Genomic DNA, 144,179 nt, shown 5'->3' with positions numbered 1-144,179 from the left:
GAAAAACCATTGGATGCTTCTTAATATTTGTCTTCAACGATTTTACTTCAATATTTTCAGCTCCAACTTAAGGAGGCTCCAACCCCCGGGGTTACAAGCTCCAACCTGAAGAATGCTCCAACACCCTAGTTTACCAGTTGCAACTGGGAGGACGCTCCAAAGCCCTGGTTTACAAGCTCCAACCTTAAGGATGTTCCAAAACCCTATTTACCAACTGCAACCAAAAGGACACTCCAATGCCCTATGTAAGCTCCAACTTGCCCTAGCACCACCTTGCCTCCCTAATTAGCGGAAAAAACGTGTTTCACAATTTTCAAACTGGATCCACATATGCTCGATATCAATATAAAGAAACTGAAGTACAAGAGAATGAAAAATAATATTTATCAATCAGTTATTCATTTTCTCATTATATGCATCAAACCCTAGCTACATCAACAAAATACTCATCTGCATATCATCATATCAATATCTTCTCTGTCATACAAGGCACCAATCAATACCGTCAAAATACTTGATCTATTTGTTTCCATATTCAACAATAATTCTATCAAAATAACTCTACTTGAGAAGATAGCATTATCACATCAGTTTCCAAAACCCTAGTCATTATCAAACATTTAGGAGTAGACAATACGAAACCCTATATCATCAAACATGAACATTACTCAATACTTCTACTCATAATACAATTTTGCTCCAACCTAAACCTTAACTAGTCATCATCTCAACCTACAAAATAAACCCTTCTCAAACCCTAGTTGAAGCACATATGTTAATTCATTCACATGACAATGCATGGCACCCACAACCATCCTCTGTTGCATGCACACCCTAGTTGGACAACCTTCTACTAGCAACATGTCATGGAAGCATCATGCCAATAACTCCACCTTGATGCAAAGGAGATATTTACCCAATATTGTCACAACATCATTCACACACCAAGTCCTCCAGAGTTTATCAAATATCCTAGCAACATATACCTGTATTATTTGCTTCAACAAGCCTATGGTAACATACAAATGTGTCACCGAAGCCCTATCTACTACATTGAAATCCTTCTAGTCATACTTATTCAATTACAAAGGATGTGACAATCCAATTTATAACTAGATCCTTAAACTCTTTGATATGATGTAAAAAAACAAATACCAGAATCAATATTTCCTTCAAAACTAGAGATTACTTCTTTAAAGCCTTCAAGTTTATAGTATTTCACTAACTCACTTTTTTTGTATAGTTAGGTCCATTGGAAGTATGCAACATGGGAAATCACGTTTTTCATGTATTTCACATTTTTTGTGTAGTGGGGACCATCGGAAGTATACAACATGGGTACTCTTTCAATGCAAAATTAAATTTTGCATCCAATGAGTGCTCTCACTCAAAATTTGAGTAAAATCGTAGGGAGATAAGCTGAAAATACGAGTTGAAAAAATAGTTTTTCTTTTTTCTTTTTTCCCTCCAAAACTTGATGAGGTAATGTAATCTTATTTTATTATCTCCAGTATTATTTTATAATATTCCTTAGGAATCCCATTTTAAACCTCAAAATTTCTCTAATGATATATGTTATAGCAAATGAAAAAACAGAGTTCCCTCAAGTTATTCATTGTGTAGGTTGATGGAGTTCTTAGGCATGATTAGAAGAGAAACTGAGTTGAGGTTATTGAGAAACCATGTGGAAGAGAATTTCTGAACTATTGGAAATTACTTGTGAATTTATTAGGTATTATTTACAATTTAAATCACTTCATCAAGTAATTACACTTCAGAAATTAAATAAACGATAAGGGGAAAGAAGCGATCACAATGCACAATAACAAGACACACCAAAATTAGGTCAAAGACCAGGGAAAAACCCCAAAGGGGGAAAACCCAATCAAATATTTTTTAGTGATATCCTTCAACAATACATCAAGACAAAGATTATATTGGCCCAAGAAAGCTTCCACAAGTGCTAAGTCTCTACAACTGAATGTCCAACAAAGATCACCAAGGAGAGGTTGATCCTCTCATCATATCACATAAGCCAGTCAGATTAGAACTTAGATCTAGGCTCAGATCTCGGCCCCATACTTTTGATCACCATAATAATAAGAAGATTTGGACACCATACTTCATATCACAATGATAATAAGAATATCTTGAATACAAGCTTCAAATCTCAATGATAATAAGCAGATCTTGAATACTAGACTTCAGACCTCGATGATAATAAGTAGATCTTGAATACCAAACTTCATATCTCAATGATAATAAGCATATCTTGAATACCAGACATTAGATCTTGATGATAACAAACATATATCTAATACCATACTTCAAATCTCAATGATAATAAGCAAATCTTGAACTTCTAACTTCATATCATAAGTATAATGAGAAGATATATAATCACTTATTTCATATCATAAATGTAATGAGCATATCTACATATCTCGGATCACTTCACATAGGAGAGTCAATGAGTAAGGTATGTGTGTTCCAATAGTATGCAAAGGAGACGAAATTAACCTCTCTATATAGCCATCATGTGATCCAAATGAGAGAGTTTCAAGGCAAGCTAATTAGTCATCATGTGATCTAAATGGAGAGTTTCAAGACAAGTCAACTTGGCATTATGTGAAATGAATGGGAGAGTTTTTAGGGAAGTCAACTAGCCATTATGTGATTCAACTTAGCACTTGTGGAGCCACTTGAAAAAAAATACATCAAAAGCATGAAGAACATGCTAGAAACAATAATAATTTTGTTCTTTTCAAATACAATGATAATTATGAAGATTGACCATAGCTACACATTATTCAACACTCCCTCTTAGGGAGGTATTCATAATCATAGTCAAGATGTCATACAAGCTGAAAAGGTTCTCTAAGAAAAGATCGAGATTAGATCAGCATCATCAAAGGATTACCATCATCACTACCCAATACAAATCACCATGGTACTCTTCATGCATACTCTCCCCAAGAGAAAACAATCATTTAGTGTCTCATAATTTCATAGCCATGGTACCATATAAATCAATCAGCTAGTACTGCAAAACTAGAGTATTGACTTATCTGTGCATGGTAATAATGATAAGCTCTTTAGAGCCAAATATTTGGAGGCTCTTATCCAACCAAGTAACTTCTAACCCCATACTCCTATCTAGGTCAATGTACTTGATTGAGGGACTAAAATCCTGTCCATGTCACAATACAAGACTCGAGAGAATGGTTTTTTTCCTTTAGGTTACTGGTCATAATGCCAGTTACAGGAAAATGTCCATCTTCCTATCCAAGTCAATGTATTAACAAAGGGATGTTAAGCCCTATACATGACAAATACATGACTTGGGAAGATGCCCATCTTTCTATACATGTTAGTGTACTTGACATAGGCACAAGAGACAAAGATGCTCAGGGGACCATTCTCCCTATATAGGTCAGCGTACAAGGCTCAGGGTAAAAACACTATACAGGTCATAGTACAAGACACATGGATAATTATTGTCCACAATGTTGATCAATATATCAAACATTTTCCCTCTTCATGTCACATTGACTCAGGGACTACAACCCTATCCAGTTCTATGTGACACAGGAATAATATCATGATCTAATAAGATCACTGCTCCCTCTCATCCGGAGAGGCAATCTCCACAAGTCTCAACTTATCTCTAAAGTATACAAACTTCCTCCAGGGAGAGTTTTTGCTAGAATATCAACTATCTATACATCAGTGGAGATATACTTGAGCTTCATTTCTCCTTTCTACAACATGTCACAAATGTAGTGATACTAGGTGCCATCATGTTTTTTCTTGCCATGATACATTGGATCCTTATACAGCTTCACATAGTATCATTGTGGTATCCAGAATCAAACCAAACAAATTGGAACACAATTTCTGAAGCCAAATTGCTTCATGAGTCACTACACATGTTGCAATACATCATGCCTCAGCAAAGCTCGGTGCCACATAAGGCTTATTTAAGCTCATTATATAAAATTCCAAACAAAAACAACCTTCGGTTGTACATTTCCCATCATCAATACTTTTGGGATCGTCAAAGAATCCTAATAAATGGATCTTACCATCAATAGCACACTTCAGCCAACAATGAACAGTGTCACAAATTCATCTAAGCACGTGCTTTACTATAACCCAGAGATCATTCTTTGGTTCCATCTGACTCAAGGTGTTTACTGCAAAGAAAAATTCAGATCTAATATGAATCAATTAGCTGCCTGAACATAAAAAAGAACCAGATTCTTTCATCTTCTTCATATTTGTTACCATGTAAGTTATCATGGGCTTGCATTCCATCTATCCAAGCTTCTACGGGATCTTGATAACATCCTTCCCTTTCCCAAGGAAACATCATCAGGTTTATGCTAGATGACCTGTCCTAGGAAATAATGTAATAACCCAATATCCTTCATATCCAAATCTATAACCAACTCTTTCTTTCATTGAGGAAATAGGTCTTCAAAACCTATCAGAAATAGGTCATCCATATAAAGAAGCAAAATCATAATCTTGACATAAAGGTTGGAACCAACTTCATTAAGCCTTGATTGATAAATCATTGATAATAGGGCTTTTCCAATTCAATAACAGAGCTTATTTAGTTTCCACATCATAAAAATGATAAATTCCACAAGGAGTTTATCAAGCTTCATATTTTCGATCTGGATTGAACTAGACTTCTTTTGTCAGATCCCTCTTTCACTGAACATATGAATCAACACTATTCTTCATGGGCTTCAATTTACTTTGGAAGTCACAATGGCCTTATATACTACATAAGTAGAGAAATACTTCAATCAAGTTTTTCTAGTCAACTCCCTCTTAGTCCAATGTTCATTAAGTTCTTCCATCAATAGCCACAGCCCAGGAAATCTTCATTAAGTACCTGCAATCTCAATAGTAAGCCAAGGAAGAACAAATACAAATAAGAAAGATAAAGAAAGACAAGAGATAATAATGAGACAATAATAAACATAGTTAAGAAAGTACTTATCTCTTGAGAGTATATGAGCGCCCTCTTGATTTTGGTCTTCTTGCATCTAGTCAGCAAATCCTTCTAGTCCCCACCATCATCAAGGAGAAAGGATTTCTTCTTTCAGAAAAGCTTTTAAAGATTTCTCATCATACAGATGTCTATGGACATATAGTCCATAAAGCTAGATTTCAAGTAATTTGCATAGTTAGAGACAGTGCCACAAATTTCGGGTATAGAGAGTAAGTTGCTATGAGAATGAGTAGGCCGAGATCTGAGCGTGTTATGAGACTGAGTTTATTGCACTTGGAGTATACTTCAAACTTTGGATAACAATTCACAAACCACAAATGATGGTTGCCATAGAGACTCTACTGTTCTTCGGCCTTCTTTTCTTACTGGAGTGAGATCATACAAACCTTTTCTTGTCCTTCTAAAAATTCCAACCCTTTTCTCAGACTTTGGACTCTCATCATAGATTTTTTGGATCTCTGTCACAGTAGACCACAAACTTTTGTACCAATTTTGATTTCATTTATACAATAAACCACGGATCTTTTTTCCAATTCATATCTCTTCACAGTTGTGGATCTGTTACAAGTTCAGATCTCTACATAGATTTAGATCTCTCACAAGTTAGTATCTCTTCATAGGTTTGGATTTGTTACAAATATTACACAGGTTCAGATCTGAGACAAGATATAAGCTTCATCCTGCACAAAGACAATTTGCAATCTGAGAAACTTATTTTTATTTTCTTTTTCTTGATTTGGATTCCCAAAATGATATATATGCTTAGACAGTGAGACTTTCTTCACCTTCTCATAAGAGTATAGAAATATCACAGAGATTTGACGGCTTGGTTTGGCATGAAATTTATCCTTTCTTTGTTTAGGTAAATGAGGTTTTATTCAAAACTTTTAAGACCACCAAACTTCAAATTAGGTCTTAATCTTCCATATATATTTGATCTTGACAACTTATGATAGTGATACGTGATATAATTCGAATGATAGTTGACGCAGCAGGTTGGTGAAAACAAGGTTATGTCTTCAGATAGAATATTGGTTAGTTTAGAACAAATACGATGCTCTCAGCAGATTCTATTCATGGCTAGATTTACACGGAGGGTCCCCACTTTTTATTTAAAAATTCGGTCCCACATTCACTTTCGCTTTATAAACAGCGCTTCAATCCACACCGTAGATCTCTTCACTATCAAATCCGACGGTCAACACTCAACCCGATCAACAAAACCCATTGGGATCACTCTGTGTCGTAGATCTCTTCTCTCCAAATCCAACGGTCCCGACTCAACCGATCAACAAAACAGTCTGTTGATCCTCCACCGTCGATCAACCGCGTGCTAGATCCAACGGTTCACAAGGATATTGGGTGAACCACTTGCACGGAGAATACCTACCCGATAAGGCGGTTTTCTCTCTCCACCCGAGTGCTACGTGTCACTTGGTTAGTGGAATCAGGTGACTCCCCCAAAATACCACTTATAGCTCTTTGTCTGCCCGATAACCACCTTTACTATTTAAAACCCGCCTTTCGGATATAACCACGTGCATTAACTCAATACTTAAGCAAAGCGCTTAATCAAGGGTTTTAGCATTTAATCGCAAAATTAACCCTTAACACAAAATAACCACAATTTATGAGAAAATACATTAAACACTAAGATTTCATTTAAGGCGTGAAAATAAAGGAAATACCCGGTTAACTGCCTGAACGCAGATACACAGAGTAAACGAGAGTCCACACCAGGAATACTACAAATACACACTAAATCAATTTCATTAATATAATATCTGTTATAGAGTCTTGGCCCTCTTGGCTCAATTACAGCAATATATTGACCTCTGTCTCAATCTCAAACCCTCTCTAACACTCAAACTCTCGCCTCTCACTCAAACCTCTATCATCTCAGCTCAGCTAATCTTTTTCCATTACATTTTCTTTCTTTTATGAGTCAAACTCTATTCTAACTACACTAACAACTCAATCTCTATTTTGATCAATCTAACAATCAAATCTCTATCTTTAAACTCTATTACACACCTATGCTAACAACTTAGCCTTAGTCTAAAATAAGGTAATTTCCTAACTATTACAATAATGAAGTAAAACTCATCTTCGAGAGATCCAACCCTCTCTACTAAAACTGACTTTTTGACCACTCAGGTCATGAAATTCAACTCTTTTAGCCACAACATGTGAACAAACAATCACATTGCTGGCTAAGTCCAGATGCTCCTGCATCAGACTCCTGGGGAAGAAAAGAATCGTCCCTCAGACTTTCAGGGTTTACTCCATACTTCTACAACTCTGTTGTTGTCAACCAACTAGCATCCTCCATTGGTTGTCCTTTCCATTTGACTAGATATTGAAAATAAACCTGTCCTCTGGTTCTTTTGGTTACTCTTTTTTCCAAAATAGCTTCCACCTCTTTCTTAACTGTCTTTGGCATTTGTTCTTCCCAGTTCAAAGTTTGAACTTCATCTTCTATAGTCTCCTCCTGTAGCTCTGTCTTTGTCTCTTTCTATGGATACAAATCTGCAACATTGAAGATAGGTTATATCCCAATTCCTTCTGGCAATTCAATTTCATAAGCATTACTTGAAAACTTTCTTATAATTCGACATACTCCTATCTTTTTCATTTTCAATTTATTGTAAGTCTTAGCAAGAAATATTTCTTTTCTCAAATACACCATCACTAAATCTCCCACTTGGAATTCCTTCTCTCTTATTTTCATATATGTTCTCTATTTGTATTTGCCACTGCTTTCCTGCAATATGCCTTTGACATCTTCTTGTAGTCTCTGCATCTACTCTGCGAACTCTTTAGCTTTTGCACTTTTGATATCCTGTTTAGCCAAATCTCTAAGCTCATACACACCTCTTGGATTCATCCCAAAAACAATCTGAAATGGACTCATTCCAGTACTTCAGTTTGGAGTGTCATTATAAGAAAACTCAGCCTGAGCTAGTGCTAAATCCCATTGTTTAGGACTTTGATACACTAAACTTCTCAATATGTTCCCCAAGCTTCTATTTACTACCTCGGTTTGTCCATCTGTTTGAGGATGGTATGCTGAACTGAAACTAAGGTTAGCTCCCAGTTTCTTCCAAAGAGTTCTCCAAAAATTCCCTACAAACTTTGTATCTCTATCAAACACAATACTTATAGGCAATCCATGTAATCTTACAATTTCTGAAAAATAAATAAATAAATAAAATAGATCAACAATATGTGTTGCATCACTAGTCTTCTTACATGTAATGAAATGTGCCATCTTAGAAAATCTATCTACCACAACATAAATAGAATCATTCCCCCTTTGAGTTTTAGGTAAGCCCAAAACAAAATCCATGCTAACTACATCCCATGGTCGGTTTGGTATTGGCAATGGCTGGTACAATCCTGTATTCTGGCTTCTCCCTTTAGCATGCTAACATATCTTGCACTTCTCAACAAATCTCTTAACATCAGCCTGCATCTTTGGCCAATAGTAAAAAGAATTTACCTGTGCAAAGGTTTTGTCTTGTCCAAAGTGACCAGATAATCCTCCACTATGTTTCTCCTTTATTATGTTTTCCCTCATAGAACATTTGGGAATGCATAACTTGTTACCTTTAAACAATAAACCTCCTTGGATAAGATAATCTAACCACTGACTTCTGTTATGAACTATTGGATTTTGAACTGTTGTATAGATATCTTTGAAATCTGCATCATCTTTATACATTTCAACCATTTCTTCAAATCCTACAACACCAACTTTGAATTCTTGCACAATAAAACTTACCCTGCTTAAAGCATCAGCAACTTTGTTCAACTTACCACTTGTGTGCTTTATCACAAAAGTAAAGCTCTGCAAAAACTCTACCCACTTGGCATGTTTTTGGTTCAATTTTGGCTGGTTATTTATGAACTGCAATGCATGATTGTCAGAATACAATATAAACTCCTTTGGTAGAAAATAATGTCTCCATTTCTTTAAGGCTTGTACAATAGCATAAAATTCTTTATCATAAGAAGAATACTTCTTCTTAGCTTCATTTAGTTTCTCACTAAAGTATGCTATTGGTCTTTGTTCCTCACTCAAAACTACTACAATTGCAACTCCACTAGCATCTGTTTCAACTTGAAATACCTTTTCAAAATCAAGTAAAGAAAAAACTGGTTTCTCTATGATTTTCTGTTCAGCAAATTAAAATTCCTGTCTGCTGCTTCTGTCCACTTGAATGGTTGATTAGTCTCTTTGATTGTCTCAAGAATTGGTGCACAAATCTGACTAAAACCTCTGATAAATTTCCTATAAAAACTTGCAAGACCATGAAAGCTTCTTACCTCAAATATATTCCTTGGAATAGGCCAGTTCCAAATTGCTTGGACTTTCTCTGGATCCATTTTCAATCCTTCTTTAGAAACTACAAATCCCAAGTAAATTAATTCTTCCTTCATGAAACTACATTTCTTCAGATTTATCAGTAGTTTCTCTTTTTGCAGAGTTCTTAGAACCAACTTAAGATGCTCTAGATGTTCTTCTTTACTTCTACTAAAGACTAGAATATCATCAAGATAAACAATAACAAACTTGCCTGCATATTCCTTCAAGACTTCATTCATCAATCTCATGAATGTGCTAGGTGAAAGGCATCACTAACCACTCATACAACCCACTATTTGTTTTAAATGCAGTCTTCCATTCATCTCCTTCTCTAATTCTTATTTGATGATATCCACTCTTCAGATCTATTTTAGTAAAATACTTTGATCCACTCAAAAAATCCATCAAATCATCCATGCGTGGTAAAGGAAATCTATACCTAATAGTGATCTTGTTTATGGCTCTGGAATCAGTACACATTCACTATTCACCTCCTTTATTTGGACTGAGTACTATTGGTACAGCACATGGACAAAGACTCTCTCTGATTAGTCCCTTATCCATCAATTCTTGCACTTGTCTTCCGACTTCTGCATTCTCTTGAGGAGTTATTCTGTATGCTGCTTTGTTTGAAAACTTACTCCTGGTATTAGATCAATATGATGACTAATACTCTTGATTGGTGGAAATGCATTTGGCAACTCATCCACAATAATATCAGCAAAATCATTCAACAAAGTTTTGATTTCTTCAGGTAAATCATCTAAGTTTTTGGAAGACAAAATTACCTTGGGTCTCCCTATGACAGCAAAATGCATTTCTTCACCTTTTTCAACCTCTTGCAACAGCTCCTTTCCACTCATCAGCATAACATTGTTTCCAGGTGCTCCCTTGTCAGCTTCATCCTTCAATGGTAGCAGTGTATGTTTATTTCCATCCTTCTCCAGAGTATAAGTATTTCTCCTCCCATCATGAATAGCTCTCTGATCAAACTGCCAAGGTCTTCCCAACAATACATGGCATACATCCATTGGAATTACATCACACAATATCACATCTTTATAAGTACTAATTTGTACCTCTACCTTGCGTTGTTCTGTCAAAATGATCCGATGCCCTTTCTGCAACCATGACACTCTGTAAGGAGTAGGGTGTAATGTCTTTACCAATCCTAGCTTGTCCACCATCTCTGTAGAAACAAGGTTATCAGTGCTTCCACTGTCAATTATCACTTTACAACATTTACCTTTAGATTTGCATGTAGTTCTGAATAAACTCTTCCTCTGAGTTGGTTCTCCAATCTTTTTCTCTGCTTTAAGCAATGCCCTTTTCAACAACAGGGATTCTCCTACTTCAGGTGATTCTTCCTTGTCTGCAACTTGAGGTTTTTCTTCCTTTGCCTCAACCACATTCACATTCCTCTGACTTGTTGTTTTATTATGAGGACAGTCCCATGATCCATGTCCCCATTCTCCACATATGTAACACTGAATATCTCTTCCTCGACCTCTTCCTCTAGGTGCAAATCTTCCTCTATTAAAATCTCCCCTCTGTGGTGGTCTACTACTTGAACTTCCTGCTTCATGCTGATGTTGCTGACCCCTTGGTCTAGTAGTTCCTCTACCTCTTACTGAACTCCTTCCTCTATTCCTCTGATTCTGTTTTCTCAACATCTTCTCTTCTGCCTTCAAACCTGCTTGATAGGCATCTTCAATAGTCTTCAGACTCAGCAAGCTAATCCCATCTTGGACGTTGTACCTTAAGCCATTGATATATCTGGCTACCTTCTCCATGTCATCCTCTGCATGTCCTGCTCTAATACTCAATCTATAAAACTCTTATGTATATTCGTTAACAGATATTCCTTTTTGCCTTAAATTCTGCAATTGTTTGAAAAGATTTAACTAATAATATTTAGGCATAAATTTAGCTTTCATTTTACTCACCATTTTATCCCATTGCTTGATCTTGGAATTTCCTTTTCACGTTTTGGATGTTTGTAATTCATCCCACCAAATAGCTGCATGATCCTTCAATCTAGTAACTGAAAACTTAACCTTCTTTTTGTCGTTAGCTTCCTCCTCATAGTCAAAATATCTGTCCAATGAACTGATCCAATCCATTAGCTCTTCTGCATTGAGACTCCCTTCATATGCAGGAATTTCCACCTTTGGTTTTCATCCTAATTTTGCCAACATCTTGATAACTCTGGTGGTTTCATTCTCCTCCTCTTCTTCTTCCTCAGAAGATTCTTCTTTAGCACTGTCAGCTCCTTCATCATGTGTTCTTCTCTGAGTAGTCTCAATTGTTTCCATTCTCGTACGCAGACTCTGGATCTCTTCCAGCAGAACTGCATTTGCTTCAGGTCTTCCTCGACCAATGCCAACTCCTCTCCTCGGTGGCATGTTTACTGCAATCAATCTTAATCTCTATGCTCTGATACCAAAATGACGCAGCAGGTTGGTGAAAACAAGGTTATGTCTTCAGATAGAATATTGGTTACTTTAGAACCAATCCGGTGCTCTCAGCAGATTCTATTTGTGGCTAGCTTTACACAGAGGGTCCCCACTTTTTATTTAAAACTTCGGTCCCACATTGACTTTCGCTTTATAAACAACGCTTCAATCCACACCGTAGATCTCTTCACTATCAGATCCGACGGTCAACACTCAACCCGATCAACAAAACCCATCGGGATCACTCTGTGTCATAGATCTCTTCTCTCCAGATCCAACGGTCCTGACTCAACCCGATCAACAAAACAGTCTATTGATCCTCCACCGTTGATCAACCACGCGCTAGATCCAACGGTTCACAAGGATATCGGGTGAACCACTTGCACAGAGAATACCTGCCCGATAAGGCAATTTTCTCTCTCCACCCAAGTGCTACGTGTCACTTGGTTAGTGGAATCAGGTGACTCCCCCGAAATACCACTTACAACTCTTTGTCCGCCCGATAACCACCTTTACTATTTAAAACCCGCCTTTCAAATATAACCACGTGCATTAACTCAATACTTAAGCAAAGCGCTTAATCAAGGGTTTTAGCGTTTAATCACAAAATTAACCCTTAACACAAAATAACCATGATTTATGAGAAAATACGTTAAACACTGAGATTTTCGTTTAAGGTGTGAAAATAAAGGAAATACCCGGTTAACTGTCTGAACGCAGATACACAAAGTAAATGAGAGTCCACACCAAGAATACTACAAATACACGTTGAATCAATTTCATTAATATAATATCTGTTACAGAGTCTTGGCCCTCTCAGCTCAATTACAGCAATATATTGACCTTTGTCTCAATCTCAAACCCTCTCTAACACTCAAACTCTTGCCTCTCACTCAAACCTCTATCATCTTAGCTCGGCTAATCTTTTTCCATTACATTTTCTTTCTTTTATGAGTCAAACTCTATTCTAACTGCACTAACAACTCGATCTCTATTTTGATCAATCTAACAATCAAATCTCTATCTTTAAGCTCTATTACACACCTATGCTAACAACTTAGCCTTAGTCTAAAATAAGATAATTTCCTAACTATTACAATAATGAAGTAAAACTCATCTTCGAGAGATCCAACCCTCTCTACTAAAACTGACTTTTTGACCACTCAGGTCATGAAATTCAACTCTTTTAGCCACAACATGTGAACAAACAATCACATTGTTGGCTAAGTCCAGATGCTCCTACATCAATAGTACTTACCAGAGATACAAAAAAAAATCTTGACTTTTATTTCCAAATCAATACTTGAATGTCATTTGTATATCCCTTAGGGTAGAGATTAATGTCTTTATGCAGCTTGACTTGCAAAATTTCATTGATGCAACTCAGATTGACTTTGTCATTGAATTCAAAATAAAATCATGTGTATTTCATTTTCTGCTTTGAAACATAATTTGAACTAATCCTTAATCATGTTCAGACTTTGACAAAGGTTACCTTTTATGTATGGAGATATTAGAATACATGATTCCTTTAGCCAAGTACTAGGCAGTGAGAACAAATAAATCACCATAGTCTTCTCAAGAGATTTGTGAAGTATCATAGTAAAAGTGATGGTGTTGCAAGATTCAAAACTAATGCAGATACATTTCAAATCTTCAGATCTTCATATAGCAGACCTTTGTGAATCGAATGCTTAATCTTGAAGACAATAACCTTGGTCAATAGAGATGGATGAAGATTTGACTTTGTAGTAGTGAGTAGTATAATGAGAGCATCCTCAAGCTAGGGTAGAAATCATACCTTTCAGGCTTTTCTCAAGGACTTTCCAGGAGCTTCTTTCAAGGGTATCTCCTAAGAGGTGATCCACAACTTTCTTCCTTTACTCCTACTCTAATACCATGTTGAAAACCAAGTGGAAGAGAATTTATGTGCTATTGGAAATTATTTGTGAATTTATTAGGTTTTATTTACAATTTAGTTCACTTCATCAAGTAATTACACTTCAGAAATTAAATGAACAGTAAGGACAAAGAAGAGATCACAATGGACAATAACAAGAGACACCAAAATTAGGTCAAAGACTAGGGCAAAACCCCACAAGGGGGAAACCCAACCAAATATTTCTTAGAGAGATCCTTCAACAATACATCAAGAAAAAGATTATACTAACCCAAGAAGGCTTCCACAAGTGCTAAGTCTCCACAACTGAATGTCCAACAAAGATCACCAAGGAGAGGTTGATCCTCTCATCATATCACAAAAGACAGTCAGATTAGAACTCAGGCTCGAATCTCGGCCCCAGACTTCAGATCACTATAATAATAAGTAAATCTTGGACAACAGACTTCGGATCACAGTGATAATAAGCATATCTCGAATACCAAACTTAAAATCTCAATGATAATAAGCATATCTTGAATACCAAAATTTAGATCTCGGTGATAATAAGTATATCTTGAATACCAGTCTTTAGATCTCAATGATAATAAGCAGATCTTGAATACCAGACTTCATATCTCCATGATAATAAGAAAATCTAGAATACTAGACTTCATATATCGATGATAATAACCAGATCTTGAATACCATACTTCATATCTCAATGATAATAAGTAGATCTTGAATACCAAACTTCAAATCTCAATGATAATAAGCATATCTCAAACCTATGACTTCCGATCATAAGTATAATGAGAAGATATCGAACCTCTGACTTCAGATCATAAGTATAATGAGTAGATCTCGAACCTCTAACTTCATATCTTAACTATAATAGGCAGATCTCTAATCATTGATTTTAGATCATAAATGTAATGAGCATATCTACAGATGATTAAGGTATGTTTTTTCGAATAGCATGCAAAAGAGAGTGAATTAAACTCTCTATATAGCCATCATGTGATCCAAATGAGAGAGTTTCAAGGCAATCCAACTAGCCATCATGTGTTCTAAATGACGGAGTTTCAGGGAAAGTCAACTTTCCATCATGTGATCTGAATGAGAGAGTTTCAAGGCAAACCAACTAGCCATCATGTTATTTGAATGAAAGAGTCTCGAGGAAAATTAACTAGCCATCATGTGATTTCACTTAGCACTTGTGGAGCCACTTAAAAAAAAATACATAAAAAGCATGAAGAACATGCTAGAAACAATAATAATTTTTTTCTTTTCAAGTACAATGATAATTATGAAGACCGACCATCGCTACACTTCTTCAACAGAAGTTGTACATTGATAAAGTTTAATTCAAATTTATTTTGTTTAAAGGATGACTAGGAATATTTTCTATGCTAGTCTATAATTTCAAGCTTTGTTGAGTTCATGACAAAATTGGTTTACAAATCTTGGTATGAAGTTGTTGTGTTATTCAAAAACCCCCCCATTTATTAGTATAATAGATAATATTCTATTAATAAATGGGGACCCATGATAAAATCCTTGAAAAAGAAATTTAGCACTTAGACACTTTATTTTAAGCCTTTTGGAATAAAGCAAGATATCGAGTCAAAACCCTTTGAAAGCTAGCAATCCTCGCCTTTTCGCATACCACTGGACCAAGTGTGTCAAAAGCCTTATTAACAAGCAAAATTCGCGAAAAGCGATCAAAAGAATCACTGCGCTTAACTTAAATATCATTAGGCTTTTTATTTTAAAATAAGACCTAAGGAATTTCCTATTAAAATAAAGCCTGTATCGCATATCGTCATTCACAAAGGGTGCACTCTCACAAAGCATGGTGAAACTTGTGAAATGTGATATTGTGATGAGATGGTCAACCCTATCGCATCACGTCAGAACACTTGAGAAATGTCTGAAATATTATGAACTGTGTGATGTTGTGAAATGTGATAAAAGCCCAGACCCGATAGAACCCAATATCATAAAATGATGATTAAAGTCTGTCGCGTGATAAAAAGCGCTTTATAAGGTAAATAGCTTTAAATAATAAAGAACACACTGCTTATCTCGCATCTCACAAGAACTTAAGGAACTTTAAGAAAACGCACAATCAAACATGCGAAATGAGATTTGTGACATTGCATCGCAATCACAAAATCGGCATTCTCGCAACTTAAGTCCGCCACTTTCAAATCCATCCTTCCCGTTTTGCGATGTGATACATTAATGAGTAATAAAAGTAGAGATAAGGGACAATTAGTAGCTATTTAATACAGGTTAATTGCATTTATGGTAAAAAGAGGCTCGACGTAATACGATATATTTTCATCTATGTTTGATTAAAAATCCTTTCTTGTCACCTTTTTGGGTTATCTGTATCATTCATTCTCATTTTCATTCTTACTTGTATTAATCCAATAACTTTCTTTTTGCTCCATCTCAGGAAAAATCTACATGGAGCATTATTGAAAACAATGGGAAAGAAGGGAAAGGTAGTTGCGTGCGAGAAATCAGAAATGATTCCTCTTTTCTCCAATACTATGTGTAGTAGAGATGGAGGAACTACAAACTGGGAGGCTATGTACAACTTATTAGAAGAAGAGCACCCAAGGCCACTGGAAACAAAGGCCACGGAAGATTCCTAGCAGTCATCTGATGCCTCTTATTTCGAGACGGCATGCTCTTTCCTGCACCGCATAGTTGCACAACCAAAGATAATCCCATACACTGACATGGTCAAGTGGGTAATTGACGAGGAAAACACTATAGACTGAACATTCAGGAATCACAGGCAAGAGGTCATGGGGCCTTTTTCAGCAGACAACCTATGAATCATGTACTAGTTACCAGAGCCGCAGAAGCTCTATAATAAATAGTTCCTTGAGCAATTTTCCAAGGAAAATGAAGACCCAGCAGATGTCACTCAAACCTGCACAGCAAACGAAGGCAAGCTCAAATGGGATAAAACGGGTATGTACTCTACGGCATCCATTTCTCCCCCTTCTAGTTTTGCAGCAGCAATGCTATGTAGATTGTTTGGTAAACCCGACAGCACCAAGTTTTCCCCGAAATGGCTCCCATTAATAGATGCAGCCATGAATGCAACGATAATGAACTGGGCTCAAATTTTGTCAGATAATTTAGCAAAGGCCATTATGGAATATAGGAGAAAAAGAAGTCCCTCTTTAAGGGTTTATCCCCCATTTTTTATGAGTGCTTTTGTAATGGATTCAATCTGTTTTAATTCTAAATTTCCCATTATGGGATGGAAGTGGACTGTTCAAGACCCGCTTCCTATCCATGTGTACCATAAGACTTTGTGGGAATCTCAGTTTCACCCCCATTTTTACAAAATTTGTCAAGGAGTCATGCTACCCATACATAAAGAACTATACAATAGAACCGCCCCTAGGTTTTCTAAAAACCCCAAAGTGGATATCTTGCCAGTAGCCAGATCGTTTGGGGAGGAGACATTTACCTATATCAGAGTGTTTGGGAGCATTACTTCACCGCATGTTCTCCCATATTATGTTCCCGAAAAATTATTAGCCAGAGAAATAGCCTACCAAACAGCAAGGGAATGTGGATTAAGCAGAGGACTGAAAGAACATAAGAAGGCCATTTCGCCTAGATTTCCGTTACAATGTGGTGCATTTGTACTACATGATTTTGGACATGCATGCAAAGAAGAGGATATTGTTAAATCTCTAAAATTAGCTACATTTCCTGGAAGGCAGTATGACCGGGACAACACTGCTAAGAATTTTACTACTATGGTGAAAGTAAAACCATTCACCCACGAAGGGGACCCCTTTGATGACCTATTCCTACAGGCAGAAACATACTCACCAGTGTTACATTTGGCATCAAACTTTTTACGCCAGATGATCTTAGAGCTTTCCATGTGTATAGGGAGAAAAGATTATTGAAGGTCCCATTGGACCTATTGCAGATAGAACCAATAAGGGAGCCAACTCCCAGCGTAAGCTTGGATGATAGCTCCAAAGAACACTCTGAAGAAGAAACCCAAGAGAGATCTACGCATGAGTCAGAGCACTCAGAGCAGAAATCTCAAAATGGAGGAGGACATACAAATAATGAGTCTGAAAAGGACACAGTTGGAACTACAGAGGAAACAGCCGAGCAAACTTCAGCAAAGAAACAAGCAGAAATTGTCTCTGCATCAACTCAGTCAGGAAAGAGCCCAATTATTGACTTGGAACAGGAATGGGAATAGTTCAACAAGAAGCTTCACACAGATTCAAACCCTGAGCAAACATCTGAGATACAGACTCCTAAGCAAACCCAGCACAAGTCAAATCTGGAAACGACAGAGGAAGGAGTTAAGGACACTCAGAATGTTGAAATCATTCCTATTACACCCACTTCAGAAATTGTTTTGAGAGTTGAAGAAATACCTCCACTAGATGTATTTTATAGTCCCACCCACAAAGTTGTAGTCAAGAGACAGAGGAAGAAAAGAAAGTTGGACGTTGTAACTATTACAACTTCCAAAAATGAACCAATGGACATCGTTTGGAAGGACTCGCCCATGGACCCATCTGAAAATCTCACAAAATTGTCACAATACGCAGGATCCTATGCCACAACAACTATTGACAAAGCGACAGAGGTCCAAACACTGCTTAAGGAAAAATAACAAATAATTTTGTTGTTAGAACAACAATTATCTCAGGAAAAATCCAATCAACAAGAAAAATTACAAGTAGCCCAGCTCCAGTAGCAATTTGAATAAATGAGAATTCAACATCAAGCCAGCCTACCAGAAATAGATGCGTGGATACAAGCTATAACGAATAAGTTTAAGGATAATCCGCAAATCAATGAGTTCATAAAGGAAGAACTCAGTCTTAACTCCCAACTAATGTAGCAAAAGGAAGTACTTTGCTAGAAGATTTCGCAGATAAGTCCTTACTGCGAAAACAATGATAAGCTAACAAACCAAGTTGTTGACATGAGACTTGAGTATGATGAAATCTTTAAAAGGATTTCTGACTTTATCACCGGGCAAGAATTAGAAGATGGGAGAAAGACTGATTTGTCAAAAGCTGGAGGAATATCACAAAGACATCATTTTCACAGATTGGGATTCTCGGTTGAAGCAAGTAGAACAGGCAACAATGATCACAGTGACAGCAGCAAGCAGTGTAATTGAAGTTGTTATGCTCATATACCAATAGGTGTCATATTTCATGATTGATTGGTTAAAATCCTTAATATGTTCATCCTTTCCCTGCTGCAAAGGTTTTCCATATTTTGAAAAAATCAAAAAATAAAAAAATGTAAAGAGGGTATGCCCTAAAAGAAAAATCAAAGGGCAAAAAGAATGAAATGGTCAAAAAATGAAAGAAATGAACCCCAAATCAAATAGACCAGGAAAGTGTGCAAGTCCAAATGCCACTACTACTTCATTTTTTGTAAATAAAGTATCATGTGCAGTTTGTTGAACTTCATGCTGCAGTTGATGAATGGCCAAACAGTTCAATCTTGGCCAGTTCATGTTTCAATTTTCTTGTTTTAGTGATAGAGAATAAAATCTGTCCAAACTGTTTAAACTTGGCAGATAAGTAGATATGTAGAGAAGCAAAGGAGCTCATCAGTTTAATCTGAGCCCTTGGAAGAAATAAGTGCAGACTTAGATAGGCTTATCATGAAAAGAAAAGAAGATTTATGAGGGTTTGCTAGTCTAAGTGCACCCAAAGAAAGAGAAGGAAAAGATGTTAGGCAAACTAGGCTGGGTAGGTAGTTTTGGTGTTGCAGAAAGAAACTTGTGATAACATGTATCTCTCAGAATGATTAAATCTTACTTCTATCACAAGTACCATGGAAGAAGCATGATTAACTTCCCCTTCATCTTTTCCCAAATCACTTACTAATCTCCCCCCAAAGATATTAAGATCTGCTTAATATCTCTCTTAAATCACTTCATCTCATTTCATAAAAGGCCTAAATAAAACCACATTCTTTTCTTAGGCACAAAGCCACATTTCTTGTGAAAAAACCCCTCTTTTCCCTATATCCTAAGCTCATCACTCAGCGCTTCCCAGTTCATAAACCATATTCATATTAACTGCTAAATTATTATGTTAATTCCCTTGCAAGATTACCCTTCCCTGTATTAATATAAATATGCAATAAAACCCCCAAAGTACTAATATCCCGCCCCGATCGATTACGACTATATTATTGTTCTAAGCAAGGACTAATGGTTCATTTGGAACCTTTGATAACCTAACCCGTTGAGCGCTCAAAGGAGTTAATTAACCACTCGGGTTAATTAATAACCTAACTAAACTCACCTCGAAGACCAATAAAACAAGCCCAGAAACCATTAAAACGTTTGATTTGATGTATGGGCCCCGCGTATTAAACCTCCGTTGTCTCTGAAGAGCGCCCACCGTCAGATCTGGGCCCGCTCATCCAACGGCCCACGATCATATCGCGACCTGCCTATCCGCTACACTTTAACGTCCGGGGGATTGGCGGTATCGCTCCCGTACCTTGGACGTGTCGCACATTCTCACCATGCTCACTGCCTCTCTGCCCCAAAGCACTGTGGCCCATAAGCGGTGCGGGCCAAAACCGCTTACCGCCCTCCCGCTGGCCCTCAGCTGACGTCACGACCACATCATCTCTCCACGTCACCATCCCATACCCTCCGCTACGCGACAAAACGTCCCATCACCGTGACGTCAGCAGACTATAAATTCCAAAAAACCCCGCCAAAGCCAATTTTCGTTAAAATTATCGCCAAATTGTCATTTTTACCCATTTTTACTGTGAAACTGTTTTCATGCAAGCTACGTCCAGACAACTGCACAAGTGTCTAATCCGCCACCCGACCAAGAAAATCTCAGCTTCCTGCTCTGCAAACTCGTCGGTCAACCTGCGAAGTACCTGGTTTGCCTATAAAAACAAGTATTTATCCCAATTCACTTTCCGAACCCGTAATTTTGTCTTTTTCTCCGTGAATTCTACCCAAGAGAGCCAAGTTCAAGAGATTTATCCTGTTCCTCTCATACAGACACACCCAGAACTGCTCTTTTTCCCATTTTTCCACAGAAGCCCGACCTCCAATTTGAAAACACAAGAACCAAACATGGAGGCTCCCATAGTCCTAAACTTGGTGCCCCTCAATGCACATCATAAAGACCTGGATTGGTTACCCTTGGCTGACAGAGATTTTCAAATAAAAGAGTTATCTGGTGATATGAACCATCTCTAGGCATTTTGCCGAATTAGGAATAGTTATCTCAACAACTCTGATATCTATGGAATATGGGAATCTAATCTTCCCGAGTATTGCCTTCCCTCAGTCAATGTGTTCTCTGATATTATTCACCAATGTTGTGCCAACTATGACCCTGTCAGTAAAGCAGTTATGACCCCATCCCAAACTGTTCTCTTTTACATAACTGCTTAATTTATCAATGAGATGTTACACTTCCATCCCACTCAGCCCCTTGCTCCTCTTTCCATGGGATTTTTTCTTGAGCAAGGCTGTCAATTGCCCAATTTAGAAATAACATGGATTGCTCAATTATTCATGAAACCAGATTGCCAGCCCCAAGGCCCACCTCCCTATGTGCACTCCTGGTTCACTGAAATAGACAAGCTTATTCTTGACATGATATCCTTTATCGTGGGATTCAAAACCAGTGAATTTGTTGATGAGACCATCTTAGTTATGTTGTCAATGTTTACTCTAGGACAGCCCCCTGCTGTCAAATATGATTATGCCTCTTTCATTACCAATAAAATCAATGAGAAATTCATAAATCTGGACAGAGAAGGAGTCTTCAAGTACACCTCATTCATCTACCACCTTCTACTATATTATCAGCCAGACAGCTTTTCATTTCCCATCAGGAAATTGGATTCCAAATGAGAGCTGAGGTCTGTGATCTTTTGGACCTCAGTCTTCCACAATGTTTGTGAATCCCCTTATACCTACTGTGAATTCATTGACTTGTTTGTACATCCAACCTCCACCTTGTTGATAGGAGCTCCTCCTCCTAGAATTTCTGGTGATATGAGGAAAATTTTACAGCTGTCCAAACAGTACAGGATAGGTGACTGGTACCTCTACCAGAATCACACTGAAATCAGAATATATGGCTGTGAATTGTGCCCTTTCAAGCTGCCAAATATGTACCCATGAGACTATTTTCACTGGAGTCTTTTAGGCAACTTATCAATGCAGATTTAACCCACTTTTGCAATGTAAAGAAAAAGGTTCAGCTAAGAATAAAAAACTAGTTAGGCCCTTTTATCATCCATAAGAGGGAGGCATGGGAAGATGCTGATAAGATATTAGGGGAAGACCTTAAATTGAAGAAAAGTTTCTGGTGGGTGCCATATGACCCAAATAGCTTTATAAGTGACAGAAAAGTAAGAAACAGGCTATCGGCTTATATACATCATAGGATCCCTGAAATTGAACAGTTTTCTAATCAGGATGAGTGGGTAGAGGGTACATTAATAGAAGAAATTACTGAACAAGAAAAGATGGAAAAAGCTATGAAAGATCTTGAAAAGACCCTTGACCTAGACTCTTTTGGACAAGTATCTTTCAAACTGCCTCAGCAAACTGGAGTGGGTACATCCTCTATTGGAACTTCACAGCAGCCTGTACAAGAAACCAGCACACCAGTTACAGGGACTTCAAAGGGAAAAGAAGTGGTAGATATAGAGCATCCTATAATGGCAAACCAGCCAGCAATGTCCAAAGAACAGGAGCAAGTACAAATTCCTCCTGCCCAATCTAAAGCACCAGAGATCCCAGCATTGCAAACTCCTCTGAATGAGGAAAAAGGCAAGAAAAGAGACAGGGAAGAAGCCACACCTATCAGTGGACCTGCAGAACAGCCAGGGGAAAAAAGGCAAAGACTCAATCCTCTGTCAGAAGAGGAAATCTTTGAAGAAACAACTAAAAGTCTAAGAGGTGAGAGGGTAACCAGCCAGCAGACTTCCCCAGTGATAGAGACATCAACTAGCTCACATAGGCAGGAGCTAGAAAGGCAGCATAGTGTGGAAGTTTCATCCACTAGGCCACCAAGTAAGCAGACCTCTGACATCAAAAGGACATTCACATAGATAAAGGCTAGAAACGATCCACTAAGGCTTCAAATTTACAACCAGTATCTTAAGATGGCCCCCACAAAGCAGCAAAGATTAATGTCAACGTATGACATAAAAGAAGGAAAGATGATAATGAGTTACTTTAAGCCCAAGGTGCAGCAACCACAATTAGCAGTTGATTACATCAGGACAAATCTTGAGGTCTTGGCCAAGGATATTCATCCAATCGACCAAATTGAGCTTCATAAATAGACTGGAGAAATGGTATACTCCACACTGACTGATAAAGCTATGTTAGCTCATAAATTACAAAACTACTTGAACAACACCTCTGCTCAACTAGATTTGGATAAAGCCTCTTCTCTTGCTAAGGACAACAGGATAAAGTATTTGTAGGAGATCATCATTGAACTGGGACATGATCCCAAAGATGTTAAAGGCATAAAGGCACTGATGAAGAAGAAAGAAGAGGGCATTGCTGCCCTCAGAAAATAGCTAAAACTACCTCCTTCTATGAATCCACAGACTGCTGAAATTGTACAACAGAAATCTAAAGAGGACATGATGGACCTGGTCATGAGACTGAATGAGAGATTGAGTGAGACAGAGCAGGCATTGGAGAAAGCGCTACAAGAAAAGCAGGGAGAGTCGACCTCCCAGCCACCTGAAGTAGTCCCAACAGTCACTACTGCCCCCTCCACACTTATAACAGCATTGCCTCCCACTGTCCCGGCATCAACAGCAGAGATCATCATAGGTACCTCAGCAACAGCAACAGCAACAGCACCAGGCAGCAGTACTACTATGAGTACAGAACAGCTGATAAAAGCCATGGAAGAATTAAAGCTGCAAGTATCAGAATTGAAACTGGTCAAAGATCAATTGGAAAAGGTGGAAAGAAATTATGATAAATCCAAAATGAATGTGGTAGAGAAAACAAGGGAGGTCAAAACATTGGAGAACAAGGTGAGAGCATTAGAAAAGGATCTCTCTCTGGATAAACCTCTAGTAGAAATCAGAGGAATTTTGTGGACCAACATCAATCAATCCCTTAGTGATGTGTGGAGGTCTATCCAAATCAATTATGAGCAGATTGACTTAATAAAAGTGGCCCAAATGGAGATTCAAAAAACAAGAGCTTTATTGGGACAGAAGCCTGAACAAGCTAATCGGCTGATACATTTTTTGAACACAAAGACCAGAGAAGAACTGGAAGCACTGGAAATCAGAGACAGAACAGGCACCATTCTAGACATCAAGAGATTTCTAACCATGAGAACTCTAATGCAAAATTTGGAAAGAAGGTGCCAGGACATGCAGGTAGAGATTAATTATTTCATAGAAAAGTTTACAGTCTTGCATTAAAAAAGGTTTGCCAAGTCCTTTGGGAAGTAATGATCGTCTGATGAAACAGAAAGACTATGTACTAAAATTGAATACATATGATGTTGATCAAGTTAATACATCATCAAGCACTTCAGGAGAGAAGGCACTTCCATCTGGCCAAGCCCTCTACGACAACCTAGAAAATTTGTTCTACATTGAGCACGAGGTGAAGCATCTGTTCACCATCTCACCTAATTTCTTCAGGTACACAGAGACTGACGAAACTTTGAGGAAGCTTCAGAGACATAAATTACCAAGACCGAAGTAGTGGAAAAGTATGTTAGAAATTCTATAAACTTATCTTCGGTATCTTTGGTCAATTGAAAATTTTGGACCATATACTATAATACGGAGAACAGAAATGAATCAGAGTCATGCGGGTCAAATCACATCACATCAGAGTTGAAGAACATCTGACGCAGGATGGAGCAACCAGCACAGAGTATCAATGAAAGACGGCTACAAACCGACTCGCAGCACCTACCTCCGGTACATCTCATAAAGATGGAACAGCCAGCACAGCATCAATTTATTGTTCCCCCGTTTTCGAGACTATTTGTCTCTATCTTTGTAAAACGCATTAATCATCACCAGATATTATTTCTATGAGATAATTTGTAAGATATCTTGAGGTTTTTGTATAAATACCCCCCCCCCCCCGACGAAGTATTTGGGGTTGGTTGGTGGGTGTTCATAGCTTTTGACTGTAATACTGAAATTCTCTGGAATAAAAGGCTGTTGGAACCATTTTTGTCTGGCTTACTGAATAAGGAATTGATGCTAAGCACCATGTTATAGAATTCTTGAATCATCTTATGGATCAATAAGTCCTTCTAACTTGTGTTTTACAATTTCTATGTCTATTATATCATCCTTGTTTCATGATCTCAATAATAAAGAAAAAGAATAATTCAGAATTTTCTTGACTGCACTCTGTCTTCAATCTTTGTTGTTTTTTATGTTTTCTTCATAATTAGAATAAATAGTGAATTCTTAATTTCTCCTGTTTCCCCTGATTCTTTCATCTTGAATATTTTCTAAGGAATTATTAATTGCTCCTTAGCAGAATCATCCATTTTCCCTCTGTCAAAATGATGAAGGATTCTTAACTGCCCTTCACCCAATTGACTCCATTCCATTTGATTCCAGCCTATAAATTGTTCCATATTTGAGTACCTTGCTCTGTGATACCTCCTCTAATAAGAAACCTAACTCAGGAAGCTATCCTTCTTTGACTCCATCATGCCCAATGGACTGAAACTTTTCAGTTTTACCTCACTGTTCTATTGAATCTCCATCCCTCCAACCAAACTCAAAACAAAACCCTTGCACTTCATAGCTAGCCTAATATACCTCAAAATAAAGCTAAATTATAAAGAGAGAGCCCTCTCTGGATGTAGATTGGCTAGAATCTGTATCTAAAATATTGGTTTGTGGTTACCTCGGCCGTATTCCCTTTCTTACAACATTTGGGAACAACCTGAGTGATAACATCATTGGCGACTCCACTGGGGACTTGAATAATTGTTTTTTACTACTATTTATTTCATAAGCTACAGATGGAGCCTGAAGTTGGCCAGCTAGCCTTTGAAACTGGCTTTGTTTTGCAATTGCATAAATAAATGAATGCTACTTCAGTTTATCTCCAGTCTAGTTCATGTATTGAACAATTGTCTCAAATACTTGATCAGTCCCTGTCTCAGTAGATCTTTAGGAAAATTCATAATCTCCTCATCTAAAAATTCCTAAACTATTTCAAGAAAAACCAAAAACATACTCAGAAACTGGCTCCAAAGAAGAAGATTCGTTACACTAGATCAAATCCTGATCCAAATCCCCCACCTGTGTTTGAGAATCCTAATCTGATTCCTAAGATCCTTAGAAGCCAAGTGAGCCAAGAACATTCTGCTAGTTCGCCCCTTGACACACATCAGCAGAACCCTATCCAATCTGAGATTACTCTTGGAAAAGCACCAATCCTTTCTGTCATTATTGTAGCTTCTTCAAGTACTCTATCAGCACCCCAAACCATCATTTCCACTCCCCCATCTACAGCACTTATTTCCACTGCTATCCCTGCTCTCCCAGCTGTTACACTTATCTCTGCAAACATGGAAAACCGTTATGCTCCCCTACAATTGCCTACAAATCCAGGGGCTATGCCTCAAGACTACCAAAGAAAAATCACCTATTTTGATGGTACTGGCACTTACACAGCTCAACAACAAATGAGGAAAATGACAGATTATTTTGAAAACTATGAGATTGATGATGATGATGTCAGAATGAAAGTATTTGTTCAAAGCTTAACTGGAGATGTTAGAACGTGGTTTAGAGCCCTCCCTGCAAACACTATCAATGACCCAGAAGCCCTTTATCAGACCTTCTTGAACAAATGGGAAAAGAAGAAAGATGCTCTCCACATTTTATCAGAATATGAAAACTTGAAAAGAGGCCCACAAGAAACTGTTCAAGATTACTATACCATATTTAATAATGTATACAATGCTATTCCTCAGAATCTCAGACCTCCTCCAGATTTGGCGTTGGTCAAATTTCCTGATGCATTTGATTATGATATGGCATATCAGCTTAGGGAAAGAGCTCCTCGAAGCTTAGAAGACATGCAGAGTATAATTGTCAGTGTTGAGGCTACCCTGATTTCTAAACGAGCTCGAGCTAGAGCTTAAAGGAGGACACCTTTCAAATAAGAACCTTCTGCATTTGAACAAAAATTATATGTTATTATTAAATGAATGGATAGACTAGGTGATAGAGTAGAAACAATTGAGAGGAAATCCCCTTGGGATGGTCAACCAAGCAATACTGGGAGAAATCCAAATTTCAGAAAAAAAAAAAAAAAAAAAAAAAAAAAAAAAAAAAAAAAAAAAAAACCAAAACCCTAATACTGGAAAGGTTGGGCCAGATCAAAACATTAGACCTCCATTCTAGGAAAACTATGTTGAAGCTTCAACTTCCAGCGAGCCAACAGAAGATACTCAAATCAACTTAATGGGTCTCAATAGTGAGCAACAAATTTTCTTAACCCAAGAAGACCAAGAGGCTCACACTCTTAATCAATTCCAAATTCAGTCAAGAGAATCATTTGATTTTAGGGAGAGATATGACACAGCGATCTATGAAGTCCACAAGCAATACAATTTGAGGAGCAGAACGATAGATGTCCCTGAAAACAATAAAAAGAAAGAAACCAAACAACCTACCAAAGCTAAGGTTAAGAACCCTCCTGGACAAACTTCTCCTAGAACAATTCCTAACCCAAATAATCCAATAGTTAAAGATGTATCAGACAGTCAATAACCTAACAGACAACTTTCCACTTCCACTCCTCCCAAAGGAGAGGTGGAAGAACCTTCAGAAATTGACTTGGAAGCAACTTCAGCCCACAACACCACTTCTGGAAAAGAAAAAGACATAGAAAATACAGCAGAAAAAGAAAATCTCACTGCCCGAAATGCAAAAATGCAAACAGAAAAACCTTTCAACCTTGAGACCGAAATAGGCAAATTAAAGATAGCAATTCCATTGTCAGAATTAGCCAAGCATGATGTCTACAAAGATCAAATTAGCAGATCACTTCAGATTTCGGAAAACAAAGATGCAGTAAATGTCCTTGATGACCAACCAGAATTAATTTTTGGCCCTGAGGTAAACGGTAAATCAGTAGATGGAGGGGTTCCTCCTTTCTATGTAAGTCTGAACATTCATGATAAGATACTTCATAATGCAATGTTTGATTCTGGTGCTTCTCATAATTTAATGCCTAAATCTGTAATGGAGAAGTTGGACCTAGATATTACCAGGCCATACAAAGACTTGTTCTCTTTTGATTCAAGCCAGGTCAGATGTCTAGGATTGATCAAAGATTTATGTGTATCATTAGTTCAATACCCTGCCAAGACAATTTTAATGGATGTAGTGGTAGCTGATATTCCACCAAAATATGGCATGTTGTTGTCTAGATCTTGGGGTGAAAAGCTCCAGGGATCTTTACAATTGGACATGTCCTATGCTACCATTTCAGTATTTGGCCAGCCAAAGAGATTGTATCGAGAAACTTTGATGAAATACGTGGTGAGTAGCCAGGAGAAACCCCAGAACTTTCCCATCTACTCCATGCATTCTGACATGGACTCCTTCATCCTATACAATGCTGAAATTTATCCCCCAACTGATGTCAAGGCTTTAGCATTAGAACAAGAAAAAATCATAAATGAAAAATCTAGTGTTCAAACTCAAGAAATTTCTGAAATAATTGATATAACAGACACTCAAGAGAAACTAGATGAAACTAAAAATCCAGATTTCCCTAGTAAAAAAATTTCCAAGACTCCTGATACTAACTATGAACATGACATCCTTTGGTACTTGGAATTTGATGGATCGGTCAATAAACTAGGAGCAGGAGCAGGAATTTGGGTATATAATCTGGAAAATGATCATGCTAAAGGACATGCTTACAGGTTGAATTTTAGATGTACCAATAATATGGCTGAATATGAAGCCCTCTTGCTAGGACTTAAACTGATCAAAAGTTTAGGAGAAATTAGGGTATCAATTTTGGGAGATTCTGATTTAGTCATTCAACAAATGAAAGGGAACCTCCTCACAAATGATCTCAAATTAAGATCTTACAGAGGGGTAGCAATTGAGATCCTAAATACATTTCTGGAAACACAGCTTGCCAAAATTCCAAGGAAACACAATTTGCATGCTCGTAGTTTGGCAACATTTTCCAGCACTTGTAAACTGCCATTTGAACCCAATCATCAGTTTACAGCTAAGATTAGGCACAGGCCAACCATACCTGACAATGTAAAAAACTGGAAAGTGTTTGACAATGATACGCAGATTAAAAATTTCCTGACCCTAAAAGAATAATTTTCCACCACTAATATAGACATTGATACTGTTTGTGAAGTTGATCAAATAGACAAAATTGAAACAGAAATTTCAGCAGAAACTGCAACTCAAATACTTCACCCAACGAAATTTACTAAGGAAGAGTTGCAAGAGCTTAAAGAAATAGACATTGATGAGGCTATTGGAGGAGAATCCGAAGTTATTGATTTAAAAGACAATTATTTTCCCACGGGATTAACTCCTTTGGAAGATTTCTTTGATTCTAATGATATTCCAAAGAAACCCAAAATGCAGCCTCTAAACGCAGACATTGAGGACTGTAATATAGGAACTGAAGAAAATCCTAAAATGATAAAACTATCCAAAACTCTGCCTCCTGACCAAAAGCTTAAATATGTTGAACTATTCAAAGAATTCCAGGATGTTTTTGCCTGGAGCTATGAAGATCTCAAATCTTATGACACCTCTGTGATTCAACATATGATACCCCTCAAAGAAAATCAGAAGCCATTCAAGCAAAAACTCAGAAGGGTCAACCCTGTACTACTCCCTCTAATTGAAAAAGAAGTCAAAAGAATGTATGAAGCTGGGATAATTGCACCTATCAGGTTTTCAGAATGGGTGTCCAATTTAGTGCCCACTAGGAAGAAAACAGGAGAAATCAGGTTGTGCGTAGATTTAAGGAATGTAAATAAGGTTTCCTTGAAAGACCACTACCCCTTACTTAAGATGGACCACATTTTACAAAGGGTAGTAGGTGCCTCTAGAATTTCACTACTGGATGGGTTCTCAGGTTTTAACCAGATTCTAGTTCATCTTGATGATCGGAAAAACCGCTTTTACAATGCCATGGGGAACTTTCAAATATGTGAAAATTCCATTTGGACTCAAGAATGCAGGGGCAACCTTCCAACGAGCAATGGACATATCTTTTGCAAAAGAAATTCACGATTTTCTAGTCATATACCTAGATGACCTTACTGTGTTTTCCAAATCAGATCAGCAGCATCTAGATCATCTGAGACAAGTGTTTTTAACATGCAGAAAGTATGGTATTTCCTTGAATCCCAAGAAATCATTATTTGGTCTGGAGGAAGGCAAACTGTTAGGTCATATAATCTCCAAAGATGGCATCAAAATTGATCCTGATAGAATACAAGCCATTTTACAAATACCTCACCCCAGAAATATCAAAGAGCTCCAAGCTTTCTTAGGGAAGATTAACTTTTTAAGAAGATTCATACCTAATTTGGCTGAACTAATTAGATTGTTAAATGGACATTAGAAGCTAAACAAGCCTTTGAAGAAATTAAAATAGCCTTGACCAAAACACCAGTCCTTACAAGCCCAAAATTTGACAGAGACTTCATAATCTTCTCATTTGCAACAGAACATACTATTGTTGTTGTTTTACTACAGAAAGATGATCAAGGATTTGAAAAACCCATAGCCTTTTTTAGTAAAGCGCTCAGGGATGCACCTCTAAAATACCCAATCATGGAAAAACAGGCTTATGCACTTGTGAAAGCCATCAAAGATTTCAGAGTCTACATATTATACTCTCATATAATAGCTTATGTGTCAAGCACTGTTGTCAAAGATATCCTAACCCAAGAGGGGATTGAAGGTAAAAGAGGTAAATGGATTGCTATTATATTGGAGTATGATATTGAAATAAAACCTACGAAACTTATAAAAGAACAGGGATTGGCTAAACTCATGACTGAAACCAATTGCCAAGACCTGGATATCAATGAACTGGATAATGAACAAGATATGGTGACTCCACAAATCAGTCAGGCCTTCCTAGAATCACCTTGGTATGCTGATATATGTTATGTATTATTAAACCTACAGGCTCCTTTAGGGTTATCCAGAACAAAGAAAAGGTTTTTGAAAATGAAAGCTTTAAAGTTCTGTATTTTAGATAGTGCTCTTTTTTGGAAAAATCATGAAGGTGTTCTATTAAATTGTCTAATAAAAGATGAAGCTGACAAGGTACTCAAAGAATTTCATGCAGGGGAGTGTGGTGGACATTTCTACTGGAAATCAACTGCTAACAAAATTCTAAGGGCTAGATTTTACTGGCCAACCTTGTTTGCTGATGTCAAAAAGTTTGTCACTGCTTGCCATAAATGTCAAATCTTTGAAGGCAAGAGGAAAGTTCTACCTTTACCCCTTAGACCAATTTCTACTGAAAGACCATTTCAACAATGGGGTTTAGATTTTATTGGGGAAATTCATCCTCCTTCTTCTGGTCAACATAAATGGATCCTGACTGCTACAGATTATTTCACCAAGTGGATAGAAGCCATCCCTTGTAGACAGACCAATGATTCAGTGATCATTCAATTCTTAGAAACGAACTTCTTGTCTAGATTTGGCTGTCCTGAAAAAATCATCACTGATAATGCTGCTGCTTTCAAATCCAAGAAAATGATAAGTTTCTGTCATAAGTACCACATTACCTTAGGCCATTCCACAGCATATTACCCTCAAGGTAATGGTCTAGCTGAGTCCTCCAATAAAAGCCTGATCAATATTATTAAGAAAGTATTGGAAGAAAACAAGAAAAATTGGCATAAGAAACTTATCAATGCACTATGGGCAAACAGATTAACCACCAAGAGATCCATTGGGACTAGCCCTTATGAGCTAGTCTATGGTATGGAGGTTGTATTTCCTTCATCCTTAGGGGTCCCTGTAATGAAATTACTGCAAGAAGCTCAAGTGGAACCCAATGACATTCAAAGAAGGATAAATCAGACTATACATTTGCAGCAAACTAGAGAAGAGGTGTACCAAAGATCTCAAGTGCTACAAGAAAAACTCAAGAAGATATTTGATAAGAGGACCAAGGCAGAATATTTCTACATTGGAGACAAAGTTCTAAAGTGGGATTCCATAAGAGAAGATAAAGGAAAACATGGGAAGTTTGACTTCCTATGGAAAGGACCCTTTATTATCCAAGCCTCACAGGGAAACAATACTTACTTTCTGAAAAGCCTGGATGGTACAGAAACAGAAGAAGGACCAGTTAATGATCAGATGCTGAAACACTATTTTGATCCAGTTTGTTGATATATCAGGACTCTAACTTGTACATAAGGAATTTCAGTTTCTGCAGTTTATTACAACAATAAGAATAGAAAGGAATGGGCAGAAAGTTTTGAGAAACAGTGAAGGAATTTTACTATTTTGTTTTCAGCCCAAGAGAAATTTATATATGTTACATGGTCCTGTGTACAGTTTTGTCTACTTGCAGCAAAGGAAGATTTCAGAGTGCAGCAAGAGTTGTTTAGAAGGCCATCTGACCTGATGTTCTTGACTTTCCACCAGGGAAAGCCATCCCCAAGTGGAGCCAGTGTTATGCACCTATACCAATAGGTGTCATATTTCATGATTGACTGGTTAAAATCCTTAATATGTTCATTCTTTCCCTGCTGCAAAGGTTTTCCATATTTTGAAAAAATCAAAAAATTAAAAAATGTAAAGAGGGTATGCCCTAAAAAAAAAATCAAAGGGAAAAAAGAATGAAATGGTCAAAAAATGAAAGAAATGAACCCCAAATCAAATAGACCAGAAAAGTGTGCAATTCCAAATGCCATTACTACATCATTTTTTGTAAATAAAGTATCATGTGTAGTTTGTTGAACTTCATGCTTCAATTGATGAATGGCCAAACAGCTCAATCTTGGCCAGTTCGTGTTTCAATTTTCTTGTTTTAGTGATAGAGAATAAAATCTGTCCAAACTGTTTAAACTTGGCAGATAAGTAGATAGGTAGAGAAGCAAAGGAGCTCATCAGTTTAATCTGAGCCCTTGGAAGAAATAAGTGCAGACTTAGATAGGCTTATCATGAAAAGAAAATAAGATTTATGAGGGTTTGCTAGTCTAAGTGCACCCAAAGAAAGAGAAGGAAAAGATGTTAGGCAAACTAGGCTGGGTAGGTAGTTTTGGTGTTGCAGAAAGAAACTTGTGATAACTTGTGTCTCTCAGAATGATTAAATCTTACTTCTATCACAAGTACCATGGCAAAAGCATGATTAACTCCCCCTTCATCTTTTCCCAAATCACTTACTAATCTCCCCCCCAAAGATATTAAGATCTGCTTAATATCTCTCTTAAATCACTTCATCTCATTTCATAAAAGGCCTAAATAAAACCACATTCTTTTCTTAGGCACAAAGCCACATTTCTTGTGAAAAAACCCCTCTTTTCCCTATATCCTAAGCTCATCACTCAGTGCTTCCCAATTCATAAACCATATTCATATTAACTGCTAAAATTATTATGTTAATTCCTTTGCAAGATTACCCTTCCCCGTATTAATATAAATATGCAATAAAACCCCCAAAGTACTAATATCCCACCCCCGGTAGATTGCGACTATACTACTGTTCTAAGCAGAGATTAATGGTTCATTTGGAACCTTTGATAACCTAACCCGCCGCGCACTTAAAGGAGTTAATTAACCACTTGGGTTAATTAATAACCTAACTAAACTCACCCCACAGACCAATAAAACAAGCCCCGAAACCATTAAAAGGTTTGATTTGATATATGGGCCCCGCGCATTAAACCTCTGCCGTCTCTGAAGAGCGCCCACTGTCAGATCTCGGCCCGCTCATCCAATGGCCCATGATCATATCGCGACCCGCATATTCGCTGCACTTTAACGCCCAGGGGATTGGCGGTATCGCGCCCATACCTTGGACGTGTGGCGCATTCTCGCCATGCTCACTGCCTCTTTGCCCCAAACCACTGTGGCCCATAAGCGGTGCGGGCCAAAACCGCTTACCGCCCTCCCGCTAGCCCTCAACTGACGTCACGACCACGTCACCATCCCATACCCTACGCTACGCGACAAAACGTCCCATCACCATGACATCAGCAGACAATAAATGCCAAAAAACCTTGCCAAAGCCAATTTTCGTTAAAATTATCGCGAAACTGTCATTTTTACCCATTTTTACTGTGAAACTGTTTTCATGCAAGCTACGTCCAGACAACTGCACAAGCGTCCAGTCCGCCACCCGACCAAGAAAATATCAGCTTCCTGCTCTGCAACTCGTCGGTCAACCTGCGAAGTACCTGGTTTGCCTCTAAAAACAGGTATTTACCCCAATTCACTTTCTGAACCCGTAATTTTGTCTTTTTCTCTGTGAATTCTACCTAGGAGAGCCAAGTTCAAGAAATTTAGCCTGTTCCTCTCATACAGACACACCCAGAACTGCTCTTTTTCCCATTTTTCCACAGAAGCCCGACCTCCAATTTGAAAACACAAGAACCAAACATGGAGGCTCCTATAGCCCTGAATGTGGCGCCCCTCAATGCACCTCATAAAGACCTGGATTGGTTACCCTTGGCTGACAGAGATTTTCAAATAAAAGAGTTATCTGGTGATATGAACCATCTCGAGGCATTTTGCCAAATTAGGAATAGTTATCTCACCAACTCTGATATCTATGGAATATGGGAATCTAATCTTCCCAGGTATTACTTTCCCTCAGTCAATGTGTTCCCTGATATTATTCACCAATGTTGTGCCAAGTATGACCCTGTCAGTAAAGCAGTTATGACCCCATCCCAAACTGTTCTCTTTTACATAACTGTTGAATCTATCAATGAGATGTTACACTTCCATCCCACTCATCCCCTTGCTCCTCTTTCCATGGGGTTTTTGCTTGAGCAAGGGTCTCAATTGCCCAATTCAGAAATAACCCGTATTGCTTAATTATTCATGAAACTAGATTGCCAGCCCCAAGGCCCACCTCCCTATGTGCACTCCTGGTTCACTGAAACAGACAAGCTTATTCTTGACATGATATCCTTTATCTTGGGATTCAAAACCAGTGAATTTGTTGATGAGACCATCTTAGTTATGTTGTCAATGTTTACTCCAGGACATCCCCCTGCTGTCAAATATGATTATGCATCTTTCATTGCCAATAAAATCAATGAGAAATTCATAAATCTGGACAGAGGAGTCTTCGAGTACACCTCATTCATATACCACCTTCTACTATATTATCAGCCAGACAGCTTTTCATTTCCCATCAGGAAATTGGATTCCAAATGAGAGCTGAGGTCTGTGATCTTTTGGACCTCAGTCTTCCACAATGTTTGTGAATCCCCTTATACCTACTGTGAATTCATTGACTTGTTTGTACATCCAACCTCCACCTTGTTGATAGGAGCTCCTCCTCCTAGAATTTCTGGTGATATGAGGAAAATTTTACAGCTGTCCAAACAGTACAGGATAGGTGACCGGTACCTCTACCAGAATCACACTGAAATCAGAATATATGGCTGTGAATTGTGCCCTTTCAAGCTGCCAAATATGTACCCATGAGACTATTTTCACTGGAGTCTTTTAGGCAACTTATCAATGCAGATTTAACCCACTTTTGCAATGTAAAGAAAAAGGTTCAGCTCAGAATAAAAAACTAGTTAGGCCCTTTTATCATCCATAAGAGGGAGGCATGGGAAGATGCTGATAAGATATTAGGGGAAGACCTTAAATTGAAGAAAAGTTTCTGGTGGGTGCCATATGACCCAAATAGCTTTATAAGTGACAGAAAAATAAGAAACAGGCTATCGGCTTATATACATCATAGGATCCCTGAAATTGAACAGTTTTCTAATCAGGATGAGTGGGTAGAGGGTACATTAATAAAAGAAATTACTGAACAAGAAAAGATGGAAAAAGCTATGAAAGATCTTGAAAAGACCCTTGACCTAGACTCTTTTGGACAAGTATCTTTCAAACTGCCTCAGCAAACTGGAGTGGGTACATCCTCTATTGGAACTTCATAGCAGCCTGTACAAGAAACCATCACACCAGTTACATGGACTTCAAAGGGAAAAGAAGTGGTAGATATAGAGCATCCTATAATGACAAACCAGCCAGCAATGCCCAAAGAACAGGAGCAAGTACAAATTCCTCCTGCCCAATCTAAAGCACCAGAGATCCCAGCATTGCAAACTCCTCTGAATGAGGAAAAAGGCAAGAAAAGAGACATGGAAGAAGCCACACCTATCAGTGGACCTGCAGAACAGCCAGGGGAAAAAAGAAAAAAACTCAATCCTCTGTCAGAGGAGGAAATCTTTGAAGAAACAACTAAAAGTCTAAGAGGTGAGAGGGTAACTAGCCAGCAGACTTCCCCAGTGATAGAGACATCAACTAGCTCACATAGGCAGGAGCTAAAAAGGCAGCATAGTGTGGAAGTTTCATCCACTAGACCACCAAGTAAGCAGACCTCTGACATCAAAAGGATGTTACAGAGATAAAGGCTAGAAACGATCCACTAAGGCTTCAAATTTACAACCAGTATCTTAAGATGGCCCCCACAAAGCAGCAAATATTAATGTCAGCGTATGACATAAAAGAAGGAAAGATGATAATGAGTTACTTTAAGCCCAAGGTGCAGCAACCACAATTAGCAACTGATTACATCAGGACAAATCTGGAGGTCTTGGCCAAGGATATTCATCCAATTGACCAGTTTAAGCTTCATAAACAGACTGGAGAAATGGTATACTCCACACTGACTGATAAAGCTATGTTAGCTCATAAATTACAAAACTCCTTGAACAACACCTCTGCTCAACTAGATTTGGAGAAAGCCTCTTCTCTTGCTAAGGACAACAGGATAAAGTCTTTGGAGGAGATCATCATTGAACTGGGACATGATCCCAAAGATGCTAAAGGCATAAAGGCACTGATGAAGAAGAAAGAAGAGGACATTGCTGCCCTCAGAAAATAGCTAAAACTGCCTCCTTCTATGCATCCACAGACTGCCGAAGTTGTACAACAGAACTCTGAAGAGGACATGATGGACTTGCTCATGAGACTGAATGAGAGATTGAGTGAGACAGAGCAGGCATTGGAGAAATCGCTACAAGAAAAGCAGGGAGAGTCGACCTCCCAACCACCTGAAGTAGTCCCAACAGTCACTACTGCCCCCTCCACACTTATAACAGCATTGCCTCCCACTGTTCCGGCATCAACAGCAGAGATCATCACAGGTACCTCAGCAACAGCAATAGCAACAGCACCAAGCAGCAGTACTACTATGAGTACAGAACAGCTGATAAAAGCCATGGAAGAATTAAAGCTGCAAGTATCAGAATTGAAACTGATCAAAGAGAAATTGGCAAAGGTGGAAAGAAATTATGATAAATCCAAAATGAATGTGGCAGAGAAAACAAGGGAGGTCAAAACATTAGAGAATAAGGTGAGAGCATTATAAAAGGATCTCTCTCTGGATAAACCTCTAGCAGAAATCAGAGGAATTTTGTGGACCAACGTCAATCAATCCCTTAGTGATGTGTGGAGGTCTATCCAAATCATTTATGAGCAGATTTACTTAATAAAAGTGGCCCAAATGGAGATTCAAAAAACAAGAGCTTTATTGGGACAGATGCCTGAACAAGCTAATCGGATGATACATTTTTTGAACACCAAGACCAGTGAAGAACTGGAAGCACTGGAAATCAGAGACAGAACAGGCACCATTCTAGACATCAAGAGAGTTCTAACCATGAGAACTCTAATGCAAAATTTGGAAAGAAGGTGCCAGGACATGCAGGTAGAGATTAATTCTTTCATAGAAAAGTTTACAGTCTTGCATAAAAAAGGTTTGCCAAGTCCTTTGGGAAGTAATGATCGTCTGATGAAACACAAAGACTATGTACTAAAATTGAATACATATGTTGTTGATCAAGTTAATACATCATCAAGCACTTCAGGAGAGAAGGCACTTCCATCTGGCCAAGCCCTCTATGACAGCCTGGAAAATTTGTTCTACATTGAGCACGAGGTGAAGCATCTGTTCACCATCCCACCTAATTTCTTCAGGTACACAGACACTGACGAAACTTTGAGGAAGCTTCAGAGACATAAATTACCAGGACCGGAGTGGTGGCAAAGTATGTTAGAAATTTTATAAACTTATCTTTGGTATCTTTGGTCAATTGAAAATTTTGGACCATCTACTATAATACGGAGAACAAAAATGAATCAGAGTCATGCGGGTCAAAGCGCATCACATCAGAGTTGAAGAACATCTGACGCAGGACGGAGCAACCAGCACAGAGTATCAATGAAAGACGGTTGCAAACCGACTCACAACACCTACCTCCGGTACATCTCATAAAGATGGAACAGCCAACACAACATCAATTTATTGTTCCTCTGTTTTCGAGACTGTTTGTCTCTATCTTTGTAAAACGCATTAATCATCACCAGATATTATTTCTATGAGATATTTTGTAATATATTTTGAGGTTTTGTATAAATACCCCCCCAAGACGAAGTATTTGGGGTTGGTTGGTGGGTGTTCATAGCTTTTGACTGTAATACTAAAATTCTCTGGAATAAAACGTTGTTGGAACCATTTTTTTCTGGCTTACTGAATAAAGAATTGATGCTAAGGACCATGTTACAAAATTATTGAATCATCTTATGGATCAATAAGTCCTTCTAACTTGTGTTTTACAATTTCTATGTCTATTATATCATCCATGTTTCATGACCTCAATAATAAAGAAAAAGAATAATTCAGAATTTGCTTGACTGCACTCTGTCTTCAATCTTTGTTGTTTTCTATGTTTTCTTCAGAATTAGAATAAACAGTGAATTCTTAATTTCTCCTGTTTCCCCTGATTCTTTCATCTTGAATATTTGCTAAGGAATTCTTAATTGCTCCTTAGCAGTAATCATCCATTTTCCCTCTGTCAAAATGATGAAGGATTCTTAACTGCCCTTCACCCAATTGACTCCATTCCATCTGATTCCAACCTATAAATTGTTCCATATTTGAGTACCTTGCTCTGTGATACCTCCTCTAATAAGAAACCTAATCCAGGAAGCTATCCTTCTTTGACTCCATCATGCCCAATGGACTGAAACTTTTCAGTTTTACCTCACTGTTCTATTGAATCTCCATCCCTCCAACCAAACTCAAAACAAAACCCTTGCACTTCATAGCTAGCCTAATATACCTCAAAACAAAGCTAAATTATAAAGAGAGAGCCCTCTCTGGATGCAGATTGGCTAGAATCTATATCTAAAAGATTGGTCTGTGGTTACCTCGGCCGTATTCCCTTTCTTACAACTTTTGGGAACAACCTGAGTGATAACAGAAGCCATCAACGAAAATCTGCATGGCACCAACCTGGTTACAGAATGTGTATCAGGATTTCTTCCGAATGTCAAACAGTTAGAGTAACAGTGGAAACAAGCAGCGCAGGAAAAGGAGGAGGTGATCAAACAGCTAAACAGGCTGAATTGGGAAGCATACTGGCAGTTTTTAGTGAAACCATACAATGAGTGGATGACTTTGAGGTGCTTAACAACCTCAATAGAAAATATGGTGCCATCACTAACAGACACTATATTTGCTGTGCAGTTAAAATCTGTGATCGGCCAACCAACTCATCTCAAGCCTATGACAGATATTTGCGATCTCATAGATCAAGTACAAAGGAGTTAGTCATTTATTTTATTTTCATTTTAGTTTCTGAGGAAGGTCGTTTAAACCTCCTCGACTATTTTTTTAATAATCTATTTTAGGACCTATAGTTTAGTATTTAAACCCCTCTCGTGCGTTTAGAGAGGGGTCCATAAATTTTATCAGAAACATTCATCAAAACATTGCACTTCTATACTTTTGAGGAGGTTTTGATGGAATGAATGGAACAGGATCTATTTTCTTTCAAATATTTAGCATACTCTACTGAAATGCACTTTTGTACTCTTAGAACGTGTTGGATTGATTGAGATTGGATTAATATTGTTGAAACACATGAGAAGGACTCGCCATATATGGTACTTTTATCTTATGATCTTGTTTTATTTATGTATCAGGCAATACTTTTTATTTAAATTGTTTTATGTGTGAAAGTCTAAATTACAGTTTAGCATTATTGCACTTTTGTATGATGTTGGCTTTGACTTTATTCTGAATACATGAACGATTTTATATGCAATATATCTTTCACAATCGTTTTGTCTAACTATTTATCCAAAATTATTACTGTTAAACGATTTCACTCCTTATTGCAGTTGAATGATCTATATTACCAATTGTTGTAGGATATCATTATAGATCGCATATTGTATTTAATTCTCGGGTCTATTTATAGATAAATAGTGTTAAACTGGGATATATGCATGTGTTTATTAGTTAGATTAGATTACACTTAGCTCATCCATTCTCCTGTTACATCATATATCACCAACCAACACTATCAAAATATTTTATGGGAAACTAATCCCATTATCCCTAGTCGGAGCCACTACACCAAACAGAAAAGGAGCAGCTAACCAAGGTTCGGACTTGGTAGTTTTCCCCCATGTTGTCGCAACAATTTTCAAGGCTTCAATATTTTTGCGCTAGAAGGAGGACCTAACTATGAATGGAAAGTAAATTCAAATCAATAAACCATTCTAAGAGTAAAACTCCCTCACCATCTCCTCCAACTTCTCGATCGCATTCCAAATCTCCAAATCCTAAGCGACAAGTTGTAAAGTAAGCTTTAGAACCCACTATTGTGATCTCAAAGAAGTCAGATCGATCTTCTCCTATAGAAACCCATGAAGTCCAGTCTTTGATCCACAAGCTACATGGGATTTCAATATCTCAAGAAGAATCTTAGTTATCCCAAGCTAGTGTTTCTTCTCAGTTTCCCTCATCTCAAAGGTTAACTAGAGCACAGAGTGAAAAAATTGGGATCCCCCCATTTGAATTCCCTCTACTAAACCGCAAGAGAGCTAAGAAGACAATCTGAATCCCATTGTGAGGTTCTCTCATCATCACCTCAAACATCCTCATTCATTCCATCCACTTCATCACAAAATCAACCATCCGCCTCACAACTCCAGATCGTGGTTTACACTGGTACTAGAGCACAAGCCTCCTCTACCCAATCACCTTCAAATACAGGAACATCTTCCTCTACACAGATACCTACAATGGCTCAAAACCCACAAAGGCCATGGACAAATCCAGGGCTATTCAAATGACTGGACCCTTACACAATTGCCCGCCCATCCAGAAAGGTGGTTACCAAAGTTCAATCCTGATGATGGCTTACCAGCGAAAGAACACATAAACAAATTTATGTTGTCCATAAACCTCAACGAAGTAGTGGAAGAAGATGCAGTTGTAAGATTATTCCCTATACCTTATAAGGATCAGCAGGATCATGGTGCTTTTCATTTCTATCAGGTTCCATTAATAGTTGGGATGCCTTTCAAGAGCAGTTGTTAACCAAGTTTGGAGATGACAAATCAACAACTACTCTTATCAATGATCTCTCCAACTTGAAAGCCGAACCTAAAGAACCAATTACGGACTTCAATTCACGTTTTAACAAGTTATTGAATAAAATCCTAACTGCATCTAAGCCCAGCGATGAAGTCCAATGGTACATTTCTTCCCTTCCCTCAAACACAGCTATTTTTGTCGATAGTGCTGCCAAACCAACTTTGGCAGAAAACATGAAAGAATCCATAGCTGTAGAAAAACATATTTTAGCACTAGATAAGAAGAATGCATTAGAAGAACAAAAATCCAAGAAAGTAAGTTTTAGGGACGAATCCAAGAAAAAACCACCTAAAGATACTTTTGATCTTCAAGGTCTACAAAAAGTCCTTAAAACTATGTCCAATGAAATGGTTGATATCAAGAAACAGGTAGCAGAGACTTCCTCAAAGAAATCTTTCATACCATACAAAAGAAATCCCTCCTCTGATACTAAGCCTCCAAGCACCATATCAAATGTTGAATCAGATGTGGAGGAAGAAGAAGTCTCAATAGCTGAAGAACAAACAGATGATGAATAAGTAGTCGAGTTACAAGGAATGTGGGATTTTATCCTTCCTAATGAAGAAGCACTACCTATTTCAACCAGGAGTAGAATCCTTGTTGATTTGCCACAAACAAATCCAAAGCAGAAGGTATCAACTCTGGCTCCCAAAGACAAAGCAATAGGTAAGAAATATTCGTCTAAATCCACTCAAACCACTCCTCAAACAAATTCTTCACCTTCAGCTAAAACCCTACTAGTCTCTAATGAAATGGAATACAACATAGTAGAAGATATGAAAAATACTAGGGCGAACATCACATTCCATGAGCTTAGCAAATTAAAACATCAACAAAAGCTATTGTTCAAAGATCTAAAAGTAGTCCCTACTTCTCCGCTTCTCGGTGCTGTATTCTCGCAAGCTGCCCAAGAAAGGGAAGGCCACCTAATACCTCATTAGACGGAATCGGTTCTACTGATATTGCTCTAATAGGAGGAAGATCCAAATCTCATACTCCTCCAATTCTTTTGACTTTTAAAGTTTTCAACAAGAATCTACACAATTGTTTAGTCGATTTTGTAGCTTCATCCAACATCCTACCAAGAACAATTTGTGCAAAATTAAATGTGGAGCCCCAAAAATCTGTTGTTTGCATTGTGCAGTTAGACCGATCCCAAGTCGAAGTTATAAGAGAACTCAATCAAGTCACTATTAGACTCTCATCAAACCCGAAATTGTGTCAAGTCATTGACATTCTTGTGGTTGATATCCCAGAGTTCTATAGCTTAATCCTTAGCAGAGACTGGTCAGAAATCTTCATGGCTATTTTTAAACTCATTGGTCCCACATGTGGCTTCCCTATAATGGCAAGCCCAATCAATTAAGGGTTGACTGTGAAAAACATCAAAAGTGTATCATTACAGAATTAGAGGGAGAGAACAAGCCAGTCGCATATAACAGCAATATCATCAGAAACTACTCAGTTGAATCATTTCTAGGAAATTTTAATGCAAATACTTCACCCTTCTTAGAAAATTTTGTTATATCGCAAGTTGAAAATTATTCTCAAACAAATGCTTCTAAGTGTATAAATTTTGTAGATAAACCTATAGTTAGCTCTTTATTTTGGAAATTATTTTTTTACGGATCCAAATCTAATGATGGAGCCAGAGCAGGATGCATATTAGTTAGCCCAAAAGGGGAAAAAACTATATTAGCATGCAAACTTGAATTTGAATGCACAAACAACACTGTCGAATATGAAGCATTGGTTCAAGGGTTGTATAAAGCCATCGGCCTTAATATCAAACATATTCAAGTGTTTGGAGATTCGGAAATTGTGATAAAACAAGTAAGAAATACTATACACTATTTGTCTAGACATTTGAAACATTATCAATCATTAGTCCAGGACCTCACTTCTCACTCTATAGTGTTTAATATTTCTCCTATCCTAAGACTCCAAAATGCAAGTGTTGATCTTTTTGCTAATGTTGCATCCAAGTTCATTCCACCAAGAGATTAAAGCCCTGATCGCTTTTCCATTGAAATGGATTTTAGGCCTTCTATTCCCGACAATATCATCAATTGGCAAGTCTTTAATATTGATCTAGATATCATAAGTTTTCTAACTTCTGAAGGCTCTTATGACGACCAGATAATAGATGAGGATCAACATGACACCCAGCTTAAGCAAGAAACAACTATGAATTCCATACCAAAGTATGTGGTTAAGCTGGAGGACTTATATGATCTCAAGGATAGATTCAAAAAATCCACTAACTCAAAACTCCAAAGTTCAACTTTGAGGTTTGAATTAGTTAATCTTGGAACTGACCTTAAGCCTTAGAATATAAATCTAGGACTTGGTCTTACACCAGATGAAAAATCAACCTTCATTCATTTGTTGAATAAATATAAGAATGTCTTTGCTTAGAACTATGAAGACCTTAAGACATATGATACTTCCATAATTCAACATACCATCCCCATGAGATTTGATGAAAAACTCGTGCAACAAAAGCTAAGAAAGATCCATCTGAATTTAGACAATCAGATCAAATCTGAATTGAATACGCTGCTCAAAGCCAAAATTATCTTTCGTATCAAGCACTCAAGGTGGGTTTCCAACCTTGTTCCCGTCAGAAAAAAGAATGGTGATATTTGAATCTGTGTATACTTTCGCAATCTCAACAAAGCTTGTCAGAAGGACAATTTCCCATTACCTCCTATGGAACAGATACTGCAATCAGTTGCAGGCTCAGAACTAATGTATTTTCTGGATGGATTCTCAGGTTACAATCAGATTCTAGTACATCCATATGATCGGCTAAAGACTACCTTTCGAACCAAATGGGGCATCTATGCCTATCAAAAGATGCCATTTGGGTTAATCAATGTTGGTGCTACATTTCAAAGAGCCATGGACATAACTTTCAAAGGCTTGGTTAATAAATCAGTGGTAATCTATTTAGATGATATAATTATGTACTCAAAAAGGCACGGTAATCATTTAAAGGATTTAAAACAAATCTTTGAGCGTTGTCAGAGGTATGGAATTTCTCTCAATCCCAAGAAATCTTTCTTTGCTTTAAGTGAAGGAAAGCTCCTTGGATTTATTGTATCCAAAGAAAGAATTCACATTGATCCTGATAGGATAAGAGAAATTTCTGGAATCCCATTACCTCATAACAAGAAATCCATGCAATCTTTCCTAGGTCAGATAAATTTTGTCAAAAGATTTGTCCCTAACTTTTCGCGAATTGTTTTACCTCTCCAATCTATGATTAAAAAAAAATTTCTTTTTAAATGGGGATATACTGAGCATGAAGCCTTTGATCTGATTAAACAAGAAATCATAAATGTTCCCTCACTAGCAACCCTGAATAATTCTAACATTTTCATTTTATATACTTTTGCTTCCGAGAAATCATATGTAGCTATATTAACACAGGTCAATGATGACAAAGCCGAAACACTAATTTCTTTCTTTAGCTCCAATTTCCACGGGGCTAAATTAAACTATTCGGATGTTGAAAAATAAGTTTTCGTTGTTTTCAATCCAATAAAGCATTTCAAACCCTTTCTCCTCAAAACTCACACCAAGGTAGTAGTCTCGTTCTCAGCAGTGAGAAATTTATTAATACAAAGAGATGTAGGTGAGAAAAGGGCAATTGGGTAATAGCAATGCAATAATATGACATTGAGATCAGACTAGCCAAAATTGTAAAAGGTCAAGGTTTTTGTAGAATGTTAGCAGGAGCATCCAACTTACCAACAGTACAAGATTCAGGTGATGATATACAAGTATATGAGGTAAGCCTCAATGACACTGAATCCAAATATGTTGATATCATCTTTTATTTGAAAAATGGATATGCCCCTACGCAACTAAGTTACAAAAGAAAAAGGGATTTGAGGTTAAAAGCTAGACAATGTCAAATCATCAATAATGTGTTGTTTCGAATAAATTATGATTATGTTCTGCTTAGATGTCTTGAAAAATCTGAGGCAGAAAAAGTTTTGCAGGAACTCCATGATGAACCAACTGGTGGACATTTTGGAGGGGATACAACCGCACATAAAATCCTGCATGACAGCTATTATTGGCCAACCTTATTTAAAGATGCACACGATTATGTAAGGAAATGTAAAGTTTGTCAAACAGTGGTTGGGAGACAGAAGAAACCCGCATTACCATTGTAGCCAATGAACATTGAACAGTCATTTGAACAATGGGGACTGGACATAATAGGTGAGATCGTTCCTCACTCTTCAAAGCAACATAAATATATCCTTACAGCAACTAATTACTACTCAAAGTGGGTGGAAGAAATTCCACTTAAGGTAGCCAATTCTGAAAACATCATTGAATTTATTGATCAGTGTATTATTACCAGATTTGGTCTACCCTCATGTTTGCTAATGCATCTTATTTTACAGGCAATGCTATGACAGAATTTGCTCTTAAAAGAGATTTTAAACTTAAATACTCCACTAACTATTATCTTCAGGGAAATGGCTTGGCCAAGTCTACAAAAAAAAATCTCATAAGAATCATCAAACGAACCGTTGATCAAGGTTAAAAAAAACTGGCACAGATCCTTAATATTTTCTCTATGGGCAGATCGAATAACACAAAAGGCCTCAATATGCACTTCTCATTTTAATTTGGTCTATGGGAAAGAAGTTGTCCTCCCTACAAATGTAGTTATTCCCTCTCTAGCCCTAGTTCAATTTATTGAAGAAACCCCTTCCTCTTCTATGCAAGTAAGACAATCACAAATCCTTAAGCTTGAAGAAGAAAGGGAAAATGTCAAAATCACACATGCACATCATCAACAGTTAGTCAAATCTTCATTTGATACAAATTACGCAAGCTCAAAATCCTTTCAGCACAGAGCCCTGGTATTGAAATGGGATAAAGCACACGTGGAAAAAGGTAAGCATACCAAATTCCAAAGAATGCGGCTTGGCCCATTTCAGATTGTCGAACAAATAGGCCCATCAACTTTTTTATTGCAAGAACTATCAGGTAAGAGAGATTCTCTGCTTATTAATGGGCAGATTCTAAAAAACTATTTCATAAAAGATAATCTCTTCTATTCATTGTATATTACTGCTTTTACTTTTTATGAAAATAAAAGTTGAAGTAGCATTTACTTTTGGCCTTTGTAAATAGTCTATTTTATATTTTGACTTTTCGCTTGTATAAGTAGAGATTGTTATGAAGATAATTTTTACATTTGAAACATAAGCTAAGTTCTATCTCTCTGAAATTGCTTGTCCTCTACCAAAATTAGTTGCGCTTTGGTAAAACTCAACTTTGTAAAACAACCTTTGTTCTACAATCAGTTAAGAAAAGTATCTATAAAAAGCAAGGACTTTCTACAGAGAAGCATCTTTAACTCTATAATTGTCATCCAGAAATTCTTGAGTCAATGATTCTCCCCATCTAGTGAGATTTCACTTTTTAGAGTGTAATTCTAAATATATTTAAACTTAAAGGATAAGAGGTCTCATCGAGCGCCAACTTACCACGATCATAGGGAAGTAACAAGCTGACATTACCAATACTGCATACCAAAACAGGGTAATGGCTTGAGATTATGTTAATCAAAAGACAAGGGGTCTCATCACAAGTCAGTTTGCTCAGTTAAAGTTACAACCATTGAATGGCATTGTCAATTTTGGCCCCCAAACCAAGACAATGACCTTTAAGAAGAAAATGAAATTTTTAAGAAAAAGAAATTGTTTAGAAAAAATGAGAAAGAAAGTATATGATTTTGAATTTATCTTTAAAAATTGCAATCTTACCTAGATGGGATACTACATCATCTTTGGTTAAAAAGTAACCATGTCGAGGCTATGGATGTCTGCTGGCAGCAGAGGCTCTACCTATGACAACTGAGTACATCTAAAAGCTAATTTGCAAGAGTCCCCTATTTTTATCTTTAAAACCAAGTAATGACTCATGTAGACAAAGAAATTTTCATATTGAAGAGGATAATCAAATGGATGGTAATTAAGTAGATTTTGTTTTTTTATTCAGAGAAATGTTACTTATCTTGTATTTCATGTATTTTTATTTTTCTGAACTACCTTTATTTTGGAAGTTTTTAGAAATTTCAAAAAACTATCAGAGATAATTGGTTCTTCCAGCAAATCGCCAATTGTTGTGCTATTCAACAACCCCCCATTTATTGGTATAATAGATAATATTCTATTAATAAATGGGGACCCATGATAAAATCCTTGAAAAAGAAATTTAGCACTTAGACACTTTCTTTTAAGTCTCTTGGAATAAAGAAAGATATTGAATCAAAACCCTTTGAAAGCTAACAATCCTTGCCTTTTCGCATACCACTGGACCAAGTGTGTCAAAAGCCTTATTAACAAGCAAAATTCGCGAAAAACAATCAAAAAAATCATCGCGCTTAACTTAAATCTCATTAGGCTTTTTACTTTAAAATAAGACCTAAGCATTACCTATTAAAATAAAGCGCGTACTACATATCGTCATTCACAAAGGGTGCACTCTCACAAAGCATGGTAAAACTTGCGAAATGTGATATTGCGATGAGATGGTTAACCCTATCGCATCGCGTCAGAAAACTTAAGAAATGTCTGAGAACTGTGTGATGTTGCGAAATGCGATGAAAGCCCGGACCCGATAGAACCCAATATCATAAAATGATGATGAAAGTCTGTCGTGTGATGAAAAGCGCTTTCTAAGGTAAATAGCTTTAAATAATAAAGAACACATCGTTTATCCCACATCTCGCATCATGTAGGAACTTAAGGAACTTTAAGAAAGCGCACAATAAAACATGTGAAATGTGATTTGCGACATTGCATCGCAATCGCAAAATCAGCGTTCTCGCAACGTAAGTCTACCACCTTTAAAGCCATCCTTCCCGTTTTGTGATGCGATACATTAATGAGCAATAAAAGCAGCAATAAGGGAAGATTAGTGAATATTTAATACAGGTTAATTGCATTTATGGTAAAAAGAGGCTCGACGTGATACGATATCTTTTCATCTGCATTTGATTAAAACTCCTTTCTTGTCACCTTTTTGGGTTCTCTGTATCATTCATTCTCATTGTCATTCTTACTTGTGTTTATCCAATAACCTCTGTCTTGCTCCATTTCAGAAAAAATCTACAGGGAGCATTTTGGAAACAATGGGAAAAAAGGGAAAGGGAACTGCGTCCGAGAAATCAGAAATGATTCCTCTTTTCTCCGATATTACGTGTAGCAGAGACGAAGGAACTAAAAATTGGGAGGCTATGTACAACTTATTAGAAGAAGAGCACCCAAGGCCACTGGAAACAAAGGCCACTGCAGATTCCCAGGAGTCATCTGATGCCTCCTATTTCAAGACGAAATGCTCTTTCCTGCACCGCATAGCTGCACGACCAAAGATAATCCCATATACTGACATGGTCAAGTGGGTAATTAACGAGACAGACATTACAGACCGAACATTCAGTTATCACATGCAAGAGGTCATGGGGCCTTTTTCAGCAGACAACCTACGAATCATGTACCAGTTACCAGAGCCGCAGAAGCTCTATAATAAACAGTGCCTTGAGCAATTTTCCAAGGAGAATGAAGACCTAGCAGACGTCACCCAAACCTGGACAGCAAACGAAGGCAAGCTCAAACGATATAAAACGGGTATGTACTGTACGGCATCCATTTCTCCCCTTCTAGTTTCGCAGCAGCGATGCTATGTAGATTGTTCAGTAAACCCGACAGCACCAAGTTTCCCCTGAATGGCTCCCATTAATAGATGCAGCCATGAATGCAATGATAATGAACTGGGCTCAAATTTTGTCAGTTAATTTAGCAAAGGCCATTATGGAATATAGGAGAAAAAGAAGTCCCTCTTTAAGGGTTTATCCCCCATTTTTTATGAGTGCTTTTGTAATGGATTCAATCTGTTTTAATTCTAAATTTCCCATTATGGGATGGAAGTGGATTGTTCAAGACCCGCTTCCTATCCATGTGTACCATAAGACTTTGTGGGAATCTCAGTTTCACCCCCATTTTTACAAAATTTGTCAAGGAGTCATGCTACCCATCCATAAAGAAATATACAATAGAATTGCCCCTAGGTTTTCTAAAGAAGCCAAAGTGGATATCTTGCCAATAGCCAGATGATTTGGGGAGGAGACATTTACCTATATCAGAGTATTTGGGAGCATTGCTCACTGCATGTTCTCCCATATTATGTCCCCGACAAATTATTGGCCAGAGAAATAACCTACCAAACATCAGGGGAAGGTGGATTAAGCAGAAGACTGAAAGAACGTAAGAAAACCATTTCGCCTACATTTCCGTTACAATGTGGTGAATTTGCGCTACATGATTTTGGACATGCATACAAAGAAGCAGAGATTATTAAATCTATGAAATTAACTACATTTCCGGGAAGGCAGTATGACCCAAACGACACTGCTAAGAATTTTACCACTATGGTGAAAGTAAAATCATTCACCCACGAAGGGGACCCCTTTGATGACCTCTTCCTACACGCAGAAACATACTCACAAGTGTTACATTTGGCATCAACACTTTTTACGCTAGATGATCTTAGAACTTTCCATGTGTATAGGGAGAAAATATTATTGAAGGTCCCATTGGACCAATTGCAGATAGAACCAATAAGGGAGCCAACTCCCAACGTAAGCTTGGATGACAATTCCAAAGAACACTCTGAAGAAGAAACCCAAGAGAGATCTACGCATGAGTCAGAGCACTCAGAGCAGCAATCTCAAAATGGAGGACATACAAATAATTAGTCCGAAAAGGACATAGCTAGAACTACAAAGGAAACGGCCGAGCAAACTTCAGCAAAGAAACAAACAAAAATTGTCTCTGCATCAACTCAGTCGAGAAAGAGCCCAATTATTGGCTTGGAACAGGAATGGGAACAATTCAACAAGAAGCTTCATACAAATTCAAACACTGAGCAAACCTCTGAGATACAGACTCCTAAACAAACCCATCACAAGTCAAATCTAGAAACGACATAGGAAGGAGTTAAAGACACTCAAAATGTGAAATCATTCATGTTACGTCCACTTCAGAAATTGTTTTGAGAGTTGAAGAAATACCTCCACTAGATGTATTTTATAGTCCCACCCACAAAGTTGTAGTCAAGAGACAGAGGAAGAAAAGAAAGTTGGACGTTGTACTATTACAACTTGCGAAAATGAACCAATAGACATTGTTTGGAAGGACTCGCCCATGGACCCATCTGAAAATCTCACAAAATTGTCGCAATACGCAAGAGCCTATGCCACAGCAACTATTGACAAAGCGACAGAGGTCCAAATACTGCTTAAGGAAAAAGAACAAAGAATTATGTTGTTAGAACAGCAATTAGCTCAGGAAAAGTCCAATCAACAAGCAGAATTACAAGTAGCCCTGCTCCAGCAGCAATTTGAACAAATGAGAATCCAACATCAAGCCAGCCTAACAGAAAGAGATGCGTTGATACAAGCTATAACAGATAAGTTTAAGGATAATCCGCAAATCGATGAGTTCATAAAGGAAGTGCTCAGTGTTAACTCCCAACTAATGCAGCAGAAGGAAGTACTTTGCCAGAAGATTTTGCAGATAAGTCCTTACTGCGAAAACAGTGATAAGCTAACAAACCAAGTTGTTGACATGAGACTTGAGTATGACGAAGTCTTTAAAAGGATTTCTGACTTTATCACCAGGCAAGAATTAGAAGATGGGAGAAACATTGATTTGTCAAAGCTGAAAGGAATCTCACAAAGACATCATTTTCACAGATTGGGATTCTCGGTTGAAGCAAGCAGAAAAGGCAACAGCGATAGCAGTGATAGCAGCGACAGCAGCAAGCAGCATACTTGAAGCCATCAACGAAAATTCTCATGGCACCAACCTGGTTACAGAATGTGTACCAAGATTTCTTCCGAATGTCAAACAGTTAGAGCAGCAGTGGAAGCAGGGTGCACAGGAAAAGGATATGATCAGACAGCTAAGCAAGCTGAATTAGGAAACATACTGGCAGTTTTTAGTGAAACCATACAGTTAGTGGATGACTTTGAAGTGCTCAATAACCTCAACACAAAAATGGTGCTAGCACTAACAGACGCTATATTTGTTGCACAGTTAACATCTGCAATCGGCCAACCGACTCAGCTCAAGCCTATGATAGATATTTGCGATCTTAGAGATGAAGTACAAAGGAGTTAGTTATTTGTTTTATTTTTATTTTAGTTTCATTTTCACATAATCTGAGGAAGGTCGTTTAAACCTCCTCGGCTATTTTTTGTAATAATATATTTTAGGACTTATAGTTTAGTATTTAAACCCCTCTCATGCATTTATAGAGGGGACCAGAAATTTTATCAGAAACATTCTTCGAAACATTGCACTTATGTACTTTTGAGGAGGTTCTGATGCAATGAATGGAACAAAATCTATTTTCTTTCAAATATTTAGCATGCTCTACTAAAATGCACTTTTGTACTCTTAAAACATGTTGGATTGATTGAAATTGGACTAATATCGCTGAAACACGAGTAGGACTCGTCATATATGGTACTTCTATCTTATGATCTTGTTTTATTTATGTATCAGGCAATACTTCTTTTTTAAATTGTTTTATTTATGTATCAGGCAATACTTTTTCTTTAAATTGCTTTATGTGTGAAAGTCTGAATTCGAGTTTAGCATTATTGCACTTTTGTATGATGTTGGCTTTGACTTTATTCTGAATACATGAACGATTTTATCTGTGATATATCTTTCACAATCGTTTTGTCTAACTATTTATCCAAAACGATTACTATTAAACAATTTCACTCCTTATTGCAGTTTTATGATCTATATTACCAATTGTTATAAGATATCATTATATATCGCATATTGTATTTAATTCCCGGGTATATTTATAGCTAAATAGTGTTAAACTAGGATATATGCATGTGTTTATTAGTTAGATTAGATTACACTTAGCTCATCCATTCTCCCGTTACATCATATATCACCCTACCAACACTATCAAAATCTTTTCTGGGAAACTAATCCCATTATCCCCAGTGGGAACCACTACACCAAACAGAAAATGAGAAACTAACCAAGGTCCGGACCGAGTGGTTTACCCCCATGTTGTTGCAACGATTTTTTAGGCTTAAATAGAAGCTCCATTCTCTAATGATATGAAATAGTGGTGCTCTTTTTGGATGTTGCATGCACCATTGGAATGCAAAATCTGCTTATGTCTCACTTTGAACAACTCGTTACTTACCTGCAACAAAGGTCAAAAGAAGGGGCAAATTCGCCTTAGTGAATGTCCATTATGTAAGTCCTCCAAGGAATTTGCCTCACATCTTTTTATTTCTTTTTCTAATTATGTTCATTGGTGTTCTATATTTTTATTTCGTTCTAATTATGTTCATTGGTGTTCTCTTTGATTAAGTTGCAGCTCAAGCAAAATTCCTCCTGGGGTTAATCTTCTCTAAGTGAGTATATGAGGGAATGTTCATGGATAATGTTGTTTCTCAATTTGAAGGTTTTTAAAGTATTTTTGCTTTTCTCATCTAGCGGATAAGAAACTCTAGAATTTTCAGAAGCTCATATATCCCCTTGTGAGGTTACTATGGCTTCAATTATTAGATTGGCCAGTGAATATATGGTGCAGCGCAAAAGCATGCCAAGAAGCCAAGGTTTCAAATCATGCCAATGTTAGAGAGAAATCCCTTGGGGATTTTTTAATGGTGCGAGCCAAGGACGTCCTCCTTTTGTGGGGTGGGAGTGGTCTTGTTCCTCACCCAATCTCATCATATTCATGTGAGATATGCTCTCAAAAGAGACTCAAACAAAAAGGCAAAATTTATGGCCCTTTGAACTTTGCTGGGAGTCACAAAAAATAAGGGCATCAAGAAGTTGGAGATCCTCAGTGATTCTCAACATAAAATGGACCTATAAAAGCATCCCAATGGAAAATTGCATTTTGGTTCTCTATTGCAAATTATTCAGAAGTCTCTCTTATCTTTTGATTTCCTATCCTTCAAACATATTTACAGGGAACTAAATGTAAAGGTTCATGAGCTCTCCAAGGAAGCTCTTTCCCTCCCTGCAAGCTCCTTTGGCATGATGGAATATATTGATGGAGAAGTCACACGGTCTATGGATACTGGGATATAGCTTCTCCTCCTTTTTTAATTATAAGGTGGCAAAGTCATTATGGATTTGATTGGATAATATCAATTTTATCAAAGTTGGTAGTGTTATAAGTGGCTCAATTTTATTGTACTAGTCAACTAGTACTATTCATTGGACCTATTAGGGCATTTTTGGTGTTATCAATTTTTAGAGGGCCCTTCTTATTGGGTTTTTGTTGTCAACAGTCTCTGAACGCTGCAAGGCCTCAGAAATCCCTTTTTGAATAGTAACATGTATATTCAAATCTTGAATATAAATATGTTTTTCTGTGGAAAAGAAGTAGAAAATATCAATTCATTTAATAGCAACTTGTACAATATATCAATTCATTTAACAACTTAAACAATTAAATAATATCAAATCATTTAAACAGCGGCCCTTCTGTCAAAATCACGGAAATTGTAGAAGATGTCGATTTTCTTAAGAGAAATATGATATTCTAATATGATAAGTACTTTCCAATGATTTCTTAATCAAGTCATCTTATGTCACATACATCATTAAGCAATTATACATAGAAAATATCAACAATAATGCAATAACAAAAGTAGGATCCTAAAGACACAGCCAAACACAAAAGAGGCGAAAAAATTTCCCTAGGAAACCCAAACTCCCATTGTTGTTGCTCTCTTTTCCACTGCTGCTTCCTAGCCACTGAAGCATATCTATTGTCTTGCATGGTCCACTCATAGAAAGCATACTACTCTTAGAGACCTCCCATCCTTGAGCATCGCGTCTAACAATCTTGTAGTCTATCATCTGAAGGATCTCAATAGTATTTTTCCCTAGACCAAGGAAGTAATGCATCAAATCTAGATCCTTCATCTCAAACTCAAAAGTCAACTCCCTCTGACACTGAAGGGGGATTTATTGCTCCCTCTATCATGGAAGCAAATGCTCCTGCCACTGCTGCTCCCTTTGTCACATGAATCCTGCTCCCATCATAAACAAGTCATATAATAACAAGATCAACCAAGACTCATCAAATATCCATCAATTTGATAATACCATGCCCGAGGTCCATACAGAGCCTTCTTCAATCTACAGACATGAGATTCCCTTTCATGTACTTTAAAGCCCTAAGGTAGTTCTATGTACACTTCTTTCCCAATCTCTTCATTGAAGAAAGCAGTCTTTACATCCATCTGATGTAACCTCCAATCCATAACAGAAGCAATAGAAATAATAATTCTAATAAAAATGTACCTGACAACTAGAGCAAATGTCTCCTCATAGTCCTCTCCCTCTTTCTGGAGAACCCTCATGAATCTCGCTTTGTAGTTCTCTATATTGCATGCTTGATCTTGTAGATCTACTTGGAAATCACCACTGACTTCCTGTCAGGTCTCAGCGTAATTTCCTCCATCATGGCATAAACTCGTTGGCATGATATACCCCCTCTCAACTAAGAGCTCTTCCGATCATCTGGCACGTTTCTAGATGTCGGTACAGTTTCTCCCTCTTGAACACAAACCACTCTAACTGAGTTTATGCTCGATCATGGGAGAATCCTCTTGCCACAAACTTTGCTTCGTTCTTCCCAATACTTTCATCTGCTACCAAAGCCTTCACGATGTACCGCAAACCTCATTGGGATGCCATGGAAGAACCGATTATAACCAAGCAAAAGATATAAAGACAAGAAGTTAACCAATACTAATAAGGTAATAATAATAAAGGAGGAAAGAGATGAAGTACTTATCTTTTGATTTGAGGATTGTAGAGAATTTTCAACTCAGTGTTGATCCTTGCCTTTTGCAATCTCATCAAGCTAGAAATGTTCATCCTCATCCTCATCATTAGCTATTAATGCATGTTGTTTTCCTTTCCTTCTTTGCATGAATTGAATGAGCTAGGGTTTCTCATCCTCAAGTTATCTAGTAACCCCAAAGGCTCAATTGCAAGCTAATGACACTTTCATGCTACCGAGTATACACTCCTACTAGCATTCAACATTCTTGGTCGTATTCTAAGGTTTCACAACCCTTAGGACTCTCACATTCAAGTCATAACCTTTAGGCCTTTTAGGGTTTACAAACCCCAAGTCCAAACCTGGTTCACAGCCACCAACTTGGAAATCTAGAGATGATCGACATTGATCATGGAATGCTTTAAACTTGCCTTTGACATTGAAGGAGTAAGTCATGTGCTCTAGCAGGTACTTTTTCCAAGTTCACCACATTGACAAAGCCTTGTCTTTCTCCTTTTATTGATATGAAATCTCAAAGGGTAGCAACAATTAAAACCCATGACAAACTTCAAATGGTGCCAATGGTTCAAAAGCAATCGCAAACTTCAAAAGGTGAATGCCTAGTACATCAAGTATCTATGTTGTATTACAAGAAACAAAAGCTCCCTCTGGTTCTAGCTTCCATTCTAAGGGAAACAGCCCTAACAAAATTTACAAAATAACTCAGCAACCTCTTACTCTGAACAACCCTAGTTAGTTGCCACGTTGGCCTCTCCATAGGCTTGGGACACCACCGCACTTCCTAGCCACTAATTTGAGGCTTCTCGACCTCTGTTGTTGTCACACTGAGGCCTTTCAACCCTCTAGAGGTCACCCTTTAGGCCTTTGGCCCTCTGCAATTCAGACTGAGGCCTTGTTGACCCTCTGCAACTCAGACTAAGGCCTTTTTGGTCCTGATCTAAGGCTTTGGCCCTTTTCCACAATCAAGCACAATTTTGGCCAAGAAAACCCTCCTAAACAGCAAACAAAAGATACTTCACAACTTGCTTCTTCACATGTCCAACAAATAGAATCTTAGAAGAATAATTAGGCCTTCAAGATACTTCAATGGTTGCTCTTTCACCTCGCTTTGATTCCATGTTGATTTTCTTAAGAGAAATCTGATCTTCTAATCTGATAATTATTTTCCGATGATTTCTTAGTCATTTTATGTGACATATAGCATTAAGAAATTATGCATAGAAAATCCCAATGTTAATGCAGTAAAGACAGTGGGATCATAAAGAGACAACCAAGCACAAAAGAGACAAATAATTTTCCCTGGGAAACCCAAACTCGAGAGAAAACCCGACAATCTTTTCTAGGAGAAAAAGTTCAGTTCAGCAAAAGTACAATATTACTTTTCCAAGTCAAATTTGGTCAAACTAGACCAACAAACTAGCACTGGTCAAACTAACCTAAATTCCGCCTCATGTCGTTGCTCATAAATTCGGTCAACCTTGAGTCAAACAAGCCAAATTTTGGCCTCCTGTTGTTGCCCAAAAGTTCAGTCAAACTGTGATCAAAGCTGCCCAATATTTGCTCTGTCAACAGATCAGAATCTCAGTCAAACTGCAATCAAACAAACTGCCCATAACTCAGTCTAACTTGACCAGAAAATCTCGATCCACTGCCCAAAAAATCTCAGTTAAACCTATCACAGATTAAGTTAAACAGCAGCCAGCAAACTTGGTCAAACAATGCCAGAAGATCTCGATCAAATGCTGCCCAAAACTCAGTCAAACATGTCAGAAGAAGACTCGGTCAATGCTAGTCAAACAAACTCCAAAAGTGTTTGGTCAAACTTCAGAAGAACTCTCTCTCTCTCACATGTGAACAGAAAAATAGACGTTTTTGTATTCATATGAATTGATGCCAAATGGAGGTCAAAGGTGTGTATATAGTGGTCAAATCAAGTGGGTTTTGACCATGGGTCTCACCCATTCAACTGGTGGGACCGAACTGTCTCTTTGGAACCTACATGAGCTCAAAATTAATAATTTTATTTTCTTTTAAAAGACTGATTTGAATATTGACCGTAGATACCAAAAATAATCAGAAGACAGCAGAAGCACAAAGAAGAGAAGAGATAATAGATAGAAGAGAGCACAAGCACAAAATCCCAGCAATAGCATAATTATTTACTGCTTCACCGGACACAACATCCAAAAGGCAAACCACGTGGGTTTTGCATGCCTCCCAGAGTTCGATTGACAAGGATGAAGTGAACACTTTTTCCCAGATTTATTGTTGAACCGCAAGCTCATGTCCCAGTGGTATTTAGGTTATTATCATATATCTTAAACTATAGGACCTTTATGGTGTTTACTTCCAAGATTTTTACATCTCCTTATCTCTCATGCGTCAGTGTAAATCAATGCGATGCCCTCACTCTCTTAGTTAAATGGTTACTTTATGTTTTTTCATACATATACTCATGATAATATACCCAACTGGGGCAATGTCCAAAAATAAAATTCAGCTAACATGATAAAAAGTGATGCCCTCCTTTAGAAATATTTGAAAACATAAAAAAATCAAAATCAAAAGACACATACTTTACGTCAAATTTAATATCTACATTACAAGCACCCTCTTTTTAATCAGAAGGAATGTAAATTCAATGATGCGAAGTACTCAGTGTATTCATTTTTTATAGCACTTCACGTGCTTAGTAAATAGTATAGGGTACACCTACCTTTTCCATGAAAAATCTTCACATGTACCTCTTTCATTTGGCATAGGATCTTATTTGTGGCACTTTCATATATTACTTGTGTTTATTCCTGTTCAAACTTCTGGATTTTATTAAAAACAATCCATGTGCGCATTGACAAAACTTTGTGCATAATGGTTGACACATGAGTTTCAATACAATCCATTCAATACTCGGAAATGCAATCAGAAAAGTTTTACTGCCTGACACTTGAACATATATGATGGCTGCCCTCACATAAAATTGTTAGTCCATCTACGACTACATTTTAAGCAACCCGTGTTTTACATTCAAGCAGAGTATCGACTATGAATAAGGCAATATAAGGGATCTTTTGCTCCAAATATATCACAATGCCAATGGAGAAAGAAGTTGCATGTTAAGCCACCCATGAAGGTTCAACTCCCCAAAATGTCTTAATAAATGGTTGGGGCCAGGAGCACTTTCTAGGAAATTTTGATGGAAGAGTACGCTGTTACAGTAGGTGCATAATGTATTTAGGCCAACTATAGTGCTTCTGAAGTTAGCAATATCAAAGATTTAAAAAAAGGACACACACATATATATATATATATATCAACATTTATTCTATCCCTATAGTTTCATTATTTGATGCAAAACTTGCATTGCACACATAATCTACATCGTTTATCATAAACATCTAGATCCACCAATTTAAGTGACCACGATCTATTTTACTAACTAGTATGCCTTGTAATATTACTTGCAATGATCATAATGACTATAATGAGTGTCTATAAGAGATACCTTCCCGCCAACACAATGCAATTTTGGAAAAGCATAATAACCTACACCTCTATTTAGTACTTCAGACTGTGAAAATGTTATGAACACCTAAATAATCGACAATTGCTGAACACATAAATAATCGACAATTGCTAGTATAAAATATGTTGGATCAACCTAATGGGCTAGTTAGAGTAGATGAACACTATGAGCTTCATGTAGGTGGTCTTGGAGTCAATTCGCCAGGCAACTTGCCATTGTTCAATACCTTAACTCAATGTCCAAATAAGTGGTCGGGCCAGGTGCATTTCCAAGGTAATTTTGACGAAAGAGTACCCTGTCACAGGTGGTGCCTAATTTATTTAGGCCAATCATAATGCTTCCAAGGTTCAAAGAAAGCAATTTCAAAGAGAAAAAACAGATATATATCACAAAATTTATTCTACCACTATAGTTTCACTATTTGATGCAAAACTTCAATTGCATTTAGCTCCACCAATTCAACCGACCAGTCTCTACTATACTAACTATTAAATGCCTTATCTTATTACATGCAATCTGAGATCCCTTCACTCCAACACTGCAATCTTGCAATATCATGATAACCTACACCTCTATTATGTGCTTAAACCAGTGGAAAGGATGTGAGCACCTAAATAATTGATAATTGATAGATAAAATACATTTGATCAACATAAAGGGCAAGTTTGCGTAGTCGAATGCTTTGAGCTTCAAGTAGGCTATGTCACAAGGTTCGTCAATCTTCAACACTGAGGTACAAAATTCAGTGACCGTAAGAAAAATTGAGACTTGTCAAACCTCATGGCCATTGACCAAGTCCGCAACTCAAGCTCACAACCTCACATTACAACACAAGCTTGTAATCTATCATCAGTGAGAGTTTCAGCCACTTAACTCTGTTCCTGCACACCATGCCCTGCCTTGGGATGACCAATCATCAGTGAGAGTTTCAGCCACTTAACTCTGTTCCTGCACACCATGCCCTGCCTTGGGATGACCAAGACAATCACCTCATATTTTCATGTGGATCCATTAGATCAAAACCACAAGCAGCTAGTTGAAGTTCAGGGTGCACTAGACAATAGAAGGGTGAGATCTCGAGTCTCTTCTCAATCTCTCCCTACAAGGGATCGACAAATATCATCTAGACCATTTCAATGATGTCGAACCGCACATCAATTCACATGTTCTCAAAACAATAAAGGGACTAGCTACAGATAGTTCCAGCGCATGGCACCCCAACCCATACGATTACCTCCCAATTCTATTCCAACAGTACTCAGTTTCTTTCTTTCGACCTCTAATGGTAGGAGTACCCCTTGCTCCTACAAACCCCATTGGATCCTACAACCAAAGCCATCATCGGTTCCAGGGGACTTCAATTGCAAGCCAGTGACCAATTCACCTCTCGTGCCATCAATAATCAGACTTAGGAGCCCTTGACATCTATAGCTCCATTGCCAAATCTTCTTATCTCACTCATTCTGATTTGGCAAGCTAAAGATTATTTTGTATCATATCAGTCTTTTATATGCATGTTGAGGCAGCAATATCCTCTATTTCTCTCTCTTTCTTTATGTTATTTTCAGCATTTTCTAGGAGCTATGCTTGCACTCCCACATTGTATTCACAACGATTATAATATTCAGTGCCATTCACCTACTTTTGTGGCCATTTGTTGGACATTTATAAAATTATCTTATCTTATACTTTGTAGTTTACATGTCCATCATAACATTTTGTATGTTTAATGATGTTGATTTCTTAATATGCTATGTTATATTTAATCTTAAAGTTAATAAAGTTATATATATATATATATATATATACATACATGAACCTAATGGTGAATCTAATCAAAAAATTCAAATCCAAACAGAACATAATCATTGCCAAACCCAAACTTGAACCTGAACCATGTGACTCAGTACATGAGGTCTTTGAGTCAATTCCTTGGGTGGGCTGCCTTTGTTGCATGCCTCACTCGATGTCCTTGTTGGGTGAAGGACCCTAATCAACATAGTCAAGTTTGCATTAGGTACAATCCATGAATGCAGGCAAGTCCCTTAAAATTTACCCATGAAATTTTCCTTGAAAAAAATAAAAATAAAATAAAATATGTTTGATTATTATTACTCTTGCTATTTATAAGAAGTTTGGCATGACATCTGTTTAATCTTGAAGAACCTACAGCTTTGTTCATGTTTAACCCTAGCAAAGGTCATGATCATCAAAATTTGTTTGATTATTATTACTATTGCTATTTATATATAAGTTTGGCATGACATTTGTTTAATCTTGAACAACCTACAGCTTCGTTCGTATTTAACCCTAGGAAAGGTCATGATCATCAAAATAATTGATAATTCGCTATATAAAACAAATTTTATAATTATTACTCTTGCTATTTGCATAAAACCTTGGCAGCACATTCGTTTAAAAGAAATGAAGAGGGAATGAATTTAACATCCAGTTCGGTAACTTTCTATCATCATAGACAGTAACAAATTAACGGCCTCTATTCATGTGATCAGATTTACCTCAAGTCACATTCGGAATGAAGAGTAGTAGAGAACAGTATTTTCCCATAACCTTACATTCATAATTAAGAGATGTGAAATCAGACTTGATTTATTGGACATCTGAGCATAAATGCAAGACCGACCAAGTCAAACAGCTCAAAGCACAATGACAATATGACTGCACTGCCACGACTACCTCCGGTATAACCCCGAACTTTGAAGTGTTTTGCTATATTCGGCAATAACCGGGGACCTTTTGACCATATCCCATATTCTAGCTGCATTCCGAAGCCAGTCACGCTCACTGATTGGCCTTGCAAAGGAACGACGTGGCATCGAAAGCACCTGCATATTAAAGTTCTTCAACCATTATAATGGAAGAAAGAAAAAGTAAACATACCCAACAGATGAAGAGAGAGAGTCACTCAACTGCAGATCTCCTGAGAACCTAACTACAAGAAAAGTCATGATTCATATTACATTGAAAAAGATCAAAGCATAGCTGTATTCCTGCAAGTACCTGATCACGGAGTTGCTTCAGCATTGAGGTATAGCTCTCAAGCTGGATCTTTGTTGAATCATCTGACACCTTCAATGGAAGAACGTAGAAATTAACTTCACCAGGACTTGACCCATTAGTCGGAATCTCAAAAGATCTGCTCTGTGAGTTATTGAATATATGATGCCCTTGAGGGCCAGCCTCATCTTTATTTGGTTGAGACGGGGCTTCATTCAGCACATCCAAATGATCATTGTATTGGAGCCGTGATGGAAAATACTGAACAAACCCATTCTTCCTGAAAGAAGATGAATTGAAATAAAGTGAAAGCGCTTTTCTCAAACACAAAACATTGTACCAAGAAAACTCCTGTTCACGCAACCTACAAAAAAACAAAAAACAAAAAAAACTATTATCCAATTACTGCAAAAACAAAGTGTATGGATCAAACTAAGCTGATATGTTAAACATAGAATGACAAGGATAAGATATATGACAAACTTTGTGTGAATGAACACTGGATCAGCCAAAAACTCAGTTGAATCATCCTGCAAAGTGTCCCGCTCCTCTCTGTCAGACACTATATTTGAACTTTGTGAATAGGCACCTATTCCAGTTGAAGGGGAATTCAGAAGAGATGGGTCTGGTATCCCCTGCTTTAGCATATCAACCTGCACACAGAAAAGACTATCTCAGTTTTATTAAATGTTCAAAAGCAACTGGACTCAAAGCCATATTCTCACAATATGCATTTTTCACTTTCCCAGAAATGAGACCTCTTTTGTTCTGATTTCACATGGAAGCAGAGCTTGCATTTTCAAAGTGGTCCTTTAAAGTGGCAAGTCTGCTATGGTAATGGATACTTCACAAAATCCTGTCAAAAAATTGCTCCTAAGATAGTTATATATCCTCCAGCCAAAGAAGAAAATACAAAAGAGACAATTTCAACCAATAAGACTGAACAAGCAAATAGATAGCATTGAGATAGAATTTGAAATCTCGCGATTGGATAGTGATGAGTGGAGACAGATGCCTCGTCAACACAACCCAGAGCTCGTGTGGAAGTCGGGTCCTACAACGAGGTGGAACAAAAGCTTGAAAGAAAATGACAAGAAACAGTCACACACTAAGTACCAGCCAGTGATTTCAGAGGATGAAACTTAGACTCGAGTTTATCAGCCCATGAAGAGAAGAAAAAGGATGCTCCAAAAGAGAGCTACAGAAAAGAGGAGCAAAGCTAAATACAAGAAGAGGCCATTTTGTAGGAGCATAAGATCTGGATACACCTCATAATTCATCAGTAAAGATATGATCATATGACAGCAAATTATGTTGCACACTTCTAATTAGAGTGTTAGAAATCACGTTCCTCTTAATACTGTTTTTAGTAGAGCTGAACTACTATTGGAGATGCCCCCATCACTACATCATCACTTCACCAAGCTTCTGAAATCACCACATATACAACACCTCCATATCATCCCTAGATAGAAACACCGTAGATAGTTCCCCCAAACATGAGTAGCAGGAAACACCCCCTTCCCTGCATTTCCAGGCTACAAATGCATAGAAACAGAGAAGCACATTTCAGAGATACTCCAGGGTTTAAAAACATGTCCCCAGATGTGAGTCTCTGTTTCTGATCTGTTTTAGCCCAGACAGCGCATGTTTCAGCCCAAAATAGGGTGCATTTCAAGCCCACAAAAAACCTCCTAAAAGGTGATGTGAACAGTCACACATGCCTAGTGACAGAAACTCAGTGATGAATTAAGTCAAAAAAATTCCTAAACACGCTAAATTTCTTGATCCTTGTATAATTTGCAAGATAATATGCCAATTTTAATCTAATTTTTGAAATATTTATTTCCTTATTTCCAAAATTTGGGAGAGGGCATGTTTCCATGACGTACCAGTTTCCACAATTTGTACAAACTTAGGCTGAAACATTATATTCTTATGTTATATTTACTATGATAGGGGAAATGCAAACAAACGTCAATCCATTATAATAAAACGCCACCTTTCAATTTGGATAATGTGCCTGGCAACTTGTTCCATAATTTAACACATTCAAAGCTCCTTAATTCAACTACCCACAGAGGCATGGTGAATTTTTAGCATATCCAGCCACATAAGTTGGATTTTATTCAGACTTGGTTGTTACTTTATGGATAAGATCTTACCCACCAACAACTTCTTGAAAACTCGGAGGAGCTATATATACATCCTCCCACTAAATATTTTAACTTATTGTACTTCACATAACTACAAACTTTTCTTTCTACACAGCTCTCCACTTTGGACTCAACAAATTTATGTATTTCTTTCATTATTTTATCTGTTTACATTAGCTATATGTATTGTGAACCACGTCAAATATATTGGTAGAGCACTAGAACATTCATCATACTTCACAAAACTAAGTCATGAGATCTTCTTGACCTTAAATCAACTATTTCTTTGCCTGTTTCTGTCAACAAACTTACTTCATTTTGACGAAATGCCTTTAAAAGTTATTCCTCATTAAATTTATTTATTGATACTCTTATTTTGCTAGTATTTGCATCTCTTCATCCAGTCACTTCCTTGTCAGATTAATTCTTTTCACTCGTGCTATCCGAGTTTGGTTCATCCCTAGTACATCTGAAGTCACTAGTGTTTTTTAATCAAATCAATGCCATGACATCTTTAATTCTTTTGTTGATATTTACTTTTGGCTACAAACATTACATGCGCTTGATCTTCAAGAATCAACATACGATATTGTGAACCATTTAAAATACTAACTCCGATATATAATTCATGACGGACAGGAACATATGGAACCTGGCACATGAGCGATTCATCTATAAAGTCTCTTTTGTCCATGATGTCCAGGCTCTCAATCCATCTCACAAATACATAGACCATGCATCACCACTAAAAACACTTTCTATAGCCAAACACTTTCAACATTTAAAGTCATTCAAAAACAAAATTTTATTCATATACAATCCAATCCAGACTTAAATCTAGACTCTAAACACATCAAGGTTACTTATCCTTTGACATCAGTAATCAGCAATAGGAGAACCTGTAAAAAAAAATTCCTCTATTTTGGTGTATTTCACATTCTAAATTACTTCAAAATCCAACTATGAATGAGTCCAGATATATCAATAGGACTGCATCTGCACCCATATATGCTGCAGTATATTAAGTGCATGTAGCATTCATGGATTGTATTAGCTGATGATATGTGATGATATGACCTTCAAAGTTCAAAGCGAACTTTTTTCTCATCAAAGAACTAGGTACATCACATTATGTCCAAATAGAACATGCTAATTGTTGCTGGGCTGCAGACCAAAGATGAAAGAATAAGCGTTATTGCCACATATATATATATATATATATATATATACATACAATGTTTATGACCATTAGACTCCTCTTCCAAGGTCTCTTGGACTCCTGATGACAGTTCATATTCCACACCATCACCCGAACAGATTAAGTGTCCAACATTCCCCCTTTAATACCAAGGGTTCTATGCGAGTCCAAGCAAAGAGATTAGGGCAGCTGCTAATGGCTGAATCTGCTCCCTAAATCTGGTGGTTTGCAGAAGACCACAAGCCAAACGGGTAGCAGAAGCTAAAGTCTTCTACCAAATGGTAGTTTCGGGCTGACCACCAACTATGGAACTCAGCTCTAACACTCAAAAGTTCACGGAACATTTCCAAATTTCACTAGAAGATGATGTCTTCTCTTGATTGGAAGTGCTCACAAATGGCAATTGAAGATGACTGCAAACTGATGTTGGTTTGAAGATGAATGCAACCTGAATCTTGCTCATGACTTTGACTCTAGCTACAACTCTAACTCTGGCTTAGGCTCGAGGCTCGGGCTCTTTTGTAAATGCTTGACTGAAAGGGCTTCATAACTAGAAGCCTAACTATCAATCACTTCTATCATTCCCCCTTGTCAGATACAAGGTTAGAAGATGAATTTTATACCACAACACTCACATGGATGAAGATCAAGAACTATGATCCTTCACGTGGCCAACTCAATGTGATCTGGATTGGATCATTACATTATTTGCCATCTATCTCGATGCTTTCAGAGTGGAAAATTTGGAGGAATCAACTAGCATGGTCATTATTACTTGAAGTCCCAGTTTGGAAAATTTTGGGTGAAACAACTTCAAGAGTCATTTTGAGGTCTTAAATGACCATTTTTGTGGTCTCAACCTTACCATGGACCTAGATTCCATAATCTATAAATTGATACCTTTCCAATGGCGCAAGCTTCGCCTCAATTGAAGTTTGTATGCAACAATTATGCCACCTGAAAGTTGACCTTGTTTTGACCACCATGTTTTGAAAGGATGCTATGTCAGCCCCCATCATGGAAAAGGGGCTAGCCACATCATCATAATGAAGAATTCTTTAGAAGAGTCCATGTTGAAACTCTAGTAAATAGTCGAAGGAGACAAACTTAACCTCTAATAGGCTATCGGGTTGTGTTATATTCGGGCCACAAAGAGGAAAAGGGATTCTATTCGAGTGCATTTTGTTTCATAGATAAACAGAGTAGCTGAAAGTAGATAGAGAGAGAGCAAACAAAGAGGGTTTGCGCACTATAGCAGCCCACAGGCCACAGGTCTCACTCCTTTGTACTTGCACCCATTTCCATTCAAAGACAGAGAAAGCAAAGCAGCCTCACCTTCTAGCTCCTGTAGGGGTTTTTGAGATCATATCTTGTGTTCATTGTGGATTGTGAGCTTTATTTTGATTTTTCCTATTTTTCATATCTTGTATATTGCATCCATAAGCATAACACAGTAATTAACGGATCCAGAAATCGAAGGAAATATTAACCCTGATAGTGTAGATTTCAAATTTTCAAATATATTTTTGTTGACCTATTGTGATGAACTATGCAATGGAATATCCAGAGCAATTTACAAATCACAATGATAGTGTCAGCGTCTACCAAAAATGCACCCATTTACAATACAAGTAAGCTTACATAAACAATAAACAATTTAACCAATCAATTAAAAAAATATATATATATAAGCTACCAATGTTAAAGATGACACCGAACACTATGAAGCATCTCAAACCGTACACTTTGAAATGTTTGCATCACATTTATCAGAGTCATTGCAAATGGTTCCATTGGAAGCATGCTTGGATGCACCAAGTGCATACACTGAGACAGGAGAGTAATAATAAGACTCATCACAATACTATTGAAAATGTAGCGAGTAAAGGTCTTTTGGCTTGTGCCTTAGCTAGTGAAGACCTCAATTTGTCTCTCTTAGTATGAGTGCGAGCTCATGAGTTAGACTTTAGTTAGGATGAATTTATTTCCAGTTTACTGGAATAATCATCAAGATGGCATGCGTAGAGTTGGAGCTTCAGTTAAGTGGAGTCTTCATCAGTTTGACAGCAAAACGAGGTGGTAGTTACAAGTTCAGTTAGGGCAAGTTAGTCTTCAATCTTGATAGAAGGAAGAACAAGTTAAGACTCCAAGTGTTGATTGGAGAGAGAAAGAGTATCACTCTTAGTTAACTCGCTATCAAAACTCGAGCTTCTAATTGAACTAGGCCACTTGCATGCTCGGATTGGGTCGATAAAGAGGAGGATGAAGGCACAATAAATCACAAGTTTGTTCACAAGTTTGTCAGATCTTCTTTGATTATGGAGAGCGTAGAATTGAGAGCTTGTGTCCTAAGAAATAGGAGATCACAAGTGCACAAGGATTTAGGAGATTGTGTGCAGATTTGAGAGCTTGTGTCCTAAGTAATAGGAGATCACAAGTGCGCTAGAAATAGGGATCTAGCACGCAAAGAAATAGGACACTCAAGTGCGCAAAGATCAAGAACCAAGGATTGCAGGGCAAGTCAAGGTATCCAGCAAGGGAACAGTTGTGTGCTAGAGGGCCAAGATCAAGCAGTGATCAAGGCAGGCCGAGATCAATTGTACCAGCTAAGATTAGTGAGAAGAAGCAGAACACTTTCTCAGAGACAGATTGCCTTGTAATAGATCAAATTTCTCAAGAACAATCAATAAAATACCACAACAAAGAAAGCAAGTTTTCCCTTCTAGGTTTCTCGGGTAAGCAAGTGGGTCAATTTGTATGATGTGTTTTTTTATCTCTGGTGTTTTATTTTGCTGCTTATGAATTGTTAAGAAACTCTATATCTTGGTGAAAGTAAATTTGGTTTAGTTTTCAGTTGCCTTGTATTCTGTAATTCATCTAAGTAGTTGCAGAGTTTCAAGGAAAATTTAACAAATACCTCCTCGCATATGGAGAATATGACCATGACAATGCCTCCTTGGAGAAACTAAGTAGTCATGAAACCAAAATGAGGGTAAAAACGAGAATGACATTATTCATAATATGGGAAACAATGGCAACCATATCCAATACCACCTCTTTGGTTCGAATTCAAGACAACATTTTATGAAGACACCAAGATTCAAAATGCATGCTTGCACAGTCTTCAAGTGAAACATATAAAACTCAAAATTGATAGCCCGATTATATTTTGAAAGTCTAGATCCGCAACAAGATAAGTAGAAAGTTAAAATAAGACAATATCCTTCCCGTGAAAAAGCACATTGATAGAAATGCTTTGGGAATTACCATAACTTGTTTTGGTTATCCCAATTTGAACAAGAGGATTGCTCTCTAAACAAGATAAACGTATTTGCATTGCTTTGTCTCATGAGCAACGTATGAACTAAAATGGCGGCCAACGATGCAATGCCACTTGACATTGTACTTCTTGTCAAATTCCTTTTAAATGTAAGTTGTGACGTCCTCTCTACAGTATGTTTCACTAAAGCATGAGGAGTGCATACAATGGCCACCTTTTGCATCTCCTTGCCCATATTGATGCTCTTGATGATCATCTTCTTGTCCAGTTTTTTGTCCATGCCCTTCTCTACCATTCTCAACTTCTCCAAATGTATTCTTCGTTAAATTTCCATGAAAACTCTGCAACTACTTAGATGAATAACTGAAAACTAAAATCTACTTCACTTTCACCAAGATACAAAGTCTCTTAACAACTTAGAAGCAACGGAATAAAAACACATGCACAAATTGACACACTTATTTTTCTCAGGAAACCCAACAAGGAAAACCTGCTTGCTTGATGTGGCTATTTTATTGATTGTTCTTGAGCACTTGGATCTATTACAAAGCAATCTGTCTCTCTTGAGAAAGTGTTCTACTTCTCTCACAAATCCCCATTGATACAATTGATCTTGGCTGGCCTAGACCTTGCTTGATCTCGACCCTCTAGCACACAATTGTTCCTTTGCAGCCTTCTTGACTTGCTCTGCAGTGTTGAGAAATGAAGGCATTTAATTCAATTTCTCTTTCATGATAATTACTTGTGACTTAATTATCTTTCTTTACATTATTATGTTCTTCATCAAGTCAATTATCAAATGCACAAGAGACCCAAAATTTTGGCTTCCAAGCCAGGGCCAAAACCTCTCCCTCTTGGAGAGGAAAACCCGAAAGTAATTCTTCTTATAGATCTTTAACTGACAAGTACCATGACGATGACACAGACCCTTGACAGTGGACACCAATACGCCTCCAAGACCTTGTCACTGCTCTTTCTAAGCTCCTTATGTTGATCCTCCTTTTCTGCATCGTTCTGCACAAACACTAGGGAGACTCGGTCCCTAGTCTAAACTCTTCCTTGGCCTTCTCCTGGAGTTTCCTTCTTGGTCTATTTTCAGAGTCCTTTAGATATGTATCAAGTCCAAGACCGAACCCTTGATCATGTTGTAGTAGGCTTTCCTATTTACAATACTTACCTTTGATTTCTTTCTAAGATATGCCAACCCAAGTCCGAGTTATATCTAGCCTCTTTTCAGATCAAGACTGAACTGTAGATGCACTTGTGAGTGCCTTCTTTCACGTTGAAGATGTCTCCTTTCTTGTGGTAGACTTCCCTTCTTTCACGTACTGTAATCCGCACTTATCATTACAGACTTATATCCAGAACTACAAGACCTTATTTCCTGTGCTATGCTTCCTTTTTCCTTCACTGAAATATCTCTTGATTTCGCACCAAATCTCAGACCCTTTCTTCGCTGACCTGTCTCCTTCTTTCGCACTCAGAAAACCCAATCTTTCTCACTGTTCTTACACAGAAGCTGTCCGGAAATCTCAGACAGATCCAAATTGATCTCTCTGTAATTTGTGCTGAAGTCCACATGGGTATATATAGTGGTTTTCCACTGAAAATGAGCCGACATGACCTATGAATAGTTGTGTCTCCATTTTGAGTTGACTTGAGTTTGTGCATTCTTTGTTTTGAGGTCATCTTCAACGAGATAGTAACAAGGTCTTGGAGCATACAGTTCTATCAATAATTTGTCCTTTACAGGAGTGTAACATGACTTCTCATACATGACTCTAATTATATTTATGACAAGACAAATTACTAAAGACATCAAGAAGTGTTCGACCTATAATAAAAACTCCTTGCTCATGAAACCCATGATGCAAGTATTACAAAATACATTTTATTATCTTTGTCTTCTTTATTACATAAATTCATAATTACAAGTCATTATGAAGACCGAACCTAGTTACATTCTACAACATGCAAAACCTGCTCACTTTTGTTTGATCACTACACAGTAGAGGCTCCTTAATCCTTGTGCACTAGGTCCTTATTTCCTAGCGCACATCAACCCCTATTCTCTAGTGCAAATCAACTCCTATTTTATAGGGAAAATCCCTATATCCTTGCACACTTCCTACCTCCTATTTCTTAGGACCCAACTCCTCTTCTCTGCGCACAACCAACTCCTAAATCCTAGCACACTTGTGCCTCCTATTTCTTAGGACACAATTCTTGCACTCTCCACAATCAAGGCTCTCTCACAAACTCGTGAGCTTTGTCTTGTAAGTTGTCACAAGCACAAAACAATTTATTTTCCTTGTGCTTCCATCCTCCTCTTTATAGGCCCAATTTGAACATGCAAGGAGACCCAGTTCAAATTTAGAACTCGAGTTCTTGATTGATGAGTTAACTGAGAGTTGTTAGAGGCAAATATGTGCAGCAAACAAATAAACAATATACACAGCAAATAACCATACACAGGAAACCGCAGATTAACGTGGTTCACCCAACCAATCTAGGCTACGTCCACCAAACATAGGCATCAGCAATTCTTTATTATCAAACAGGAGATTACAAAATAATCAATTTCCTCACAAACTCTCACCACAAACAATCCGTATGGATACCTGTTTTATAGCTAAGAGAATCTAACTGCCTCATAAATCCTCTCACATCAAATATAGGATGCATTAACTCTCTCCCAACAACCTGGAGCTAATCTAGCAACAAATTCCTATTGTTGTCACACACTGAGATTTTTGCCTATTTTCATAAAACAAAAAATATCAACAATCTCCACCTTGACAACAATTAGCCTGATACCCTGTTTGTTTATTATTTTATCTTTTTTGCAAGCCAAGAGAAGCCAAACACCAACGTAGCTTCTCTAACAAAACTGGTTTCGTGAACATGTCTGCACAATTCTCCTTTGTATGCACCTTTTCAAGAGAGACTCCCCTTTCAGTGATAACCTGTCTTACAAAATGGTACTTGATCGGTATACGCTTTGATTTACTATGATAGGTCGGATTCTTAGCCAAATGTATTGCACTTTGACTGTCACAAAATAACTTGATGTTGTCCTGCAGCCTTCCAAACTCACCAAACAAACCTTTCAACCAAATCGCTTCTTTGCAAGCATGAGAAGCAGCAATGTATTTTGCTTCAGTAGTGGATAAAGCAACAATATTCTGCAACTTTGACATCCAACTAATTGCTCCACCTGCAAGAGTAAAGACATACCCTGATGTTGACCTTCTCTTATCCAAATCACCTGCAAAATCGGAATCAACATACCCGCAAACAAATTCACTACTCTTATTGTAAGTGATACAATAACTACTTGTGCCTCTCAAATACCGAAGCACCCATTTCACTGCTGACCAGTGTTCTTTACCCGGATTTGCCATATACCTGCTGACAACCCCAACTGCATGTGAAATATCTGGTCGCGTACACACCATCGCATACATTAAACACCCTACTACATTAGCATATGGAATTCGAGACATAAATTCCTTTTCTTCATCTGAATTAGGACATAAACTCGAAGAAAGCTTGAAATGGGAAGCGAAAGGGACTGACACAGGCTTCACATTATTCATACCAAACCTCAAAAGTATTTTCTCAATATACTTTTGTTGTGATAGCCATAGCTTACCATTGCTCCTGTCTCTGAAAATCTCCATGCCCAAAATCTGTCTTGCTGCTCCTAGATCTTTCATATCAAATGTCCTTGCCATCTGAGCCTTCAACCTGTTGATTTCTTCTATGCTTTTGCTTGCTAAAAGCATATCGTCAACATACAATACCAAGATAATGAATATGCCATTATTTAACTGTTTAAAATAAACACAATGATCATATTCACTTCTAACATATTTCTGACTCAACATGAAAGAATCAAACTTCTTATACCACTGCCGAGGCGACTGCTTCAGGCCATATAATGATTTCTTGAGCCTGCAGACCAATTTCTCATTGCGATGATGAACAAACCCTTCTGGTTGTTCCATATAAATTTCCTCATCTAAGTCTCCATGTAGAAATGCAGTCTTAACATCTAACTGCTGCAACTCTAAATCAAGCAAAGCCACTAATGCTAACACAATTCTAATTGAAACAATTTTAACCACTGGTGAAAAAATCTCATGAAAGTCAATGCCGGCTTTCTGAGAAAACCCTTTTGCAACCAGCCTCGCTTTGTACCTGTCTTCCGTATCATTCACACCCTGTTTCAGCTTGAAAACCCATTTACACCCTACAGTTTTCCTGTCTTTCGGAAGCTCAACCAGATCCCATGTGCCATTCTTACCTAAGGCCATCATTTCGTCCTTCATGGTTGCTTTCCACTTGTCACTTTTCGAACCTTCTATTGCTTCCTGATAGCACAGAGGTTCATTGTCATTAGCAGTAAATGCAACAGAAGTGACATAATCATCATACCTTCTCGGTGGCCGTTTGATTCTTGTCGACCTCCTTAAGGCTGTTTCTGGCGCTTCCTCGGTTGGCTAACTACCATCTGTAGGAACTTCTTGACGATCAGTATCTGAGACATGTTCATGATCTATACTTGAACCCTGTTCATGTTTTGATTCTGAAACCTGTTCATGACTAGTATCTAAACTATGGTCATCATGACTATCATTAGAAATGCTATCAAACTGAATGTGCTGAAAGTCAAATACATCATCCTGTTTCAATCTACAATCTACATCTAACTGTACAAGAGAGGATTCATTAAACTTTACATCTCTGTTAATGATGATTTTGCGGGTAGTAGGATCCCACAATCTATATCCCTTTGTTCCAACACCATACCCAACAAAGATATACCTTTTTGACTTTGGATCTAATTTAGTTCGCTGATGTTTAGGCACTAGAGCATATGCATCACAACCAAACACTCTGAGTTTAGAATAGTCACAAGGGTGACCTTTCCATACCTCTTGAGGAATCTTGCAGCCTATCGCCATCGATGGAGATCGGTTTATCACATAACAAGCTGTTGCCACCGCTTCCGTCCACAACTCCTTTTGCAACCCAGCGTTACTCAGCATACTCCTTGCTCTCTCTAGAAGAGTCCTATTCATGCATTCAGCAACTCCATTTTGCTGAGGAGTATAAACCGTGGTCTTATGTCTCTCGATCCCTGCATCCTTGCAATAGCTGTCAAACTCTTTGGAAGTAAACTCACCACCATTGTCAGTTCTTAAACATTTTATTGTTCTACCAGTGTTGTTTTCTACCAATGCTCTAAACTACTTGAACACTGAAAAAACATCAGACTTCCTTTTCAACATGTAGACCCACACTTTCCTAGAAAAGTCATCAATAAATGATACAAAATAAGACGAGCCACCATATGAGGTTGTAGGGGCTGGTCCCCAAACATCTGAATGGATATAATCAAGTATGCCTTTACTAGTATGTTTGCCTGTTTTAAATTTTTGCTTACTTTGTTTTCCAAACAGACAATGCTTACAGAAATCTAACTTTCCAGACTTTAGATTTGGAAGTAACTTGCGATCAGCCAAAGATTTTAACCCTCTTTCACTCATATGCCCCAATCTTTGATGCCATAAGTGAATGGAACCACTGTCATGTTCAGACACCGTAGACACATAATCTGACCCTGTACTTCCTTCTAACTGAAATAGATTTCCAACCTTCTTAGCTTTCATAACTAGTAAAATACCTTTGTAAATTTTCATTACTCCACCTTGAATTACAGTTTTATATCCATTTGAATCAAGTGCTCCTAATGAAATCAAATTTTTCCTTAAAACTGGTACATGCCTCACATCAGTTAACATTTTAGTTGTCCCATCAAACATTTGCAGTTGCATACTCCCAATTCCCACAATATTACATGTTACATCATTACCCATGTACACAACACCATCATCAATTGATTTATATGTCTTAAACCAGTCTTTATGAATACACATGTGGTTTGATGCACCGAAATCTAACAACCAATGTTTACCATGATTTGACACATTAATTGATAATACTTCATCACTCATACCTGAACCTGATGCCGAACCTGTATCTGTCGTATTTGCCTCCTTCTTCTCTGTCGAAGAATCTGCTTTAGAAGTTTGCTGCTGTCGCTTCCAGCAGTCCTTCTTTAAATGTCCTGATTTGCCACAAAACCAACACTTTACCTTACTCTTCTTCCCTTTCGACTTTGAACGTGAGTCGCTCGGTCTACTGGAGCGTCTTTCTTTCGAACGACCTCTAACCATCATAGCTTCTGATGTAGAGGTTTCTGAATGCGACCTTCTCCTTGTTTCTTCCGATAATAAAGATGCAACTACATCATCAAACTCAATAGTTTCTGATGAACTAAGACTTATAGAAGTAACAAAATGATCCCATGATTCGGGCAACGAGCACAATAAAGTAATAGCTTTATCCTCGGATTGAATTTTTACTTCTATACTTTGTAATTGCACCAGAAGAGTATTAAAAGCATTTAAATGATCAGCAATCGATGTACCTTCCTTCATTCGCAAACTGTACAACTGTCGCTTCAGGAGAATCCTATTGGTTAAGGATTTGGTCATGTACAGTTTCTCCAGTTTCGTCCACAAACCAGCAGCTGTTGTCTCCGACACGATATTAAACAGGACATCATCTGCCAGACACAGTCAAATAGCACTTATTGCTCTTTCATCCATCTCGGCCCACTCATTATCTGTGATGTTGTAAGGCTGTTTGGATTTGCCCAACAACGCCTTTGCCACACCATGTTGGACAAGCAAATCGTACATCTTCACCTTCCAGATCTCGAAATTATTTTTGCCATTAAACTTCTCAATTTCAAACTGGGCACTCTGAGTTTTCGCCATCTTGTATCCTTAGTCACCAGATACGCCGAATTTGAAGCATTAAATTCGAAATTCGGCGTTTTTCAAGGGAAAACGAACATATTCGGCGTTTTTCAAGGGAAATTCGGCGTTTTTCAGACCTTGCAAGGGTTGGTCACCAAGTATCAAGCATTAAACATCACTTTTTTGTGGTCAAATCTCCAAATTTTCATTCCCTAGCTCTGCTAGTTATTTCTCTATAAGGCTGATCTGTTATTGGCATGTGTATGTGGGCTAACAAACTGTGGTTGCAGCAGTCATAAAGGTCTGATATTTGGTTTTGAGCTAACAATTGGTGAGTGCAGCTATTGAAAAATTGATCTATTCTGATATAAAATTTGATATTAAGCATTTAATAGTCTGATTATAAGGATAATCATGATAAAATTCACTCCATACCATTTCTCATATGCATATGATATATCTATCTTTAATATACATTTTTTTTTTCGAATTTCTATATGTCGAATTTTATGTCGAATTTTATCGACAAAATTTGAGTTGCCGAACTTTATTCGAATTTCATGGTCCTCGAACTCGAACTCGAACTCGAACCTGGTGACTATGCTTGTATCAACCAAAAAACACAATAATCTCCAAAAACCAACTATTAAAGACCAGAAATTAAAAAAACAGTGTATATCTTAATTTTAAGCAACACTCCAACTTCGTGCTCCAACTAAACAATTTCCAGATTTATCTCTGATCTTTAAATAACAGAAGTTAATCTCAAAAGAAATGCCTATGCCGTATAGTACACTGGTTTTGCTTTCAAAAAACAAAAAATTTTCATTTGCTATGAAAGGCTATGGTAGATCCAATGGATTATATGGTCCAACCAGACGGCAATACCCTGTCGGCTCTTATCATAAACCCAACCCAAAAAGTATCACAAACCAACACGAGACCACGTATACTGCGACTTACTTTGGGAGTGGACTTATATATTTTTGTTGTTTTTCTTTTCCGTAAACAAAACCATGTTGTACCCAATTCTAACACAATTTTAATTGAAACACAGGGATTACCGATTATTTGTATCCATATGGGTGCGAACTGGAATGTTCCAGCATAGATGTGGGGGCAGCGTTTATGTTGTGGAACGTGCAACGCCTTCGACTCCTGCCATCTCACAATGTTGTGGAACGTGCAACGCCTTCAACGCTCCCACGCAGCAATCCTACTTACGTAGATATGCTCCACGCATCAGCACCAGTGGACATACGCAGATACGCTCCACGCACAGAACAGTGGAGATACGCTCCACGCACAGAACACCAGACGAACATCAACTTAACACGCAGGTCTGGAAAAACGACCTCCATGCATCCGCAGTTGGTCCACGCAGCACCAGCAACAGTGGACATACACAGCCCCACAGCCACGCCCAAAAGACAATGGTTTACGCCCAACACACCAGCAGTAGTGCGCACCAGCAACGCACCAAAAAACTACGCTCCACGCAGCTTCTTCAGGCTCACACGACGCCTCCAACATGCTCTGATACCATTTGTTAGAGGCAAAGATGTGCAGCAAACAAATAAACAATATACACACAATATACACAGCAAATAACCATACATAGGAGACCGCAGATTAACGTGGTTCACCCAACCAATCTGGGCTACGTCCACCAAACATAGACATCGGCAATTCTTTATTATCAAACAGGAGATTACAAAATAATCAATTTCCTCACAAACTCTCACCACAAACAATCCGTATGGATACCTGTTTTATAGCTAAGAGAATTTAACTGCCTCATAAATCCTCTCACATCAAATATAGGATGCATTAACTCTCTCCCAACAACTTGGAGCTAATCTAGCAACAAATTCCTATTGTTGTCACACACTGAGATTTTTGCCTATTTTTATAAAACAGAAAATCTCAACAAGAGTGATACTCTTTCTCTCTCCAATCAACACTAGAGTTCTTAACTCATCCTTCCTTCAATCAAGGCTGAAGGCTAACTCGCTCTAACTGAACTGCTAACTGCCACCTCTTTTTGTAGCCAAACTGATGAAGGCTCCTTTATAACTAAAGCTTCAACTCTATGCATGTTAACTTGATGATTACTCTAGTAAATTGGAAATAACTCATCCTAATTGAAGTCTAACTCATGAGGACAATTCGAGGTCTTCACTGGCTAAGGCACAAGCTAGAAGACCTTGCTCGCTATATTTTCAACTTGCTTCCTCCACCAAATCTTCAAACCACAGTGGATTGTACAGTGGAATTGGCAGAACTCACTGCCTAATAAATAGAGGAACCATATTTTATTCTAGCTTCAACCCTCGGATGTTCTCCAATTGGAGCGCTCAAATTAAACCTATGTCAAAAGACTCCAATGCTTGCGGCAGCTTCTTCACAAAAAGACCATCAGTGTCGCAGTGCTTCCAAATCTGTGACTACAAGACACTAGAGCTCAATGCCTCCCGACCAATGTTGCACGACTCGTACTCGTTTGGCTATTGACTCGGCAACCCGTATAAGACTCGGCCTCCATTTTCTTCCATTTTCCCTTTCCCTCCACATGATCTCAAACAAACAAAAATTGAATTTTGTGGGTCTCCACGGGTCCTATGCAAGTCATATGTGGTTCTTCACTGGTTCAATGCGGGTAAATGAGTTTTATGCGGGTTTTGGCAGGTACGGGTAGAAACCACAGGTTCTACGTGAGTGACCCGTCTCGCTATAAAACCTGTCAAGACCCGCAGCACTCGCGGATCTTATAAGAGTTGTGCTACGCTGCTCCCGACAATGGATGTCACAAATTGATTTGGGCATAGGGATAGCAAATGGTAAAAAAAAACATTATGTGTGGGAAAGGTACCAACAGGCCTATGCTATCAGAAACAGCAAAATAACAGAGCTAAGAGTGGCAAAGGCATTTCTGAGTGGCAAAGCTTAGAGTGATGGCTCTGATACCACTGTTGGTCTGCAGACCAAAAATGAAAGAATAGGCAGATGGTGGTTCATATTCCACACCATAACCTTGACAGATTGGGTGTGCAATAAAATGGACTAATACAGTAAACCAAACATAGAGAATAAAAGACATTTGACATAAGATCAAATAATATGAAAAAGAATCAAGTAAGAAATTAAGAAGACTTCAATAGAATATTTAGCATCCTCATAGCAGTAAACCAATTATAAAATATGAGTTCAGTAATCTAGAAGCCTAATTCATATAAGAAACACAACAGCATCATTTAGAAGTAGTTCAAAATGTTCCTATCCCTCTACTGAGTCTGAAATATAATACTGAAGGCCAGACAAATTTCCAAAAAGTTGCAGTTAAGACACTCATAAATGTTGTTGCATTTTACACTTTGCAAATGACTAAAGAATGACAAGAGTGCAAAGAACATCCAACAGGAAAAAGGCACGGCATATTTGACACATTGTGGTGCTCACATATTTATGAAACTCAATCTAAAACAAGCAGACTGCATGTGGTAGTATGATAAATATTTCCATATAATAAGGAGAATGTTTCTATAAATGATATCCTAACACAATAAATCTGGAAACCCATAAAAACAGAAAGAATGATTTTTAAAAATAAATAAAGAAGAAGATTTAAACTGTTGATTTTCACCTATTCAGAATAGTTTTATGGGCTAACTTTTTTATGTTTAGCTAGTTTTTCAGTTTTTTTAACCAAAAATTATTCACCAATTTGCATTTTTCCAACATAGTATTTGCCCATATTTTGTTGAATAAAAGTATTTTACTTAAAAAATGGCCACAATTTTAGAATTAGTAATATTCGCCAAGGTTTCTACGCTTTAAGATAAGTATGGGTCCTTAAATTTTCCCTGCACTATTATATACTGAAGCACTTGGAAGCAAAGTTATCAAATATAACCCTGAAGACTGAAAGAATTCCCATAGGCCTTTGCATATGTCTTGTATTTAGTAGTTTCCAGGAGTTGCTTCTGCACTCCCACAGTGTGTCACTACTGGATTGTACTTTGAGTCCCATTGACCCACTTTTCTGGTCATCGGTGGAAACTGATAAAATTATTTTTTCTCAAAATTTTAACTCTCTTTTAGTGGCAACTGACTCACAACATACACCTGTAAATGACTTTTCGCATGGTGAATTTGAATTATCTTTTCTAATGGCAACCTACTGACACCGTACATGTCTGCACATAAACCTTTTTTAGTCTGGTTGAGCTGACTTATCTGTACATTGTGTCAGCATTTAATCTGTAATCATTTAGACTTGCATACTCAGCTGCGACATTGTCTAATGGTCACTGGTACAAATAGATGGATGAATAAAGACGTATCTGGTTTATTGGCACAATCCTCATCCACCTTCTCAAATCCCTTTTCTCGTGTTGTCTGCCAAAATATACTAATCTCGCCTGATACATCCTACCCTAAAGATTCTTTTAATTAGTTGTAATAAGTATGGATTACCAACAAATATACCAAAAAGAACCAAAGGAAAATAAAAGAGTATAAGAGTGGGGAACGTGCTCAACTATCATGAAGGTAGAAACCATCTAGAGCATATAAAATATGAAAACATCTGCAATTGGACTGGAATAAGATGATTTAAAATAAATTGAGGTTGATCTGAAATTGAATACCATATCCTTATAGGATCCTTATAGCGATTATCTGCAGCTTATAACATCTACTAAATAAACAAGAACACGTGCATTTAAGAATGCAAATCCTCTCAAGTCCTCTTGAATACAATGAGTAGCCGGAAAGGATGTGAGAACTTGGGCTTTACCGTTAGCATGAGTCTCCAGAGACTGATATCATGAAGGCCCTCTGTCACAAGCAACAGCACATGGCAGACTGAAGCAAGGAAAACGCCAAGCTAGAAAGTGCCCTTGCATGGACAACATAAGGAAAAGGTTAGCACAAAACCCCCAAAAGATATCTTTCCAGATCTCTCCATTACTAAAATTCAAACAGCTGCCACATACATTACAAAATCACACTAAGACAAACCACAATAGAATGAATCCGATAAACATCTACACAGCACATAATTCTTCACGAGTGGTTACCTGAATACCCATTAACTCATGAGCCAACTCAGCTGATAACTGCTCTCCACTTAAAACAGAAATCGAAGAAGATCCATCAGGCCTCATCATTTCCGCCAAAACAGATGCACTAAATACAGGCTGTAAATAGGTAGCCACATCAGTCTATCAACTGTTTATAAAAAAAAGAGTGGCAACAGCAACAATCTTGTGAGCAGTATACATACAAAATGAATCAGAATATGATCATTTGCTTCTGGGTTTAAGGCACACACACAAAAGAGAACCAAAAAAAAAAAATTGGTTCCTGGTCTCACAAATGAACAGGAAACAGGCCATTATGGAGGGCAAAACTCTTATTCACCAAATATCTGTCAGCACGCCTTCAAAACTTTCATTAAAAAAGACAGCTGCAAGGATCATAAGAAAAAAGGAAGGTCGGCTTACAACATATCAACATATCAACTCATCAAATGATCAACTCTATAGTTTTGCATAAAATGAACAGATCAGATAACACTGAAAACTAACATGATGAAAGTCCCTAAAACAGACAAACTAAGATGCAACTTGTAATGTATATGAAAACTCGATATCATAATGCATTCTGGAATCCTACAGTGAAAGCAAAATCATTTTTCCAGTCCCAAGAGAGCTTGGAATCTTAAACCCCAAACAGGACCGACTGAGAGAAATTTTAAGAGAAGCAAGCCCTAATATACAATATGCATATTCATTGCCAGAGCAATCTACAATATTTTTTTTTTCCAACACAAACCTGAGTGTCGAGGAGAATAAACCGCTCAACAGACATCCTCAGTTCAATGCCAACACTACAATGCCTTGCCATCGCTCTAATTTCTTCTGACTGCACTGGAAAAGGAGGAAGCACCCCTGAAAGCCACAACTTCAATAAGCATATAATACAAGAAAGATAGTTCTTAGATGAATTTATTAGCAGCATACCCCATCCAAGGATTAAATAAAGTCAAAATACTTAAAATAAAAATAGTAGCATTACACATCTATACACAGGAAACTACAAATCAATGAGAAAAAGTTGAAAAACATACAATAAAACAATAGAATTAAAAGTTTTTCATGGAGCAGCGCTCTTTCTCATGGGGTCGGCATATTAGCATTGTAGCTGTAACAGCATTAATGATTTAATCAGCTGTCAAAGAGTGTCACACTGAGTTTTTGCAAATTAACTATCACTTTAGACTGCAGTCAATCTTGTTGAACAGAAGCAGAGCGTTTTCTTGATCTTATAACACAGTATAATTGCCTAGAGTGTCATTTGTTTAAGGAGAAGTAATTCCAGAGATAATTTGCTCGAGTGCTGTGCAAAAACAAAATGGGAATACTCTAAACCATATTCCTCTTATTTTTTTCTAAACCCATGCAACACCCAAAAAAATCAAAACAAAAGCATGGGGAGAAGATGTAAATCCACAGGGGGAGCCACATCATTTAAATACATGTGGAAATCACACCTGGGCATTATTGTGCCAACAAGTATGCTAATTCCCACTAGCCTATCCTCCCACAAATCTTTTTATTATGAATGGCAAAGTGCAGAGAAAGGCATCATAATACAATGGATTTGGGAGCGGGGGTCACTTCGAAAATTTTCACTACTGTAGACTTTATCAGAGCACACATGCACAAGACAACGCACAAATGAAGAAAGAATCTCAACCACTTCAAAAGATTTATACTTGTAAACTATGTCACATGATTCGGGTTCGAATTCGAGTTCGGAAACAATTAAGTTCGATTCGAATTCGAATTTTCCGATGAGGTTCGTATGAGGTTCGGCATTAAGTTCGACTATATATATATGACATAAAATAATAAAAAATCAAAATCAATCAATAAAACTATATGAGTAGCAGTGAGCACCCACGAGCCACAAATCACGACCACTATTAACTTCACGCTCCGGGCGGCGGGGACAAGCAGCGTCTAGAAATTGAATTCAAGAAATTGTAGAGAATACAACACGCAGCGGCAGCACTGAGCACAATAGAGCGAGTACACTCAGACTGAAATTGGCTTGTGAAAATCTATCGACAACCATGGTAAATATAGCCAAACCAGTGTCCACCGCGGGAAACTAATTGGTGGTAAGCAGAACAAGAGAAAACCATGTGCTGCCCATGGTTTTTCTCATAAACCTTAAAACAACTAACAAAAACTGCCCGAAATCTAACCTCGAACCCCAAAAAAAAATTATAAATTATAAAATTGGGCTTCAGGTTCGTCTTTAGGTTTGCCTTCAGGTTCGAATTCATTGAGGTTTGAATTTGAGGTTCGACTATTAGGTTCGAATTCGTTGAGGTTCGACTATCAAGTTCGAATTTGTTGAAGTTCGAATTCGTTGAGGTTCAAATTTCAGGTTTGCCGAAGCTGAACGAATTTGAAAAAAAAAATTGGGTTCCCCGAATTTCAAACCTCAAGGTTCAAATTCGGCAAACCCTGTGACATAGCTTGTAAACAAAATATATTTACCATACAATATTGATCAATAAAGTTAAAAAGAAAATTTGTGTTTATCATAGATCTAGATTAAAATAGACTATCTGATCTTAAAATAGCTTTTCATGCACGAGGAGCATCTACTCACGTTATCTGTTGTTGTGTATGTCCTTGCTCTTAAAGCACATGAATTATTTTCATTTGAAATATGCCTAACTCTATAAAAAACATTAAATATCTGATACACCTGCAAACATTAAAAATCCTCTGTAGTCCAGGAACAGCTCCCAAGGAAGGCGGAACCCATCTCCAGGTAATTGAAAGCCGGCATCGATGTTATCCTGCAACAATGAAGCAATCGACAGCCTGCATTATCTATTGTTCTCTTGTCATCACGTATGAGACTCACTGCTTGATAAATATGGGGTTGTTGCCTATCCCTAATAAAATATTTGATGTTGATTAGAAAATAAAGCTCTGATGGTAGTCAACTCTTCTTGAAATTTTAAGACGCTACTGGGTCTGCTACAGTTATGTGAAACTATTGGAAAGACATTGCTTCAGCTCAGTCAAATTCGTAGTCTGAATGTAATTTTTTATAACAACAAACATAACTCATAAATATATACCTAAATTACAGAATTTAGGATGTTGATATAATTATCATAAAAAAATTACATAAAGAGTTCACCTTTAAGACCTATACAATGTCAAGGTCATTCATCATCATAATTTGCATCATTTGTTCATATAATATTCAATTATTTATTGCTTATCGTCTATAAATTTTAATTCTAACCTTATGCTAAATATTTCTTATATTACATATTCTTAAAACCCTACCAAAATTAAAAATCCCCTGCAGATCAAAAACAATTCCTTAGAAGGGGGGGACCCAATTCCTGGAGACTGAGATCTCGTACCAAACTCTCTTAAACACTGAGAGTGTCAAGAGCTCCCATCATGGATCCACCCTGCTCCCAAGGACATTCCCAAGGCATTGTCAGCTATCAAGAGCTTCTTGGGCAATCCTAGAAAAGTGGGGAGCTTCTAGAATCTCCCACAATATGTGGGCCCATTTCCGGGTCTACAATAGTCCATAGCGGTAATTATGTTAACCTGCACCAATGATGCAATTGCTAACCTCATTTATCTATTGTTCTCTCGTTCATTAGATACGAGACTCGCTATCTGATAAATATGGGGTTGTTGACTATCGCTGGTAAAATATTTGTTGTTGCTTGGAAAACACAGGTCTGCTGGTATTGAACTAATGTTGAATTTCTAAGTCGCTACTGGGTCTGCTACACTAATGTGAAACTACTGGAAAGCCATTATTTCAGCCCATCAAATTTGCAGTCTAAATATCATCATTCTGACTGCTTCAATCATTGATTGTCATCATCCATCGAATAACAAAAATGCATAGGTATCCACCTTAAATTTATGTTGCAGCATCCATATCAATTTCACCTATTACCTTGATATCGATTTAATCCATGCTTTATAAGACATAATTTTTTTAACTTTCCAGTGTCAGTAGCTTTTCCTTAACACTAACATGCATTGTCTATCTCTTTTTTGAATTTTCCCTAGGCTTAGTTTTTGGATTTTTTATATCATTTTATATATGTTTTTGCTACTCCCAACACATTGTTTCCAGGGGATTTAGAAGAGCTTTTAGTCCCTTCTACACACCTGCACCAAAGGTTATTTTGTTCCTTGCTAGATTTACCTAGCACCTAGTAAATTATTTAACCTAGCAGATAACAGATCTATTGAAAAACTTACACAGCTAGGTTCTTAACATTCAACAGAAGCAAAAAATAAAATAACCCATCTCATAAAATGACACACATTCTGCCAAATCAAAGTATTTCATTAAAAATCCAAACTCGCTTGGGCTCCTATCTTGGGATAATGGCCCAATTGAGGAATCAGTTACAACCCTGGATCTGATCCAGCATAACCCTCCTTGGCTGATCCAGATCTCCTTGCTGCCCTTTCTCAGACCCAACACTTACTGAGAAGCCTCTCTCAATCTTGTCTTGTTGTAACATATCTTTCCCTTCTCCCTAGCCTTACTTTTATAACTTTACATCAAGCTAAATCCCTAAACCTAATATCCAAAGTGATTGATGGCCAAGTTGCCTCACTAAAGATCAAGGGCTGAGATTAAAACTTATTCACTAAAGTAATTTACTTTACTTTTCCCAAGTTTATTTAAGTCAATAAGGCACCATAATAATGTGTTTTTTTCCAAAGTTGGACTTAGGCTAAGTTACATTAGCAGCTTGCTCACACTAGAGCAAGTACCTAGGGAGACTGTGGGCGAATTCAGCATGCCTAAACATGTAGGCCTGTGAGAAGTACCTACCCGAGCTACAAACATCAACACCCCCTCTCAGCAAAGGAGGTATTTCTTGTGATTTTCTAGTGAAAGTAGAACTAGAATAAGCTTTTCAAAACAGGTAACCACTTCAAATGATTTCTCAGTCCACTTTAGAGCATTTAATGTAACTTGTAGAGCATTTAAATCATCAAACAGTTACACATGAAAAACTTCTACCATAAACAATAAGCGGCAGAGATCAATGTTTTAAAACTCCGACTCCGACTCGGCCAAGGGTCGACTCCGACTCCGACTCCAACTCGGTATCGACTCGGCCGGCTCAATTTCAATGACTCGTTCGTTGTAAAAAATACATTAAATATTTATTTTTTATATAAAAAACATAATTTTAAAGATTTTCATTCATGTTTCCAAACACACAGCATTAGAAAATAGATAAGAGACAACATATTATCAAAGTAGGCTCATGAATATATCCATTATATCAAAATGGCACCCAATGAACTGTCCAATACATACATCATGATGATATAGAGATCAAAACAAAAACACATAACCAAGGAGGCTAGAAATGGCCTCTACAACAAAAGTAAACTGTGACCAATACTACTAGCTACTGCCAGAGAAGCCAAGATCATCTAGCTCAACCTCTAGATCAGAGCCAGACAGGCCAGCCCATGGATCCTCCTCATCATCATTTCCACCTGCAACTATAGAAGTGGTAGCACTAGCAGGTTGTGCAACAACTGCAAGCTGAGATAGACGAGATATGAGCTTCTGTCGTGGCTGAGCAGAGGAAGCGCCTGCAACTGGAGGACTTGGGGCTGGCCCTGAGGCTGGTACAAGTGGATCAGGATCTGCATTCAACTGAACATCCTGTTCGAGTGATGCAATCGTCTGTAAATCATAATCAAGATCCTCATCAAAATCAAACTCTGTTGGATTACACTCCACTACCCAATCTGATGTTGGATCAATGTCTTCCAACATAATAGGATCTGAATCAGGTCTTTTGTTCAGCAATTGGTTGCGTCTGAGCCAGAGGTTGTATTGGACATAGACTAGATAATTTAACCGTTTTTTATCCAAACGGTTTCTCTTCTTCGTGTGAATCCTCTCAAAGATAGACCAATTGCACTCACACACAGTAGCACTGCAAGTTTGACTCAAAATACAAATTGCAAACTTCTACAATTCAGGACAATGGCTACCAAAAAAGCCTCCCACCATTGTGCTGCAAAAAACATAGGAGTGTAATGAGTTAAGCTCAACAAAATTACAAATTATATCCAACTTTCAAATTATAAACAATTTAACAAAATAAGTATTAAGAATTTGAAAATTGAAATTTTTGTTTACCTAGCTCATCTGCTTCCTTGCAATCTTTGCTAGGTTCTTCCCAAAGGTACCTGAGGCATTGCTGAAGGTTGTGACTTGTCAGTGTATCTCCAACTGATCACACTCCAATGGGATCATGTGATCAATGCAGTCAATCAATCCATCTCTAACCTCCCCCTTCAAAGCTCCTGTCGCCTTAGCTTTATAATGATACCGTGGGTTCAAAAAATACCCAGCTGCATGTATAGGGCGATGGAGTTGATTGTTCCATCTTTCATCAATGATTCCCAAATGGGCCCATACTTAGCCACTTTATCCTTGTATGCCCTCTTTATTTGCTCCTTTGCTTGATCCATAGCCTCATAAATGAATCCCATAGCCAATCTTTCCCCATCCACCAACTGCAACACCTTAACCAGTGGCTCAACAAGCTTCACAATCTATGTTGTCTTTCTCCAAACTATTTCTCCATTAACTTTCTTTTTCAATTCTTTGCCTTCTTGTTTGTGAGACCACTGGCTTTGATTCCATTCTTCATTGGAAAATATCTTTTGCAAGTTTCTATGTTGTGAAAGCATAGATTGCAATGTCAAAAAATGAGTAGCAAATCTAATGATGGCAAGCCTAATAAAATCCCTGCCCCCTATGTGTTTCCTCATAAGGCTCAAAATCCATGAATGATTGTAGATAAATTTTGTTATGCTTTTGGCATAATCTACAGTGTTTTTGACCCAATCTAATTTGCCAATATCCTCAAGCATGAGGTCTATGCAATGTGCGGCACATGGGGTCCAAAAGATGGTTTTGTGTTTTTCCTCTAACAGTTTACCAGCAAGAACATAGTTAGAGGCATTATCTGTGATGACTTGAACAACATTAGCCACCCCCCCTCCTCAACAACCTCATCCAATAGTTGAAACAACAATTGTCCATCTTTTACCTTATCATATGCATCCACTGATTTTAGAAACATGGTTCCCTGTGGGCAAAAGATAAGAAAGTTTATGATGGTACGGTTCCTTTTATTAATCCATCCATCTGACATGATGGTACATCTTGTTCTTGCCCATGAGTCCTTGAAATCTTTCAAATACTCATTAATGGAGGCAATTTCTTTCTGCAAACGATACCCCCTTATCTCATGCATAATAGGGCCTTTTAAGCCTTTTCGAGCAGCATGTATGGCATCAAACAAAGGCTCATAATATGGTGAACAGGAAGCATTGAAGGGGATATCAGCATCATACCACCATCTACATATGTAATCACAAGCAGTCTCCCTCAATTCTTTCTTCCAATGGTCATCTAAAGTGGGCTGCAAAGTTATACTAGCTTGAGGACCATGTGCATCTGATGGAGAGGAGGGTGTGATAGTGAAATAAATTTTGATATTCATATCACCCTTCTTTTTCATTTTACCCTTACACGTTTCTTGAATAGACTCCAAAGAGGGAGGAACATATCGAAAGGGGTTGGATGCATCAGTACAAGGGATAGAGGAAGAACCCTCAAAATGAAAATGGGGGTTGGTAGCCAGCATTTTTTGTATACTCCTCTTCCTCCCAATTGCAGCCTCTAACTCTTTTTGCCTAGCCTTTTCTTCTTTAAACTTCTCAAAGTTTACTAACAATTCCTTCCTAATCTCCCCAATTTCATCTGATTCACATGGAGTAATTTGGCCTCTAATCCATGCCAAGTGTTGTTTCAGCATATTAATGCCCCTAGGACCTTCCTTAATTTTTCTACGGCAAAATTTGCAATGCATTTGACTATCAACCATTTCAACATATGCCCAAGCAGCATCTTTCACTCTAGGTGCCATTTTTTGACTTGGAAATGAAAGCAAAAAATCAAAAAATGAAAAAAAAAAAATAGCATTGCTTCAATGTTCATTTCTTTCACAAAAAACACTCTTTTCAATTTCCAGATTTGCACATAAAAATTAATAAGCAAAAACAGATTTTTACAAGTGAAAAAAAATACCTCTAGGCACAAACTGCCTCCTCAAGGTTGTTCCAACAAACCAACTCCTCAATGCTGCTCCAAATGGCTGCCCAAGAAGCTCCTCACTCCTTCTACAATGCTTGCCCAAGACTCCTCACTGCTGCTCCAAAAACAAACTCCACAACTCCTCACAAACTCTCACTCAAATGCAATGAGATGGCTGTGAGGAAATGAGAGGGGTTGGGTGGGTTTTATAGGGTTTAGGAGAGGGGAATGGACCCCAAAGAACCTAAAGGCAAATTAGAAATGGGTTTGGGGTCCCCAAAAAGCAATTTAAAAAAAAAAAATCGTTGTTCTGGATTTTTTGGGCCGCTGTCACCGGGTCGGCCGAGTAGGCTCAGACTCAGCCGAGTTGTTAGACAACTCGGCCAGCTCGGTAATAACCCGGCCGACCGTTCCGATTTGAAGGCCGAGTTGACCCGGTGGGGGCATGACTCAGACCAACTCGGTCGAGTTGGTTTCGAGCCGATCGTTTTTCAAAACAGTGGTAGAGATCACAAGAAGACAAAGAGACAATAGACACTAGATATCAGGTCAATGACCAGCGCAAAACCCACAAAAGGGAAAACCCAATCCAATATTTTCCTTATGAGAGAATAATCAGTTCCAATTCTTGTCCAATAATATACAGTCAAAGGTCAAATATTGACCTTTCAATATCAAGTCGAAGTATCCCAAAACCGAGAGAAATATCACTGATTTTCCACTATCAAAATACCAATCAAATTCTGGTCAACTATTCAGACTAGCAGATCTGTCATTGTTTGGTCTTCTGAGGTCAAAGCAGGTCAATAGGCCAAAATACCAAAGGACCGAGAATCACAAATGGCAATCAACAGAGGTCTAAAGTCACTGCAATTTTCGGTCTTCTTCCACAGTTCAGTCAGACCCATAAACAGTCCAATCAACACTTGGTCAACGTAATCCAACTTCAAATCAGAATCTTCTTTGGCTTCTCCTTCGCATGTGTGGAATCTTCTATGGCTAGTAGATGAGTTTTTGTTGTGTGAATGGATGATGAAATGGTCTCCTTCAATGGGTTCTTTATAGTGTCCATGTGGGAGGGTCATGACCCTTCAAAAAGCCACCTTTTGAGATGGAGCCAACCTGATCTTCTTGAAGCCTTCACAATCATAATTTTGACCATGAAGTTTTTGTTAATAGAAGTACTGACCAAAGCTATATTTTCAACACTCCCTCTTAGCTAGGGAGGTACCTTTTATTCTCTCTACTATTGTCCATCATCATAAGGAAAGATATCATCATCTCCTTTCAGGGAGAGAGAACATCATACCATCATCTCCACTAAGGAGAGAGAACATCAAACCATCATCTCCACTTAAGGAGAGAGAACATCAAACCATCATCTCCATTACGGAGAGAGTATCAAACCAATATGCTCCCTGGAGAGAGTATACAGGACAACCTTCCTAATAAGGAAGATTGCCATTCTCATTCATATAATCAAAGCTCCCTCTCCTTAAGAGAAGGGTTATCAATCACACCAAGCTTCTCTCTAAAATAAGCAAATTTTATTTGGTATAGTGGCTTGGTCAATACATCAACAACTTGTTCATCAAAAGGAACATACTCAAGCTTTACAGCTCCTCTCTGGACAACATTCTGGATGTAACAATACTTGATCATATGTTTTGACCTATCATGAAAAACAAGGTTCTCTGAGAGCTTAACACACCTTTGATTGTCACAATATATAATGGTAGGCTCTAACTCATACGCAAATAAACCATAGAACATCTTTCTAAACCAAACTGCTTCTTGACATGTCGAACTGGCAGCAACATATTCAGCATCGGTTGTACTATGAGCAGTTTTTTACTAGACCATGAAACCATAACAAACCCCAAACTAAAACAGAACCCAAACATGTTTTTTCTGTCTTCAGAGCAACCTTCCCAATTAGCATCAGTGAAACCATGTAGAACTCATTCTCCATTTGAAGCAAACATCAGACCATATTCAATAGTGCCACGGACATATCTCAGAATGTGCTTAGCAGCAATCCAATGTACATGATGAGGCTCAACCAGAAATTGACTCAAAGTGTTAACAGCGTAACAAATATCAAGCTTGGTATTAGTCAAAAAGTTTAAAGATCCAATCAAATTATGATATATTGAGGGGTCAAACAAATCAGATTCATCATCTCGAATTTTCTTCAAATTTGTTATCATGGGAGTATCCATGGACTTGCAGTCCATCATACCAAATCTTTGAAGGATCTTCACAATATACTTTCCTTACCCAACAAATATTCCATCAAGTTTTTGCCAAATTTCCAATCCAAGATAGTAGTGCATAAGGCCAAGATCCTTCATTTCAAACTCTAAAATTAATTCTTTCTTGCATTGAGCAATCAAATTCTCAGCTCCAGTCAGAAACAAATCATCTACATATAATAGTAATATCAAGGGTTTTCCTTTTACAAGTTCGAAATATAGGTTGGCATCAACCTCACTCTTGGTAAAACCAAGACTCATCAAGTAACTATCAATCTAGGCATACCATGCACGAGGGGCTTGTTTGAGTCCATATAGGGCTTTCTTCAATTTACATACATGAGTCTCTCTATTATGAATTTCAAATCCTTGAGGTTGTTCAACATAGACCTCTTCTTCTATAACCTCATTCAAAAAATCAGTTTTAACTTTTGACATCTAATTGATGCAATTTCCAACCTGTAATAGAAGCAAATGGAATAATTGATCTAATGGATGTATACCTGGCAACTGGAACGAATGTATAATCATAATCTTCTCCCTCTTTCCGAGAGAATCCACGAGCCACGAATCTTGCTTTGTATTTTTCCACACTTCCATCAGCTACATGTTTGATTTTATAGATCCACTTGAAGTGACAACAGTTTTACCCTTAGGTCTAGGTACAATATCCCAAACATCATTTTTCAAGATGGATTGGTATTCTTCTGTCATGGCTTCTCTCCATTCTTGGTGTTCCGCAGCTTCTTCATAGGAGAATGGCTCGGCATCAATGAGGCTAGTCATATGGGCTATATAACCTGAGTATTTTCTAGGCCTGTTGCTTTTTCTAAATGTTCCACAGGTAGCAGCATGTCCTTCAGCATCCTTTAAAGTGCTCTTCAACCAGGCAAGCCTTTTTCTAGATTCAGGTGCATGAGCTTCAGGAGGATGATTAGTTTCATGAAATTCTTCTTCTTGAACATCTTCATCTTCTTCCATGGAAATAGGTTCTTTTGGTTCAACATTTTTAGGAGCTTCTTGAACTTCATTATCAATCTCCAAGTGAGACTTTTTAGAGTCTAGACCTCCAAAATGCAACATCTTCATCAAAGATAACATCCCTAAAAGTTTCAATTGAACGATCCCAGAATATATACCCTAAAACCCTTAGAAGTCTCATTGTATCCAACAAAGATTCCCTTTTGTCCAAATGGTTCTAGTTTTGATCTTTTCTCCTTGGGAACATGAACAACCAAAGATTCTTAAATGACCAACATTTGGTTTTTCACCTGAAAAGACTTCTTTAAGGGTCTTGTATTCCAAGATTCGATGAGGACAACGATTTTGTACATATACAACAGTTCTTGCAGCTTCATTCCATAGAAAACTTGGAAGATCTTGGTCATGGATCATTGCTCTGGCAGCTTCCATAATTGTTCTATTCTTTCTTTCAACTACCCCATTTTGTTGAGGATTGTAAGGAACAATGAGCTCCTTTTTTATCCCATCTTCTTTACATAAAGAAATGAGTTCTTTAGAGACATACTCTCCTCCATTTTCAGATCTTAAAATCTTGATTTTCTTCCCTGTAGCATTTTCAATCTGAGCTTTGAATTCACGAAATTTGACATACACTTCATCTTTGGTTTTCAAGAAATAGATCCATGTTTTTCGAGAATAATCATCAATAAATGTGACATAATATAGATGGCCACACAAGGATTTGACAAGCATGGGTCCACAGACATCAGAATGAATGAGATCAAGAATTTCCTTAGACCTACTATCACTGCTAGAAAATCTTCCTCTAACATTTTTGCCAAGAGCACAACCTTTACAAATGCCATCATGTTCAATTTTGATCTCAGGAACACCATTTACACAATCTTTCATTCTAGATAGGGCTTTATAGTGAACATGAGCATACCTTCAGTGCCAAAGTTCACATAGATCATAGTATTATGTAGGAGAGCTTAAATAGATCTACCAAGAAGATGATATAGCCCTCTTATCCTTACCCCAATTACTTTGGCAGATTTGAATGAGGAATCTTTCTTCTAAGCAAGTACTTGTCCATCCACAAATGCAACTTTATAGCCCTTATCTTCAAGAGAAGAAATAGACAACATATTCTTCTTTAACTCGAGAACATAAAGTATTATATTGTTAATAGAAACATTTGTACCTGATTCCAATCGAAATGAGGAAGACTGAATGCCTTTGATTTCATATTTTCCATTGTCTCCAAGTTCCAAACACAAAAGGACTCCAAGAGGGTTTATCCTTACCCCAATTACTTTGGCAGATTTGAATGAGGAATCTTTCTTCTAAGCAAGTACTTGTCCATCCACAAACGCAACTTTGTAGCCCTTATCATCAAGAGAAGAAATAGACAACAAATTCTTCTTTAACTCGGGAACATAAAGTATTATATTGTTAATAGAAACATTTGTACTTTGGATGATGATGGTTCTCCATCTTCAATTGTTGATGCATGATACTCATTTCTCCTTTTTCTACCTTGAGGGCAATCCCTTTGACAATGCCCATATGCATGACAACAAAAGCATTCAACCCTTGACAAGTCAAACTTTCTAGAAGAGGGAGGTCTTCTTCCTTGAGGAGCAGGTCTATTTCTTTGATTTTGATTTGGAGCAAGTCATTGCCCTTTATTTCTTTGAAATTTTCGAAAGTCATTCCTTCCCTTGTGTCTTTTTGCATTAGCAGCAAGAGCTTGTGATTCTTCATTTGGAATCATTCCTCTATTTATGAGGCCAGATTCCTCGAGTGCAAGTGTTCCGTAATTTTTCAAGGTGGGAGGGGTTTCTCTAGCATTGATTCCAAACACAAAAGGACTCCAAGAGGGTTTATCCTTAGCCCAAATACTTTGGTAGATTTGAATGAGGAATCTTTCTTCTAAGCAAGTACTTGTCCATCCACAAACACAACTTTATAGCCCTTATCTTCAAGAGAAGAAATAGACAACAAATTCTTCTTTAACTCGAGAACATAAAGTATTATATTGTTAATAGAAACATTTGTACCTGATTCCAATTGAAATGAGGAAGACCCAATGCCTTTGACTTCATATTTTCCATTGTCTCCAATTTTGTAAGACTATCACGATAGCCTGTCATGTGCCTAGAGGCACCACTGTCAACCAACAAAACTTCATCATGTCTTGCAAGGGAACTTGTTAGAGGAGAGATAAAAGAATATTCTTTATCACTAGAATTTCAATCTTTTGGCTTCTTTTTGGATGATGATGGTTCTCCATCTTCGATTGTTGATGCATGATACTCATTTCTCCTTTTTCTACCTTGAGGGTAATCCCTTTGATAATGCCCATATGCATGACAACAAAAGCATTCAACCCTTGACAAGTCAAACTTTATAGAAGAGGGAGGTCTTCTTCCTTGAAGAGCAAGTCTATTTCTTTGATTTTGATTTGGCGCAAGTCCTTGCCCTTTATTTCTTTGAAATTTTCCAAAGTTATTCCTTCCCTTGTGTCTTTTTGCATGAGCAGCAAGAGCTTGTGATTCTTCATTTCGAATCATTCCTCTATTTATGAGGCTAGATTCCTCTTGAGTGCAAGCATTCCGTAATTTTTCAAGGTGGGAGGGGTTTCTCTAGCATTGATTCCAAACACAAATGGACTCCAAGAGGGAGGTAATCCATTGAGAGCAATAGTGACCAATTATTTATCTAAAATATGTTCATCAATTGCCTTGATTTGATCTCGAATTTGAGATAGTTTTGCAAAGTAAGATGCCACAATATCATTGCTTGTCATCTTGGCATCTCTAATCTGATTTCTTATACTAATAGATTGATTCATGTTGTTGATTGTATAGAGACCAATAAGAGCATCATACATTGCTTTGGAAGATTCATGATCAGAAATGTAAGGAATGAGGTGGTCTCTTACCGATACAAGAATGATGCTCCTTGTTAGGATGTCTTCATCTTGATACTTCTCTTTTTCTGTTTGAGAGTTTGAATCTCTTGGTTTAGCAACCTTTTCTGTCACAACACCCAATACTTTATTTCTAGCAAGTATGAGATCCACCCTCATTTTCCATGCTCTAGAGTCTAAAGTCTGATGCTCCTTCTAGTTTGTGTTTGGTATTCATGGTGATAACAATGTAGAGAATAGTGTCTTTAAAAGCTCTTTGGTGATTTCAATGCTCTATATTCTTCTCCTTAGCTCTGACACCATGTATATTTTCTAGTGAAAGTGGAACTAGAATAAATTTTTCAAAAGTGGTAACCACTTCAAATGATTTCTCAATCCGCTTTAGAGCATTTAATGTAACTTGTAGAACATTTAAATCATCAAGCAGTTACACATAGAAAACTTCTACCATAAACAATGAGCAGTAGATATCACAAGAAGACAAAGGGATAATAGACCCCAGATATTAGGTCAATGACCAGGGCAAAACCCACAAAAGGGAAAACCCAATCCAATATTTTCCTTATGAAAGAATAATCAGTTCCAATTCTTGTCCAACAATATATAGTCAAAGGTCAAATATTGACCTTTCAATATCAAGTCAAAGTATCCCAAAACCGAGAGAAATATCATTGATTTTCCACCATCAAAATACCAATCAAAGTTTGGTCAACGTTGGTCAGACTTGCAGATCTGTCATAGTTCGGTCTTATGAGGTCAACACAGCTCAATAGGTCGAAATTCCACAGGTCCAAGAATCACATATGGCAATTAACAAAACTCCGAAATCACTACAATTTTCAATCTTCTTCCACAATTCGGTCAAACCCATAAACAGTCCAATCAATGCTTGGTCAACACAGTCAAACTTCAAATCAAAATCTTCTTTGGCCTCTCCTTCACATGTGTGGAATATTTTGCAGCTAGTAGACGATTTTTTGTTGTGTGATTGGATGATGAAACGATCTCCTTCGATGGGTTATTTATAGTGTCCATGTGGGAGCGTCATGACCCTTCAAAAAGCCACCTTTTGAGATGGAGACGACCTGATCTTCTTGAAGCCTTCACAATCATAATTTTGACCATGAAGTTTTGGTTAATAAAAGCACCAACCAAAGTTATGTTTTCAACACTTTTGCCACCTAGAGCTAGTTCCAATCCTGGACCTACATCCACTACCATGGTTTCTCCCTTTGAACTAGAAAACTTCCCTACCATCATCCTCGAAGACCCACTCCTTATGAACTTCTTCCTAGAAATCTCCTACTCCTGGAACATCTTTTAAGGTCATTTCGTAACAAGGGACCTTCTTGACAGATTGGGAGGAATCTATCAACTGCTCTTCCCTTCTTGAACCTGAAGACCAACTCCCTCTAAGAAGCTCAACCTTCAAAGCTACCTGCTCCTTGTTCCCTATCACGACTCTACTTCTTGGCGTTGCTCGAATAGGATGGCCCTTTAACCTATACGAGTTGCTCTCTCTAACTCCAATGACGTGGCCATCGTCTAAGATAGATCACCTAGGATTGATCAGTGCCTCTCCATCCTGGAATGCTACACCAAACCCCTTATTGATCATCAAGGTTGAGAGCAAACTCCACTTGAGTTCCAGCACACCCATAGCACGTCCTTCAGTTCCATCCTGCCTCCTGACTCAAGTTGGAATAACAATATTCCAACCTCTTTAACTGCATGCTTCGTATCAACGCCTAACTTCACATCCAATTATGAGTCCCACTCGGTCAAGGTAGTGCACTGCTCTCGTACTCATCATATGTCTTGTGGCTCTACTATCTAGCAGCCACGCACTCACTGGTAATGTGCTCGATGTAAGGTAGGAAACAAGTATGAATTCCATTTCGAACTTTTCCTGAGCTTCTACCAACACAACTACAATTGGCCCCCTTCTTCCACTCTGAACACTTGACCTCAGTCAAGTCCTCCTCTTCTTCCATTGTGAGGTTGACTCCTCACTCCTGCTCAAGCTCTTTCCTTTGCCTTTTGCAATCAAAGCCATGTTCTCGTCATCTACATGCTTGTTGATCTTGTCCTTTGATTGTAACCTTATTTCCTCTTGTATGCAGTTATCCCTGAGCCTATCAAATGTGAGTAGTTTATCTCTAGCACAAACTCCTATGATGAACAGATCCCATGCCTCTGAGAACCTGTTCAATGCCACATTTACTAGTTTTGAGTCTTCTACCTTTTCTCCTATTAATGCAAGATGATCACGAATCTACGCAATCTTCATCAAATAACTCATCATTGAGCCAAACATATCTTTCACTATCATCTTCTTGTTTATTTTCTTGCTCTGATATAATCCTACCAATGCTTTGAACATCTCCTTGATTGTCTTCTTCTCGGTTAATTGAGGGATCAAATGATCCTTCACAGCATCCCGAGGATCTGACAACTCAAAGATCTCAGTCTCAATGATCTTTGAGCGATCATTTTCTTTGAGTACCAAGGTGACCCTTGCCCTCCAAGGAAGGAAAGTTTGGCTCGACCCACTATGGCATTTTTAACCAAATCTTGCCAAGGGCTTTCTGAAGAATATTATTCCTAGTCCTTTAGGCACCCAACTCTAAAATTAATCTGTTGTCACTCGAGCGATTATGTTGTACCCCATATGCCATTGTACGTGGTTGGCCCTGTCAAGGCAACTACTTATAGTTGACCTTTTTTCTTGTTTTTCTGTGGCCCACACTCCTGCCTCCTTCTTGATTTGTTAACCCTGCACAGTTTGTTGCACTCTGCAGTGTCTACGTGTTCTACCCTATGGCCTGCAACTATCTCAACTCGATCATCTTCCTAATTTCCTAAGCTACTCGCTATCGACCGCAAGTCCTAGCAATTGTGACCCCCACCCCCTTTTTTACAGTTACCACTGTTCACATAAATTACTATCGTTGCCCCTGCTAACTATTCTATCTACAACCTAGTCCCTAACCCTGATCTGTAGCCCTTGGCACAATTTTCTCTAACATGAGACTATTGGTCCTTGAAACGATCGATGTCTCTCTACCACATTTGGTCGACACCTGTTGGGCATCTCCTTTCAACCCAACAACCACTGACAGCTTGTTGGACCCCTGCGCAGCCTTCTCCCATAGGCCGTCAAATATCAGTTGGTCATCTCCCATAGTGTTTTCCTCAACAATCTCGTCCCCCCCTTTGTCGACTTTCTGTTTCAAGGGTTGTGGTTTGCATTAATGCCACCCTGACTTGTGGTGCTCGCCTTGTCTAGCCCCACTCACGAGTTCTTGGCTACCTGAGTTCTCTTCTCGTGCCAATCAACCCAAGTGGCGACAGTGTCTCCTTTGTCAGCCAACCACCTATGTGTTTGTTGCCTCACTCCTCCATCTAGCCTCTGCCCTATCTCAACAATCTTGGCGACCAATACTATTGGCCAGTCTCTGTTGTGCTGCCAACTATTTTGCCCCACGACAACTCTAACACTGTCATGCCTAATTGTAGATCGAGCAACCCTGGGGATTGTTGACTATTGTGGCAGTTGGGTGGACCATCAAGCCTGTCGACAACCTTGCCCCCCCTCCCCCGCCCCCCTTATCTCAAACAAAATTGGCTCCTCTACAAATTTGTACAGCCCCCAAATAAATAAATTACAAATTAAAAATTATGTGTGTGTGTGTGTATATATATAATAAAAAAATAACTAAACAAATCAAACTCAAGGTTGTACAACAAATTTCTTCGACCCTAAAAAAAATCATCTTTGTACAATCGCGGTCAAACCTAGCTTGATGATCCTATAGAAAACCTAGCTTCCTGTAATTCCAAGATCAAATTTCAAAGATCGGGATCTGATACCATGTTAGATTCCATTAAACCTAGCATCTGGTAAATTATTAACCTAGCAGATAGCAAATCTATTGAGTAACTGACACGGCTAGGTTCTTAACATTCAGTGGATGCAAAAATAAAATAACCAATCTCATAAAATGGCATACAAATTCTACCCAATCAAAGCTTTTCATTGATAATTCGAACTTACTTGGGCTCTCAACCTAGGATAATGGCCCAACTGAGGAATCCCTTACAACCCTAGAACTAATCCAATTGACCAACCCTCCTTGGTTGATCTAAATCTCCTTGTTGCCCATCATCCTCAAACCCAACACTTACTAAGACGCCATTGTCAATCATGTGTTGTTATAGTGTGTCTATCCCTTCTTCCTAGCCCTACTTTTATAACTTTACATTGAGTTAAATTCCTAACCCTAATCTCCAAAGTGATCAATGGCAAAGATTATGTAATATCCCTCTTAGTGAGATTACCCTTGGGATGCAATTTTGAGTTAGGGCTTTAATAATCACGTCACAAAATTGTATTTCATAACAGTGTTGCAATTCTCATTAATCCATAAAAACAATGAGGATTGTTATTAAATGTAAAAGCAATATGACAAAGAACTCAAGCAACAGTTGCTTCCACAATCAATCACTATAAGTAGAGCCAATTCAACAAGCAAATAGCAAACTTACAAAGATCCACAAATATCAACACATACATAGCATATTAAATTGTCACCAATCCTGCTCTATCCATCAATATTTGAAGACACAAATTAGGGCCCTTTCTTGGCCTTGTTACATTAAGATCACACCAGCCAGCGTTGCTTACTACCCTGCACCATTATTCACCCTAGCCATTCGATACTTCTTAGATCCTTGTTACCTCATGATCGTAGCCACTTAGGCCCCTCATTGTCCTGAAAGTATGCTTGTGCTTGCTGTTACAAAAGGACTAAAACTAGCCCCATCGTTGTCTCACTCCCCTTTGTTGCCTCAACCAACCTAACCCACTACCTCAACCAGCCTAATTCGTTGCCCTTCAATACCTCATTGCCTTAGGAAATTAGATGGTCACCTTCATTGCCTTGAGAAATTGAGTACCAACCTTCGCTACCTCATAAAATTAGGTTGTTGCTTCAAACACATAACTTCAAGACCCCTTGTTGCCTCAAAAAAATAGGTCCCAGCCTGTTGCTACCTCAAAGAGATGTACTCCAACATATTATTGCCTCATAAAGGTAGTCTTCAACCTTCACTACCTCAAAAAGATAAACTCCAACCAAAATTCGGTCACCTGTAACAAGAGAAGTGGAGAGATTGGAGAGGGTAGAATCTTTCACCACTGAAACCAAACAGAGAAAGGGATCTTAAAACCATCCAAGAGCCTTAGCCCAAAATCAAAAAGAATAACAATCCATGATTATCATAATGACTCTCCTCTCTTCCTTTTATAGTTTCTCTTTGGGGTTTTTCCATCCTAAATTCAAATTTGAGTGACATACAACTTTCCCTCCATTTGCCCCAATTTAATTTTTATTATCTATTGTTACCTAAGTAACATTAAATAATAATTCTCCCTTTAGAAAAGACTATAGCCTACAGGGTTACATAGGTTATTGTGTCCTTCCTTGAGCAATTAATTCAAAGAGGACATTACAGTCCCCCCTTCCAAACATTGTTTGTACTCAAGCAATTGCAGATTCCAATCTAGCAAGATTTGTTCCCCTTCCCACGTGGCATCCTCCTCAAGAAAATCCTTCCACCTGATAACTAGCCCTTTGAGAGAATCTTTAACTTCCTTGCCCTTTATATCTTTCCCAAGTTTAATTGCCTTCTTTTGAAACATTCTAAAATTTCTTGTCCTCGTAATCCCGTAAGTACTGCATTAAGTACTTATTGATTGGGTCAATGAAGAAGACAACCTCATAGTTTTTCTTCTTTAATTTCTAAAGAAATGGAGACTTCTTCAATTGCTCCTTGGTAGATCTCATGATGTAATATATGTTTTTCTAGCTCGGTTTCGTTCTTAATATGTACTGGTCCAACGATGCCAATTTGTTGCCAAACTTTATGCTTTCAAACCTCAAAAGTTTTGCAAGGCAATTTGTGCTTGAGGCATCCTCAATTATTCCAAACTTCGTTGACTTGCCAAACTCATTCCAAAACTTGACATACTTTCTTTTCCTTTCAATAGCTATTTTTTATTCTAGCTCTACATTTGTTTTTCCCTTGCATCCAATTCATCAGGGTCCCCAGACTTTATGCTTTCAAACCTCAAAAGTTTTGCAAGGCAATTTGTGCTTGAGGCATCCTCAATTATTCCAAGCTTCGTTGACTTGCCAAACTCATTCCAAAACTTGACATACTTTCTTTTCCTTTCAATAGCTATTTTTTATTCTAGCTCTACATTTGTTTTTCCCTTGCATCCAATTCATCAGGGTCCCCCTCTACAATTTAAAAAATCGTATCTAAATCCTTACAAATCAACTTCTTCTCTATTGTCTTCAACTAGTCAAGGGACACTGACATTAGAACAAAACCATCACGACGCAAAACTCCCATGTAATCCACCTCATCACCCTCCTTTCTATATTGGAAGTTGACTAGTCCTGCGTTCGAAAGTAAAGTAATGACGATGCTTTTCCCCAAAAGGATCCACTTCCCTAGCTTTGCAGCTTGCATCCCAAGATTTGCAAGACTTCTACAGGGATTAATTTCCCTTTTGGAGGTTTTGTAATGGAAACCAGAATAATATCACCCAAACCATCTTGCAAAAGTGTTCCAATGCCAATATTAGACTTCATGTGTCCATCTTCACCTTCACCAACTTCAGTAACTCCTAAATGCAATGGATAATCACATCCTTGGACATACATCTCCGCAACAAGTAAACGGTATGCCTGAACCATGACTACAAGATTGCTCGCTTTCACTGAAAACAAAAAATTATGAAAATCCAACTTTCGATAAATGCATGCAAATTCTATTGTTGATTCCACCATACCCCTAGGAGAATCTACATAGTAACTCATAATACAATTGAAAAGACTTCCATGGTTTGTGCCAATTCGCATTGCCCTTCCATACTTCTTGCATTTCTCCACCAAAATGAAAACCTATTCAATGTGTTCAAGCTCCTTCTGATAGTCTTCCTCTATGTAATCTAGTTTCTGAAATTGGGCATGCCTATTAGCGAAATTTCCAAGATTAACATGAATCTTATCAAAACATTTTGCAACACGCAATGCAACTAACAGAACAAAATCGATTTATGCCACACAAGGAATATCATAACCCTTCTACACAAGGGTATTTTTAATGTCATAGCAAGCATCTGCTTCTTTTTTTCCATGAACAAAGATCCAAACAATATATGCTCCTTAATTGGATATTCTCATGATCTATTCTATGGTACCAACAACATCCTTTCTATCAGTAGTGGTCATTGTTTGAACTCTAATAGGATGTTCACTTCCAAGTGGGACGTTGCCAACCATCACTATGCTTGCTTTTTTGTGTATTCTCTTGTATATGGATTGACAATACTTTTGCCTAGGTATTGAATGCCCAAATGAAAATGTAATATCCGTGTTGTTATAAAGAGAGTTGATGAGGATTTCCATCAGCGTTGAAACCCCTACCTGGAACTCAAATTTCTGGCCACTAACCCACAATGTCTTCCAAGAAATAAGCTCTAACGCCCTCTGCAAAACATTTGCATCCGTAGTGAGTGCATCAGGAATGGCTTCACTAATACCTTCCTCCACCTTCAAAGGACTTGCATTCTCATCAACAAGGCTTGCTTCCTCTGCATTGGCCCTTAGATGGGGCCTATGTTGTGGGGTAACTGTAATAATGATAAGTAGTAACAGAGCAATTGGTACCACCCACTTTCTCATGTTGTTCACTTGCATAGGCAATAGATCTTGAATACTACAAACTGAAGCCTCCATTCTCTTTAGCTAATATGGTTCGAGGAGCGCCACTGGACATACCCCTCAACACTACCTTATTGCCATTTGAGGCCCTGAATTCCATCTCCTTTACCTGGTAGTTCATTGAAAACTTCCCCAATGAGTATAACCATTGTACCCACAATACAACATTAGTGTCTGCAAGATCCACTACGTAGTAGTCATCAATAAATGTGTAACAGCCCAATGTCAAGTTCAAGAGTGGAACCTTTTGTGTGCATGTCATGTTGTATCCATCAGCCACTACAACATTAAAGCCATCAAACTCTTCTACGTTGGATTGTGTAGCTCGGAAGGACTTCCACAATGGCTTAATGTCTTGGCATGTGGAAGATTGCCTCTCTAGATGATAAACTTGGTAAAGTGATTTTATAAAGTACCTTTTGTATTTAATGATTAAAAGTGACTATTATAAAGTTGAGTCACTTAAATGATTTCACTGATCTCAGTGAGAGATTAAGTCACAATTGTCGATCTTGAGATGGCAAGATTTAAACTTGGCCATTGAGATCTAAGGTTGGGTTTTTAGTCATTAATAAGTTATAAAGGGAGATCTAAGGGAGAGGTGAAAATACCATACAACGACACTAGCCTCAAGAGGAAGAGTGTTTTACTCTAGTGTGCTAAGCCAAGCAGGGACCTAAGGAAAGGGAGCAAGGGGCGGTTAGGGGGTAGCAGTGAGGTTGATCAAATTGTTTGTATCTTTCCTCTGATGGGCCATTATCCCTAGTACGGGAGCCCAAGTTCTTAATAGAACAAGTTTGCTAGTTTTTCCCCTTTGTGGGTTTTTCAGGGCATATCGTGTGTCCAATGTGTTATAATGATTTTGTATGTTTTCGCTATGCATTTTTTGTTAAGAACTTAGTCGTACATAAATTGATAAATCGTGTAAGAGTTTGTCTGAGATTTACTGCAAGGTGCAAGGTTTAAGGAAACTTAACATGGTATGAGAGCGGTGTGATTCTATGCAAAGAGAAAATCGAGTTGGGTCAAATTCACTATTTGTGACGACGCAATCGTTTAGTGAGTCATCCAGGCCAACAGTGAATAGCCACACACAATGAATATCAAGGAGAAGTAGTCGTGTGTTGGAGGTCACGGCCACAGTGGCTGACAGTCACCAGGCATTGGAGTGGTTGGCAATTCCAACGAGTGACAGGAGTATCCTCCAGTCATATATATATCTATACATATATATAAAGGAGTGGACAGTTGTGGTGGCTGACAACCAAGCTAGCCAGTTGCCAACAATTGATAGGTCAACCGACCGACTAGCCGCAACAGTGGAATGGGAGCACGGGTCGAGGTTGAGGTCAAGTGCATGTAGTTTCATTCAAGAATCCTAGTGGAAAAGGTGGAAGAGGGTCAGTTACAATTTCATGTATCCAAGTGAGAAAGAATAATGCTAGGTAGGATTCTTTCTATGCCTAGTCTCAGGGTTATTTCTTCTGCATCTCTCTTGTTAGTGACATTAGGATCAAGTGCAATCCAAATCATCTGCTACTAGTGACATTAAGATAAAGTCCAAAGAATCTCATATGGGTGCTCTGGTGCGTAGGTTCTCCAGTGGTGGGTGCTTCGGATGGGTTCTTCGTTGACTGCTATGGATGGTTTCTCCCAGTCCTTGGGATATCCAGTCCCATAAGATATTTGTCTTGTCCATTGCTATAGGTTCGAGGTTCCATGGGTTCCCTCCCCCTTCACAACTTGTAATTATACGGTGCATCGTGCTTCACTGCTTGGGATTCTATCGTCCCATGCGCTAGCGCTATAGACAAACGTCACCAAAAGCAGAGTCATCATGGGGGGTTAGATAAGCAAAGTCGTTGGGACTCTGAGAGTGGCAAACACTAGCAATGCAAAAACGACAAGATAACATCTACCACCAACATTTGTGTGAACACGGTCCACTCTGGGAGGCAGAAACCAAGGCGAGTCAATGCACAGGGTGTGGATGAAGCCAATAGTAGCTAGACGTCAAGGGCGAAGTACGTAGGGGGTCAGCACTGAGGAAAAATTGGTTACAGTTGTTCCACGAATATTGCAGCACACGTAGTGGTTGAGTTAAGCCACCACAACAGAGAGAGCTCGAGGAGTGAGCAGTTGCACATAACTGAGGCAGAGTCGAAATGACAGCCACAAATCAATGGTGCAGAGGTTCGAGACAGTTGTGGTTCAGGTGGCACAATAGCAACGAGTTGGCAGACAGCAGTGGGTCAAATGCAAGGCCACATAGCACATAACACAGTGGGTCAAATGCAAGGCCACATAGCACATAACAGTTATCGAATGAGGATTGACTAGCATGACAGAGCGGCTATAGTCGTAACAAGAAAATGGCAACATCGAGGACTAGAAGATTAAAAAAATTACTGCTCTATTAAACTTCTGAAGTGTTCGAGCAGTGCACGCAATTTCCAGGCAGGGAACAGAGGCTCCACGTAGAATCGGGAAATGTGTATAAAGGTCCAGGCAATGGGTGGAAGTTTTGAGCAGCGGGCAACAAGCTCAAGCAGTATGCAGTAAATCCAAGCAGCATGTTCGAGCAGTAGGGTCGGGCAGTGTGTAGCAGAGGGCTAAAATAGCCAGACCAAGATGGTCAGTGATTGGAACTCCAAGTATGAAACCTAGGTTAATTTATGGCTAGCTCTCTCCTAGTTAAAGCTAAGGGGGGTGGTCCTTAAATGAACGTTAAATGAAATGTGAATTTTCTAGGAAACTAAGGTTGGTGGGACTACTTCAAGATATGAGCAAGCTTGTGAATATATGAGCAATATAAAAATGTATATTCAATGATAACCAATACAATATTCAAGAGATAAGCATGTAAACCAGTGCCTTGTAAATAATTGTTCAAATGAAATAATAAAATACTTGCTCAAATAGATATTCAAAGTAAGATGACAAGTAGTCTTGCAAAACATAACAATGTTAGATGAAATATCAAATATCACTTGCAAGATACAAAGGGAATATTATGCTTGCAAAGAAATGTTCAAGTAAAGATAATATCATATAAGCATATACATCAAGCAATTTGACAAGTAAAGCGAAGATAGCAAAATGAAAATCTATACTACTTGCAATATGCTACTCAAATGAGATTTCAATGGACCCAAGTATTACTTGCAAAAGTAAATGTTGCACTTGCTAAATGAAATACTTAACAAGAAAAGATCATAACTTCAATAAATAGAGGCCATCAATCATGACTAGTACATGAGATAAAAAAAAATTGCAAGTAAATTTGAAAATGCTCTAAAGTAAGAAAATTAGAATGATATGCAAACCAGCTAAGGTAAGATGCAATTATCTTGGTTAATTTCAATCTATATGCCTATTATAGGTAAGAGATTCTCTCTTCAACCTTTTACCAAGGGGTAAAGATATGCAAGGAAGAGGGGCTGAGGAGGCACAAGCCTGTCATTAACGATGCCCTTCCCCTAATCCTTACAAACCATGTGTGTCGCCGTTCTTACAAAGGGACAAAACCACATTCATAATTCTAGGGTCACACACTTTGCCTTACTTTGTACCAAATGGAAGAAATTTCAAGGAAAATCTTTCTCCTATTATGTCTATCCAGCCAAGCTTATGATTGGAGGTAAATTTTAAATGTGCAAGTCTAAATTAGAATCCCTAATATGAAATCCTTGAATGTTATTACTTTACAAATAGAAGTGTTGATAGTAATGCTTCAAAAATAAGTGAAATGAGATCATTTCTAAAATAAATTGCACCAATAACTTCAATGGAAAAGTACAGTGAAACTAGCTCAATGTTACTTCACAATTGTTGCATGTGCTTCACCAATTGTTTGCAAGTAAATGAGCTAAGTGAAATGATACAAGTAAGTTACTTAAAGTAAATTGCTTCAAGTAAATAACGACAATGTAATGCTTCAATTAATATCAACAATAACCAAAATAACATGTAACATAAGTTGACAAAATAATGAAGCATGTACTCAAATGAATTATGAAACAATTCACCAAGTTGAGTAAAATGGATTAGTGAACAAACCAAAGTTTGCAAAAAAATGTAAAGTGCTTGCACATAAAATGAGTTGCTCAAAAGTAAATTGCCAATCTTGTAACTTAGGCAACAACAAGTTGAACAATGCAAGAGCTCAAGTAATGAAATAGCAAAACTTGATTAGTTTAAACTAGTGAATAAAAGGGGATGTGAGTATTGTGTTAACTCTATGCATTAACCATATGTGAATTAGATTAACAAACTAAACATGCATGCAAGTAAATTAGATGTAACAGTCAAGAACTAGAACATGCAAGTCAATCCACCCTATAGAGTCCTCCTTCTAAATAAGAAGGTGGGATACCATGGCAGAATTTCCCAAGCTCTCTAAAACCAAAAAAGAATAATTTTATTGGAGTTGTGTTACAATGAGGAGAAGCCTTTCAAAAGGTGCCAAATGAATGAACAAGAAGTTTACAAAAAGCCAAATCTCCTCCTTAAGCAAGGTAAAACTTAGCAAACAAAACTACAAATGAAACTTCCTCTAATTTGAAATACAATAGATTGTTATTGCAACAACAAATCAGCCTTAAAGATGGTGGAAAATTTCGCTTGGGCAAAGGTGGATGAGCCTCCTAAAGCCCACGGCCTAACCAAGAAAATTCATGCCCTCAAATGCAACTCAGCCTTGCAGAAAATTAGTGTCTTTAGATGCCCATGGCCTCCTTAAAATCTAGCTCCAAACATGTGCCAAGGTCCTGCAAACAATTTGTTAGGTGTTTCAAGTGAAAAACTCCCTCCAACTGTCACAAGATGAGTTAGCAAATGCTTCAAACAAGGGCTGCAAAACAAGTCAAATATTAGTGGAAGGTTAGTCAAGGAAATGCAATACATATACAAAATCTAATCTACAAGAGCCAAGCTAAAGAGTGAGTAAACTCTCCTCTTTGCTTGGCCATTTTCAAGCTCTTGAAATAGCAAATTTGAAACAATGAAGCATAAAATTTAGGAAAATGATTTGAATTTGAGAATACTTGGCTTGTATATAAACTATGGCTAACACCCCTGCAAAACCACTTGTAAGATTAGACTATGAAGTTCAAAGAAAAAATTAGAGTTTCTTCGAGAGTGTATCCAAAGTGGGTTGGTCTCTCCAAAGACTTCCCTTCATGCTTGATCTTTGATCCCAAAAATATGTTCCTTCTACAAAACTTCAACCAAAGATTAGTTCCATATAGATTTAGCAATAAACAATGATAAAAAAATCGAGAGATTTATGTGAAACCAACTAAAGCATTCTATATCTAGAGCAAACTTCTAAAACATATGTCAATGCAAGATAGCTCTACATCAACACATCTCTAAGAGTATATGGAAATAAATTAGATCATAACATAAGTAGAAGGAAATAATAGCAAGGATCAAAAATTCATACCACACTCAAAGAGGAAGAACACCTCATGAATGAAACCCCAAAGTCTTTATTGATATTTTGAAAGTGTAAGAGGCAGCAACGCTTCCACAAGCACAATAGCTAATATCAAGAATACATAATGAAAGCCCAATGGGTCTCGCTATACAAAATTGGGAAGAAATTCCGATGGTTTCAATTTGAGAAGATCCCAAGAAGAGCAAGTCAAATTTCAAGTGGAGAGAAGCTATAACACGTGCTCTTTACCCAAATCGAATTCCTCTAGCTAACCCAACATATCTCCTCCAAGAAATTCAATCTCTCCATGTGTGAAGCCAAGAAACGCCAACTGTAGAACAAGGAGAGAGTTATCTCTCACATGATCTCAACCTCTAAACCAAATGATGACACCTCTCCCCTCCAAGGAAAGCGCAGAGCCTACAACAAAAAATGTGTGGACCTCCTTAGGGAATGCATAGATCCCTATCTCAAGTGTTGATACCATGTGTGGTGAGAAGTGGAGTTAAAGTGGAGACAAGACTCCATTGATCTCTCCATCTCAATATTCCTTAGATATTCTTCAATATGCAATTATCTCCCAAAAAAAAAGATTTGCCAAGTCACTAAATCGAATTCCTCTTTTGTAGTAAGGAAATTGTTTTCCCCATGTACTCAAAATGCTTTAATGATATCATGTGTCAAACCATCTCCCACTTGTACTTTGACTTGACTCTTAACTTGAGATAATTTCGATGTCATTTTGTCACATTGAGTTTTTTTTTTCTCTATTTATTTAATTTATGGGCTAATTTATTGCCACATTTTCCACTAAACTTAGAAAAAGTGGGTTTTGAGATTCTACAACTTATTTTTTACCCCGCAAAGTGTGTCTTAGTAGAAAGTTGAGGGTGAAAGGTGTAATTTTGAGCACACATACCCCATACAACTTCTCTAGACATCACTTATTACATTTTACAATCAGAATTTATTGAAATTTCCGTCTAGCGGGAAATTTAAAAAATTAAAAAACTAACCCCTAGACCCAATCAAATTTCGTGAAATTTTACGAGTGATCTATTATGGTAATATACAATGACTCTAGACACTAGGACTCACCCAAGGCCTCAACATCAAGCCGCACTCTGGCTTTGAGGTCATACTTAAGAGGAAAAAACTCAATTAATTATTACGTCCCCAAAAGTACCTAATAATTAACCAAGTGAAAAAAACCTCCCAAAGTAAACTCACTTTATGATAATGTCCCAAGTTACCTAGGGTTGTTACATGACTCAATTCATCACACTAGCATCACTTTACATCATCCTCGCAGGGCTTCCGTGATCCAGATTTAAACAGGAACGCAACAAATTACAGAGATAACCATAAACACAGAGATGCAACGGAAATAATACTTCATTTCATTAATGTAAAATACTGAAACGTGCTTACAAACAGAAATGGAAATAAACCAGCTAGGGCGATGATAGCTTTATCTCTAAGAAGAGATGTGGCGGCTACATGCCTCTAAACTGTGTTCCAATGAGGCTTGAAGGCCTATTTATTGTTGAGAAACAATGGAAAACCCTAAACATCCAAAAACCAAACCCTAGAAGATGAATCGCCAAACTGTGGGCCCCGTTTCGGGTAAATTGGTACATCAACTTCCTGGGGTCGTAACTTTGGCACCCGATCTTCATTTGACGCGTACAATAGCTCGTTAGAAAGATCTATCCGAGCACTACAACTTTGAGAAGAGCAACATCGGTCCATGGACCCATGTTGCTCCTAGATTTCCCAAAAAACGTCATTTAGGGCCTCAAAACAACTCCGGAAATTCAGGACCCGAAAAAACTGCTAAAAATAGTAAATTGTGCTACAAATAAGGAAACTGAAAAACTGAAAGAGACAGTTGTGGGGGTCCAAGTGGGATAGGTGGGTGGCCACCAACATCCATCTGGATCATTCCGAAATCTGAGTACAACATAGAAGAAGATGAGAAAAAGAAGTTGAGTTAAAAAACTTTGATGGTACATGAAGCCTCTAACATATCCTCGAGCACGAAGTCTTCAAAAAAATTTAGGTGCAACTTTCAGTGGTAAATAAAGTCCATGTAAGACGTAATACTGGAATGTCCCAGTGTGATCAATCCGTGGCACCACCATTCGTGAGGTTCTCCTTCCAAATGAAGGGTAGTGAATTTGATGGCCTTTGCTTCCAAAATTGGGTTAAGTTGGAAGTGTCTAGCTTTTTGTACCCAAGACCTTACCGAATATTTGGATGCCCCATCGAAGGATGGGTTGGACAGTTTCCCAACTTTGCGCAATAAATCAAAGTTTTATTGTGCCCCTATTATTGATCTCCAAACCTATTTTTGTACTTCATGTTACTTAACTTCGTAAAGGTCATAGTTGCTCAAATATCCTCTCCTAATGACACATACTCACGAAAATATTCTTAAAAACCTTCGTTATGTTTTAGTGATTCTTGGTTCATTGCTCCCTAACCATTGAGAAACTAGGGTAGAAGAGGTCTAGGGGTCATCTTACTGGTTGCCCTTGTGTTAGTTTGTGCAGGGATGTTAAAAGGAACAAGAATATAGTTGTTGCTTCCCTATGCCCAACTCCGGTTGCCTCCATTAGATCCACTAGCACCGTTGTTACTGAGATTTGCCAAAATCTAAGTAAGAAGTTGGGCCACCAGCTAATGCCCTTGCGCCATATGTTGCTACCCTCTTGCTAGCTCCCCCAAGATGTCTAAGGGATCAATCTCTGGTGGTTGCTCTTCCCTATCTTTCATCACTGAACTTGTATGATTATTACTACCCTTCCTTTTTCATGATTGTACTATCCTCCTAGAACATCCAAAAATAATATGCTCGCAGGCTAGCAAGATTCACAACTTTGATACCATTTCAATATCCCTCTTAGTGAGATTACCCTTGGGATGCAATTTTGAGTTAGGGTTTCAATAATCACATGACAGAATTGTATTTCATAACGATGTTGCAATACTCATCAATCTATAAAAATAGTGATGATCTTTACTGAATGTACAAGTAGTATGACAAAGAACTCAAGCTACAGTTGCTTCCACAAGTAATCACTATAAGTAGGCCAATTCAACAAGCAAATAGCAAACTTACAAAGATCCACAAATATCAACACAAACATAGCTTACTAAATTGTAGCAAATCATGCACCATCCATAAATAGTGGAAGACACAAATTATGGCCCTGTGTTGGCCTTGATACCACAAGATCACACAAGTCGGCCTCGCTTACTACCATGCAATATTATTCACCTTGGTTGCCTCGAACCCTAGTCAACCAGTACTACTTAGATCCTTGTTGCCTCCTCGTCGTGGCCCCTTGGGCCCCTCAGTGTCCTGAAAGTATCCTTATCAATGTTACGTTTATCATTATCGGCAATTTATCGTTAGGGATCCAAATTTTTAATTATCAACAATATCATGGCAAATATCAGAAATTATCAAGAAAAAAAATAAAAAATAAAAAATAAATAAAATAAAAAATAAATAAAAATAAAAATAAATAAAAAAATAAAAAATAAAATAAAATAGAAATAAAAATTAAAAATAAAAAAAAAAAACAAAAATAATAATAATAATCAAATTTGTTTTCAAATTTTTAACTTCTAAAACAGCATCAACATCAAACAAACACATTGCTACATAAATATGAAACTAAAAAAGATATATAAGATGTATAAGATGTCAAGTGATAGTAGATACATCAGATATCGATATTGAAATATGGTATTTGTCCTAAGTCAAAAGATCTAATATAATGATATGAAATCATATCAAAACAAAAATAAATGTATCTCATGAAATGAATCATGGGAATGAAAACAATGGCTTTCCCCTTGTTTGCTTGATGGAAAATGGTCGCTTCATCCTTAGCAATGTTATCAGAACTACACCAAAAGATTGGTCAACCAAAACATATATAAAATATTCAAATTTTGAAAAGGAAATATAATTCATGTGCATCCATATGAATCCAAATTATTATACAAAAATATGCAAAACTTCTCATGTAAATAACAAGGGTGTATATAACCAAAATATCATCAAGTGCAATCCATCTTTGAATCGAAATAGATCAATAGAGAGGCTCTAAATAGCCTTTGAAATCTAAAGAAAATCATGCTACAGCAAATAGCTACATAACATCAAAAGCATTGCCAATATTGGGATCATATTCATAGAAATCACCCACTAAACATTAAATTAAGATAGAAAAAGCTTAACATCCTAATCAATAATTTTGCTCAAGTAAAGTGTACATTTTTATTAAGGTCATGAAGCAAGAGCTCCACAGTCAACACCACCAACATTGAGGTACATAGAGGGCTTGGTGATCTTGATTATATGTTAGTTCCATACCCTTGTACATCACAGAATCTAGTAGAAACATTGCAATCATGCCAAACCTAAAATCCTAAAGAATGTTAAGTCTGCTAGATTTTGAGTGGGACCTAAAATACTACTTTCTCTATATGAAATCCAATGAGGTCATAACCACTCTCAAACATCCTGAGTCAATTAATGGTAATGTTAAAAATTTAAGTGAGTATCAAAATGGAAGATAAAGGAAAATGCCACTTTTACATTAAGAATTTAATATTAACATTAACTATTAGGGTAAGTATCTCATGAGATGAATCTCGGGAAATGAAAACAATAGATTTCTCCTTGTTTGCTTGATGGAAATAGGAAGAGTATCCTCACAGCTCAATCCCCTAAATCACTTTTTAAAAATTAGGATTATATTATTTTTTTAATGGTAATAAGTTGAAATTGACAAACAAGGCGATAATTACCCAAATTACCGCGATAAGTTATGGTGATAATATCAGCAAGGGGCATTTTAGCGATAATATCGCATTAATTGTGATATTATCACGATATGTGCAGCATTGATCCTTATGCCCATTGTTGTTGTAGAAGGCTAGAACTAGCCCCATCATTGTCTCACTACCCTTCCCTACCTCAGCTAGCCTTATCCGCTACCCTTCACCACCACACTACCTTAGGAAATTAAGTTGTTGCCTTCGTTGCCTCGAGAAATTAAGTTTTAACCTCCACTACCTCAAAAAATTAGGTGGTTGTCTTCACTACCTCAAAAAATTCGGTCCCAACCTCTCGCCGCCTCAGAGAGATGTATTTCAACCTTTCATTATTGAAAATGTAGCGAGCAAGGTCCTCTGGCTTTTGCCTTAGCAAGTGAATACCTCGACTTTTCGTCATGAGTTAGACTTCAGTTAGGATGAGTTATTTCCAGTTTACCAGAATAATCATCAAGTTAGCATGCGTAGAGTCGAAGCTTCAATTAAGTGGAGTCTTCATCAGTTTGACTACAAAACGAGGTGGCAGTTAGCAATTCAGTTAGAGCGGGTTAGTCTTCAATCTTGATTGAAGGAAGAGCAAGTTAGATCTCTAGTGTTGATTGGAGAGAGCACGAGTTAACAACTCCAGTGATGATTGGAAGGAGAGAGAGTAACACTCTCAGTTAACTTGCTATCACAACTAGAGTTCTAAATTTGAACTAGCTTAATTTACCATGGATCAAATCTATAAAAGAGAGGACGAAGACACAAGCAAATAACAATTGTTTTGTGCACGAACGATTGTGACAAGACAGAGCTCACGAGTTAGTGTGAGATATCCTTGATTGTGGAGCACAAGAATTGTGTCCTAAAGAATAAGAGCACAAGTGCACTAGGATTTAGGAGTTGATTGTTGTGCGTAAAAAGGATTTGGGGTCCTAAAAAGTAAGAGCTCAAGCACACTAAGAAATAGGGCCCAGAGGTGCACTAGGAAATAGGAAATCGGTGCAAGGGATAAGGAAGCCAAGGAGCAAAATTGAGGCAAAATAGTAGGGTTTGCATAGCAAGCCAAGGAGGCAACAGAAGGATCAATTCTGCAAGAACCAAGATCAAGTTATAATCAAGGACAAGATCAATTGTATTAGCTAAGTTTTGTGTGTGTAGCAAAATGCTTCCTCGAGAGAGACAGATTGCTTTGTAATAGATTCAACTGCTCTAAGGACAATTAATAAAATAGCCACATCAAGCAAGCAAGTTTTCCCTGTTGGGTTTTCTGAGAAAAAGTGTGTCAATTTATGCTTGTGTTTTTATCTTTGTGTTTTTATTCTGCTAGATATGCATTGTTAAGAGACTTTGTATCTTGGTGAAAGTAAACTAGTTTCAGTTTTCAGTTATTCATCTAAGTAGTTGCAGAGTTTCATGGAAATTTAACATGGTATCAAAGCAGAGATCAGTTTAAAGAAGAGCATCAAGTTGATCAGTTAGTGAAGAGCGCAAATCAAGCAAAAGGCTTGAGTTTGAAGAGCAAAGCAATTCTTTGGACATCAGTATGGCTTTCCAAGGACTAAGGTCATATCACAATTTAAAGGGAGCCTCAAATTTCTGCACATGGAAGGAGCGGATATTAGTGGTGTTGGAAGATAGTGGGGTGCTAGAGTTTGTGAAGCAGTAAATAGTGCCACCTACAAATGGCCAGCAATTGGCCCAACATAACAACAACGACACCAAGGCAAGGAGGATCATTCTTGAGGGGATCAGAGACCATATTATCCCTCATCTCCATTAGAAGAAGACAGCTTATGAGACGTTTAAAGCTATCTTAGATTTATATCAGGGTTCCAACGATGCCAAGAAGCTTACTCTCAAGGAGAAGCTAAAAGGTATCCAGAGAGCCCATTATCACATATCTTTCAATTTGAGATGAGCTAGGTGGTGTAGGCGTGACTATAGCAGAAAGTGACCTAGTGAGTCTCGCGCTACTAGGACTCCATAATTCTCGGTATAGTTTCCAAGATGCAGTAAGTGGTAGAGAGCATGTTCCTAGTTAGGAAAGGTTATGAAGTGTTTGTGTTCAAGAGGAGATCTAGAGAGTAGAGAAGTTCCAACAGAGGACGAGGAAGATTTTACCCTGGCAAGCAAAAGTAGCAAGGACAAGGGCAGGAAGGGCCAAGGAGAGGCTGAGTCTAGTCAGAGGGGCAAGAAGAAGAAGAAGAAGGAGGATCTAAGCAAGATCAAGTGCTTCCATTGCCATGAGTTCAGACACTATGCCACTAAGTGTCCTAATCGGAAGAAGGAATCCAATAAGGATCATGTAGTTGCATCAGCGGAGGTAGATTGCGTTTTTTGCCCAGTTCGAGAAATTTTCTCATTGATAGCTTGCATGGCAAGCTCAGCAAACAACAGTGTATGGTATATTGATTCAAGAGCATCCTTCCACATGACCGGGAACAAGAAGTATTTCAACCAACTGAAAGAGAAGGACATTTAATTTCAGATTGAACTAGGAGATGATGGCATGTATGCAACCAGAGGAATTGGTGCTGTCAGTTTTCAGAGGGAGTCAGGTAATCCTCTCCATCTTAGAGATGTCCTATATGTTCCAAGCCTGAAGCATAATCTTGTTTCAGTGGCAACCCTAGAGGACAAGGGATATGATGTCATCTTCAGCAGAGGTAAGGCTTACCTCAAGCATCTAACTTCTAGATGTAAGAAGCAAATAGGTGTGAGGATGAAGAATCTCTACAAGTTCCAAGTAGAGACAGGCACAGTCTTGAGCAGCAAGGCAAGAAGTGCACAAAGTAGAGAAGTGATGGTTACGCAGAGCAGGGCTCTGATGTAGCCCTTCAAGCAAGAGCGGGTTAGAGTACCTAAGAAGAAGCTACTCGGGATGGAGCCTTGACCAGTATCTCAGTTTGAGTCTTGGCTAATTGGTAGCTAGGCTAACCAGCAGGATGAGGAAGCGCAGAGCCCAAGACGAGTGGAGGCAGCCACTTAGTCCGTGACTTCCAATATAGGGAGAGTTCGAGCCAAGTGGGCAAAAGATTTGTTTAGGGGGGATCGAGAGAGAGTTGGATCCCCCAATACCACATTTAGGCAAATTAAGCAGCGACAGAGAAATACAGGGTACATGGCACTTATGACTGAGGTGGTAGACGCGTAGAGCATTCAGGCAGATTAAGCAGCGACAAAGATATACAGGGTACATGGCACTTATCACTGAGGTGGTAGACGTGTAGAGTATTCAGGCAGATTAAACAACGATAGAGATATACGGGGTACATGGCACTTATGGCTGAGGTGGTAGACGCGTAGAGCATGGTTGGAAAGAACAAGTCTTCATATAAGATTTCGTAGGAGAAAACAAGGAAGTCTTCTAGTTTAGAGGGAATAGTTGCAGCAGGGAAGAATCTGGTAGTGTTGAAGATAGATCTTGGTGGACGAGGTTCTTCCGGAAGTACCTTCTTCGCTAAGAGGTAGTGTTGAAAATGTAGCGAGCAAGGTCTTATCGCTTGTGCCTTAGTTAGTGAAGACCTCAAGTTGTCCTGATGAGTTAGACTTTAGTTAGGATGAGTTATTTCCAGTTTACTAGAATAATCATCAAGTTAGCATGCATAGAGTTGGAGATTCAATTAAGTGGAGCCGTCATCAATTTGACTATAGAACGACGTGGCAGTTAGCAATTCAATTAGAGCGAGTTAGTCTTCAGTCTTGACTGAAGGAAGAGCGGGTTAGATTTCCAATGTTGATTGGAGAGAGCACGAGTTAACAACTCCAATGATGAATGGAAGGAGAGCGAGTAACACTCTCAGTTAACTTGTTATCACAACTCGAGTTCTAAAGTTGAACTAGCCTAATTTAGCATGGATCAAATTAAAAGAGAGGACGAAGGCACAATTAAATAACAATTGTTTCATGCATGAAGGATCGTGACAAGGTAGAGCTCACGAGTTAGAGTGAGAGAGCCTTGATTGTGGAGCGCAAGAATTGTGTCCTAAAGAATAGGAGCACAAATGTGCTAAGATTTCGGAGTTTATTGGTTGTGTGCAAAAAGGAGTTGGGATCCTAAAAAATACGAGCTCAAGTGCGCTAAGAAATAGGGCCCAAAACAAGGTATAGGGAGGCCAAGGAGGAGCAAAATTCAGGAAAAACAACAGGGTTTGCAAAGCAAGTTAAGGAGGCAGCAAAAGAATCAATTATGCGCAGGAACCAAGATTAAGTTGCGATCAAGGAAGGCCATGATCAATTTTATTAGTTGAGTTTTGTGTGAGAAGAAAAACGCTTTCTCAAGAGAGAGAACTTGTTTTGCAATAGATTCAATTGCTCCAAGGACAATCAAGAAAATAGCCACATCAAGCAAGCAGGTTTTCCCTGTAGGGTTTCCTGAGGAAAAGTGTGTCAATTTGTGCTTGTGCTTTTATCTCTATGTTTTTATTGCGTTGCATATGTGTTAAATTGGCAACTAGGGCCAAACTCCATGTGGGTCAGCTTATTTATGGCAGCTGATATTTTTATTGGATCCCTCTCGTCGAGAGGTGTAGGATTGATCCAAAGATCATCCGATTCCGATAAGTATTTATGGAGATATGAATTTATTTTGTTTATGTAATTATTATCAAGCCGACCAGCACTTATGTAGGCTCTAGAAGCCCAACCGACGTGTCTATTCAACCGCTACAAGTTAGTATAAATAAAAGAGGATTTGATGTCATTTGAGACATACATTATTGTGGTGATCTCTTCCTCTTCACGTTTTGGGTTTTTGGAGCAGGAGAGAGACACCATGAAAATGTACGCTGGCCTAAGATGCCCTAAGTCACAGCAAAGGGAGGCTCAATATGCAGTCCATGAAGGCACAGTAATTAGATTCTTATACGCTGTTCTATATGCAGCAAGAAGAGGGACTTCGCTGTCCCTATAAACACAGTCCTAGGAGACTCTTTAACGCAGCTAAGAAGATGCCCTAGGTACAGTTCAGTGGGTGCCCAATCCGCAGTCATAATGTGCCCTAGCCGCAGGCTTATGAAGAATCTTATACGCACTCCTGTTCACACAAAGGATATACGCAATCCTGATTCACGCTAAGGATAAATGCAATTCTGTTCACGCAAAGGATACATGCAGTCCTGTACACTTGTTATATGCAGTCAAATGGATTAGAAGTATCCTCGGGAGGGTCTAAGGTACAGTATCCCTGTAGCAGACAGCAGTATAACTTGGCATAGGAATATATTACAATGAGAAGACCAGATCTATTATTCTCAGCATTCTTGTAACTTGATGATCTCATAACAGTATATCTCAGCGTCCTTCATTCTTGCTTCAACCACACATATTTGTGATCACTGTCTCAGTCCGGATACTCTCGTGGAAAGATACAGCAGTGAATGATCTTGGTGATACAGCTGTGAAGTTGTAACGGCGATGGTTTCAGTATCAAGTAAGATCTTGTTAAAGGCTGTTGTAGTAATAACAATGATAGTTACATTCTCGGCATATACAGAAGTATTTTTGTGCCCTTACTATCCTCACTGTCTGGGTCTAATGGAGATCATAGTAATGCTGTAGTTGCTATCTCAGTCTCAGCATTGATGTGATCATGTTGGAGAGTATTTAAGTGATGACTGTGTCCACTACACTCTAAGCATAATCTACAGTGATAGAATGGCATACCTGTAGCAGCCATATGACAATGAATAGCAGTGATAGAATGTCATCTGTTAAGGCAGCAACATGATGATGATGCACATTAGTATGGGCAGCGTGAAGTTGAAAGATGATCATGGATATGAAGGGCAGCATGATGATGGATAAGATCATGGACATGGGCAACATGATGTAGATCATGGACAGCATGATGTATGGGCAACATGATGAAGATCATGGGCAGTACAGTGATATATGAGAGCATGAGCAGCATGATGATCATGGGCAGCATGATGGTGCTACACAGTGAGGTGCAGCAAATGGACGAGATGCAGCATGATGATAGGTGAAGGAGTCACCTTGAGAATCAGTTGAAGCAGAATGTCTTCAACTGATCTCATCATGATACGAAATGATCTATGCTAGATCTAGATAAGTCAAAGTATTTGACTTCTGTTGTAAATGTACTCTCTCTCTCTCTTTCTCTGCTGAACTTTGAAGATAAAAGAAGAATTGATCAAAGGGTTTCCCCACACATTGTGGGGTTTGTCCCTGGCTCGCGCCATATCTTGTGTCCTCTTGCCTTGGCTTGTCTTCTGCGTTTTATATTTATGTTCTATCTGCAGTTTATCATAATGCTGATGTGATTGCTAACTGTGAAAATTTAAATAAATTGCTCTAGCATAGAACATACCAAAAATTAACAATATGAATTGTTAAGAGACTTTGTATCTTGGTGAAAGTAAACTTGTTCCAGTTTTCAGTTATTCATCTAAGTAGTTGCAGAGTTTCGTGGAAGTTGAACATTCATTGCCTTAGAAAGTTAGACTTCAACCTTCATTGCCTCAAAAAGATAAACTCCAGCAAAGATCCAGTCATTTGTAACAAGAGAAGTGGAAAAATTGGCTATGGTGGAATCTTTCACCACTGGAACCAATCAAAGAAAGGGGTCTAAAAACCCTCCAAGAGCCTCAACCCAAAATCAAAAAGAATAACAATCCCTAATGATCATAATGACTCTCCTCCATTCCTTTTATAGTTTCTCTTTGGGGACTTTCCCTCCTAAATTCAAACTTGCAAGTTTCCCTCCAATTGCCCCAATTTAATTTTTATAATCTAATGTTACTTAAGTAACATTAAATGATAGCTCCCCCTTTTGAAAAGACTAAAGCCTATGGGGTTAAATAGGCTACCACGCCCTTCCTTGTGCAATTAATTTGAAGAGGACATTATAGATTAAATCTCGCTTCACTTGACATGAAAGGGTTGAGATTAAAACTTATTCACTAAAGTAATTTACTTTACTTTTCCTAAGTTTCCATAACTCAATAGGCCAACTTAATAATGTGTTTTTTCCTAAGTTAGACTTAAGCTAAGTTACATTAGCAGCTTGCTCACACTAGAGCAAAGTACCTAAGGAAACTGTGGGCGACTTCTGCACGCCTAGACAAATAGGCCTATGCAAAAGTACCTGCCCAAGCTACAAAAATCAACATTCTTGTGTTTCGGAAACTTGTTTAGCACCAAGACTTACTTGCACTTGACCTTCTTTTGTATTGTTTTGGGCTAGATATTTAGCTTTCAGTTAAATATTTATTTATAATTTTTAATATTGATTATAGAATTGTTTTTACATCATTAGTTTCATTTATCAAGATTTCCAGTTTAGAGATTTTTTTTCCTGAGTTCTGCGTGGTGAGCCTCTTCAACTGGTAAAAACTCGAGTTCTACCCGCATGGACGCCGGAGGAGGCCCTCGTCCTCCCCTCCCTCCTGAGATCAATGCCTTCAAACGTCTAGTAGCCTCCTGCGGCAAGAGGAAAGCAAACCCGAATCAGCAGAAGTTTGTAAAGAAAGCCGAATCCATCCCCTCTGTAGAACTACCTATGAAACACCCGTGCAGGACTGCGTTGAACCTAGCAGAACGCGGGCTTATTGGTCAATTTACGGGCCTCTGGCCCTCTCCCAAAGATATTGATGGATGGGTCCAACAAAACTGGAGGCCCCTTGTCTCTGAAGGAATCCAAAATCACCTAGTAAGCAGAGCCTATTATGTTTTTGTCTTCGATTCAGCAGAAGATCAAGACCTTATTTTTCGAAACGGTCCATATTTCATGGGCCCCCAAGGGCTCTATCTAAATAAATGGACGCCAGACTTTGATCCTTCCCAGGATATTCCTTCAGCCGTTCCTGTCTGGGTAAGGTTACCCCACCTCCCTCTTCATTGCTGGAACTCGGAATCTATGGAAACAATCGAGAACAAACTAGGCAAATACATTGATAGGTTTGAAAGGAAAGAACAATATTCGTGTGCTAGAATATGTGTTGAAGTCGATCTGGAGATAGGGTTGCCTGAGGCGATCAAGCTAACCATAGTTGGCTGGTCTCACATACAGGAACTTGATTATGAACAACTCCCCTTCAAGTGCCGACACTGTCACGGCTATGGCCATTTCGCTCGAAACTGCAAGAAGAAAACTGAGGAAGAATCTGAAAAAGAGAAGGGCGAACAGTGGACACAAGCCCGAAAAGCAGGCACATCTAAGCAAACCAACAAAGTGAAAGGGAAAGGAGGGAATGCAGAGACCGGAGGACCCTCTTTTGGGAAGAGATTACCCGAAGATCAAGCCACAACAAATGCCACCATCTCAACAAATCCTTTTGCTGCTCTAAACCCTCCAGAAGATCAAAACCAACCAGAACTTGAAGAGGGAGAGGTGCAGCAGTATATGGAACAGATAGCAGATGCAGAAATAAACTCAGGATCTCAGGAACAAACTGGAGTAGCCACCTCAGAAATCCCTTGTGTAGACACAACCCAGCAGGAAAACCAGGGCTCTCCAACAGGCGCCATATCCCCACTCTCTTATGCAGAAATGACCAAAAAGAAAAAGCTGATAGACAACCCTAGTTCTTCCGAAGAAGACTCTTTTGAGCGATCCACCAAAAAGGCAGGAAGGAAGTCTCGTAAGGAGATCAGAGAAGAAGAGGCGAAGAGATTAAAGATGCAGGGCAGTCAGTCCACAATCGAAATGTCATTAGGCAGAAACACAAGGGCCCGACCCACAAAGGGAGGGCCTACTCCTTCCTTCCCTGGTAAATAATGCAGATTGTCTCTTGGAATTGCAGGGGTTTGGGGAACCCACTGAAAGCTGAAGCAGTAAAAGATCTATCAAGAATGGAACCCTCAGATATCCTCCTGCTCCAAGAGACAAAGATAGAAGAGGATGCTCTTCTATCCTTAAGTCGAACCAAGTGGAAAAAGAACTCAGGAAAAGCGGTCAGCGCCCGAGGTACTTCAGGGGGTCTTGCAACCTTATGGTCAAAGGATATGTTTCAGCTAAAAAGCTCCTTCACAACCCAACACTGGATATACACAGAACTTCTACATCTCCCAAGTAAGATTTCTTTGGCTCTCTTCAATCTTTATGTCCCTGTTAATTTCCTGGAAAAGAAGGACTGCTGGAATTCTCTCTCAGACTTCCTAGAAATCTACACTCCCCCAAACATCATACTGACGGGGGATTTTAACATCACTTTAGACCCGAAAAAGAAAAAAGGTGGAGTATGGGGTAAAGATCCCTTCCATGCCTCGGTGGAGTCTCTGATTCTTGCATGGGACCTCCTTGACCTCAAACCTAAGAAAGGTTGTTATACATGGACCAACAATAGAGTTGGTAATGCCAACATTGCTGCTCGTCTAGACCAATTTCTAGTTCAAAGTTCTTTGATGGAGGGGAAGCATTTAATCTCTTCAAAAATACTGCCCAAAATAATATCTGACCATAACCCCATCTCACTGCTGCTAGAAAAAGAGGAAGACTTAGGCCTTATTCCCTTTAGATTCAATCCTCTTTGGGTAGCGACAGAGGACTTTATGGACATAGTAGCTCAGGCTTGGTCGCAACCAGTTGAAGGATCCCCCAGCCTTGTGTGGGAGAAAAAACTTAAATACACCAAGTATGCCTTAAAAACCTAGGCAAAAAAAAACCCTCTCCACTCCAACAAGCAATAGACAAAACACTATGCAGGCTTTAGCCGAGATTCAGTTAGGCATGGAAGGAACTGAAACCACCAAAGCTCCGCTGCTCATCGAACAAAATGCCCAGTTCAACTCTTTTCTCTCCTTTCGCCAAGAAGAGGAGTACTCGCTTCTCAAGTCTCGCAGCCTCTGGCTGCAAGTTGGAGACAGAAACACATCATTCTTTAACAGACAATGCAGAGCTCGTCTCTCTCGAAATCACATCTCAGAAATATCCACCAGTGAGGGGGGAGTCACCAAAGGACAGCCTCTTATAAAATAGGCTGCCACATCTCATTTTCAGCGACTGTTTCAGGAGGATGGTTCATCTGATGAAGACTTGGCTGCTGACTTTCTGTCAAACATCCCTTCACTTGTCATTGCAGATTTAAGCGTTGGGTTATTGAAGCATTTTACAGAAAAAGAGATAGTAGAAGTCATATGGTCAATGGAGCCGGATAAAGCCCCCGAGTCGGATGGCTTCACCATCCACTTTTACAGAGCTTGCTGGAATGTAATAAAACTCGATCTCCTCCGAATGATAAAAGCCTTCCAAAAGAAAGCCAAAGTGGGAGGGTGCACCAACTCCACCTTCCTTGCTCTAATCCCGAAAAAAGTTAACCCAGAGACTTTCAAGAGGTTCCAGCCTATCTCTCTTTGCAATGCCTCATACAAGATCCTTGCCAAACTCTTAGCCAATAGACTCAAGCCTCTGTTAGGGAATCTGATCTCCCCTCTTCAAGGCGGTTTTGTCAAAGGAAGGTACCTCATAGACAATGTGATCCAAGTGCAAGAAGCCATCCACTCTAGCCACATACAGAAGGAAAAAGGCATGCTCATCAAGTTGGATATGTCAAATGCTTTTCACCGGGTTAAACTCTCATTCCTCTAAAAAATCCTTCTCTCCTTTAGTTTTAGTGTTGAGTTTGTCAACTTGATAAAAGCCTGCACATTCAGACCTTGGATAGCGCCCCTGGTCAATGGCAAACCTGCTGACTTCTTCCAAGCTACAAGAGGGCTCCGCCAAGGGTGCCCATTGTCACCCTTTCTTTATATCATGTTGGCAGAATCCCTAAGCAAAAAGCTAACAGTGGAAAAGGAGGTAGGCTCTATCCCAGGCATTAAGGCAGCAAGAGGTGTGGATCCTATAAATCATGCCCTCTTTGCGGATGACTCTCTCCTCTTGGGAGGGGCCTCGATTAAGATAGCAAGGGCTTTCAAAGAAATTCTTCAACACTTCTGCTTAATTACAAGAGCCTTGATCAACAAAAAGAAAAAGTGTTGTCTACGGTTGGAATGTAGATCATCTAACTATCCTTCGAATAGCTTGCTCATTGGGATTCCCTGGGTATGACAATTGGGAAAGGATCAAATACCTAGGCCTTCCCTTAACCTTGGGACCAAGCCCTCCCTCCCTCTGGATTGAAGTAATTAGAAAGATAAAAGCAAAAATAGCATATTGGGGAGGCCAATGGCTAACAAAGGCCAGAAAGTTAGTTTTGATAAAGGCAATCCTCTCCGCCCTCCCCATCTTCCAGTCTTCCCTCCTGTTAGCGTCCAAGTCTATCACGGAACAGATCTCCAAGCTCCTTCGGGATTTTCTATGGAATGGGGGTAAGGGCAACCAGAGCAAGTTACATCTGGTAAGATGGGATACCCTTAAAAGACCACTCTAGGAAGGTGGGTTACAGATTCAGGATCCAGGCTTGGCAAATCTGGCTCTTGGTGGAAAAATCATATGACAATTGTATGCAAACAAAAAACATCCGATCAGCAAGATCCTCTGGATGAAATACCTAAAGGGAGGCTCCTTGAGAAACCTCACAACAGCATCTACTCCAATAGGAATAGCAATTTGGAATTTATGCAGAAGAAGTATCGATCATTTACAACAGCATTTATACAGAATACCGTTCAATGGATAGAGAACCTTACTTTGGGAGGATACCATTCAAGGGAATGCCCCTCTGGCCTCCCTAAATTTCCACCAAGAGCAAGTTACATCTGGTAAGATGGGATACCCTTAAAAGACCACTCTAGGAAGGTGGGTTACAGATTCAGGATCCAGGCTTGGCAAATCTGGCTCTTGGTGGAAAAATCATATGACAATTGTATGCAAACAAAAAACATCCGATCAGCAAGATCCTCTGGATGAAATACCTAAAGGGAGGCTCCTTGAGAAACCTCACAACATCATCTACTCCAATAGGAATAGCAATTTGGAATTTATGCAGAAGAAGTATCGATCATTTACAACAGCATTTATACAGAATACCGTTCAATGGATAGAGAACCTTACTGTGGGAGGATACCATTCAAGGGAATGCCCCTCTGGCCTCCCTAAATTCCTGCAACGATCTAAAGATCTGGCTAGTGAACAAAGGTCTCCTCCGGCTTGCCGACATTTGCTCTTGGGACAGCAAAGGGAATTGGGCAAGATGGACTTTTCCAGGGGTTCCAAAACCTCTACAAGCTTAAAAAAACTTCTTGTGTACAGCTCTCTCTGGCCTCGCCCCTGTCCACCGCTCATCCAAAGATAAATGGGGGTGGGGAAGAACTGGAATTTACACAACAGCTCAAGGTTTCTCCTCTTTACAATTTACACATGCCCCTTCGCTGACACCGAAGCTCTAGAAATCAATTTGGTCCCCCCTTAGCCTACCAAAGGTGAATTTCTTCACATGGTTACTCATGCATAGAAAGACACTAACAGGTGAAAATCTGAACAAAAAAGGGATTCACGGCCCCTTTAGATGCTGCTTATGCAATTCTGCTACTGAAACCCTAGGTTGCACGAAACGGGGAAACGGGTACGAGTTTCCGAAACGGGAAGTGATACGAAACGCGACCTCCCCAAATTTTGGAAACGGGGAAACGCGAATATATATATATTGAAAATATTTAAATATATATATATATATATGTGCAATCATAAAACATAAATGATACATTATAATTTATTACACTTAAACATTAGGATTTAATTTACATCACATTTACTTATGAATGATCACATAATGAAAATAAAAATATCGGAATATCCAAAAGCAACCTTTATTATATATCCAAATCTCAAAATCAACCTTTATTTGTATTAATATATGAGGCTGCAAGTACAATAAAGACTATAAGGCTGCAGGAGAGAGATCCAAATCAGGTTTTTTTGCATCCACATCCCATTCTTTAGAAGGACCACTGTTGAGTTGGGAGTCTCCTCCTACATAGTCGAACGACCTTAGTGCTCTTGATTAAATACAAGTTTCATACCCTAGTACCCTACATGATCTTGATTATTGCGAGTTTCCCCTGCATAGAGGGCTTGGTTCTCTTGATTAAATACAAGTTCCATACCCTAGTACATGATAAAATCCAATGGAAACATTGCAATCCCCCCAATCCTGAAATCCTGAAAAACAGATAAGTCTGATGGATTTTGAGTGAGATCTAAAAATCTACTTTCTCCACATGAAATCCAATGAAGGAGAAACCACTCTCAAACATTTCATGGTAGGGCCAAAATTCACTTTTATAACTTTAGACACGCATCTAGAAGCAACTAGAAGTCACTAACATACCTTAAAAATAAATTAAAAAAAAACACAAGTTAATGAGGAAACGTGGGTCGTACGACCATGGAACGCGTTTCCGGCCGTACTAGCCACGTTTCCATTTCGGGAAACGTGGCAGTACGGCCAGAAACGCGTTTCACGGCGATACCAAACGCGTTTCCACGTTTCGTACCAGTTTTCGTACGGAAACGGACCTCTGTACCACGTTTCCTGCAACATAGCTGAAACCTCTAATCACTTACTGGTTGATTGTGATTTCACACAAGTAGTCTAGAATTTGGTCCTTCACGGTCATAGTGCTCCCTCCCCCTCCCAGATATCTATCGTTTCTCTTTACATCTCCTGGGCAGACCAAAATCCTGCGAAAAAACCAAAAGCGCAGTCTGGAACAACATCTGGCAAGCTATTCCAAAATTCCTTTGGTGGAAAGTGTGGTTGGCTAGAAACGATTGCGTTTTCAACAACAGGCTCCCGAATTCAATGGTAGTGGCAGCCAAAGTGAAAGCCCTCTTGTTGGAAATCGCAGATAAATCAGCTCCTGCCTCCTCTTTACCTTCAGAAGCTTTTGCGTGGCTAGGATCCTGCTTGACATGAGAGAGGAAAGATTCAGTCAGGAAGCCATTGAATGTTCCTTCTTGGCGCTTGCCTCTCACTGAAGGTGACTTTCTCACGTGGTGGCAAGGGATCTCAAAAGCCACGATCTTCTTTGATGGAGCATCCAAGGGGAACCCAGGAACTGAAGGTGCGGGAGGTTTGATTCTTTCCCCGGATAGATAGAGTAAAGTTTACAAAAGATTTTTCGGCAAAGATCACATGAGACATCATTTGTCGACACGTTTCGAACCAACCAGTGTGGTTCATCGTCAGGACAAGTTGAAGAAACAGATCCAGCTTAGCAGGTTAAATAGACAGAGCAAAGCCTCCAACGGCTAAAAAGACTAACAGCTACTTTGACTAGGTACCAGGATCAAAAACCTTATTTTATAAAAATGTTACCCTCGGGGGACCAATCCTTTAAATAAAAATAATATTATGATAAAAAATATTAATAAATAATTAAAATATTAAAAATAATTAAACAGTTATGCTCAATTAGTACCTAAAAATAATTCATGATAATAGTTAGTTAAAGATAAATAATTAAAAATTATATCTAAGGGAAAAATTTACCCTAGAGGGGGACCAGTCCTTTAAATAAAAATAATATTATGATAATAGTTAGATAAAAATATTAATAAATAATTAAAATTTTTATTTAAAATAACTAAACAATTATGTTCAATTAGTAAAAAATAATTCATGAAAACAGTTAGTTAGAGATAAATAATTAAAAAATTATATCTAAGGGAAAAAAAAAATTCATAGAGGGACCAATCCCTTAGAATAAAATAAATAAAATAATTATGTGATACAAAAAAAAAAAACTTTTTTATTATACTCATTGAAAGCAACCCTGTCACGCCTAGAATATATGGTCTCCCCAAGATTCTCAAGGACGGGGCTCCCTTGAGACCCATTGTCAACACCATTGGTGGTCCTACCTACCTTCTTGCTAAGTTCCTTGCGTTAAAGCTTAAGCCCTTGGTTGGTCGTACGGAGTCCTTCGTAAAGGACTCTGCTTCCTACATTAAGGAGCTCAAGGATATTAAGCTTGACCCTGGGGACATTCTTGTTAGTTTTGATGTTGTTTCCATCTTCACTTGCATCCCTATTAGTGAGGCCATGGAGGTGATCAACCGCGGAACAGATCCTGACACTGCTAAGTTAGTTGAGATCTGTCTCACTTCTACGTTTTTCTGTTTTGAGGGAGAGTTCTTCAAGCAAACCTGCGGGGTTGCCATGGGCTCACCCCTTTCCCCGGTTGTTGCTAATCTTTTCATGGTAGATTTTGAGTCCAAGGCTCTAAACTCTTCCAGGCTCCTTCCTAAGCTTTGGAGAAGATATGTGGATGACACCAATGTTATCTAGCCTCACGGCCAAGAGGAATTAGATCTCTTCTTCAATCATCTCAATAATCAATCCTCTGCCATTAAGTTCACCATGGAGCAGGAGGTCGATGGTTGCCTTCCGTTCCTCGATATTCTTATTTCTAAGAATAGTGATGGTTCCCTCGGCCACCAAGTTTTTCGGAAGAAAACGCATACTGAACAGTATCTTCATGCAAGTTCCCATCATTTCCCGGTTCAAAAGATGGGTGTTCTCAATACCCTGGCTACTCGGGCCTTAAGGATCTCGGATAAGGAGAGTTTTGAGAAAGAAAAATCCCATCTCCTTGATGTCTTTGTTGAGAATGGTTATAGTAGATTCCTGGGTCAGAGGGCTTTCCTTAAAGCTTCGAAGAATTCGCTTTCTCATCGAGAACCAAAGGAGCGAGTTCCTGGTGTCCTTCTTCCGTATGTTCAGGGGACTACTGATAAGATTGGTAGGATTCTCAGGTCGCATGATGTCCCTGTGACCTTTAGGCCCCTGAACACCATTCGCATGTCCCTCAGATCAGCGAAGGATCCTATCGACCCTAAAGATATGAAAGGTGTGTACTTGATCCCCTGTTCCTGTGGGACCCCCTACATTGGGGAAACTGGTCGCTCCATTAATCAGAGAATTAGTGAGCATGCAGCAGATCTTAAGCATAGGCGTACTAAGTCTTTCGCTTTAGCTGAGCACGCCGAGAAAACCAATCATCATGTTTGTATTGAGGAAGCTAGTGTTATTGCTAAGACTTCGCACTTCCATCATCGGAAATTTAGGGAGGCGCTTGAGATTGAAAAGAGGCCGAGTAATCTCAATAGAGATGATGGCTGGAAAATCAGTCGGTGTTGGGTCCCAGCACTTTTTTTTTTAACTTACGTATTTATTTATTTATTATTATTCTGAATTATTTTTTTATTATTATTATTATTATTTAATTATTTTATTTTATTTTATATTTATTGATTTATTGATTTATTTTTTTTTTAGGATGACTCATTTTAATTTTTTCATCTCTATCTTTATGGTCCTGTTTTTAGTTCCTTCTTATTTTTAATTATTTATTTGTAACTAACTATTATCACAAAGTATTTTTAATTACTAATTTAACTTAAAAAAAAAAATAATAAATAAATAAATATTATCATTAAATCATTTTATTTTAAGGGGCTGGTCCCCCTAGGGTAATATAATTTTAATTATTAAAATATAATTTTAATATAATTTAATAATATAATTTTAATATAATTTAATTTTAATTATATTTTAATTTTAATATAATTTAATTTTAAATATAACTTTAATTATTTTTAATAATTAAATATAATTTTAATTATTTATGTTTAACTAACTATTATCATGTATTATTACTAACTATTATCATATAATTTTTGTTAATAAAAAAGTTTTTTTTTGTATCACATAATTATTTTATTTATTTTATTCTAAGGGATTGGTCCCTCTATGAAAAAAAATTTCCCTTAGATATAATTTTTTAATTATTTATCTCTAACTAACTATTTTCATGAATTATTTTTTACTAATTGAACATAATTGTTTAATTATTTTTAATATTTTAAATAAAAATTTTAATTATTTATTAATATTTTTATCTAACTATTATCATAATATTATTTTTATTTAAAGGACTGGTCCCCCTCTAGGGTAATTTTTTCCCTTAGATATAATTTTTAATTATTTATCTTTAACTAACTATTATCATGAATTATTTTTAGGTACTAATTGAACATAACTGTTTAATTATTTTTAATATTTTAATTATTTATTAATATTTTTATCATAATATTATTTATATTTAAAGGACTGGTCCCCCTAGGGTAACATTTTTATAAAATAAGGTTTTTGATCCTGATACCTAGTCAAAAGTAGCTGTTAGTCTTTTTAGCCGTTGGAGGCTTTGCTCTGTCTATTTAACCTACTAAGCTGGATCTGTTTCTTCAACTTGTCCTGACGATGAACCACACTGGTTGGTTCGAAACGCATCGACAAATGATGTCTCATGTGATCTTCGCTGAAAAATCTTTTGTAAACTTGATATGGATCACAGAAGCCTAAACTCTACTATAGATAGAGTAAAACCGGCTTCAGTTGGGGCCTAGGCACTAGTTCGAACAATCAAGCAGAGAGTTACAGTCTCTTAAAAGCTAGTCAGATTGTGAAGGAGTTAGGTTATAAAAATATTAAAATTTTTGGAGACTCGGAGTTTCTGATTAAACTTTTAAACTCCGAAGATCATTTTTGTAATCCCGCATTAAACAAAACCCTGCAGCGAATCCGAAACACTTTGAAAGAGTTTGACAGAGATGACTCTTACCACATTCTGCAAGATTTAAACAAGCAAGCAGACTCACTGGCAAATAAAGGTTGTCTGCTGCCTCAAGGAAACCTTAGTCTCAATGGAGGACCCTGCTCACTCCATCCTCTGCCTTAACCAAGCTACAGCAGGCAGATCTGCACTCATTGGCCTCAATACTCAGATTGAGCGTTGTACTTGGGATTTTGAAAGTCACACTCAGGAATGCCAAGCAGCAAACAAAAGGAACAGCAAGCAGCCACAACCAATAGAAGAAACAACAAGCAAAAGGAACAGCATAACAATAGAAGGAATAGCAAGTAGAAGGAGCAGAACAATAACAGAAGGAACAGCAAGTAGAAGGAACAACAACAAAAGGAACAGCGGCACCTAACAGAAGGAACAACACAACAACAGAAGGAACATCAAGCAGAAGGAACAGCTGCAGTCTCCTTGTAGGTTATACCAACCCTGAGCAGAGCTCTTTGAGGAACATAGACTCTGCATCTTCCCGGGGCTAGACGATACAAATAGAAGAGTCAGCAAGAACTCATTCGATCAATGATTCGCTTCGCATAGAACATTTAGGTCAAGGTCTCAATTGATCTAAAAACAGAAGAAGCCCCCTATTATTAGCAATACTACACGCATGGAATCACATACTAACAGAACTAGACTATAGAAGGAACAACAAGCAGAAAGAACAGCACAACAACAAAAGGAATAACAAGCAGAATGAACAGTACAACAACAGAAGGAACAGCAAGCAGAAGGAACAACACAACAACAGAAGGAGCAGCAAGCAGAAGGAACAACACAACAACAGAAGGAACAGCAAGCAAAAGGAACAACACAGCAACAGAAAGAACAACACAACAATAGAAGGAACAGTGGCAGCCAACAGAAGGAACAGCAAGCAGCCCAAGGGGAAAAGAAGGAAGCAAACCAAAGAGAATTCAAGACAAAAAGAATCAGCCCTCTTAGGAGTAGTCAGTCTACAAACCATGAAAAAATACCAGAGAATCAATGTTATGTAAATTTGCTTTACTAATAGGACAATATGTTAGACAGTATTCAAGAATAGCTACAGAAATCTATGAATTTTTTAATATAAGCACAGGAGAAGGGACTGCGTCCCCAGCACATTCTCACGGCTTAGTTTCCAATTATGCTACAGTTGATTGTAATAGGAGCTTGCTCCATCATAACTTCTGGTAATATATCCACTATCCGATCTTGTTAAAAAAAAAAAGAATTGTTTTTACACTTCCACATATTTATATCAAATATATTCTTTTAATCTTATTGACCTACTGTTACAATCATTTGTTAAACATTAATAAATTATCTTATCTTAATTCCATATCTAACCATTCATTTACAAATGCATACCCTATCAATTCATTTACAAATGCAATTCATATAATGGAAGCATCTACATGAAAATGGATACACATTCACAATTCTTCCAATTAGTCCAATTATAAAAAGGTAACGAAACCCTGGTACAACAACTTAAAAGAGCTAAGCACAATGCTTAGATTCTCACTATGCTATTATTTCCTAGCAAAATTCTTTAACTACCAAGTCATACAAAAACCCAAATCATGGTAATATCTTTTATGTAGAAGTAAGAATTGCTAGTGTAATCAAGAGTATGTTTCATTAGCTTTTTATTATATGTAATCAGTGTTATCAGAATTGGTGGAACCGACTGGTTTGACCATTTTGATGCTTCAACTAGTTTGACGAATGATAAAGAACTATAAAAGGCCAATTCAATGCCCAATCAGCGTTTTTTGACCGAACCATTTTTACATGTTAAGTTTTTTCTATCTTATTTTAATGCTTAGAGGGTAATATTGATGATGAGGATCTCAATATAGGAATGATTTTGATGATAAGTATTTGTTGTAATATGATTTATTTATTTTTGATGTTAAAGGCCATCTAGAGCCTCTTTGTTGATGTATTTTTGGTTTAGAGATGTATTGCATTAAGTGCTATTTTGATTATATGCACTCTTACTAGCTATATAGATGAGAACTTTTGAATATTTGTGTATAAAAGGTTTGGATATATATATAATTTATGTATTTTTTGGTCGACCAGTTTTTTTGATTTGGTTCTAAATCAATTCCCCAATTCCCAATTTCCCAATACGGGGAGTCTAACAATAAACTAATTCCCAATTCGGGGAGTCGAACAATTCGATTATGATAATGTTGGGTAAAATATCTATACATGACAACAAAAGCATTATTCCGCTCCAGCTCATAATTATAACGTTGGGTAGAATATCTATACATGAGAACAAATGTGTTGTACAGCTCCAGCTCATAATCATTATGTCTAATCCAATGTTTTAAAAACCGGAACCGGTGACTGGACCGGTCCACCTAATGAATCGGGCTTCGAACCAGGACTGGTCAAGTCTAGACGAACCAGTTTTAAAAAAAAATACATTAAATAATTAGTTTTTAATGAATAAACAAAAACAAAAACTATTTTTAAGATTTAAAACCATGATTCCAAGGCAATAGAAACAAAATATGCAAGGTTTGCTAATCTATATACCATGTAAAGGTGAATATATCAAAATGGCATCGAGTGCAATACATATCCGCAACAAAATACATAATCAATGAGGCTCTAAATGGCTTCTAGAATCCGAAAACAATGCTCTAAGCTATGGGGTCACTGAACTACTACAAGTCTACATATCAGTGATCAACAACATGATACTCCTCATCATGATCAAACTCATCACCACTACTAGACAAGAGATCATCAACATGAGCTACATAAATAATATGGCTCCGAGATTGAGGACTCCTAAAACTCCTCTACAACTTTAGTAGTAGTAGCAAAAATAGACATCAAAACTACAAATCATTGATCAACATGGTCACTCATAAAACTCATCATCGATTCAACCCTACTAGAAATACATAAGCATCATCAACAAGAGATACATAAACATCATCTAGCTAAAAGTCTTCATACTTGGATTACTCAACCTTATAACATGATAGAAATTTAAAAGGTTTCACATGACTAACCAATGATTTTGGTTTGAGTGAAGGGTTCATCTCCTCAATCTTATAATGTGGTAGGAAAAAATCAGCATGCCTAACTAGTTGTTTTCCTTTGAGTGAAGGGTGCATTCTTGTTAAGGCCATGGTAGAGGAGTTCAACAATCAATACCACCCACATCAACTAAGTTCAACAATCAATGCCACCACGACCAAGGTTCTTAAAGGGCTTCATGTTCTTGATCAAATGCCAATCTCATACCCTCAGTGCCTCACACATGATAGAATCAAATGGAAACATTGGAAATTCCCAAACCATGAAACCCTGAAAACCATTAAGTCTACTGAATTTTGAGTGAAATCTAAAATTCTAGTTTCTCCATATGAAATCCAATGAAGTTGAAACCAACTCTCAAACATCCTGAGTCATTTCATGGTAATGTTAAAAATTTAAGTAAAAGGATGAAAATGAAAAGTAAAGGTCTCTTACTTTAAAAATTTAACATTATCATTAATTGCCAACATTGTTAGGGTTGAGATGTGTTAGGAAAATGAGAGGGTAGGCATGTTTTTCTTGGATGGACTATTTTTGGAGGAAAACAACCCCAAATTTCCCTTATAACAACTTCAAAAGTCACAAAAATGCATTCTGTGGGGTTTATAGTTGCCCTGGCAATAAACCGGTCAGTTTAGGACAGAACTGACCGGTTTGACCACAAATCGGTCAGTTCTGTCCTAAACCGGCCGGTTTGACCAGTTACCAGTTCAGACCGGCCAGTTTTTAAAACACTGGTTTAATCTACCTAGATTATCACTTGGAACACTTGGAAAGTGTTCTTTGTAGCGTGTAAATTCATGGAATTTGACCACAAACAATTCAGAAGCATCTAATGAGGGTGCAATTTTGGAGTCAGCATATGAAATATGTTTGTGAAAGGCATCTACAGACAAATGCTCGTGCACTACCACACCTGCAACAAGCGAATGAAGACAATGTTTTATTTATTTTTGGATATACACTGACCATGACCCACAGTCCAATAACCAATATATGGAAGATGCCTTTGAAAGGCAAGAGGTAGTGCGTAGATCTACAATGTAGAAGGGTTTAGACAGTTACTATTTTATGATTATTACATTATCTCCACTCACATCTATAGATTTAACTTGATATTCTTTATTCATCTTTTGTTTGGTTGTGTGCGTCATGTTATGGCCGTTATCTGCTCAAACTATTTTCAGACGTATCATTATTGAACCCAAAAGTTTCTTGTCTCCCACAAATCATTAGACACATAATCAAGCGGAATTGTCATATATCCGTAAAATAATTAGAACAAATTTGACAAATGCACATCTCATATAAACAATGTCTTCATACCTGATGAAGTCCCGTCAAAACCATAAAGTTCATTTAGAATTGTAGACTTGCCTACACCAGGAGGACCCAAGACTCCTATAACTGTGAAATCTGTATTGTCTGACAATAGCTGCAAAATGTGACAAACACATTGTCAATAAAATCAAACATAAAAACTTTCATGTGCAATGTGTGAATAATTTAGAATTTCCACGTTTGGGACTCGAGATTTCCCACCCAAATTAATCAAAACAAATCGGGATCTTGCATCCATTTTACACCTTTCAAAGAATTAATCACCATTGAAACTACTCTTACATGCTATCACAGAACAATGTTATCATTCAACCAACCCAAAGCCCGCTTTGGATGATTACGTAACTTCATAAAATGGTAAAAACACCAATGAGCTCATGGTTTGACTTGGTGGTTAAGGCAGTGGCCTAAGTCACATGGTTCGGGTCAGGCAACAATTAGGTTCGGTTTGAGTTCAAAAATTTGATGAGGTCGCCATTAAGTTCCTCTATATACATTTTCTATATATATAGATATATTAAGTTTAAAATGAAATATAGGATAAAATAGTAAGATATCAACATCAATAAACATATAAAAAGATAGAATAATTAAAAGAAAAAACAAAAAAAAATGCTATCACAGACATGTGATATGGAAATTGCAAGGATAGATTACAAGCTTAAGTTGTACGCTGATGTTATGAGTTTTGATCTATGGACTTGGTCAATGACTATGAGGTTTGATGACGTTCGCCAAACCTCAAAAATTTTGTAAGGTTCGCCAAAATTCGAACGTCAAGGTTGAAGTTCAACGAACCTCGTGACATAAGCAGTGGCATGTCAAGCCACCCATAAACATTCAATGCCCTTGGAGGCATGAATGCAATTGGAACCAGAAGCAAATCCTGCGTAATTTTGATGGAGGACTACCGTCCTCTGGTGGTAGCGTAACCCAACAAAAGTGCTGGTCATTAATGGCTTGCCTTTCAAGGATCGTCCTGTCCATGAAAACAAATATTCAGGGTGATTGTAATGCTTGTGGAGTTTAAAGGAAGCAGTTTCAAAAAAAAAAATGGCTAAAAAAACAGGTCCTTGATACCATCAAAATCTTAAACCAAGTTAATTTCCCATCTTTATACTGCACAACAATTCAAAAGCATGTTTCAATCAATCAAAATGAGATCCCTTGTAACAAGCACAGACCTATCTAAACCCACATCTAACATACACCTTGCGGTTGCATATCTGGGGTGCCAATAATTGATACATCTGGTCATTTGTTTCAACTCAAGATACGCATCCCTCTTAACCGCTATTTGAACCAAGTTTAGATGCATCTATGCTAGTATCCATATTCAACTCCCCTGATGCCCTGTCTGGATTCAATCCACGCAATGCTCCATCTAAGTTTGATGCACTATCAACACCACTTCCACCATTCAGTGCACCATCCAGACTCAATGCATCGTTACCCCTACTCCCACCTTGGCTGTAGAACACACTTCGATCCTCTGGGTGCAGTATAGATAATTAAAGACCCTTGTGCACATTCCAGGGGGGGGGACAAGTAGTATAATGTGCTCACTAGCCATTTAATTCAACGAGTCGATTCCTTTTTTTATGAGGCAAACACTTTATTTTTGTGGGGAGCTGTGAACCCCATTTAGTGGGGAGACAGAGTACAGCATTTCCTTGGCCTTATCGACTACTCTTGTTCTCCATGGGGTTTTGACATGGGTTTCATCCATGAGAATCCAAGATCTACTTCAATTGTTCGACGTCCTTCTTTATATTAGGATTTTAAACGGTGGTTTCGCCTAAAATCTTCATATCTTACGTATGCATCATTGTTCTAAACAGCACATAAAAATTTTAACTAGGCCTCGTTCAGCATGGTCATCGCCTCAAGCCATGGCAAAAACGTGGGTGTCAAACGTTAGCGCAGAACCTGGGTTCCTGATAAGCATGGAGTTTTGCTTAAACGGTCAATCTGCTATTGGGTGAATGCAATTCTAGTAAGCAAAAGACCTAGCGTTTTTTCACATTTGCTTAAATTGCACAAGGAAGTTAAAATTTCCGTAATGGGGAGTTAATATCTTACAGGAAAGAGGCGATCAGGTTGGAAGTCCCATGAGTCGGACAGAAGGTTAAGAGAACCATGGGATAACCGCGAACGAGGGTTCAAATCCTCATCGCCGCCACCTCCTCCTCCACCACCACCGCCTCCTGCCCTCATTAACTTAACGGCCGAGGTTCCAGTCCCACCGGCATCTATTCGAGAGGGTGCGGGCTTTGATAACAGTATCTTCGGGGCTGGTGAGGACGACGGACCAGCTCCGCTTGCCCCGCCTCCCCCAGCTGCGCCACCGCTGGCTGAGCCTGCACCAGCCACCATTGTTCCTTTCTCTGTTGACTGTGGGACACAGTGTCACCTCTGAATGGAAGAAAAGCTGCTATACGATTCCAGCAAAACTATGTTCATGCAATGATTCTCCCGGTTACAGGACTGTAAATGGTTGCACAAACATGCTACTCGCAGCAACAGCACTACAGCACTACAAATAGGTACACAGATATCTCACGCCTATTTTTAAGAAGAACTAAATCCGTAATCTCTCCCACTCCTGGTTGTCAGAACACCTCTGTATATATATGATTGAGTTACACAATGAACCGCGCATAGTGGGTTGCCTCTCTGAAAAGAGGATCACAAATTTTTGTGTTTTTTTGTAATTTATAAGAGTAATTTGGTAAAGTTCACAATTAAATTAAGTCCCACCAATATAATAATAAGATTATATATATTATATTTATAATACCAAGAGAGTATATCTACCAGTAATGGCCTCAAAAGAGTGTAAAAGTAACCGCAGAAATTGCCTCAAAATAGTGCTAAGTTGGAAAAAGTTGTAGTTTCATTTATTTTTATGAAAATTGCACATTTATAATTGATATTTTATTCAGATAGAATGGTTGAATATTTAACAACACAACACAAATCCTATATAAATTATATAGTAGAGTCAATTAATATGTCAATGCGTATATCAGTGAATGTAAAAATGATTATTTGGTACAACAATGGAGTTATGAGATCTACACAGGATCTGCAAAAATGTCATGACATGAATTGTAGATGATATGTCATTGATTTTAAAATATTGGACTTAACAAGTTAGAGAGTGAAAAATGAGAATAAAAGAAGTTTGTATGATTTTGTTTTATTGTTGGTTTATATGTCTCATTTGTAAAGTAAACAGAGAATTGATCAATGTCTGTCAAGAAAAATCCTTGTCATGTTTGCAGGAAAAATACAAATAATTTTGGAATTAGAAAAGAGGTGTAATCTCTAAAGATCACTTAACTTAAAAACATTGTGCAGATGGTTAGGCTTCTCTGGTATTACGATTTGAATAATAAATATGTCAGCAAATGAGCTGTACATGAATACATAGGTCAAAATTTGAATGAAACGCCTAAAAAAAAATCAAATTTTGAATAATTTTGTTGTAATATGTTTAAGTATAATATTGAAGATGCTACATTCATATTTTGTGAAATAAAAACTATCAATATTATACATTATTTGAATATGTAACATCATGTCATTTATTTTAATCTATTTACATCCTTCTATATCAGACAAGTACAACATTAGAGTAGACATTGTTTGGGAGTGCAAAAGCTATCGAAACAACAAACTATATACAGAAAGTTATAAAAAGAAATTAGAGACAGATAGTGGAATGTAGAGTATGTGGATGAAGCACATGAGGTACAAGTTAATCATAAATACATATCGATGAGTGGCATCTGCAACACCATGTAGAAGATATTTTTGGAAAATGGTCAAGATTGTGTATTTTCCAATCTACTCGAATTTGTCTAATTGCATCTCTTTCATGCGTATGGATGAGGAAACAAATGAAAGTTTTAAGTCATGCAAGTAGTTGGAGAGTTGGACGCATGTGATATAGAGGTATAGTACGAGAGCATAGGAATCTTATTTCTATCCAAAAGCAAAGTCTCTTGTTGATGTATTTCATGGCAAGATCTGTAGAGCATAGAGAGATATTCCATATCCATCTGTTTTTTTTTGTCAAGACAAAAGAAAATGTGTTAACAAAGATTTAGAAGTTCATTAACTAAAATGGAAAACATGGAAGCAAAGTAGTAGTAGATAACTAATATGAAAGATACACAAAAGAAATAGTAGATCAATAAGTATACACATTTAATTATGTCCCTCGTCCTTGTTGCGGCTAAGTTCGGCCCCTTGTTGCTCCCTTAGCTCGTTCTTTTCTCTTCTCTGAACTTTAGGCGAGTTGATAGATTTCCCAAATGAATGACCACCATCTTTTATTTATATGTTGACCATCCATTTGTTTTGCCAAGGGTCACAACCCTTCATGTTGGCCATGGGTTGGCCTAAACGTGTGTTACCCAGCCAACATGTGTGCACACTTAACTGTGCCCCTTCATTTTTCCCATGTCATGGGTTGACCTTATGTTCGGTCAGGTGGGCGCCCTTGCCCATCTGCAATGCCTGCTCATTGCACCCCTCAATTTCCCAACTCGTTTGCACGCTCGTGTCACCTCTGCACACATGTCACATTTCCTCTCGACCGCACAGCCACTACACATCGCGCTTGTCATGTTGGGCGGGCGCGACCACCTTGCCCATTGCACATTTTCAGCTAAACACACCCAGGTGACTCACCCCTCGGTTATGTTCGTGCGCCTCGCCAACTCATCCATGTGCATTCGTTTAAACGTGCCCGTCGCCTAGGCTCATTTTTTTAACTCTCCACGAGTTGGTTGGTCGTCACGGGTGTTCATACAACTCGAGGCCCTGACAGGATTGATGCTAGTGGCATTCACATTTTAAGAGGTGATATGATCCAAGTTACCAAAAATACTGAACATATCAATGATTATCATGAATTGCACAACAATTCCTCCCCAAAGCCCCAAAATGTAATAATATCAAATGGCATGCATTACTCATTTGGGCCCACCTCATACCAAATATACCATTCACTTATATAGTGATCACTAATGTTGGCTTGAAGGTCGCAACAATTGGTGTGTAACAGATTGTGACTATCTATAGGACAGATTTAAAAGCACTCCACGCTGAAAATTCCACCCTCACTTAGGTTCCAGATCTAGGGTTGTAGTTAGTGAACTTTATAATTGAAATTGTGTGGTCCTTGTGCTCATATGTAATTTGTTCCTAAGCTGATAGAAACAGGTTTTGTTGTATGAAAATTATAATGTCTTAATCATTGGTGTATCTAAAGACAAGAATGCATCTCACATAGAAAATTTATCGTATTGTACCATTCTGTATAGACACACTCTTCATACAAAATTGCAATAATGTTTTGTGAAAATATATGTACCTTTAGACAACACGAAACTATAAATTCAAGGAAAATAAAGCTTTTGCGTCTACCTTCCTCTGTTAATTAGTGGCAAGTTTCACACTACTCCAAAGCCACTATAGTTCACAACAAATAGCTTGGAAATGGAGCTACATTCTTGGCTCTGTGTATGCTTTTCTTTCAAACTAAGATGAAGAAGATGCAATTTGGGTTTCTAGGATCCATTGTGGAGCTAAGGCGCTTGTCTCTATCAATTCCAGGCGCTCAAGGTCTTCTAACTTGTAGAAAAACAATTCCTCCCCAAAGCCCCAAAATGTAATAATATCAAATGGCATACATTACTCGTGTGGATATCGTTCACTTATATAGTGATCACTAATGTTGGCTTGAAAGTCGCAACAGTTGGCATGTAACAAATTGTGACTATCTACAGGATAGATTTAGAAGCAGTCCATGTTAAAAATTACACCCTCACATAGGTTCCAAATCTAGGACTGCAGTTAATGAATTTTATAATTTAAATTGTGTGGTCCTTGTGCTCATATGTAATTTGTTCCTAAGTTGATAGGAACAAGTTTTGTTGTATGAAATTTCTAATGTTTTAATCATCATCGTCTCTAAAAACAAGAATGTAGCTCACACAGAAAATTGATCTTATTGTACCATTATGTATAGACACACTATTCATACAAAATTGCAAGAATTTTTTTGTGAAAAATATATGTACCTTTAAACAACACGAAACTATAAATTCAAGGAAAGCGAAGTTTTCACGTCTACCTTCCTCTATTAATCCACAATTAGTGGCAAGTTTCACACTGCTCCAAAGCCACTACAGTTCACAACAAATGGCTTGGAAATGGAGTTGCATTCTTGTCTTTGTGTATGTTTTTCTTTCAAACTGAGACGAAGAAGATGCAATTTGGGTTTCTGGGATCCATTGTGGAGCTAAGGTGTTTGGCTCTATCAATTCCAAGCACACAGGGTCTTCTAACTTGCAAAATTGGAAGCTAAGGTATCTATATAGAGCAACACTATATTCAAATCCAATAAAAGAAGAAAAAAAAATAGATAGAGTAAGAAGCAAAAATTGCGTTGATAAGTCATACCTGAGATCTCTATGATGGTGCTGAAGCTAACTGGTTAAGGGGTGAAGCTGCTTGGCTCAACTCTGATCTGCGCCTTGGCTACGTATGCTCAGTGGTGAATGATGAACCTGCTCTCCTATGTAGATTAAATGCATGAACATCCTTGCCTTACCAGCCTCAAAAAAGAGGCAACTATTTTGCATGCACCTAAACACATTGCATGCACAAACTCCAAAAGATAAATGCCATTTTTGGGATTGGTGTTAACAAAAACATAGAAACATATTAGAGGAGCAAGGACACGTCTCAAATTCACATTGGAAGGAGAGGACGAAAATCAGAGTCCACATTGGAACATGAGCTAACATAAATGACATAAAAATTAGAGGAGTGACACATGTCAAATTCACATTGGAAGGAGGAGGATGAAAATCAAAGTCTCTGATTGGCTAGATCTACCCATGCCAAGCCCATAGAGGAATGCCTATCAACGTAATTATAATTATAATACTAAGAGTACATCCAATAATTTGTAATTTAAATATATTAAGAATTAATAACAACTTGTAAGTCAAATATACTAATCATTTATGGCTTAGAAAGAGCCAAAATCTAAGACTCTACGAGGATGTGGGAGCCTACTCCTCGAGCTTTATTTTATTTATTTATTTGTTCATTTTTTTATCACTTTTGTTCACTTTTTGTTCACCTCGAGTACATTTTTCACCCAGGAGGACTTGAACCCGAGACCTCGGGGATCAACGTCCTCACTAACTCAAGAGTCACCAACTGAGATGCCTCACCTAAGTTACTCCTCAAACCTGATCACAATATGGTAAAAATGTCCCTTTGAAACTCGAAATAGAGTGGAGAGGATAAGCCAACCAAAAAATACAAAGATTTTGTTTTTTGTTTTTTTGCTTTTTTTGTTTTTTTGTTTTTTTTAACAAGGTTGGATAGTGGATATATTATCAAAAGTTGTGATGGAGCAAGCTCCTATTACAATCGACTGTAGCATAAAAGAAAACTAAGCAATGAGATAGGAGTGCAGTCCCGTCTCCTATGCTTGAGTTCAAAATTTCATATATTTTTATGACTATTTTTTAGTACTGCCTAACATACTGACCTACTAAGAAAGAAAATTTACATATCATGGATTCTCTGATACTTTTTCATGGCTTGTAGACTGATTATTCCTGAGATGGCTGGTTCTTCTTGTCATAGTTGACCGAGTTCTGTCCTTCATTGCTCATAGCATTGTTTTTGTAATATGCCACTGCTTCTTCTAGATGTTTGCATTTAGTTTTTAGCGCCATGATCTCTTCTTTCTACAATGCCATGTTTCTTTTCTGGTAGCTATACTCCATTCTCATTTTGTTTCTGACATCTTTGAGTGACTCTTGCAGTCGTTGAATCATGAATTTTTTTTGCTTTGCATGTTGGACATGCATCATTCCTTGTTGTCTTTTCAATGGGGTTGAATTCCATGTGTTTTGTTTTCTTCTTCTTCCTCTTGTGTTGCTTACTATTCCTTGTATTGTTGTGCTTCCTGGATCTTGTTTTGCCTGAGAGAATCCTTCCTCTGCTGATGCTGCCCACCTGTCTTTTGTCCTGCGCTTTGCTACCTATTGTAGCTTTGTTATCCTGTATATGACAGTCAAAGAGAAGGGTCGAGGCCTGGTTATGACAGTCAGGGAGAAGGGTCGATGTGGAAGGAGGAGTAGTTGATAGGCGGGGATGATCAGATATGAGGGAGAACCACTTATAGATGAGGATTTGCGCTGCGGTGGAGTGTGGCCGTTTGAAGGGGATGACTGAATGTGGGAGTCGTGGACTACGAAGCGAAGGTAGGGAGGAGCTTAGAAAGGGCGACGGCACTGAGCGTTGAACAGGGGAGATGAAGAGCGCTTCATGCATGCGACTTTGCCTTATGTTGGAGTTGCTTGCATTGTTAAAGTTCGATCTGTTCTTATAGAGATTGAGAGTTGCCCGAGGTCTTTTGTCGATGGGATGGATTGTTTCATGGTTCTTGTGACCAAGATTGTGATCGTCCTTTCTACCTTCTCTCATGCAATTTTCTAAACTGTTATGATGTTTCCTTTGCCTTCTCGTGATTTTCTGCTTTTCATTGCAGAGATGTATCTTTTGTTGATTTCTGACTGCTGATTTGCTTTTATTTCTTTTATCATTGTGCTTTGTCCCTTGTTTTTTTTTATCTTTTAATGATGGTTATGGAACAAAGTTGTGATATTCCTCGTGATTTTCACGAATGCTCCCTTCATTTTTTTCACTGCTTGATTTGCAAAATAGTCTGCCTGTTGATTATGTATTCTCAAGACATGTCTGAAGATTACATCCCTAGAATCTTTTAAATTCTTCCTGATTCTTCTAAATATTCTGCTCATGAACTCATTGCTTGGATTTTTGTTTTGGGCCATTGCCTCTGTTATTATGGCTGAGTCTCCTATTATTATAGGATCTTGTATCGCTCTTTTTTAAATTATTCTTGTTCCCATCAATAAGCTGTATGCTTCAGCCTTATTATTTGAAACTTCTCCCAGTCCCCATTCATATGTGACATTTTCTTTCCCATCAGGATCAAGGATTATTCCCCCTGCCCCTGCCTTTCCCGGATTATGTTTTGAGGCCCCATCAAAAAGTAAACGCAATGTCTTTTCTGATTTTTTTTCCAATTTGCGAGTTCCTCTTCACTCATTCTCATTTTCCAACTATTTCCTAAGTTTATCCTCCTCTGTCCTTTTTGTCCATTGTTGTTTATTATGGCTTTGCTGAGCCAATCTCACTCTTCTTGTTGAAAAGTGTTATAGTATGTTGGTGTTGTTCCCTTGACGTTGAGGATTTCAGAAGTTAATCCCCAAGTTTTTGAGAGGGTTCTCCCTATTCTTGGAGTTTAGTTTTTGAAGATGCACTTGTTTCGTGTCAACCAAATTTGCCAACAAAGAACTAC

The 144,179-nt window shown here is 38.0% G+C and overlaps 1 protein-coding gene and 1 pseudogene across 2 annotated transcripts; both read right to left on the bottom strand.

Moving 5' to 3' along the window:
• Positions 1 to 61,236: 61,236 nt before the first annotated feature.
• Positions 61,237 to 137,456, bottom strand: LOC149234398 (uncharacterized). 2 transcript variants are annotated; one of them, XM_089371831.1, is made up of 8 exons: positions 136,838 to 137,456; positions 134,741 to 134,849; positions 81,206 to 81,321; positions 80,449 to 80,568; positions 80,166 to 80,255; positions 62,384 to 62,553; positions 61,904 to 62,180; positions 61,237 to 61,728 (listed from the first exon to the last, which is right to left on the bottom strand). In XM_089371831.1, exons 1-8 carry the CDS (start codon positions 137,129 to 137,131, stop codon positions 61,576 to 61,578), a joined length of 1,329 nt encoding a protein of 442 aa, XP_089227957.1. In that variant the 5' UTR covers positions 137,132 to 137,456; the 3' UTR covers positions 61,237 to 61,575. The 2 variants fall into 2 exon arrangements, with proteins under 2 accessions (XP_089227957.1, XP_089227956.1); XM_089371830.1 differs by having other exon boundaries at positions 61,904 to 62,264; positions 136,838 to 137,455.
• Positions 101,054 to 102,552, bottom strand: LOC149234399 (4-hydroxy-3-methylbut-2-en-1-yl diphosphate synthase (ferredoxin), chloroplastic pseudogene; annotated as a pseudogene).
• Positions 137,457 to 144,179: the final 6,723 nt, after the last annotated feature.

This window comes from Pinus tabuliformis, chromosome 8, assembly GCF_031772625.1.
Source record: "Pinus tabuliformis cultivar Carrire ecotype Pingquan chromosome 8, CPIR1, whole genome shotgun sequence".
NCBI lineage: Eukaryota > Viridiplantae > Streptophyta > Pinopsida > Pinales > Pinaceae > Pinus > Pinus tabuliformis.
This window is presented reverse-complemented; position numbering and strand designations above follow the sequence as displayed.

What these genes read in the sequence shown, in the direction of transcription:
- LOC149234398 (XM_089371830.1), bottom strand. Translation starts at nt 137,131, where the DNA reads ATGGTGGCTGGTGCAGGCTCAGCCAGCGGTGGCGCAGCTGGGGGAGGC. An exon ending in AACCTGATCGCCTCTTTCCT is followed by an intron (nt 134,850 to 136,837) that starts GTAAGATATTAA and finishes CACATTTTGCAG; the next exon opens with CTATTGTCAGACAATACAGA. An exon ending in TTATTCTCCTCGACACTCAG is followed by an intron (nt 80,569 to 81,205) that starts GTTTGTGTTGGA and finishes ACCTATTTACAG; the next exon opens with CCTGTATTTAGTGCATCTGT.